This window comes from Tachypleus tridentatus, chromosome 8 (assembly GCF_004210375.1).
Source record: "Tachypleus tridentatus isolate NWPU-2018 chromosome 8, ASM421037v1, whole genome shotgun sequence".
In the NCBI taxonomy this organism is placed as follows: Eukaryota; Metazoa; Arthropoda; class Merostomata; order Xiphosura; family Limulidae; genus Tachypleus; species Tachypleus tridentatus.
Genome location: NC_134832.1, coordinates 56,853,262 through 56,997,440, shown reverse-complemented (window position 1 = coordinate 56,997,440; position 144,179 = coordinate 56,853,262). Strand labels below are relative to the sequence as shown.

The window sequence follows — 144,179 nt, the reverse complement described above, 5'->3', positions numbered from 1 at the left end:
GGTCTTCCCTGTGCCCTGAGTAAATACGTAAATAAAGTATTACTTCTAACGTGTCTGAAATTACTTTTACTATTAAAATACAACGAGCAACATTTAAATATTGTCTATAAATACTTCTAAACAACTATATATTTCTCAACAATAAGTATATGTTATGCGCAGATGATAATTTTAACATCTAAGAACACTTACGGTTAAAGTTTCATCGTCCACGAGAAAATTGAAAACAACATTTAGGGTTAAAGGTTCATCGTCTACGAGAAGACTAAACAACAAAAGGTGTAAGACTGCGATTTTCATTTGAGACACCAATGAGGGTTAGCTCGCCATGGCCACGTGGTTAGAACATCAGCAATCTGATGGTCTGGGGTCCGAATCCCCGTCCCACCAAATATGTTCGCCCTTTCATGGGGACGGTAATATGTGATGAACAATCCCACTAGTCGAGTAAAAGAGTAGCCCAAGAATTGGCAGTGAGTTTGGTTGGATTATAACTGTTATGTTCAAACAACTTCTTCAACTAGTGGAGACTTTGAAGAGCGACTTCACCACTTTTCAAGGTGTTGTTTTGTTTATTTTCTTTTATCAGTGTAGTTATAGCACGGAAAAAGATACTAGGAATATTTGACAACGTCTGATATGTTACATAATTTCTATATCGTTGCACACTTTTACCATTTAAGAAACATCATTGGTCACATTTTATGGTTTCGTGCTATTAAAAAAAACGTTGTTAGATCTGTATGAAAACCACAAGAGAGAAGGAAACAAAACTCTGTTTCTCGGTGTGACAGCAACAAATTTGTGGCCTTACAAGGCTAAAATCAAGGATTCGATTCTCCACAGCAGATAACCCAATGTAACAAGTAAATAGACGACAGCCTGATTTCAGAAGATCTGGTGCCTCCAATGGCTCAGCGGTATGTCTGCGGACATACAACGCTAAAAACCGGGTTTCGATACCCGTGGTGGGCAGAGCACAAATAGCCCATCGAGTAGCTTTGTACTTAATTCATAACAACAACAACAACAGAAGATCTGGAGTTAACGTTCTATCTTAAGACGGCTACTAACCCGTATGTACAAAGTGATTATAGCGAAAGTTCCATATCTGAGGACCACAGGAGCACTCAGTCACGCAGTATTGATTAAATCCGTCTATCAAAAAATACGAATGTATGTTCGTCTTTATCAATGAACATAAATAATTTTTCGCAGGACAATAAGAGATAATAGTCTATATAAGTCCACCAACTTTCACGAAATTACGATTATTTCTGACTAAGTTATAGAGAAAAACAACGACAAAAATCGGTTTCCATGTTAACAGATAGGGATTTTGTATCTCAAAACGGCTGGTATGGGTAGTAACACTTTTATTGATAAGCAGAGAACAACGTTTCGACCTTTCTAGGTCATCTTCTGGTTAATATCCATACCAGCCGTTCTGTGATACATTTTTATTTCAAGTGGATTTCTTGTCATAAAAAGCTAGGGATTTTTTGTTTTTTTTTAGGTTTTCGTGATATTGCTGTGGCCTTTACCCTCCAAAAGGTAATCATTTCTGAGTTGGGTTATAGTTCAAGCGTATACCAACTTTGTCCAAATACGTTAAGGAAGACAAACCTTGCTGACAACACATACGCATAGAGGGAAGAATACGTAACTTTCGTTACGTTCAGAAGTGAAAGTGATCACAATATCTTAGAAAATACTCATTCGTTGAAAACAAAACCCCACCAAAAGCACATTGACATTCATGAGTTTTATCCAGAACACTTTGGATATAATTCAGGTTAATTTAAAGCTGTATTATGTCGTACATGAGTTATGTTTCTGATAAGATACAGGCTATTTTTAGAGCTTTTTTTTTTTTCACTCAAACTTTCATCGCTTTTGTTTATTGGTTTCTTTTTCTTTCAACAACCTGATAAAAACATTTTGCGTGGGAATATAGAGTGTGTATGTGTGTGTGTGTTTTCTTATAGCAAAGCCACATCGGGCTGTCTGTTGAGTCCACCAAGGGATATAGAGACGTTCATAAAAAATCTTTTCAAAGCAGCCTTATTAGAGAACATAGGCTTAGTTATTCATTTAAAATACCTCGTATCACGTCTGAATTTTCCCGAATAATTATTATGATTCTTATTGAGCCTATCTGAAAGTTTTTCTACTAACAACAGGATTTAAAATGTTTAACTTTAGTATAATAACCTTGTACTTATATTATGCATAGGCTTAGAAATTCTGTGACTATTAATTTTAGACCTAACCTCGTAAAGGTCAAGTACATATGACAATTAAGGCGTACAGCCAAGAAAGTAGGCTTAGACGAAGCAAAACTAGTCATGATATATTACATTGTGACACATCGTATTACGTGGTTTATTGTACTTGGATACAAGTAAAAGCAAATTAATAAAACTCATCCACGATTGAACCATTACAAGAAGGAATAAAAATAATGTGTAACTCAACAGCAGTAACTCTGTAACACAGTATAAAACGTGCTATGGTTTAGTGAGATGTGATATCTTCAGCTCAAAAGAAATAAAGTAATATAATTTTTCATTGGCTCCATTGGGTTTCATAACTTTTTCTATTGGACGAAAATTTTTATACAGACATATAATTTTTCTCGAAATCATCACTACTTATAAATGTCAGTTTATATATGTAAATGTATAATAAAAATATGAAACGTGTGTGTGTGTATATATATATATATATATTATTTTTCATATTTATTATTTATTGTTATATATATAGATATTCAACAAAAATAAAGTATTGTTTGTTTGGTTTGGAATTTCGCGCAAAGCTACACGAGGGCTATCTGTGCTAGCCGTCCGTAACTTAGCAGTGTAAGACTAGAGGGAAGGCAGCTAGTTATCACCACTCACCGCCAACTTTTGTGCTACTCTTTTAGCAAAGAATAGCGGGATTGGCCATCACATTATAACGCCCCCACGGCTGAAAGGTCGAGCATGTTTGGTGTTGGCCCGGCATGGTCAGGTTGTTGGGGCGCTCGACTCGTAATCTGAGGGTCACGGGCTTGAATCCCTGTCTCACCAAATAAGCACGCCTTTTTAACCGTGGGGGCGTTATAAATACGGTCAATCTCACTATTCGTTGGTTAAAAAGTAACCCAATAGTTGGCGGTGATGACTAGCTGCCTTCCGTCTAATCTTACACTGCTAACCTAAGGACGGCTAGAGCAGATAGCCCTCGTGTAGCTTTGTGCGAAATCCAAAAACAAACAAACTTATGATTTTACTAGTTTGTATGCCAAAATAGATTTGACATATATTTACTGAGTTGTTAATGATATAATCACGTTGAAATAATAATTTTTAAATTCGAATTCACTCAATATCAATGTCAAAACATACCTATTTTCTGCATATATATAATAGTTATAATAAAAAATATTCAAACAAATATTTGGTATTCCGATAGCAGCTAATTTCTCCACAAGCATGTCTAACGTGTTTCGAAGCTTCCATGAGACTTCATATTTGAAACAAGTTTGTTTGTTTTGAATTTCGCACAAAGCTACTCGAGAGCTATCTGTGCTAGCCGTCCCTAATTTTGCAGTGTAAGACTAGAAGGAAGGCAGCTAGGCATCACCACCCTCCGCCAACTCTTGGGCTACTCTTTTACCAACGAATAGTGGGATTGACCGTCACATTATAACGCCTCCACAGCTGAAAGGGAGAGCATGTTTGACGTGACGGGAATGCGAACCCGTGACCCTCAGATTACGAGTCGCACGCCTTAACACGCTTAGCCATGCCGGGCCAACAAGTAACAAATCCTCACTTGTACAGTTACGCCTACCTTTACACTGATGGTCTCACATCTGCCAATAATCTAAATTTTAATCCAACGCAAATATACCGAAAGTAATTTACAATAGAAGGAAGTAATAATGATTATAGCTTCCAGTGGCACAGCTATATGTCTGCAGGTTTACAACCCTAGTTTTCGATACTCGTGGTGGGTAGAGCAGAAATATTTATTGATACAGCTTTGTGCTTAACTTCAAATAATGATTGTAGTTGTATTCATTTATGGTTCTCGTGGAATACAGACTACAGATAACTATATTCACAGAGAAGAAATTTCAGTTTCTCCAGCCTTGGTTTACCCAATCTAAAAGTTCGGTTCTGTTTATAGATGTACAAGAAATTGTTATTTCTCACTTATTAAGATATTTGACGGTTTGAAACATAATCAGTTCTTTTATAGGTAATGTTGAATTGCAAACAAATGAATTAATAAGTAATCTGGCCCGGCATGGCCAAGCGCGTAAGGCGTGCGACTCGTAATCCGAGGGTCGCGGGTCCGAGCCCGCGTCGCGCTAAACATGCGTGCCCTCCCAGCCGTCGGGCGTATAATGTGACGGTCAATCCCGCTATTCGTTGGTAAAAGAATAGCCCAAGAGTTGGCGGTGGGTGGTGAGGACTAGCTACCTTCCCTCTAGTCTTACACTGCTAAATTAGGGACGGCTAGCACAGATAGCCCTCGAGTAGCTTTGTGCGAAATTCCACAATAAATCATCGACACAAAGATTAGGAAATTCACTCTTTTATAATAAATATATTTTATTGAACAAATAAAATTTTGATTAATGAAATAAATCTGGTATAACAAAGAAACCGCTAATTACTTAAGTTATTTCAAGTGGATTTACAACACTAGAATCCAGGTTTCGATACCAGCGGTGAGCAGTTTTTTTAGGTATTTGTTCAGCATACCGAGACGAAAAGATCAACTTTGGCTAGCTCAACTTGTCTCAGTTCACTCGATTTACTTTTGGACAAATACCTTTGAAAGAAAGGGTTTATTTGTTTCTTTGGAATATCGCGCAAAGCTACACAAGGGCTATCTGCGCTAGCCGTCCCTAATTTAACAGTGTAAGACCAGAGGGTTTGGTTTGTTTAGAATTTCGCGCAAAGCTGCATGAGGGCTATTTGCGCTAGCCGTCTAGAGGGAAGGCAGCTAGTCATCACCACCCACTGACAACTCTTGAGCTACTCTTTTACCAACGAATAGTGGGATTGACCGAACATTATAATACTCTTATGGCTGAAAAATCTAGCATGTTTGATAGGACAGGGATTTGAACCCGCAACCCTCGGATCACGAGAGAAGTGCCTTATTCATGCCATGCCGGGCCAAACCTTTAAAGTACCGCTATGTATGTTAGGAATCGAGAAAAGACGTTCTGTCTAGTAACTAAATTATTTCAATTTGTGATTTCTGGTTTAAGTACATTTGCCGTTAGATTTGTTTCTTACTCCAAATTGCACCAGATCAGACACTGTCTTCGCCTCATTCTCTAAGGTTAAATAAGTTGTTTTCGCTTGAATTTTTAGAAACGTGAAACTTTTATCTTACCGAGTTTGAAGCATACTTGTACAAGTAAAAGAAAGCAAATACTCGCCAGGAGGCGGTTTAAAGAAATAGTTTAAGGAGTGGTTTCTCCAATTTGAAGGAAGAATACAAACACGATAATGTTTCATGCGCTCTTGAAATGATCGTTTTCTTTCTTCCTCGATCGTGGCTTCTTTTTAGTGTTTGTAATAACTGTTGAGCTGGCGTTCGTTAATTCAAGAATCTAACTTTCCATTGGCCACTAAGCAATGTAACTGAAAGTCTGTATCGAAGAGCGATCTTATCCAAGTCATTAGCTGCCGAAAGCAATTTCAAATCTCCAACTACGTCGTAGGTTATTTTCTCTGCCTTTTAAAACTTGGAATGAAAAATACTAATAGTTAAACATTGACTAATAATTCAATTTACATACCCTTCAGTTGTTTTCAGCAAATTTCTCGTATACAAATATTACGGTTGAAATAGATGTAGCAACTCTATTTCAAATACAGCTGGCTGTATTAAACTGTTTACGAACTTTTGTGATTTGGTCTAAGTGGCACATTGAGTTCCAGCATAATGAAATTTCACGATTTTTGCTAAGTTCACGTGAAAATAACGAACAAATTTACGATTACAGCTTTATAAACGTTAACGTATAAACTCTTTAATTTCCCGTTTACATTAAATTATAGGGGTGTATGCAAGAACTGGAACAAAATCGGTGGCCTCAAGTTTCAGAGCAACCTTGGAGAAGCGATTTCTCATTTTTATGCTCAGCTATCTGCGAAGCAATGACTACATTTAAAACAAATTTCATGTAAATATTCTATTTATATACCTATACACACAAGCACATACGTGTACAAGTTCGACGAATGTTCCAAAGAATTATGCTAAACAAGAATACATTTTGTACGAAGTCATTACATACTTTTGATAACATTGTGCTCTTTGACAATGTCACTAATGCTTCAATTTTACAAAGCAGATTAAACTTTTACAGTAAAAATTCCAGTTACGTTGTGTCATGCTTTTATGAATAAATACAGCTACCAAACAAACCATTTTGTTTGTTTCACTTTTAGCTTGTTTTAATTAAATATTAACAGGAAAGTGAAAGACCCTTCTTACATCGAGACAAGTTACTTAATACGAAGCAGAGAAATAATTATTAAACGTCTAGGGAATTTAGAAACGTACGATAACCGCCACGATGAAGTTTTGATGAATAACGTATTTCAAAGTTTAGTAAGTCCATTCATTATGAATAACGTATTTCAAAATTTAGTAAGTCCATTCATTAGTACATGTTGTCTGAGACGCATGGTAAAATCTGACGGTACATAAGAACGTTATAAGATATGCTGATCCATAGCAACACCTTATTTCATTACAACAGTCTGATTTCTACAACATAGGATTTTAAACGCATCTGTCTGGTTTACTCAGATTATTTGATTTTGTTTTTTTAATTTCGCGCAAAGATACCCGCGAGCTATCTGCGCTAGCCGTCCCTACTTTAGTAGTGTAAGATTACAGGAAAGGCAGCTAGTGATCACCACCCACCGCCAATTCTTGTATTACTCTTTTACCAACGTCACATTATAACGGCTGAAAGGGCGAGGATGTTTCGTGCGAGTGGGATTCGAACCCGGGACCCTCGGATTACGAATCGAACGTCTTAGCACGCTTGGCCATGCCGGGCCCGGGTTTATTTAGAATAATTCCGGTTTTTAATTAATGAATGCAATATTACACTGAGAAATAACGTCGATTACTGCTGTAAATATTGCTATATTATTGAATTTACGGAAGAGTTTTTTGGAAGATGGGGTTGGAGGCATATTACATGGTGTGTAGTCAGATTTTTAAACTAAACTTTCAACATGCACAAAGCAGCAAAAATATATACTAGTAAAGACTGAAACAAATTAGTAAGCAGCCGTACCGGTTAGATGAAGTAGTAAGTAGCTGTACTTGTTAGATGAATTAGTAAGTAGCTGTATCGGTTAGATGAAGTAGTAAGTAGTTGTATCAGTTACATGAATTAGTAAGTAGCTGCACCGGTTAGATGAAGTAGTAAGTAGTTGTATCAGTTACATGAATTAGTAAGTAGCTGTACCGGTTACATGAATTAGTAAGTAGCTGTACCGGTTAGATGAAGCAGTAAGTAGTTGTATCAGTTACATGAATTAGTAAGTAGCTGTACCGGTTAGATGAAGCAGTAAGTAGTTGTAGCAGTTACATGAATTAGTAAGTAGCTGTACCGGTTAGATGAAGCAGTAAGTAGTTGTAGCAGTTACATGAATTAGTAAGTAGCTGTACCGGTTAGATGAAGCAGTAAGTAGTTGTATCAGTTACATGAATTAGTAAGTAGCTGCACCGGTTAGATGAAGCAGTAAGTAGTTGTATCAGTTACATGAATTAGTAAGTAGCTGTACCGGTTAGATGAAGCAGTAAGTAGTTGTATCAGTTACATGAATTAGTAAGTAGCTGTACTAGTTAGTTGAATTAGTAAGTAGCTACTTACTAAACTGACTTAAGTATCCCTCAGCGGGACAATGGTAAGTTTAATGACTTACAACGTTGAAAACCGGATTTCGAAACTAAGCGTTGTAAGTTCATAAACTTAACATCGTCCCGCTAAGGGGCAGTTAATAAAGTTTGAAATTTGAATTTGAAATTCGCACAAAGCTACTCGAGGGCTATCTGTGCTAGCCGTCCCTAATTTAGCAGTGTAAGGCTAGAGGGAAGGCAGCTAGTCATCACCACCCACCGCCAACTCTTGTGCTACTCTTTTACCAACGAATAGTGGGATTGACCGTCACTTATAACGCCCCCACGGCTGAAAGGGCGAGCATGTTTGGCGCGATGGGGATGCGAACCTGCGACCCTCAGATTACGAGTCGCACGCCTTAACACGCTTGGCCATGCTGGGCCCCAGTTTATAAAGACTTTTGAAAACATGCAGGTCAAAATGGACAGAGTTTAATAGATCGGCATCTTAACAGACGACGTGAATGCAGACAAAAAAATGTAGTCATTTCTTCAGATATTTTTACAGCTGAGTTGGTGTGAAATAAAAATTCCACGTTAAAACCATGAAAAAAAAAGTGATAGTTTCGATGGGTCATTTAAGCAGAGAAGAAAACAGTTTAAGTATTTAATAAAGAAATACTTTTCAGAGTGCTTAATCTTACTTAAATTCCTTTATCCCTCCTCCAATGTGTGCCAGCTACGAAGTGAGTAAAAATGTAGGCTTAATAGAAGAATTAGTGGTAACAGAGCGTTCAGTGGTCGTTTTACTCACCGATATCTGTGTCCTATATTCATAAAACATCGGTGAATGTTAACGTCTCCAAACAATGACGAACATACCACACCTGATTAAAGCAAAATCCAACTGAACTTTGTTTTCCGCATCGGTATTTTTACGGAAGCATTGAATTCTGATATACGAACATGAAAAACGTCTTTATGTTTTATTAGTTCAAGAAAAGTGTGGCTTTAGATGAATTAATAAGTAGCTGTACCGGTTAAATTAATTAGTAAGTAGCTCTAACAGTTAGATGAATTAGTAAGTATCTTTATTGATTTGATAAATTAGTAAGTAGCTGTACCGGTTACATAAATTAGTAATTAGTTGAACCAGTTATATGAATTAGTAAGTAGCTGTACCGGTTACATTAATTAGTAAGTAGTTGAACCAGTTATATGAATTAGTAAGTAGCTGTACCGGTTACATTAATTAGTAAGTAGTTGAACCAGTTATATGAATTAGTAAGTAGCTGTACCGGTTACATTAATTAGTAAGTAGTTGAACCAGTTATATGAATTAGTAAGTAGCTGTACCGGTTACATTAATTAGTAAGTAGTTGAACCAGTTATATGAATTAGTAAGTAGCTGTACCGGTTACATTAATTAGTAAGTAGTTGAACCAGTTATATGAATTAGTAAGTAGCTGTACCGGTTACATTAATTAGTAAGTAGTTGAACCAGTTATATGAATTAGTAAGTAGCTGTACCGTTACATTAATTAGTAAGTAGTTGAACCAGTTATATGAATTAGTAAGTAGCTGTACCGGTTACATTAATTAGTAAGTAGTTGAACCAGTTATATGAATTAGTAAGTAGCCGTTCCGGTTACATTAATTAGTAAGTAGTTGAACCAGTTATATGAATTAGTAAGTAGCTGTACGGTTACATTAATTAGTAAGTAGTTGAACCAGTTATATGAATTAGTAAGTAGCTGTACCGGTTACATTAATTAGTAAGTAGTTGAACCAGTTATATGAATTAGTAAGTAGCTGTACCGGTTACATTAATTAGTAAGTAGTTGAACCAGTTATATGAATTAGTAAGTAGCTGTACGGTTACATTAATTAGTAAGTAGTTGAACCAGTTATATGAATTAGTAAGTAGCTGTACCGGTTACATTAATTAGTAAGTAGTTGAACCAGTTATATGAATTAGTAAGTAGCTGTACCGGTTACATTAATTAGTAAGTAGTTGAACCAGTTATATGAATTAGTAAGTAGCTGTACCGGTTACATTAATTAGTAAGTAGTTGAACCAGTTATATGAATTAGTAAGTAGCTGTACCGGTTACATTAATTAGTAAGTAGTTGAACCAGTTATATGAATTAGTAAGTAGCTGTACCGGTTACATTAATTAGTAAGTAGTTGAACCAGTTATATGAATTAGTAAGTAGCCGTTCCGGTTACATTAATTAGTAAGTAGTTGAACCAGTTATATGAATTAGTAAGTAGCCGTTCTTTACATTAATTAGTAAGTAGCTGAACCAGTTATATGAATTAGTAAGTAGCTCTAACAGTTAGATTAATTAGTAAGTAGTTGAACCAGTTATATGAATTAGTAAGTAACTGTACCGGTTACATAAATTAGTAAGTAGTTGAACCAGTTATATGAATTAGTAAGTAGCTGTACCGGTTACATTAATTAGTAAGTAGTTGAACCAGTTATATGAATTAGTAAGTAGCTGTACCGGTTACATTAATTAGTAAGTAGTTGAACCAGTTATATGAATTAGTAAGTAGCTGTACCGGTTACATTAATTAGTAAGTAGTTGAACCAGTTATATCAATTAATAAGTAGCCGTTCCGGTTCGATGAACAGAGAGTGGAATCAGAAACGTTGTAAGGATAAGTTAGAACAGTTTGTTTATTTTTATAGCAAAGTCATATTGGGCTACCTGGCGTGTTTAATGCGAGAATCAAACCCCGGATATTAGCGTTGTAAGTCCATAAATTTACTTGCATCATTGATAAATAAAAATGCACAAAAGTGTAAGAAGGTAAATATTTTTTTGGTTCTTAACAAACTTGTGTATACTTTATAAAATCTGAATTTGTTACAATTTCTCTCAATGTTCAGTTGTTTTTTAATTTTGCACAAAGCTACTCGAGGGCTATCTGTTCTAGTCGTCCCTAATTTAGCAGTGTAAGACTAGAGGGAAGGCTGCTAGTCATTACCACCCACCGCCAACTCTTGGGCTACTCTTTTATCAAAGAATAGTGGGATTGACCGTCACATTATAACGCTTCCACGGCTGAAAGGGCGAGCATGTTTGGCGCACACCGGGAATGCGAACCCTCAGATTACGAGTCGCACGCCTTGACACGCTTGGCCATGCCGGGCCCAATTTCTCTTGACGTTCTAGTTTAAATAATTTTATTGTTACGGGACAAGTACTAATCATTTTTCACCTTTGGGTTTTTGTCTGGATTAGAAATTTAAGAATTTACAGTAATCGCTCAGTTAGAAATTAATTCTGTCTCACCAGCGCCGGCACCCCAGTAGCTCAGTGGTATGTCTGCGGACTTATAACGCTAAAAACCGGGTTTCGATACTCGTGTTGGGCATAGCACAGATAACCCATTGTGTAGCTTTGTGCTTAGTTCAAAAACAACAACAACCGACTACATTCAAAATAACCTTTTTTGATAGGTAGTATTTAAATTAATCAACATATAGTTTCAACCTATTTCTCACTTTTCTTCCTTTTGTAAGACATGTTTTTACAAGCATGGTAATCAAAAGTCACAAGTTTTAGTTGGAATGTTTATGTACAAATATACACAGTTATACGTGGCTATTAAGCCTTTTATACCATAAAAAACGTTTCAGTTATTATGCGTCGTCCACCCACTTACGAATATTCTAGTTTGTTTTCTAATAATTTTACTTATACGTAAGTCCAAAGGACCTTCAACACCTTTTCGCATTGTAGTTACATGGATCAAACATTAACATTATGCAACTCAGTAGATTATTACCAATAATTTCACGGTGTAAATAAATATTTTTGTCATATGTGTTTGTTTGTTTAATTTATTTATGTGAACCTCTATAAGGGCTATTTGTTCTAGTCGTCCCCAATTTCACTCTAAACACTTTAAGTAATTCAGTCATCGAGCAGGATTAGACTTTAACTTTTATAAAACACCTGGGGCCCGACAGGGCCAGATGGGTTAAGGCGTGCGACTCGTAATCTGAGGGTCAAGGGTTCGCATCCCCGTTGCTCCAAACATGCTCGCACTTTCAGCCGTGGGGGCGTTATAATGTTACGATCAATCACACTATTCGTTGGTAAAAGAGTAGCCCAAGAGTTGGCGGTAGGTGGTGATGACTAGCTGCCTTCCCTCTAGTCTTACACTGCAAAATTAGGGACGGCTAGCGCAGATAGCCCTCGAGTAGCTTTGCGCGAAATTCAAAAAAAAAAAAAATAAAACACCCGAGATCCTGCAGTGCAAATTGCGTCAAAAGGTTACGAACTATGAACTCCTACAGTCCGGCACACTAATCGTTAGGCTACGCCTGGTCTCATTTTGAAGAGGCTCTAGGGATTGCTGGAACATCTTTGTGGGAATAATTCGTGTTCATAGAGAACATTCACGAAGAAAGACGTAGCCACTGGCAATGGTTGCCTTTCATAGTTTAAACAGTAGCGTCAACATTCTGATCTTCGTGGGTTTGAATAAGAAAACTTTGCGTGACGGTAACAGGTGTGAATTAGATTTTACCGATTGTTTTTCACACCTGAGCTTAGAACTGACAGAAGAAAAATGATCCACCGTGTTAACCCGGTTTGTTGTTTTAATACTGAGTCAATCGAGAGATTTAACACTGTTTACTTACTGTTGAATTCGAACTGAATTCTGATATCTCGAACACCTTCGAATGAATTATAAAATAAGAAAAGAATGAAGCTAAAAATTCAAAAACAAAAATCGTTTTACTGAAAACACGTACTGAATTTCATCGAGTGAGGCGTACGAATTATCTAAAATAAACATCACGTCATTTACTATTTATCTGTGATCTCCAGAATAAAAAAATTAACCACTTTTCCTGAAATGCGATCAGCTGTTTTTTTTTTTTCTTTTATACGTTTGGAAAAACTTTCGTGAAGAGCAGAAAGACTCATGAATGATTCATATAGCGTTGTACTTTTGGACTTTTTTGTTTGAGCGATTTTTTTTCCCTCCCTAATTATCTTTCCTTTTTATTCTGAGGAACCTGAAAATTCCAAGATGTTTTTATTTTCAGGTTTTGTTAGCTACTGACAGTGTTTATTTTCTGGTTTTATTTCAAAGTAAGTATGTGTGTGTGTGTGTTTTCTAACAGCAAAGCCACATCGGGCTATCTGCTGAGTCCACCGAGGGAATCGAACCCCTAATTTTAGCGTTGTAAATCCGTAGACATATCGCTGTACTAGCGGGGGACATTCTTGCTTCTGTGTGGGTGTGGGTGTTTTCATATAGCAAAGCCACCTCGGGCTATCTGCTGAGTTCAGCGAGGGGAATCGAACCCCTAATTTTAGCGTTGTAAATCCGTAGAATTACCGCTGTACTCGCGGGGGGCTTCAAATTAAGTAACACGACGTAATATTTCCCAAATAAATATAATTCCCAAGTACTAAAACAAGAAAAGAATGAAATCTGATTTTTTTTTCTCTCTTACCAATTCGTGAAGAGAACATTCAGTTTCCGATAAATAACACTTCTTACCCTAAAAAAAAAAAAAAAAGTCTAAATTTCTAATTTAGTAACAAATATAGAACGGTAGACATATGACTCCAATACTACACCAAGCTTGTCACTGGATTGTTCTTATTATTATTACACAAGTTGCTATGTTTCATGTTCACTCATTTAGTTGTTGTTTCTAGGTATGATGGATTATTGGATAAAATACATCAATTCATCTCTATTCTTTGCTACAGTACTAAAATACATTTTCAATGTGTGTAACTGTAGAGACCCTCATTCTTTATTCTAGTTCCTGGTAATGTGAAGTTACCATGACAACATACCTTCAAACATTACTTTCTATTTACCTCAATTCAAAGTTTTTAAAGTTTCAAAATTTAGTTCTCGTAACCTGGAGAAACTTCACAGATGTAATTAAACTCGATTTATCAGTATAAAGAAATGGCATTAATTTAAAAACAAAGTAAATTTGACTGCTATTAATAACAATGTACCACATATGAAGCCAAGATAAAGTCTTAGAATCACACTTTAAAATATATCGCATTTCTCATATTTTATTTAGTTCGTAACGGAACATAAATAAACCATCCCTTAAAGACTCACTTCTCTGCAATACTTGAAGAAACAATAACATAAAAAAACAATGCTGAATGATTTATATAGCATCGGGCTTACCTATTTCGACCTGAACAGTTGTTTCAATATGCTGCATAAGCTACGAAATATTTTATAATACAAGACAAGAAACTGTATTATATTAGAACGTTTTTGTATATTTCTCGATGTTGTTTCCCATTCGAGTTTCGCACAGAGATTTCCTCTTTCCTCTGTATATTTTGAGCTTCGTAAACCTTTCCTTGAATTACTAGAAAGTTGACGAATTATTTATTTGATGACTCTCAAGTTAACAGCACGTTATACAAATCATATATTTAATGGGTTAATCTAATATCACTGGTATTCAAACATAGCCATCTCAGATTTGGGAGTTCCGACCACCCAGAGGATGCTTGTTTTTATTGTTGTTGTTTTTGAATTCCGTGCAAAGCTACACGAGGGCTATCTGCGCTAGCCGTCCCTAATTTAGCAGTTTAAGACTAGAGGGAAGTAGTCATCACTATCCACTTGGTAGTGCTCCCTGGCTGAAAGAGAGAGCATGTTAGATGTGATGGGTTTCGAACCCGATACCGTTCGATTGTAAGTCGAGCGCCCTATCCACCAAGCCATACTGTGCCTCCAGACAAAGGAACAAAACCAGTTAGAAGCAAAAACTGCATATTTTAAAGTTACTCTTAGCCGAATAGCGAGATTTGCTGTCAAAGCTGTGTCGTCTAATCAAGTGAAGCATGCTCAAAACAAATCGTAGACCAAAACGTGAACCTTCCGATCAGCAACCATAATTTTGATAAGTAGACCGCACCCAGTTTACAGCAAGTTTCAGGCTGGGCCGAAATTCTACTTGACGATTCCAATCGAGGGCGTCCACAAAAGAGCACCTGCACCTGAATTATCAATTTTGCGTCTCCTGAGTTATAACATTGATACCATTGTCTTCTTGCACTCTCATAGAATTATCAATTTTGCGTCTCCTGAGTTATAACATTGATACCATTGTCTTCTTGCACTCTCATAGTCTCCTAACCCATTCTTCCAATAGAGTGTTGGCTGAACTTCTACAGCGCGAATTCAAAGCAAATATTATCCTTTCAAAAACATCAACCGTAGTGGTTAATGAAAATATAATTCTGAGAAAAAAATCGTTTGTGTGAAGCTCTGTAAAAATATGTCAGGATGGAAATTATTCTATCTGGGTGTATGAATAATACGGAACTTGAGTAACGTAGTTACGAAAATTAGGTTTGAATAGGAATGAAAAGCTATGTAAATATGTGCATGATTGATTTTACATCTGACAGATGTGTAGAAATAGTGGCAAGAAACTGGTAGTTAACCATGTAGAAATAGTAACAAGAAACTGGTAGTTAAACATATAGAAATAGTAACAACAAACTGGTAGTTAAACATGTAGAAATAGTAACAACAAACTGGTAGTTAAACATGCAGAAATAGTAACAAGTAACTGGTAGTTAACCATGTAGAAATAGTGACAAGAAACTGGTAGTTAACCATGTAGAAATGTAACAAGTAACTGGTTATTAACCATGTAGAAATAGTAACAAGTAACTGGTAGTTAAACATGTAGAAATAGTAACATGAAACTGGTAGTTAAACATGAAGAAATAGTAACAAGTAACTGGTAGTTAACCATGTAGAAATAGTGGCAAGAAACTGGTAGTTAAACATGTAGAAATAGTAACAAGTAACTGGTAGTTAAACATGTAGAAATAGTAACAAGTAACTGGTAGTTAACCATGTAGAAATAGTAACAAGTAACTGGTAGTTAACCATGTAGAAATAGTGGCAAGAAACTGGTAGTTAAACATGTAGAAATAGTAACAAGTAACTGGTAGTTAAACATGTAGAAATAGTAACAAGTAACTGGTAGTTAAACATGTAGAAATAGTAACAAGTAACTGGTAGTTAACCATGTAGAAATAGTGGCAAGAAACTGGTAGTTAACCATGTAGAAATAGTAACAAGTAACTGGTAGTTAAACATGTAGAAATAGTAACAAGTAACTGGTAGTTAAACATGTAGAAATAGTGGCAAGAAACTGGTAGTTAACCATGTAGAAATGTAACAAGTAACTGGTAGTTAACCATGTAGAAATGGTAACACGAAACTGGTAGTTAAACATGCAGAAATAGTAACAAGTAACTGGTAGTTAACCATGTAGAAATAGTAACAAGTAACTGGTAGTTAACCATGTAGAAATGGTAACACGAAACTGGTAGTTAAACATGCAGAAATAGTAACAAGTAACTGGTAGTTAACCGTGTAGAAATAGTAACAAGTAACTGGTTATTAACCATGTAGAAATAGTAACAAGTAACTGGTAGTTAAACATGTAGAAATAGTAACAAGTAACTGGTAGTTAAACATGTAGAAATAGTAACAAGTAACTGGTAGTTAAACATGTAGAAATAGTGGCAAGAAACTGGTAGTTAACCATGTAGAAATGTAACAAGTAACTGGTAGTTAACCATGTAGAAATGGTAACACGAAACTGGTAGTTAAACATGCAGAAATAGTAACAAGTAACTGGTAGTTAACCATGTAGAAATAGTAACAAGTAACTGGTAGTTAACCATGTAGAAATGGTAACACGAAACTGGTAGTTAAACATGCAGAAATAGTAACAAGTAACTGGTAGTTAACCATGTAGAAATAGTAACAAGTAACTGGTAGTTAACCATGTAGAAATGGTAACACGAAACTGGTAGTTAAACATGTAGAAATAATGGCAAGAAACTGGTAGTTAAACATGTAGAAATAGTAACAAGTAACTGGTAGTTAAACATGTAGAAATAGTAACAAGAAACTGGTAGTTAACCATGTAGAAATAGTAACAAGTAACTGGTAGTTAAACATGTAGAAATAGTAACAAGTAACTGGTAGTTAAACATGTAGAAATAGTGGCAAGAAACTGGTAGTTAACCATGTAGAAATGTAACAAGTAACTGGTAGTTAACCATGTAGAAATGGTAACACGAAACTGGTGGTTAAACATGCAGAAATAGTAACAAGTAACTGGTAGTTAACCATGTAGAAATAGTAACAAGTAACTGGTAGTTAACCATGTAGAAATGGTAACACGAAACTGGTAGTTAAACATGCAGAAATAGTAACAAGTAACTGGTAGTTAACCATGTAGAAATAGTAACAAGTAACTGGTAGTTAACCATGTAGAAATGGTAACACGAAACTGGTAGTTAAACATGTAGAAATAGTGGCAAGAAACTGGTAGTTAAACATGTAGAAATAGTAACAAGTAACTGGTAGTTAAACATGTAGAAATAGTAACAAGAAACTGGTAGTTAACCATGTAGAAATAGTAACAAGTAACTGGTAGTTAAACATGTAGAAATAGTAACAAGTAACTGGTAGTTAAACATGTAGAAATAGTGGCAAGAAACTGGTAGTTAACCATGTAGAAATGTAACAAGTAACTGGTAGTTAACCATGTAGAAATGGTAACACGAAACTGGTAGTTAAACATGCAGAAATAGTAACAAGTAACTGGTAGTTAACCATGTAGAAATAGTAACAAGTAACTGGTAGTTAACCATGTAGAAATGGTAACAAGTAACTGGTAGTTAACCATGTAGAAATAGTGACAAGAAACTGGTAGTTAACCATGTAGAAATGTAACAAGTAACTGGTTATTAACCATGTAGAAATAGTAACAAGTAACTGGTAGTTAAACATGTAGAAATAGTAACATGAAACTGGTAGTTAAACATGAAGAAATAGTAACAAGTAACTGGTAGTTAACCATGTAGAAATAGTGGCAAGAAACTGGTAGTTAAACATGTAGAAATAGTAACAAGTAACTGGTAGTTAAACATGTAGAAATAGTAACAAGTAACTGGTAGTTAACCATGTAGAAATGGTAACACGAAACTGGTAGTTAAACATGCAGAAATAGTAACAAGTAACTGGTAGTTAACCATGTAGAAATAGTAACAAGTAACTGGTAGTTAACCATGTAGAAATGGTAACACGAAACTGGTAGTTAAACATGCAGAAATAGTAACAAGTAACTGGTAGTTAAACATGTAGAAATAGTAACATGAAACTGGTAGTTAAACATGAAGAAATAGTAACAAGTAACTGGTAGTTAACCATGTAGAAATAGTGGCAAGAAACTGGTAGTTAAACATGTAGAAATAGTAACAAGTAACTGGTAGTTAAACATGTAGAAATAGTAACAAGAAACTGGTAGTTAACCATGTAGAAATAGTAACAAGTAACTGGTAGTTAAACATGTAGAAATAGTAACAAGTAACTGGTAGTTAAACATGTAGAAATAGTGGCAAGAAACTGGTAGTTAACCATGTAGAAATGTAACAAGTAACTGGTAGTTAACCATGTAGAAATGGTAACACGAAACTGGTAGTTAAACATGCAGAAATAGTAACAAGTAACTGGTAGTTAACCATGTAGAAATAGTAACAAGTAACTGGTAGTTAACCATGTAGAAATGGTAACAAGTAACTGGTAGTTAACCATGTAGAAATAGTGACAAGAAACTGGTAGTTAACCATGTAGAAATGTAACAAGTAACTGGTTATTAACCATGTAGAAATAGTAACAAGTAACTGGTAGTTAAACATGTAGAAATAGTAACATGAAACTGGTAGTTAAACATGAAGAAATAGTAACAAGTAACTGGTAGTTAAACATGTAGAAATAGTAACAAGTAACTGGTAGTTAACCATGTAGAAATAGTGGCAAGAAACTGGTAGTTAACCATGTAGAAATAGTAACAAGTAACTGGTAGTTAAACATGTAGAAATAGTAACAAGAAACTGGTAGTTAACCATGTAGAAATGTAACAAGTAACTGGTAGTTAACCATGTAGAAATGGTAACAAGTAACTGGTAGTTAACCATGTAGAAATGGTAACACGAAACTGGTAGTTAAACATGCAGAAATAGTAACAAGTAACTGGTAGTTAACCATGTAGAAATAGTAACAAGTAACTGGTAGTTAACCATGTAGAAATGGTAACACGAAACTGGTAGTTAAACATGCAGAAATAGTAACAAGTAACTGGTAGTTAACCATGTATAAATAGTAACAAGTAACTGGTATTTAAACATGCAGAAATAGTAACAAGTAACTGGTAGTTAAACATGTAGAAATAGTAACAAGTAACTGGTAGTTAAACATGTAGAAATAGTAACAAGAAACTGGTAGTTAAACATGTAGAAATAGTAACAAGTAACTGGTAGTTAAACATGTAGAAATAGTAACAAGTAACTGGTAGTTAAACATGTAGAAATAGCAACAAGTAACTGGTAGTTAAACATGTAGAAATAGCAACAAGTAACTGGTATTTAAACATGCAGAAATAGTAACAAGTAACTGGTAGTTAAACATGTAGAAATAGTAACAAGTAACTGGTAGTTAAACATGCAGAAATAGTAACAAGTAACTGGTTATTAACCATGTAGAAATAGTAACAAGAAACTGGTAGTTAACCATGTAGAAATAGTAACAAGAAACTGGTAGTTAAACATGTAGAAATAGTAACAAGTAACTGGTAGTTAACCATGTAGAAATAGTAACAAGTAACTGGTAGTTAAACATGTAGAAATAGTAACAACAAACTGGTAGTTAACCATGTAGAAATAGTAACAAGTAACTGGTAGTTAAACATGCAGAAATAGTAACAAGTAACTGGTAGTTAAACATGTAGAAATAGTAACAAGTAACTGGTAGTTAAACATGAAGAAATAGTAACAAGTAACTGGAAGTTAAACATGTGAAAGTGGTAACAAGTAACTGGTAGTTAAACATGTGAAAATGGTAACAAGTAACTGGTAGTTAAACATGTAGAAATAGTAACAAGTAACTGGTAGTTAAACATGTGAAAATGGTGGTAAGAAAGTGGTAGTTACACATGTAGAAATGTGAAGGGTGATATAAATGTGAATCGTCGTGTGCTTGCACATCTCGCTCTTTTATTTTCTATTTCTCTTCCTCTGGTTATTTGATTATTTAATCATTATTCATGTGAGATTCAGTCTGATAGATGGTGTATCCCCATCTCAATGTGGTTGCTACTTCCACAGTCATCTTCCAAACTTATGGTTCATCTTTTATCTCACATTATAGCTAGTATCCTGCGGATCTTTTTTTATTAGTGCAGCGTTTTTCAGTTTTTTGGGGGGATAACAAAATATACATATTATGTTGCTTGACTGTTCATTATTAATATTACATATATTAAATTTGTGTATTTTTCAATGTCATCCATTTACACATATCTTCAATAACAATGAGTTGGTACACATCGTAAATCCTTACGTGTGCTAAGTTAGATGTCCGATTCCTGATTATTAGTTCCTATTGATGACGTAATTGGTCTTCAATCTTTAATGTGTGTTACTCTTGATGACGAGATACCAACTTGAAATAAACATGTATCTCAGAACGGCTGGTATGGATGTTAACACTTTTATTGATAAGGATAGAACAACGTCTCGACCTTCCTAGGTGACCCGGCATGACCAGGTGGTGAAGGTACCCGACCCGTAATCCAAATCCCCGTCACATCAAATATGCTCTCCCTTTCAGTCGTGGAGACGTTATAATGTGACAGTCAATCCCACTATTCGTTGGTAAAAGAGTAGCCCAAGAGTTGGCGGTTTGTGGTAATGACTAGCTGCCCTCTCTCTAGTCTTACACTGCTAAATTATGGGCAGCTAGCCCTCGTGTAGCTTTGCGCGAAATTGAAAACAAACCAAACCTCCTAGGTCATCTTCTTCATAGCCTGAAGATGACCTAGGAAGGTCAAAACGTTGTTCTCTCCTAATAAAAGTGTTACCACCCATACATACTGAAAGACGCTTCTAATGTGTGTTATTTTATTATCGAATATCTGGGGCAATTCGTCAACGCTGAAATGTTCAATACACATTACGTTGGTGCTATTTATTCCACTTCCTTCCAAAAACAATACAACTATCTAAGCACCTTTATGTGGGCATTAATTTAAAACAAGTATATCTACTTATTATTGATTGTAGCGCCATCTGTGAGGTTAAACAAAACATATCTAATATGAATTACTAAATCATAAACCATGCGCATAAATTACCAACAGCATCCAAATACAAGTTTGTTTCATTCAAATATCAGTTCTGTTTTCATTAAACTTCTTATAGAACCCTGGAAGAAAGCTATGGCTCCAAGAATTTCAACGAACCATAAATCTTCTTTCCCGCGAATCAAGCACTAAGATTTGTGTTCTGTCCAGTAACCTAATCACCATAATGATGAATCAGAAAGGATCGCAAAGCTTGTAAGTGAGTCTGTTTCAAACTTTCTCGAGGCTAGACCTGAGTTTAACTTTGGATGTTTTGTTTAAGCGCTCCGTGAACTGACTACAAAATTCAAGTTTTATAAAACTTGCCGAAGTGTAAATGGAACTCTGAGAAACCAAACAGCGGAAAATCAGATTTCAAAAGTAACACCAACACTTCAAACTTTCCTAAAATTAACCCCAAGAGAAATCGACGAAATTCTTATGCAAGTCAGAGACGCTTTTCGTTTTATACTCGTGAATTATCATTAATGTTTCGTTTTTCTTTAAATAGCTTAAGGCATCTCAACTTACAGTAGGGTGATCTTTACTAGTTTCTTAACCATCGGTCTGGTGAGGGTTAACTGATATAAGTCAACAGTAGGAAAAGTTTTACATCAATAAGTTTTCCATTGGAAATTTAGTTATATTATTGGACATGAAAATTAATTATTGTATTCAGTCGCTATCTGCTATCCTCTGATAAGAAAGAATAATTGCAAGTCTCTTTTGTTATTTCCTCATGAAGTTTCTTTTCGTACTAATCTCATAGAATAATAATGATAGAAATTACTTAGTCCAACATTCAACTGTTACAGCTTCGAACATTATCATACTTTGAAAACCACCTTTTTAAATTTCGACTTTTGTAAATACAAAATTAAAAAGCGACTAGTTATGAGAAACGAACCTACAAATTATATATTTTTTAAAGAGGAACCAAACGTACTCCAACAAATATAAAAAAATAAACTGTCTTAAAAACAGCTACATCAAATTTCGTCAAATATTCAGTAACGGTGTTTAAAAACAACTTTATCATTTCAGTAAATCTTAGGCCCGGCATGACCAGGTGGGTTAAGGCGTTCGACTCGTAATCTGAGGGTCGCGGATGCGAATCCAACATCGCACCTAACATGTTTGTGCTTTCAGCCGTAGGGGCGTTATGAGTGTCGGTCAATCCCACTATTCGTTGGTAAAATAGTAGCCCAAGTGTTGGCGGTGGATGGTGATGACGAACTGCCTTTCCTCTTGTCTCACACTGCTAAATTAGGGACGGCTAGCGCAGATAGCCCTTCAATAGCTTTATGCAAAACTCAAAACAAACCAAACCAGTAAATCTTAATTATAATATATAATAGGAAATGTACTTCAGTTTCAATAAATCCTAATAGTATTTAAATTTACATGCCTCAATCTTATTAAATATAAAGAACAATACTTCTACGTCTTCTAAAATGGCATCACAGATTCTATACAATGATCTCCAGCAACGTTAATACATTTAACCAATACTTTTTAAAACGTACAATCTGTCCTTCACTTATGTATTTATATCTAAGATACAGAATACAGAAGCTATGTTTTGGTTGAATTTCGCGCAAAGCTACACGAGGGCTATCTGTGTTAACCGTCCCTAATTTAGCAGTGTAAGACTAGAGGGAAGGCAGCTACTCATCACCACCCACCGCCAACTCTTAGGCTACTCTTTTACTAACGAATAGTAGGACTGACCGTCACATTATAACGTCCCTATGGCTGAAAGGGTGAGCATGTTTAGTGTGACGGGGATTCGAAGCCGCGACCCTCGGATTACGAGTCGAGTGCTTTAACCACCTGGCCATGCCAGGCCTTTTTAAAAACGTACAATCTTTCTTTCACTTATGTATGTGAAAAAAATGTAGTAACACTTTATGAAGTGTTTGTGTGTGTTTTTCTTGTAGCAAAGCCACATCGGGCAATCTGCTGAGTCCACCGAAAGGAATCGAACCACTAATTTTTAGCGATGTCATCTGTAGACATATCGCTGTACTTAGCGGGGACATTCTTGCTTCTGTGTGGGTGTGTGTGTTTTTATATAACAAAGCCACATCGGGCTATCTGCTGAGTCCACCGAAGGGAATCGAACCACTAATTTTAGCGATGTAAATCCGTAGACTTACCGTTGTACTAACGGGGGCGATCTATGAACTAAAGTTAGCCATGTGATCATAAAACAAAACTTGATAAAAAGGTTTGTTTTAAATTAAACAAAAAGCAACATGTATCGAAGCCCGGTTTTTAGTGGTAAGAGTCCGAAGACATAGCTCTGTGCTACCGGGTGCCTTAAATAAAGGATTAATGAATATTCATATTTCATAATTTTAAAATATCATTCATATCTAATACATACATATCAGGATTAAAACAATTTTTCTACATCATTATCCGTACTATGTCATACGGGAGTGTATTATTGATTACTGTCTCCATACTGTGAATCCTTTGATTCATGTTTCACAACCCGTTGCCAGGTGAACACGTTTCGAGGAAGAAACAAAGGTGAACATGAATAAACATTTCTTAAAGAAAATAGAATAAATAGAATAATTGGAATAAACATTTCTTAGAGAAAATAGAAAATAGAATAATTAGAATAAACATTTCTAAGAAAAAATAGAATGTATAAAATAATTAGAATAAACATTTCTTAGAGAAAATAGAATAAATAGAATAATTAGAATAAACATTTCTAAGAGAAAATAGAATAAATAGAATAATTAGAATAAACATTTCTTAGAGAAAATAGAATAAATAGAATAATTAGAATAAACATTTCTTAGATAAAATAGAATAAATAGAATAATTGGAATAAACATTTCTAAGAGAAAATAGAATAAATAGAATAAACATTTCTAAGAGAAAATAGAATGTATAAAATAATTAGAATAAACATTTCTAAGAGAAAATAGAATGTATAAAATAATTAGAATAAACATTTCTTAGAGAAAATAGAATAAATAGAATAATTAGAATAAACATTTCTTAGAGAAAATAGAATAAATAGTATAAACATTTCTTAGAGAAAATAGAATAATCAGAATAAACATTTTTAGAGAAAATAGAATAATCAGAATAAACATTTTTAGAGAAAATAGAATAATTAGAATAAACATTTCTTAGAGAGAATAGAATAAATAGAATAATTAGAATAAACATTTCTAAGAGAAAATAAAATAAATAGAATAAACATTTCTAAGAGAAAATAGAATGATTAGAATAAACATTTCTTAGAGAAAATAGAATAATTAGAATAAACATTTCTTAGAGAAAATAGAATAATTAGAATAAACATTTCTTAGAGAAAACTGAATAAATAGAATAATTAGAATAAACATTTCTTAGAGAAAATAGAATAAATAGAATAATTAGAATAAACATTTCTAAGAGAAAATAGAATGTATAGAATAATTAGAATAAACATTTCTTAGAGAAAATAGAATAAATACAATAATTAGAATAAACATTTCTTAGAGAAAATAGAATAAATAGAATAATTAGAATAAACATTTCTTAGAGAAAATAGAATAAACAGAATAATTAGAATAAATATTTCTTAGAGAAAATTAAATAAATAGAATAATTAGAATAAACATTTCTTAGAGAAATTATAATAATTAGAATAAACATTTCTCAGAGCGTCAGACAAGATTTTATTTTCCTCAACGCAGACGATTACCTAAGGATCATGAAGCAACCGGATAACAACCATCACTTTTATGATTATTCAAAGAATTCTTAGTCTGATGTCAGATGAAACGAGGTGGACATCTCAGTCTGTTGTTTAAAACAAAAAGGAAGTGTCATATCTCACTTTTCAATACAATAAGAGTACCCAAAAGTTGGCGGTGGGTGTCGTTCATTAGCTGCCTTCTCTCTAATCTATAAACTCAAATTTTGCGGACAGCCGTTGAAGTTTGTTTAGCGTAGGCGGAATTATTTTTAACCGCATATATACATTTTATTTTCAAATTGCTAAGATAGCTAAAATACAAGAATATATAACATATTTAATGAATATACGCTTGTTCATTCCAAGCTACAACTATTAATCAATAGAGTCCAAGGACATGAATAAATAGTAGGCCGTTGTGGCGCTAATAACGTTTCGTATGTATTCTCATCTTCTTCCTAGGACTTACCTACGTATTTTTTGTTTTTATAAGAAACCTTTCATCCAACCATCTTTAGTAATATTCTGCCCACGACAACTATAATCAGCACCCACACTGAGTTTGCTCATGCTGAAAGTCGTGGGCAGATTATTCAACACTTCAGGAGTTTGTTGGTGTTTTGTTTGTGTTTTCTGTTGTTGTTCGAAATAAGAGTAATCAAAAGAAACACTCCCTGGGAAAATATGAAAGATATTTCCATAGATAATTTTGGTTTAGTTTGATTTGAATTTTGCGCAAAGCCACACAGGGGCTATCTACACTAGTCGTCCCTATGTAAGACAGCTAACCATCACCGACCACCGCCAAATCTTGGGATACTATTTTACAAAAGAATAGTGGGACTGACCGTCACATTATAACGTCTTCACGGTTGAAAGGGAGAGCAGGTTTGGTGAGATGGGAATTCGAACCCGCAACCCTCGGATTTCCATAGACAATAGGTAACAGCTTTTAACAAAGTACATTATTGAGTCACGTTTAATAATGTTAATGCGTGTATTTATTTTAATTATGTTTGGAATCTTCAAACAACAAACAACTTTGTACAATATTCAAACACATGCCGGGACTTCTTGGTTTTAATAGCAACGTCCCTTCCTACTCGGATTAACAACGCTAAAATCAGGGGTTCGATTCCCCTCGGTGGGCTCAGCAGATAGCCTATGTGGCTTTGCTATAAGACAAACACACCCTTCCTACCAGTGGCATGCCTGTGGACTTACAACGCTAGAAACCGGGTTTAGATATCCGTGGTGGCTGGACCACACAGAACCCATTTTATAGCTTTGGGGTAATTACAAACAAACCTAACAATAACATAGTGGTAAAAAGCAAACACAGATTGCCACATCCGCTCGTTTATAACAACTCATTATTGTACATATTGAGAATATTTATGAACACCCGAAAATAAAATTAATAAAGATGAATTAATGCGATCTAATTAATATAAAGTTAAATCATTTGGCTGGCTTTATTATAAAGTCTGTTGTAATCAAAGTATAACTAATTCTTTTATGCGTTCCTTAGGGTTAATATTAACATTGTTAAGTGCAAAATTGAGTATATATCTGAATGCCGACTTATGTTTTATTAAGAACTATTTTTTTATGAGTTGGAAGGATTTTCAAGAAATTGTCTGTTCATAACAAAGGTTTTGCAATAAGAAAGAATGTTTAATTTCATTGTGACACACGAGATGGTTCTAGTAACAACGTTCAGAAATGAAATTTATACTCTATTCATAAAGTTCGCCCATAGACACCGGCGAAGGTATTTCAATCAACTTATTTTGTGATACATAATATATGTAAAAAGTTATTTCTAACTTACAGACAAACTTTAACTACTCGTAGTATAAGGAGAATATGTTACATTGGTATTCAAGTTTTTATCTTCAAAATTAAATTAGCGTATTCCATACGTTATATTGTGATATAGAAGTATTATAATAAACCGTGTGTTTATAGCACCAAATATGTTCGACTACATTAAACAAATTAGAATAAAAAATGTTATATCCATGAGTCACGTTAATTTTACTTAAGGCTTAACAGTAAGACTGGAAATGTTGCAAACGTATATTGCGTTTTATTCCCCTATTACTTGTGGAGTTTAAACATGTCTTGCAAATTTCGTATTTATGTTCGATCTGTAAATATATAAACATATATTACTGCATTCTACGTATTTCATTAGTTATACAGAGCATTGAGTACGTTGTATTAAAATTATTTATAATATATAAATCAGCAAGTCACGCGGCAGCCACAGCCGATGTAAAGTCTCCGAGGAACAGAATGTATCAGAACTACATTTTGATATTGGCACTTGTGTCATGCGATACCATCGAATTTTGATCGTTTTGGGAAAAAGTTCTTAACGACCCTTTCCGACGTAAAATATTCACGCAATGAAGTCTCAAAAACATGTTAAGGTCGGATATTCAGAATTTACAAAATTAGAATATTCCTTTAATTGGTGGAATTTAAAAACAGACGATTGGGGATTAACTGTTTGTTTTTTTAATTTCGCGCAAAGCTACACGAGAGCCACCTACACTATTCGTTCTTTATTATACAGTGCAAGAGTAGAGGGTTTGGTTTGTTTTGATTTTCGCGCAAAGCTACACGAGAGCCATCTACACTATCCGTCCCTTATTTAACAGTGTAAGAGTAGAGGGTTTGGTTTGTTTTGAATTTCGTGCAAAGCTACACGAGAGCCATCTGCGCTATCCGTCCCTAATATAGCAGTGTAAGACTATAGGGAAGGCAGCGAGTCATTTCCACCCACCATCAACTAGTGAGGTACTCTTTTACCAATGAATAGTTGAATTGACAGTGACATTATAACGTCCCTGCGGCTGAAAAGGTGAGCATATTTGATGCGACGTGGATTCAAACCCCATCAGCTCAGTACAGCAGAATCATTCAAAAATATGCCTGTAATAAGTAGATCTCAGTTGCGCTAAGAAAAATGTGGCGTCTTATAACAGATAAAGATCTATTAACACAAATGCCAGTAGTGAAAGGAGAAAATACGTATTATATATATATATATCCGTCTAAAAAGATGTCACAAATCACGTGTACACAGACGGCTACAAAATATCTGTTCAACCTTTGCATACCTGAAACACCTGGAGAATAAAATGGATATTTATGCGAAGACAGGTTGGTCAAAGTGCAGGACCATGAATTTGGGTGCGATCGGATTTTCGAAAGGGACATTTAAGAACCATCGTCGTGATAGATTATGGAAAGCAAGCGAGGAGATGTGGATTGCATTAGACAAGGCAATCTTATCAGGAAGCTTTTATCAATAGAAACTGCGCTGTAGGTCTATTGTCAATATATTCGGTCGTCTGTTAGAATATGGTCGGACGTGGCGACATGGACTGTAGCAACGTGGTAAAATCGTTTTAATGTAAAGTTTCAACTCTCGTATTAGCTTTGGGGGGCCTTATAATTATGACGTGTGTCTTGAATTTTGTAACTGTAAAATACAAACTATTGTAATCAAAATTTATTCATTCTGATTTTCTTATCTTCAAAAACATAATACACGATTTGTATTATTGTCTTCTTTGATAAAAAAAAGAAAAAACGACTCTAAAATACGATTGTACGTAAAAGTTTGCACCAGAAAAACATTTTAATACGTTAACACCAGGACTGTTTTATTATATTCCTGTTTAACTTATACCACGGCCCGGCACGGCCAAGCGTGTTAAGGCGTTCGACTCGTAATCTGAGGGTCGCGGTTTCGCATCCCCTTCGCTCCAAACATGCTCGCCCTTTCAGCCGTGGGGGCATTATAATGTGACGGTCAATCCCACTATTCGTTGGTAAAAGAATAGCCCAAAAGTTGGCGGTGGGTGGTGATTATTAGCTGCCTTCCCTCTAGCCTTACACTGCTAAATTAGGGACAGCTAGCACAGATAGCCCTCGAGAAGCTTTGTGCGAAATTCAAAAACAAACAAACATAAACTTATACAAAGGACAGCTCAGGATTAAGATGGTTTGAGAACTTTCTTGATAAGAAAACTATAGTAGTGGGAATTATTATTCTATAACAAAGAATATTAACAATATATTTATTGTAGTCCATGGTTTTTATGAAGTACACCAAATCCACTGATTCTGACACATCACTAGTCCTTTGGAATATCTTTTAAACACCCCAAGAGTTTCATAATATTCGTCATACGCATAACTACATTGAAAACAGGATAACTTTCATCAAGGATATGTAAGCCTATCGTATTTAGGCTAAGTTTACTTGAGATAAAAGTGGATAATTACCCATATTTCTTCTTTATGAATTTTAGGAATTAATTGTAGATGGATGTTAATGTTTATAAAACCTATGAAACCAGAATACATCAAGTTACATCCACTATGGATTAAATCAAACTCATAAATAGAATAGCATTTTGATTAAACATTTCATTTCACCAGTGTTCGAAGTTACACAAAAGAAGTTCCGTTTTTCTTTTTAAAAAGTTATATTTTGCACACAAAAATTAGACCAACAATATTTCTGAGGTCATGGTTATTGAAAACAAAAATATAATTGTGGTGAACGGGCGAAATATATGTAATAATAAAACTCGCAAAATTAGTTGTTTTTTTTATATAACACCCTTACTTACAACAACATTCCTACTTCACTACACGTCAACAAAATCTACTTGTGAAAAATATTTCGAAACGAAGGCCGAAAAACCAATATGACCACTGGAGACTCACGTAAACGAAAGCGAATAATCTTCTCTCTGACTGGTCAATGATTAGACACAGCCTGGTGCACTAAATCTACCGAATGCATTCTAACAAACGCGTTCGCGTTTCCATCTCTTTCACCCTTGACGCGTAAGTTCGCTAATGGTATCATTTGAAAGAAAGGAAATGGATAGGTAAGCCATTCCACGAACACTTGGTGATAAAGTGTTGTTGTTTTTTTCTGATCATCGAAATAGCCAGTTTAAGTTAAAAGGAGGAGAGGTTATTTCATCAAGACTGTTCTTCCTCAGCTCTGAAAGAACCTGAACATTCTGAGCAGTAAACCTGAACCTCCGAGGCAGAAAATATAATGCAGTAGCTCTGATTTCGTTTCACATCAGTTTGGTTTGTTTTGAAATTCGCGCGGAGGTACTCGAGTGCTATCTGCGCTAGCCGTTCCTAATTTAGCGCCACAATTTTAGAATAGTGGGATTGACCGTCACATTATAACGCCCTCACGACTGAAAGGACGTGTGTATTTGGTGAGACGAGGAATGAATCAAACCCACGACCCTCGGGTTACGAGTCGAGTGCCTTAACCACCTGACCATGCCAATCCCTACATGTTCCTAATTTATCAGTGTAAGACTAAATGGAAGGCAGATAGTCATCACCACCCACCGCCAATTCTTAGTCTACTATTTTACCAACGAATAATGGGATTGACCGTGAAATTATAACGCCCCCACGTCTGAGTGGCGAGCATATTTGGTATGAAGGAGATTCTAACTCTCGACCCTCAGATTACGAGTCGAGCGCCTCAACCACCTGGCCATGTCGGGTCATATGCGTATACATAGATAACAGAACATTCATTATTGAAATATTAGTAACAGTTGTTAGTATTTAAGAAAATACTAGTCCTTAACAGTATCTTATTTCATACTTCTGTTTATGTGAATCGGATGTGTCACGCATTAATATTAAGTTGAAATACTGTCATGGACAAAGAAGCCTGCAACTAAGAGTGTTCGTAGATCACCAAAATTTCGAAGAAACATTATTTCTCATTTGACAAATTCTTCAGCCCTAAAAATTACCAGTTGGAATACAGGAGACCCCATTGGTTTCTTAAGCCTATTTTCTCTAGCTGTTTCTGAGTCTAAAGTTTTGTTGGTTACAGGATTCCAACAAGTAAGCCTGCAACACAAAACTATCAATCAAAAATATGCCATCGATATTCACATAATCACTAATTACAGCTAAGATTCTCGTGTATTCCACATAGAAAATAAATGATTTCACCTACTGCTTTGAACAGTTATCTTTATTAAGTTTTATAGCAAAGAAAAACATGAAACTACTTAATATAATAAAACGGTCGCATCATACCTACAGTGAACGACATAAAACGTGTGGAAATTAATTAAGTCCCAACAAAATAACACAGATGTGCATAATAGGTCAAAAATAGTGGACAAGTTAATGATTTGGTGTGGCCTAATGGCTGGAATGTAAAGTATTTCATTAGAAGATTTAAGGCTTGAGTCGCGATATGTGGCTAAACATGCTCCACCACACTGTGAGGGGAGGTTAAATGTAAATGTCATATTTAGTCCCTGCATCTTCATAATGATAGAAGATGCTACTGACTTTTTTCCCCTTTTTCCAGTAAAGAGTTCCAAACTAAAAATTCATATAATGCTTAGAAAAACGACCACAACAGTTACCTGTCAAATGTGAAAGCCGTTGTTAAATGGGTCATAATTAACTTGTATGAAACTTGATCAAAGCTTCTACGTTTTTCAATATACGAACTTATTTACATATTACGTGATGGAAGCGATTATTTTTTAACGACTAGTTCATGAATATCTATGATTTGAATTTTTAATTCCACCTCCACAAAGCCACCGAAATTTTTATTAATATTAATAATTGTGAGAACCGTAAATTATACCACAGTAAGTTATTAGCATTAAAAATTAGATACCTTTCGCTATGCCTTCTTCGCTGATAAGTCCTAACAATCAGTCCTAACGTATTAAATTAGTTCGAAATCAAGACGGCGCGAAATATTTAGTTTCCAGGCAACCTCATGCCTATGGGCGACCTCTGGAAAAGCGTTACAAAAGAAAATTTTCATTTTTAAAACTGGCTATTCATTTTATTTTTTATTTTTTTATTGCTTTTTCTCTTGTCAGACATTTAATCCTCAGCTATATTTTCTAGTGTTTATCTAACGTTTCTACTCACGTCAAGCTTTGTTATCACTCATGTAAGCTTTTCTTCGTATAAGAAAAATATTTCTTTGTCATTGATGTGCTTCAACCAGGTTTGTTTTGTTTTGAATTTCGCACAAAGCTACACGAGAGCTATCTGCACTAGCCGCCACTAATTTAGCAGACTTACAACTGTGCCAGAGGGGACAAGTCTATGGGCTTACAACCCTAAAAATTAGATTTCAATACCCGCGGTGAATAGAGCACCGATGACCCTTCATGTATCTTTCTGCTTAACACGAAGCAAATAAAGAAAGTTACCGTTATCCATGATTACAACCAAGTTTGTAATATATTTTTGCTGAACAAAAAATGTTAAATCAAATGTTTACCTTTTCATATAAATTTGGAACTAAATCATACAATGGTTGCACTAAACGCTTATGTTAATTTACTGTGCTCTTATTACAGTATGTTTGAAATAAAATTTCAATAATTATTTAGCATTAAATGGTTCATTCATTTTTTCTTAAATCCATTTAACACTAAGTGAAATATACATATATGTATATATGTCCACTTTTCCAATATAAATGATTCATTTTAATTCATAGTTGTTGTTGTTTTGAAGTAAGCACAAAGCTACACAATGGGCTATCTGTGCTCTGCCCACCACGGGTATTGAAACCCGGTTTTTAGCGTTTTAAGTCCGCAGATATACCGCTGAGCCACTGGAGCCCTTTATTTCGAAGTTAAGCACAAAGCTACACAACGGGCTATCTGTGCTCTGCCCACCACGAGTATCGAAACCCGGTTTTTGGCGTTGTAAGTCCGCAGACATACTGCTGAGCCACTGGAGGGCTTAATTCATAGTTATCAGAAAAGTGTCAGGCGGAAGGAAATGTTTTATTTATTGTAAATATGCATTTATTTGTGACGTGTATACAGAATATTGTTTTATATTCCAAAATAAAAATATATCTATGAAATAGATTGGTTTTGCTTCGAATTCCGCGCAAAGCTTCTAGTAAGCTATCTGCGTTAATAGTCTCTAATGTGACATTTTAAGACTATAAAGAAGGCATGCAGCAAAAATCAACACCACCCACCACCGACACTTGGATTACTTCCAAGGAATAGCGGGATTGGCTCTTACATAATAACGTCCCCTCGACCTGAAAGTGCGAGCATATTTGGGGACGGGAATTCAAACTTATATATTTAAAAAACGGCTGGTATGGGTAGAGAAAGCACTAATAGAGAAGCGAACAACGTTTCAACCCTGACGATGACCGAAGAAGGTCGAAACGTTTTTCGCTCCTCTACATAGTGTTTTCTCTATCCATACCAGCCGTTTTATAAATATATAATGTTCTCTGCAAAGCGGATTTTCTCGTCATCACGGGGATTCAAACTCGCAACTCACAGGATTGCTTGTTGAGCAGCCTAACCAACAGTTCATATATGAATGATATACCAGCGATTCTCAATTTATTGTGGTAAACATGTATTTTAAAATTGATTCCCTAAGGCAAATGCTTACGAAACAAAATTACGTTTAACGTACTAACGTGATTTGAATAATCAGTTTTAATTTCTCACCTGCTACTAATTAAGTATGTAAAATTTTCTTAATATTCTTTATACATCATACAACATTTTAATCAGTCTATTTCAGCAACAACAGTCACACTATCGATACTAAACAACACAACAGTTGAATCTGTGTATTTAATTTGTTGATACCAGATCTTGTTACGTTAACTGTGGCAACACGTGGTAATTTATAACTCGATGCTTTGTTTGTTTGTTTGTTTTTGAATTTCGCACAAATCTAAACGAGGACTATCATCGCTAGTAGTCCCTAATTTAGCAGTGTAAGACTAAAGGGAAGGCAGCTAGTCCTCACCACCCACTGCCAACTCTTGGGCTACTCTTTTACCAACGAATAGTGGGGTTGACCATCACATTATAACGCCCTCACGGCTGAAGAGGCGAGCATGTTTGAAGTGACGAGGATTCGAACCCGCGATCCTCATATTAGGAGTCACCTTAACTCACCTGGCCATGCAAGGCCTCGATGATTTGTAAAGAAAATTAAAAAGGCCACACATACGTGACTGGTTTCATTACTTTATCTAAACAGGCCGCTCCAAGCTAGCTGAGGTTATGGGTGTTATTTATGTCGTTAAGATGTGGTAAACATAGGTTCGTTTGTTTCAAGTTAAGTGCAAGGCTACATAATAGGCTATTTGTGATCTGCCCACCACTTTTACAGAGTTTGCTTGTCCCACCAAAATAAAATACAAATATGAAATGTGGCTGCAAATCATCTAGGAATGTGAAAACTGTGAAATGCTCCTTGTAGAGCAAAATTCATAAAAACTGGTGGACCAGAATCCATGCGTCTTATTACAACTCACTACCTTGTCTATAGGAAGAACACGTTTCTTTTACTAAATCTTTCACTGAACTAGTTTTTGTACACATATCATGCAATGGTTGTGGGATATGAACACCCGACTCATGATAATAGGGCCCGGCATGGCCAAGCGTGTTAAGGCGTTCGCCTCGTAATCCGAGGGTCGCGGGTTCGAATCCCGGTCGCACCAAACATGCTCGCTCTTTCAACCGTGGGGGGCGTTATAATGTGACGGTCAATCCCACTATTCGTTGGTAAAAAGAGCAATTTAAGAGTTGGCGGTGTGTGGTGATGACTAGCTGCCTTCCCTCTAGTCTTACACTGCTAAATTAGGGACGGCTAGCGCAGATAGCCCCTGAGTAGCTTTGCGCGAAATTCAAAACAAGCTAGCATGATAATATTTATCGTTGTTGTTTTGGTAACCAAACGTTAGCGCACTTCACACACACAAAAAAAAGAAACTGATAAAATACTGACGAGATCGATACGTTAAGTTCAAACAATGAATCTTTCGTCGTTAAAAAACAAAACAAAAAAACAACAATCTTACGAATAAGTGGTCAGCTCTGTCACGTGACTAAGTCTTCCACGAGCATTGGCATTCGTTGTTTGTTTTTGTTTTCACGCTTTCTTGCTTCTGACAAAACAGTGTTGAAAAAGCCAGAGGGTTGAGAGTTTCCAGCCTGTAGCACAACTGGTGTTAACAGTCTCGTAATGAAAAATTTAGACCGATATATATGGTAAAAAGTTATATTCCAACAGGCTACATCTTTTTCAATGCAATGTATATGCTTCTACTGTATATTGCCCCTACTGGCAATGTCTGTGGACTCGCACCGTTAAAAAACCAGGTTTTGAGAGCACCGAGAGTCCATTGTGCAGCTTTGTGCTTAATTCAAACAAATCAAATATAACGTATGTAGACGTCTTTGTAACAAGTTGTCTGTTCTGCAAAGTTTCATCAAATTGTCTATTACTTCAAGAAAATATTAAGTTCGAATCCTCTGTAACGTTCATGGATTTAAGTGGTTTTTAACGACATTTTCTTAATTTATTCATGGGTCAAATTGCGTTTGGATCTACGAATTTGTTGTTTACATTACCTTTAATAACATATGAGTTTCTATAAAAATATTAAGCAAAAACACAATTAACATTGTTGTTAATACCATACAATACCAGTTGAAATTTCTACGCATTTTACGTGGAAAAACAGTGACTTCCATCAAAACCTCGCAGGTTCGAATCCGCATCACACCAAACATGATCGACCTTTCAGCCGTAAGGGCGTTATAATGTGATGGTCAATCCCACTATTCGTTGGCAAAAGAGTAGCCCAAGAGTTGGCGGTGGGTGGTGATGACCAGCTTACACTCTAATCTTACACTGCTAAATTAGGGACGGCTAGCGTAGATAGCCCTCGTGCTATTTGATAAATATTTTTGGTTAACTAGTTTGTTTGTTTGTTTCTTCTCTTCGAAAACACTACCCGAGGTTTCCATGCGTTAATTTACATTTGTCGTTGTAATTTCTTAAACTGGACACAGTTTCTTTTTTTTGTTTCCTAATCGACGATAGAATATTCTTAAATAAAGTTGTGAGTAGGAATACATAATTATTAACAGAGTATGACTTTTTTTTAATGAATGGTTATTACACTGTTTCGATTCTATGTCGCGTGTGAAAAATTAACCAACGTTTAATATTATTCAATTGTTTGTTTGTTTTGAATTTCGCGAAAAGCTACTCGAGGGCTATCTGCGCTAGCCACCCTAATTTATCAGTGTAAGACTAGAGGGAAGGCAGCTAGTCATCACCACCCACCGCCAACTCTTGGGCTACTCTTTTACCAACGAATAGTGGGATTGACCGTCATATTATAACGCTCCCACAGCTGGGAGAGCGAGCATTTTTGGTGCGACCAGGGATTCGAACCCGCGACAACGGGTTTCGAGTCGAACGCCTTAACAAGCTTGGCCATGACGGGTTTAATATTATTGAAATACCAGATATTATGTGAACCAAAGGAGAGCATTCCAAAAAAAAACTGTTCAAAGTATCATCAAATAGAGACAGTGGAAAAAAGAGAAGATGTTGAAGCTAAAATCTGGCATTCATTAAAACAAACACTACAGTATTGAACCTACGAAGGTTCTTAGCCTGTGCTTAAAGAATTTAACAACATACAGATCTAATGCTTTACAGAGAAACACGACTCTTTAACACGTACATTCGAGGAGTCTCCGAGTGTAAATGTGTCGTGACAAGAAGGTCAAGCAATCTCGTTAGCAGCTACTTTGCTCGACTTTGTCTTTATTAGTATCGGATATTATTTTACACAGAACTATGGGTTGAAGAAGAACAAAAGGCTGAACGTTCTTAAGCGGTACGAGTACACTCAGGCTTATCCAATGTGAAACTTAAAATAAAAATAGCTTATCCTGTGTGAAACTTAAAATAAAAATAGCTTATCCTGTGTGAAACTTAAACGAAAAAAAACAAACTCAATTTATAAGAAAGTTTTCAATTATCTAATTAATCTCATAAATACAGAATACGCCCTCTAGTGGCTCAGTGGTATGTCTGCGTACCTACAACGCTAAAAACCGGGTTTCGATACCCGTGGTGGGCAGAGCACAGATAGCCCATTGTGTATTGCTTAATTCAAAACAAACGAACAAAATCATCAAAACAGTTTGTCGTGATTTTAGTAACTAATTCCTTTGCTCGTAAAACTCGCGCGCAGAAAAGTCGAGCCATTCAGAAATAAATGTATTGTAGAACATAATTGTATCTTTTGATTTGTTGTGATTTTAATACAATACTTTTAAAACTGCGTGAAGAAAATAAAAGTAGGAATCTTTTAATGTAAATAATGTTATATATTTACAGTTTTACAATTCTGCCTGTAACTGAAGCCCTCGTGTTTACAATCCTGCCTAGAACTCAAGACGTCATTTACTTTTCATAATATTGAGTGACATAATAGTGTATTTTATAAAAATAATTTTTGTAGCAAGTTAAAAGGCGTCTTCTTCAAATGTTTGTTTCTTTGTTTTGAACTTTGCGCAAAGATACTCGAGGGCTATCTGTGCTAGCCGTCCCTAATTTAGCAGTGTAAGACTAGAGGGAAGGCAGCTAGTCATCATCACCCACCGCCAACTCAAAGGCTACTCTTTTATCAACGAATAGTGGGATTGAGTGTCACTTTATAACGCCCTCACGGCTGAAAGGGCGAGCATGTTTGGTGCGACCAGGATTCGAATCCTACACCCTCAAATTACGAGTTGAACGCCTTAACACGCTTGGCCATGCCGAGACCCTTCTTGAAATGATAATAAGATTGAAACAATCAACAGATTCCGCGAATTCAACATCCTGTTTGCTAATCCTTCTTGCAAACAGTAAACTAACTTTTAGAGATAGACCAGATAATTCACAGCAACGTAAACGATAGTACTTAGTTCTTATTCAGACTCAAACTACCTGAGTAGATCACACGTAAAACCAGATAGAAATAAAGAATTACTATCGAGTTCCCTGTTTCGTCTTTCACCAACATGCTTAACCTGTTGACTGCCAAGTATTTCAGCTGCTACAATACAACTCTAGTGTTTCTTCATTTTGTAACTTTTTTCGTGACGCCATTTTGGATCGAAAGTGAAACAACTTGTAAGTAGGTCAAATGCATGTATGGTACTGACATCTAGCGTTGAAGTTAGGTATTATTGAGAACGAATTAACTCGTCCGTGGCACTATGTTACCGACGGCTTGGACGAGTTATCTCGTCTACGGCACTAAACAGGTTAAATTATTGGGGCCCGGCATGGCCAAGCGTGTTAAGGCGTTCTACTCGTAATCCGAGGGTCGCGTGTTCAAATCCCGGTCGCACCATACGTGCTCGCCCTCCCATTCGTGGGGGCGTTATAAATTGACAGTTAATCCCACTATCCGTTGGTAAAAGAGTAGCCCAAGAGATGGCGGTGGGTGGTGATGACTAGCTGCCTTCCCTCTAGTCTTACACTGCTAAATTAGGGACGGATAGCGCAGATAGCCCTCGAGTAGCTTTGCGCGAAATAAAAAAACAACAAAAAACCCTTTTATTGAACGTAAAATAATTTTACAGGTTCATTTTCTTTATTTCTACATTTTCTAAATAAAAGAACAACAATATGACAAAATGAATTATTTTTATTATTCTGGACACAAACGAGGTGTTTCAATCAGTCCTTAAATAAGTTGTGTGTTTCTAAATCTTTATCCTACCGATAAAGAATTGCTCCGCCAGCGTATATGTGATAATTTTGTTCTTTTAATATTTCCATGTCACATCCGGTAAACTCAGACTACGTAACAATACGTGAACGAGAGAGTAGCTAGAAAGATAAACGACGTTGATTTCTGTTTTCTTTCTGGAGTGATTAACAGTTTTCGAACATAACAAAATCCAATTATCATATATTAAAATGCACACATAAGAAATGTGAACGTTAATTTAAACAACCGAACTGAAAGCAAAGAGCGATGCAAACATAGGATTCACGAGTAAACTTAAAGAACGGTGAAAATAAAAAAAAATGTGTCATGGTGAGAAAAGTAGTGCAGACACGCAGCGTAGAGATACGTCGTCCATCAGGTTTCTTCTCCGTTCTAAAGACTCCCACGTAGAATTAATTTAAAGTTAAAATTAAACTTCCAGAAGCAAAAGCTGCTGTTGCGCTCAACCCTGGACATTATTCATTGTCTGCAACTAATTATTGGAAGGTATTTGCTCTTAATGAAATAAAAATACATGACTGGGATCAATTGTTAAAGACAACCCATTCTGAGGAATAAGAAAACCGTCCCTCTAAGAATCAATATAATTGTTTCATTTGAAAACTTTCAGTTATGTAATAAATGACGTACAGTGTAATGCACAGAGGACCTTACGTCTTGGTGTTTTATAATTTAGAGAGAAGTTCTGTTTTTTCACGAGAGCTATCTGTGCTAGCCGCCCCTAATTTAGCAGTGTAAGATTAGAAGAAAGGCAGCTAGTAATCACCGCCCACCGACAACTCTTGGACTACTCTCTTACCAACGAATAGTGGCATCGATCATAACATTACAACTACCCCATGGCTGAAAAGACGAGCATGTTTGGTGTGACAATAATCCAAACCGCGTTCCTCGGATTACGAGTCGAGCACCTTAACCACCTGGCCATGCCAGGGGCCTAACCATTTAGAAATGGCAGAATCGCATAAGCAAGAAATATTCTGCGTTTGTTAAGAAACTATTTTATGGCTGAGGGTATTAAAACCCTTCGATCAAGTAAATCACGGGCTAATCTTTCTAACGCTCGTACGGTTTATCCCTTACACAGAGAACCTATATTAATATAGAAGTTGAAGGGTTCCACCTGTTCTTTTAATTTTCCCAACAACAAAGGGATAAGATATAAATAAATCTACTGAATCGATTACAGTAAGATTACAGTCTGGTAAACGCCAACTATCCAACAATATATGTTATGAGCGACGTATAATTTAAATAAATCTATAAGTCTATATTGTAAACAGAGGAATTCTCTGAATAGTTATAGACAAAACGTGTCACAGTTGTGAGTGGCGTTCCCGTGCACCCTAGGAATGCTTTGTTTACGTATATATATAATGCTTACCAGACTATGTTAGACACATGTGCTTAGAAAAAACATTTTTTTCTGATAGTTAGGTTCCTAACATGTCCTTGTAGGGCTGACTTTGGACTTCTTACTACTCAGAGCTTTCGAACAACGTTTCCACCTTCCTAGAACATCTCCAAACTAGCAGCTTGTGTGAAACATATCTCTTAAACCTTTCTGTAGAGTAGTTAACAACATAATAATTTATAACAGTTTACAGTTACAATAGTAAAAGAGAAAATTAATATAGTCGAAAAAAAAGCTTTAATATTTAACTTGTTTTAGTCATGTTTTAACACTTAGATCTAAGGTTTCTTTATTTTAACGAGAATTTCCTCTGGTGATCCTAGATTCTTCAGGAATTTTATTTGGAGTATCGTTCGAGATTCTATAGAAAACAAAACATAATATAGTTTTACATAGAGCTAAGCATGGCCAGGTAGTTGGGACGCTCAACTAGTAACATCAAAGTCGCGGGTTCGAATCTCCGTTACACCAACCATGCTCTCCCTTTCAACCGTGGGAGCGTTATAATCCACAATACTAAAAGAGTAGCCCAAGAGTTGGCGGTGGGTGAGGATGGCTAACTGTCTTCTTTCTTGTCTTACACTGCTAAATTAAGGACGGTTTTGCGCAAAATACAATTTTTCTCATGATTATTTCATATTCCAGTTGAAACTAAACCAAAAATAACATAGTGTCTAAAAAATAAGAACTGGATACCCATAATTATTTTCCATATGTTTTTACCGGCACATTGTATTTAACGTTATGTGCCGAAAATAAAAATCTATGATATGTGAGTTGGCAATGTCACAATATCATACTCCCAGTATATCTATAGATCACATAAATTAGTAATATGATGAAGGAAACGCGCATTATGTTAATTATTTTGCATTTATTATGTTAACTACATTATATTTATTTTACTACTACGTTATTAAAATATAAACACACAAGATGTTTAATTATATTGTGTTAATTGTACAATACTTAACATAATTACCTATTTTTATATATATATTTAACAAATTACTGGGCCCGGCATGGCCAAGCGTGTTAAGGCGTGCGACTCGTAATCTGAGGGTCGCGGGTTCGCATCCCGGTTGCGCCAAACATGCTCGCCCTTTCAGCCGTGGGGGCGTTATAATGTGAGGTCAGTTCCACTATTCGTTGGTAAAAGAGTAGCCCAAGAGTTGGCGGTGGGTGGTGATGACTAGCTGCCTTCCCTCTAGCCTTACACTGCTAAATTAGGGACGGCTAGCACAGATAGCTCTCGAGTAGCTTTGTGCGAAATTCCAAAACAAACAAATAAACAATAAATTACTGATTGTATAAGCATCGTAAAATTAACACAGTTATTACTAAGTTATTAAACACATACGTATGTAGATAATGGATAATCATATTATATTAGTTGTACGAGTAAGTTAGTAAGTTTATATATATATACAATGTTGACAACTATATTATTAATTCATTAAACGTACATACAAAGTGGAGAAAATTTTACATTAAGAACAATTCAACTGACTCCTAAATGAAATCACAGTTTCTGAATTAGCTTCAAAGAAATCTTTGAAAACAAAGCATTCTTTCAAATGCTGTGTGACTATTCTAACCACTTTGTGTACGTGCAGGGTATAAAGTATTATCGTATTTATACAATATAAATCAGTAAATATTTAGTGATGACGAGAAAACCCACTTGTAGAGAAAAATATATATGTAAAAACGGCTGGTTTGGGTAGAGAAAATTTTTATTTAGAGGAGCGAACAACGTTTCGACCTTCTTCGGTCATGGTCAAGTTCACAAAGAAAGAAAGAGGTAACTGACCGATAGCTGACCACATGTTTGAAAGGGGTTGTGTAACTGAGTGTAGGAATGTAGCGGACGTACTTCGATGCTTGACTATATTTATTAATATAGGCATAAACGTGTTCCTGTGTACTGGTTTATTTTGGGTAGTAAACATAAAAACAATTTAATACAATGATTGCTTTTGTAAAAAACGGACCGTACTCTGCGTTAATTACACGTAATTTGTTTAAATAGAGTTAAGTGTAACAATCCAAATTAATTGTTGGTTAATAGTTTGAATTGGCCTACATGTGTGGTATTTTGTTTTCGTTATCACCTTTCTGGTTCCAGAGTACAGAAGTGTTTTTTTTCTCAATCATTTTTATTGCTAATTCTTACTACTTTGTTTTTCACTGTGAGCAAAGTTGTGACTTTGTTTTGAAATAATTGGCATTAGCTTGAAAGTTGAAATTTCGCTTCTTGGCATCCAAACAATAATGTCTATCAATGCCAAAAGTCCATTAAATGTAAAGTGGAATACAGAAATTGTACTTCGAAATCGGGTTTCTCTTATCAGGCCGCGCAAAACAACTGATGGAAGACCAGCTGTGTGCTTGTACATGGAACCACACACGCAAACAACAGTCGCTGAAAGCACTTAAAGTCTTGCCTTTTGTAACAATCTTTCTTAAACCTCTCTACAATTAGTTTATAATCTTGAGCGAGATACTAAGGCATCACCTCTAATTTCCTTACAGCTGCTAGTTTCAATTGTTTTCGAAGAGCTCTGCCCTGTTTCCTTTTACGCGGCTATGAAGCATTCTTTGTTAATATCTGGCTTGTAATCTATTTAGCTCTGCACAACGACCTACTAAGTCGTACTGGGATAATGAAAGAAAAATCTAAACCAAATTACAGCAGTCGTGGATGTCATTCAAATATTATGAGTTCTGCTTAGCTCCTTTCCCAAATGTACAACAGAAACGACATGACACACGTTTCGGTTCTAATAGTTGCATTGGGTGCTCATTTCGTTGTGAACGGTTTTTCCTTCTTTCGTTTCGGCATGTTTATAGAAGTAGTAAATAACATTATAAGGTTTTAGTTTCTTTAATTATTATTACGTAATTTTGCCGGGAATATGACCTTTTATTTTGCCTACAAAAACATATTATTATGAGATAATGCGAAATTCAATACTTAAACTAAACTTGTGTGTACTTTGCACATAACGAATTTCAAATCGCGTAAACACAAAAGAGGCCCCGGCATGACCAGGTGGTTAAGGCGTTCGACTCGTAACGTGAGAGTCGCGAGTTCGAATCCCGGTCGCACCTAACATGTTTGCCCTTTCAGCTGTGGGGGCGTTATAATGTGACGAACAATCCCGCTATTGGTTGATAGAAGAGTAGCGCAATAGTTGGCGGTGGGTGGTGATGACTAGCTGCCTCCCCTCTTGTCTTACACTGCTAAATTATGGATGGCTAGCGCAGATAGCCCTCGTGTATCTCTGCGCAAAATTCAAAAACAAAACAAACTAAATAAACTTTCTTTAAATTAACCAGTTGGGCTCGGCATGGCCAGATGGGTTAAGGCGTTCGACTCGTAATCTGAGGGTCGAGGGTTTGAATCCCCGTTACACAAAACATGTTCGCTCTTTCAGCCTTGGGGGCGTTATAATATTACAGTCAATCTCACTATTCGTTGGTAAAAGAGTAGCCCATGAGTTGGCGGTGGGTGGTGATGACTAGCTCTGCCTTCCTTCTAGTCTTGCACTACAAAATTAGGGACGGCGAGCGTAGATAGCTCTCGTGCAGTTTTGCGAGAAATTCAAAAACAAACCCAAAAGAAATAAACTTTTCTTTAAATCAACCAGTTGTAATATCAACAAATGTAACTTTTCAAACCGTACACTTAAAAACCTTTAAATTCCCTAATATTTTAACCAAATTTATAAATCTCACGGACTAATAAATAGTAATTATTAAAATATGTATATATCCATATAAACAGTTATAAACCTATTTATAACAAGAATTAAAATAACGTGTTTTGTTGCGATATTAGAATCGTTGCACACTTTTCAAAAGTTATATTTACGTGAAATTAAAAATAATGAAGATCTTACGATTGATTTTTGGTTATCTTTACAATAGTGTAATTACGATAATCAAAAACACTCTTCAAAAACGTGAAAGTAATTGGTACAAGCGATCAATTTCATAGTAATTTGAAGCTACACCAATATCACACATAACATCTGTTTATGAGGCTTGAGATAATTTATCAAAATTCACGAGAAAGACTATTATGAAAAGACAACAATCATATCTCACGAGGTCATTAATGTCCAAAATTATCATAAACATATTTGTTAATACTTTTGTTTTACACTTCCAGAAAGAAAAAAGTGGTCTTTCTTTTTAGCATTACATCTGTAATTCGTAGTTATTTTAAAGTATACCGAACGAAATTTTCGATTTACAAAATGTGTAGTCACAAGAGCTGTAACAAATAAAAATTAAAATAATTAACAGTCTTGTACACGAGACGTTTGTAAACTCGGTGCTTTTAGACGAAACTCACAAATATTAGAAATTTGTTCAGTGATCCACTTTCAGTTAAGCTCTGTAAGTCATTGAATGTTTTATTGTTGTCTCCAAACCAATCTTTGCAATCATTCAAACCATCGTCAGAGGGGGTTTAAAACACTAAACAAATAAATCTCTGTGGCAGCAAGGTGTGTAGGGAAAACAAAATAAGAAGTTACCTTGGACTGATGAATGAATGCACGAGTTTGTGTAAGTTTGAGGTGAGCCATATTCGTGAAGTCGCAGTGACATGAGTCATTGTTCTTCAACTTGTTGTAATGCGTAACCAGACCACTTCAGCGAATTGAAAAGCCATCACACAACAATATTGACTGTTTCCTTGACTTCTTCTGACAGCTGATCAGTCATTATTTTTCTTGATGTTACAGAAAGTAGTGAGAATTGTTCTTGTTGTTGTTTTGTGCCTGCTGACTGGACTATCTGAAAATTATTCGTTTCACTGCTTTTTATCTCTTGGGTGAAAGATAAATCGAAGTCTAATCATATCAACAGATTATTGGTTTATTTTCTGTAGTGGAAATGTATTTCTTTACGACACTCTTTGGTCACTCATCACACACATTACAGTCAGTATAAATATGTACTATGTTAGTCAACATGACAATTAAACAAGTCATCTCACACATTACAGTAAGTATAAATGTGTAACATGTTAGTCAACATGACAATTAAACAAGTCATCTCACACATTACAGTCAGTATAAATGTGTAACATGTTAGTCACCATGACAAGTTAAACAAATCATCACACACATTACAGTCAGTATAAATGTGTAACATGTTAGTCACCATGACAAGTTAAACAACTCATCACACACATTACAGTCAGTATAAATATGTAACATGTTAGTCACCATGACAAGTTAAACAAGTCATCTCACACATTACAGTCAGTATAAATGTTATACTGTACCATCATATGTACCATGACAAGTTAAACAACTCATCTCACACATTACAGTCAGTATAAATGTGTAACATGTTAGTCAACATGACAAGTTAAACAACTCATCACACACATTACAGTCAGTATAAATATGTAACATGTTAATAACCATGACAAGTTAAACAAATTCATCACATACATTACAGTCAGTATAAATATGTAACATGTTAATCATCATGACAAGTTAAACAAGTCATCTCACACATTACAGTCAGTATAAATGTGTAACATGTTAGTCAACATGACAAGTTAAACAAGTCATCTCACACATTACAGTCAGTATAAATGTGTAACATGTTAATCATCATGACAAGTTAAACAAGTCATCTCACATATTACAGTCAGTATAAATATGTAACATGTTAATCATCATGACAAGTTAAACAACTCATCACACACATTACAGTCAGTATAAATATGTAACATGTTAGTCACCATGACAAGTTAAACAAGTCATCTCACACATTACAGTCAGTATAAATGTTATACTGTACCATCATATGTACCATGACAAGTTAAACAACTCATCTCACACATTACAGTCAGTATAAATGTGTAACATGTTAATCATCATGACAAGTTAAACAAGTCATCTCACATATTACAGTCAGTATAAATATGTAACATGTTAATCATCATGACAAGTTAAACAACTCATCACACACATTACAGTCAGTATAAATATGTAACATGTTAATCATCATGACAAGTTAAACAAGTCATCTCACATATTACAGTCAGTATAAATATGTAACATGTTAATAACCATGACAAGTTAAACAACTCATCACACACATTACAGTCAGTATAAATATGTAACATGTTAATCATCATGACAAGTTAAACAAGTCATCTCACATATTACAGTCAGTATAAATATGTAACATGTTAATAACCATGACAAGTTAAACAAATTCATCTCACACATTACAGTCAGTATAAATGTTATACTGTACCATCATATGTACCATGACAAGTTAAACAACTCATCTCACACATTACAGTCAGTATAAATGTGTAACATGTTAATCATCATGACAAGTTAAACAAGTCATCTCACATATTACAGTCAGTATAAATATGTAACATGTTAATCATCATGACAAGTTAAACAACTCATCACACACATTACAGTCAGTATAAATATGTAACATGTTAATCATCATGACAAGTTAAACAAGTCATCTCACATATTACAGTCAGTATAAATATGTAACATGTTAATAACCATGACAAGTTAAACAACTCATCACACACATTACAGTCAGTATAAATATGTAACATGTTAATCATCATGACAAGTTAAACAAGTCATCTCACATATTACAGTCAGTATAAATATGTAACATGTTAATAACCATGACAAGTTAAACAAATTCATCACACACATTACAGTCAGTATAAATATGTAACATGTTAATCATCATGACAAGTTAAACAACTCAGTCAAAAGCGACTTTCACATTATTATTCATTGTAACAAGTTAAACAGTTTGCCATATACATAATTATAACATATATATATTTACATGTATATACGATTAAAATCAACACACGAAATAAAGTTTCAAAATATTAAAGTATTGAATACAGAAAATTAACCTCAAACCAAAGAATAAAACCTAGAAGTGCTAAGAGCTAATGATAATCTAATTTTAATAAAACATAATAAGCGCTATTGTATGTGTTTTACGTTAATTTTATTTAAAGCCAGAGGGAACTACTATCGCAAACCTAGTTTATTTTATTGGTTGTATTTGAAACTTGAATGCAGTTATACCATTAGTGTTGTATGTCATCACGTGTCACTGTTAGAGAAAAATATCATACAAGAATATCTGTAATAAATTACGAAGCTACTAAAATCAGTGTATTTATATCAGTTAGATGGTGTTGTTACATAGTAATGATATACAAAATGCGACAGGGGATTAATAAATATTGCAGATTTCAAATGCTGAGATCATATGTACTAAAGATTGAAGTATAATTTTAATATTTTAGTACAAGTTATAACTTTTGTTCATTCATCACGTAAGGTCATTAGAAAATGTATTATTTCGGTTATATTTTAACGTCGTGGATGGTAAATATTGTAGACATGACATTTGAAGCCATCAAATTATGGTTTGTTTGTTTTGTTTTTCGAATTTCGCGCAAAGCTACTCGAGGGGTATCTGCGCTAGCCGTCCCTAATTTAGCAGTGTAAGACTAGAGGGAAGGCAGCTAGTCATCACCGCCAACTCTTGAGCTACTCTTCTACCAACGAATACTGGGATTGACCGTCACATTATAACGCCCCCACGGCTGAAAGTGCGAGCATGTTTGGTGCAACGGGGATTCGAACCCTCGACCCTCAGATTACGAGTCGAACGCCTCAACCTACCTGGCCATGCCGGGCTACTCAAACTATGGAGACAGTAAACTTTGAAAAAAAAAAAGGAAAGCGATCTCTAGTGTCTGAATAATAATTAAATATTTTTTTATTTAGTTAATGTTTCCTCATTGCGGTTTCATGGAGATTGGTGTTACATGAACTGCTTTAATAATGTAATCGTACAAAATCTGCACATAAAAATCTGTTTTATGAAAGTTACATATTTAAAATAACAAAGCAAAGTAACAACTAAAATAACAGCAAGTATTATAAATATTACCGAAACAAAAAATTAGAATTAATCCAAATCTGCCGAACGAAGTAAGGTCAAGCTGAGTATAAATATCGGGATGTAGACATTTTCACACGTGTTAAATATATTAATCCATACCACTGTGGTAACAATCCAATATCAAGGTAGACTTTCTGTCTTTCTGTCTTCTAAACGAGGTGACCGATCCAGCCCACCCTTGGCATATACTATAAACCAAATTCACATTAAGCTTTCTAATATTTATAAAAATAAAATATTTTATAGAATTTTCTCTGTATCATTAACACAAAATAAAAAAAATACTATTTTCAGTATTTTGTCTTGTTTTCCGTATTAAACAAAATATACAGTAATAAGCTATTCATATACAATGCGGATAATAAAGGTGTTGCTACTGTTTAAAAGTTTATCTCTTGTTGTTTTTTTGTAAATTGATTACATTTAACTTCCAGTAGCCTGAATTAGAGAATTATTTAATAATTCAAATATTTTAGAAAGTTTCTTACTTCTTCATGTAAATTGTAGTTTTTCGCAAAAGCAAAATGCAAGATCAGTATTAGATTCACATAGTATAAACATTAACCACGTCTCTACTGTAAAATGCGCTGCTTTTAACAAGAAGTGACGGAACTGTTTTACCATTTCTGCCACGTTTTTCGATTCAACTTTTACACCTCCTCATTTTCAATTCAATTTTCTGTCTAACAACAATTTTATTTGAGAATAAACGCTACTGAAAATACTATCAGAGATTTGCTCGTTTTTAGCATATATTTCCTTTTTTTCTCTGCTTTCAAGATGAAGAAGTGCAGTTCTCTTAAAACAACCTATAAAATGTTAAAGATAAGACATGTATTTTGCATTAAAAGAGCTTCTAAAAGAAATCCCATTATGAATTGAGTTCACGTTTACTTTGATCTGATCTGCCGAGCTTTCAACAAGTTTTGACTCTCAAAAAAAATTAATCATATTGACAATTTTGTACTCAGTTTTGTATGACCTTTTAGAGAATTTACGATGACCATTCAATTTGTTCATTTGGCCACACAGAAAGATTTAAGATAACAAGGGTAACCTTGTAAATAATTTCACCATCATATATTTGATTTTGTACCTTATTGAGAAGAAATGGGTGTTAATTGTTTTCGCTTTCTTTCTTCCTTTGCCCAATTACGCCTCTGTCACTGCAACTAGCTCGAAACTACGTTCCAATCGGAAGAAACCTTTACCTGCGTTTTGTAACTAATCAAACAGTAATGGAGTTCCTTAGGAGCAAGTCCGATAACAATTTGAATTACACTCTGAAATTAGGTTAAATGTCCAATCTTTCGTTTAGATAATAACACAGTTTTCTTTTTTGTACACAATTTAAGAACTCAGAATTGAAGTGAAGTGCATATGTAGGTCAGGATCCCTTTCTGGCCATCCTAAATAAAAAATAAAATTCACAAAAAGACGTAATGTGGTGGAGAACTTCGAGTGAAATTGAAGATTGTGCGATATGCTGAAAGATCAATTTCTCTTCCAATGTTTTTTTTTACAATCACGAGACATATCGTGTCGAAAGATCTCTTTATAAGTTAAGAGTGTGTGTGTGTTTTTTTTCTTATAGCAAAGCCACGTCGAGCTATCTGCTGAGTCCACCAAGGGGAATCAAACCCCTGATTTTAGGATTGTAAATTCGTAGACTTATCGCTTTACTAGCGGGGAACTGTAAGTGAAGAGACGTGTACCATCTAAATTTCTCTTATAACTGAATGGTCGTAACGTTGTAAAAATTATATAACGTAAATAATGCACGAGCGATTTCGACTTGAATAATTTATGCCTTTATGTGTATAATAATGCTGAATTGAAATAAAATATATTCATATATTATAGTGCATATTGATTTAATAGGTTTTGCTTCTGAATTATTATTCTTTCAAAGTCATCTGTTGGGCTTAGCAGATAGTTTTGTAATAAGTAAACACACGTCGTCTGTTTTAAGAAAACTCTTCAACACTATTATTGTTTAACTGTAGTCAGTTTACTAAAATCAATGGTGTAACACTGCTCCATACTTTTTAACAGCTACTCGAGGGCTATCTGCGCTAGCCGTCCCTAATTTAGTAGTGTAAGACTAGAGGGAAGGCAGCTAGTCATCACCACCCACCGCCAACTCTTGGGCTACTCTTTTATCAACGAATAGTTGGATTGACCGTCACATTATAACGCCCCTACGGCTGAAAGGACGAGCATGTTTGGCGCGACGGGGATGCAAACCCGCGACCCTCAGATTACGAATCGCACGCCTTAACCCACCTGACCATCCGGATCTAACTCTTAAAGTATTTTACAAACACTTTTACTGTCTTGATAAACGAGAAATTTGTTTCAGATATTTCTTATTCTCCAGGCAGAAAGTTTGACAATTACAGATGTTTCGTAAATTTAAACTAGTTCTCTTTATTCGATCAGAACAGAATACGGTTCGATAAATATCAGACTACTACTTATCGATATCACTAAACGAAAAAAACAACAACATATTTCGTCAGCGTATTTTACATTTCAATTATTCAGTCGCAAAAGCTACATGCAAGTAATATTACCTTTTGAACTGCTCATAATATCTGCCAGACATAGAGACAAATCCATTAACGACAACCAATACCTATAATACGAATTATTACCCTGTTATATGTGGTACTTAAATTGCATGTCTTTATAAGAAACTTTATAATATTCACGTGGTCAGTGCAGAATCTTCCATATTGTTGAAATGAACTCTAACACAAAATAATATATATAAATGTAGTAAAGATATAGGAGACACCTGTACTACTTTCTATTGTATTGAACATGTGATATATAGGTTAACACACATTTCTTATATTTTTGCCTACCTATGATACAAAAAACACCAGAACTTTTGCTCGTTCAACCTGATACGTTAAAGTAGTTTATCTTAACACTCTGTGGTGTTTTATCTTGTGTCTCTTTTCTGCCTATCATCGTGAAATAAAATATAATTATATAAGCGTACCTTTGGAATAATATATGAATTTCAATGTCTGTGAAATAGGACATAATAGGTTATCCAATTTCTCGTATACAAATAATTAGAGAACTAATAACTGACGTCACGTAATACAGTGACGAAACATTTGAAAGACAGCGGCGTGGTTTGTTTCGCTCAAAGCTACACGAGAACTATCTGCACTAGCAATCCCTAATTTAGCAGTACAAGCCTAGAGGGAAGGCAGCTAATCATCACCACCCACTCTTTTACCAACGAATAGTGGGATTGACCGTCACATTAGAACGCCCCCACGGCTGAAAGAGGCGAGCATGTTTGATGTGACGGGGATTCGAACCCGCGACCCTCAGATTCCAAGTCGAGTGCGTTAACCACCTGGTCATGCCGGGCTGAAAGATAGCGTTAATTTGAACTAAAGCATATTGGATGCCCTTGTTGAAAGCGATATACTTACATTTTATTTACGTCTGAAAACATAAGTTTGCTTAAGACAGTTGTTACCTGAGTTGGTAAGTTCAAAATCACGTGAACTTTTAAGTCAGTTACAAGAAGAACTAGAAACAGCCTTAAATCAAAATAACACAACACTTAGTAAAAGGGATAAAAGTGCTTTTGGAAACTGATCATTAAATAGTTGAAACTTTTTGTGCTCAACAACAAAAGTTGAAGCTTGGAGAACAATATCGTGTTGTGTAATGATTATTCGAACGAAAACGCACGAGAAGAGATCTTGTTCTGAGAATATAGGCGTTCATTCCTATCTGCACATCTAACAATAATTATTACGTAACTAAAATAGTCGTAAACAATTCAGGCAAGACTGAGAAAACTTTGCCAGGTAAATTTCCCCAACAGCAATTAGTTCTCTGAATGCGTAATACACATGTAAATAGGTAAGTTTAGGAACAGAAATTCTCACGAGAGTTTTGTGAGTTAGAATAAATAGACTGCTTGTTAAAAACGAATTCTGATGCATAACAGCCGCTAAAATTATATAGAAACATTTGTTACAATTCACTTAGCAACTGAAAACTGAGACGTTTCTACCTTTCTCATAATGGAAAGTATTATGTCTGAAATTTAAACTGGCCATAATAATGTGACGTTTGTGGGTGCTGTGTAGAACTGTCGGTGTGGTTGTCTTGTAGTAGAAAACCGTATCGTAAAACGATGCACACCAAGCCTTGTTCTCTTAGCCTATCTTAAACAAAGGCGCAGAGTCACGCAACCAACATTGATTTTCCAATTTCTTCCTCATGACGGTGTGATCCACGTAGCAAGTTCTGAGCTGCTTGTGTTTCTTTTTTGATCAGTGGAGATTTCTCTCCAAACTAGGACTTGCATTGGAGCTGTCTTCTTTGGAAAACAACAACATCAACATCTTCTACTTGAAGACTAATCAAGTTTATCTCATTATGGACTTCTCTCAAAATTTTAAAGATGGCTCTCATTTTATTGACAGCTAGGGTCTAAAAGTACAAAGTGTCAGATAGCATCAATAAATCGAGTTTCTCACTCTAAAACATTGTTTTAATTTCACATTATATACATATAAGGTTTTTAATTTAAATCTGAAATTAGCCCCTCTGTTCTACAATATTTGTTTGTTTCTTTTCCAAATCATTATTTGTCAATCTTTATAAGTAATAATAACATACTATCGTTTATTTTATTATTTTTGTTTCTATTTGGCTGCAAAATAAAACACACAGAGAGGTTAAAGTAACCTCCCAATAAAGATAGTATGTGTGTTTGTTTTTTTAGAATTTCGCACAAAGCTACCCGAGGACTATCTGCGCTAGCCGTTTCTTATTTAGCAGTTTAAGACTGCAGGGAAGGCAGCTAGTCATCACCACCCACCGCCAACAATTGGGCTATTCTTTTACCAACGAATAGTGGGATTAACCGACACATTATAACGCCCTCACGGCTGAAAGGTCGAGCATGTTTGGTGTGACAGAGATTCGAAGCCGTGACCCTCGGATTACGAGTCAGGTGCCTTAACAACCTGGCCATGCCGGGCCGTAATTATAGTAAATAATAAGCAGTGAATTTTAAGACTTACAAAAACCGATGCCTGAGGTTCGATTTCCGACAGTATAAAGAGCATAGGTAGGCAAACAGAATAAACTGCTCCGTTTCACAGACGATTTTCACGTGGTGATATTCACGTGACAAAGTGTACAGACGTAAAGAAAGACTTGCTATATTTATATATTCGTCTCTTCCGTCATCGCTATAGCCTATCCTATATTCACGTACGTGTGAGTCACGTGCTACAGTGTTCTCTACAAATTCTGTTTCTGAACTATACGTATTGATCTCCAACTGAGGAATGTTTGATAACGTCAAAACTATTTCTATATTTTATTAAATGTTTTTGTACAATACGCTCGTTAAAAAATATGATTTCGAAAAAAATGTGATACATTACAATTATTTTAGCTTTTAAAACCCTTCACTTTTGTTTATATTTCGCTTACAAGTTAGTAATTTCCTTTTCTTTGCTTATTTCTGAATTTCGCACAAAGCTACACGAGGGCCATCTGCGCTAGTCGTCCCTAATTTAGCAGGGAAGGCAGCTAGTCATCATCACCCACCGCCAACTCTTGGGCTACTCTTTTACCAACGAATAGCAGGATTGACCACACATTATAACGCCCCAACGGCTGAAAAGACGAGCGTTTCTGCTGTGACAGGGACTCGAACCCGCAGTTCTCAGATTACGAGTCGATCGCCCTAACCAGCTGGCCATGTCGGGCCAAATTTTGTTTTATCGTGATTTTAATAATTAATTACTAGCGAAGCCTATAACATTTTCAATATAAGAATGTTAACACATCATGATTTTTTAGGCTTAAAATTGGGGAACTTGGAATGGCTGAAAGTAACACATTTCAATTTTAATTAAATCAGTTAAAACGCTAATCAAAATTAAACTACAATAAATTAATATTTTTACACTAAGAAGTAGGTAAACCTTACAAATTACGAAGCTGGTAGCACCCCAGTGGCACAGCGTTATGTCGACGGACTCACACCGCTAGAAACCGGGTTTGATACCCGTGATCGATAGAGCACAGATTGCCTATTGTGTATCTTTATGCTTAATTTTAAAAGGAACAACAACAAAAAATGAGGATGGTATTATTAAAATAAGGCAAAACTTAAACAAAGAAATAATAATACGCTGCTGTTGATTAATCATAAGTTACTCTATATCTACAGCCTTATATAGTTAAGCCTTAACACGCTTGGCCATGCCGGGCCTAGAATCTTTGGTGTGACAGGGATTTGAATCAGCGACCTTCATATTACTAGTCAAGCGCCTTAACCACCTAGCCATACCGGATCGATTTGATACATAAGTTAACTCTTTAACAGTTTCTATTGTTTATCAAGACATTGATTAACCTAAAATCTATAAGAACGTAAATCAAAATTTTATCTATATAGTATAGATAATGATATATTTTAACTACGGTACGAATTTTCTGTGTACTGAAGAATACTGGGTGACCCTAACGTAAGATACGCCTACTTCAAACCTTGTTACAAGGGGGTCTGAATTTCCAGCCGTGTATCTTACAAAAGTTTGACTTAACTCGGTAAACTCGTATTATTTAAATGGTTTTGATCGAAAATATATAAAATTCGTCTTCATCCACCTAGATTATTTACAACATAAATAACACATCGTAATATCTTTATTAGCCTTAATTAAGCCTTCTGGACAGTGAATATAGTTTTTGAAGGCCGTATTGAGGTAGGTTTTGTTTTTCTTTTTGTCATATTTAAGAAATATATAAACGCTACGCGAAATAACAACTGTTATAGATATTCACCGTTACAAATGTCCTTTCGATTATCTGTGTTATGGTGTGGGAGACGATTGGTACTCTGCTCAGTTATTGTTGTTCTTGGCGGCCACTGATTTGCAGTAAAGTCTGCTTCGTTTTCTCAGCGAGAATGAATATATTAGATCGTTTCAAAATCAGAGAGCAAAAGTGTTAACTAAGTGTAAAAAAGGCACATGAAAAGAACGCTGACACAAAATGGTTTTGAAGTGTCCTCAACTCAGTAAACGAACAACTGTCATACCTGATAAACGTGAATGGTGAATAAGTACAAAAGTTTAAATGCATTATATTAAAACGATTTTGAAGATGCAATTCAGTAGTCACGTGACAATCAAATCCAATATGATGTGACGATGTGACGTCATACATTTTGAACTTCTTTAGTGATACGTAGATAATGCGATACCACTAAAGACTGATGGATTTTTGGGCTTGCAATGCAACAACCCTTTCAGACGTGAAATATTTCCCTACATGTGTTTTTAGTTCAGGGATTTAAAGTGGCATTATACGACAAAGATATATAGATCAGTATGGGGTACCAAGACTATCCAGAAACAAACTTGCAACAAATATTACGCCAGCTATGGTTAAGATATTTTGGTATATCAGCTCAACTGTCCATACCACAAACAACTTTATAAAAAACGATATCCATCTAGTCCATAGGAAGATGTGCTAATCATGTCGCTGAAACTAACGATTGGACTGTTGAAACTTTATACTAAATGGATGATGGGAAGTCAGTGGTGAGATTGATCTCTGAAACTAAGCACAAAGCTACATAAAGGACTACCTGTGCTCTGCCCACTACGGATATCGACACCCAGTTTCTGGCGTTCTAAGTTCGCAGACATTCCGCTGGGCAACGGTAGGGTTCTGCAGAAAGAACTGATGAGGGTTAATTTAGACACGATAGCATTAGAACCTACACAACAGAGCTATTGTAAAGATGCAAAGTCGTTATACATTGAATGAATGGGCGTGGAGACACGAGCTGTAACGACGTATTGGCGCTCCAAAAACATTTGATTCGGCGTGACTCGTAATCTTTCAGCCATGGGGGCGTTATAATTTAACGATCAATCCCATTATTCGTTATTAAAATAGTAACCCAACTACTAGTGGGATTGACCGTAACTTTATAACGCCCCCACGGCTGAAAGAGAGAGCATAAACATGCGAGGGGGATTCAAACCCTCGGCCCTTGGATTACTAACCGATCGCCTTAACCGCCTGGCCATGCTGAGTCTCGTTATTTTGTGTATCTGTACATGTGTAAGTCAAAGGCATAACATTAAAATATCAGATGTGGTTCTTTCAATCATTTTAAGCAAGTACCGCAAGGTCTCTTCGACTTCAATCCTTTTGAAGGCTTATTTTGGTTCTAATAGTAACGGAGTTTGTCTATTGGCCAGCATAGGATTGACGTGTATCCTTCTTCAACAAGGGGTATAACCAATCGAATAACCTCACTGAGTTCCTTACAGTCAAAAATGAATAGGGCTGCTTAAAAATGATTAATAACTTCTGGGGAGCTACATTGGTAGACAAAATTTGTTTCCGTCAGAAAACTGACTTCTTGTATTCTGACCTTCATAATTTTCTGAAGACTTTGAAAATGGGAAGAAATATGTTGGCTAAGTCATTAACTGCCACAGTCTTCCATCGCAAAAAAAAAAAAAAAGTAAAATCACTATGAATCTTCCAGAGCGCCATCTACCCACCAGTGGCTCAGCGGTATGTCTGCGGACTTACAACGCTAAAATCCGGATTTCGATACCCGTGGTGGGCAGAGCACAGATAGCCCATTGTGTAACTTTGTGCTTAATTCAAAACAACAACAACAATAATTTGCCCCCCAGTGGCTCAGCGGTATGTCTGCGGACTTACAACGCTAAAATCCGGGTTTCGATATCCGTGGTGGGCAGAGCACAGATAGCCCATTGTGTAGCGTTGTGCTTAACACTTCTACGAAAAGTGGGGCCTAATAGGCCCCAGAGCAACTTGAAAGGTTATTAATATTAGGCTAATAATTTTGTAGTTAAATGAAATTACCATTTCATTTAATGAATTGCAACTTGAAAGGTTATTAATATTAGGCTAATAATTTTGTATTTAAATGAAATTGCCATTTCATTTAATGAATTGAAATCAAATGAAATGGAAATTTTATTTAAATACAAATTTATTAGTCTAATATTAATAACCTTTCAAGTTGCTCTGGGGCCTATTAGGCCCCACTTTTCGTAGGAGTGTTAATTCAAAACAATATCTTCACACTCCATAACATTATAATATACAAGACTAAACTATTGAATGTTTCTTTTTTTATTAAATAAAAGTGTACAATATTTAAGATTCGCTATTATTCGTCATTTCAAGTGTTAAATCAAACAGAATATTACGTAAACTTACATTCTGGGAAAAATGTTCTTGCTGTCTTTCGAATATTCGCACAAATTTCCGTCGGGACTAACTGCGCCGACTGTCCTTAATTTTAAACTGATAGAGATATAAAGAAGGCAGGTGATCAACATCGCCCACCGCCAACTCGAACTATTCTAATCGAATAATGGGTTTGACTGTTACAAATGTTGTTTCGCATCGACGATCCCAAAGTGTGGTCATAGTTTTGAGAGAAAGGGCATGCTAATTACGGATTCTCGAATCCACTGTCTGACTTGCTTGACGGATTCTCGGATCCACTGTCTGACTTGCTTGACCGATAAGCCACGTCGGGCTGTATTTGAGAAATACATGAAATATTAAATTAAAAATTTAGATTTTATATAATTTCATTTTGATGATCACTCAATCGAATGTGTTCGAAAGTCATGAAATATTAACACATTCGCTATTGAATCGTACATGTTGAGAAGTTTACTGCTGAGTTAGCCCTTTCTTGTAGCTTACCCACCCCCCAGTGGTACAGCAGTACGTCTATGGACTTACAACACTAAAATCCGGGTTTCGATACCGTGGTGGTAAGAGAACGGATGGACTATTGTGTTGCTTTATACTTGACTTCTAGCAAACAAACAAACAAACTTGCTGCTTTACAGAAATTTATTTTTACGACGTGTACATCGAAAAGGAAAAAAAAAAAACTTACGAAAGAAAATTTCAATATATAAAACCATTGATGTTTTTGTTGGTAATTAAGGTGCACACTTGTAAATGTTTTAATGAACGTTGTTCTACAAAACGTAAGAAGTAACATTTTTTGATAAAGACAACAGAGAATGAATTGACGCAACAAAATGTATTTTTTTTTCTAGTTTATTTACTGCGACGTTTCGAGCAGAAGTCCTTTGCCAGGCTGTAAAGAATGTGTTACAATTGGATTAGGTTCATAAATAGTCGTTAGAAGGTAAAATGATACAAAGGTTCCAACTACATACATTTAACGTGGAGCACGGTGACTAAAATACGCTCCACACACTTAAAATACTTAAGGATATTTTCGCGAGAGACGATCAAAGGAACTCAAAATCATGGGAAAAAATATGAAATGTCTCAATTGATTTTGTTGTAATTTCACAGAGTAAACGTTGCTGTTAAGAACTACTTGGAACTTCGCGCGTATAATGGTAATTTGTTCATATTTTGATATTGTTATTTAGATGTATATATCGCATTAATAACAACTTATTCTTTCAAAGTTATATAAGTATGTTTGTTTGTTTTCTAAATTTTGCGCCAAGCTACACGAGGACTATCTGCGCTAGCCTTCCCTAATTTAGTAGTGTAAGACTAAAAGGAAGGCAGCTAGTCGTCACCACCCACCGCCAACTTTTGGACTACTCTTTTCCCAATGAATAGTGGGATTGACCGTCACATTATAACGCCCTCACGCCTGAAAGGGCAAGCATGCTTGGTGCGACGGGGATTCGAACCCGCGACCCTCAGATTACGAGTCGAACGCTTAACCCACCTGACCATGCCGGGCCGAATAATTTCAACATGATAGGTACTGCGAAACAATGGATAAGCGGCCTGATAAGTGACCACTGTGGTTCAAATATATTAGTTCTTAATTTTGAGGTATTAACCGTCGTATGGGCTTCGTCCAAGTCTTTTAACAAATTAAAAGAGTAATAAAAGCGGAAACTGGAAGGTGTTTTTCAGCAACATTACCTCTCGAACCTTGACCCTTCGCTCTGGATACCAGCACGTTAATCATTAGACGACGTCGGCCTTCAAAGCCATCAGACATGAAACTTTTCTCTCCATAATCACTTTTGAGACATTATCAGGTATGGGAAATAAAAACATCTTTGAAATGCCGGTGTATAATAACTGAATCGTATGTCGGAACATTTTATTTTTCCAAAAACTGAAAAAAAAGAGTACAATTAAATTACCTTTTACTTTTTACTATTAAAGAAAAAAGTATACAGTAGGCTACATTTGCTGTGCCTACCGCAGGTATCAAACTCCGAATTTTAGCTTTGTAAGCTGCAAAACTTTCTCCTGAGTCACCAGTAGAGGCTTTTAACGTAAAGACGCGATTCTGTATAAATATGCAAAATTATAAAACAGATATCTTATATCTAACTTTACATTTATATTTACAAATGTATTTATCTTGTTTCGTTGGAAACTAAGAGGTTGTTATTCTTTGAACTCCTTAAACAAACTACATGAACTTTATTACACTTGTCGATACAATCTGCTATTACATAAAGTAGCAGGTATCTTATTTTAAGTTTGTTTGTTTTTGAATTTCGCGCAAAGCTACACGAGGGCTATCTGCGCTAGCCATCCCTAATTTAGTAGTGTAAGACTAGAGGGAAGGTAGCTAGTCATCACCACCCACCGCCAACAATTGGGCTACTCTTTTACCAAGAAATAGTGGGATTGATAGTAACTTGTAACGCCCCCATGGCTGAAAGGGCGAGCATGTTTGGTGTGACGGGGATTCGAATCTTTGACCTCTGATTACGAGTCGAGCGCCCTAACCACCTGGCCATGACAGGCCAAAGATTTAAGATGCATTATGGGAATAACTATCCAGTCAACCTTTTAAACTTGTTACACACGAGTTGTTTGCTTCTGAGATGATTTTATATACATAGAAGTAATAGGTTGACACTATTTACTTGTTAGCGACCAAAGATGGCGGCTTAAAATGTAAAATGGTTTCATTTTTAGCCAGCTTAAGTTCAATGGAAATATGCTTCTGTGATCTCTTTATAAACAAAGTAGAAGTAAATTTGAAATAAATAAGGGCATATTTTTATTTTATTTGTAGTTAAACACAAAGCTACATAATGGGCTATCAGTGATCTGCCCACAACGGGTATCGAAGTATGATTTCTAGTCCGCAGAATTCTGCTGTGTCACTGGGGGCTAAATAAAGGTAAAAAGTTTCACTTAGAAACGTAAAACGCTTTCTTTTTCCTTGGCGTGAGAGTTAGCCATTAAGGTATTTGACTTTCAATCTGAGAGTTGCGCGATCGAAACCATTTGCCGAACATGCTCGCACTTTCAGCAGTGGAGGAGTTATAATGTGACGGTCAGATTCATTATTATTCACTACGAAAGAGTTGCCCAGTTTAGGATCCGTTAGCACGCGCAGCCTTCGAGCACCTTTGCAACAACAAAAACAGCAACTGACGTTGAAAATGTTATAATGTATTTTGTTTGCGTTACTGACTTAACTTGGGTTCTAGACTCTTCTGATTCCCACCAGTGGCTCAGCGGTATGTCTGCGGACTTACAACGGCTAAAACCGGGTTTCGATACCCGTGGTGGGCAGAGCACAACATTGTGTAACTTTGTGCTTAATTAAAAAACAATATCAACTGCGTATGTTTTAAAGACCCCAATGACACAGTTGTATGTCTGCGGACTTACACCCTAAAAACCGGGTTTCGATACCCGTGGTGGGCAGAGCACAGATAGCCCATTCTGTAGCTTTGTGCTTAATTCTGAACGAACAAATCTTCTGATTCAGTCATTACGGAACAGTTTGAGTCATTTTTGTACAGTAACTGTCATAAATGATCGGTGTACATGCAGAGAGAGAGAGACAGCAATACGAACGGAACAATGTTAAATTATTTTGACAGATAAATCAGACAAACAATGCCACGTTGTTTTGGTAGGCAGATCAAACTAACAGTAGTACATTGTTTGGATAGGTAAATTAAACAATACTGAATAAGTGTATTTGTTTAGAGTACGTTATTGTTACGTGATGTTTTAAGAATACGCATCTTTTTTTTGGCCCAGCATGGCCAGGTGGGTTAAGGCGTTCGACTCGTAATATGAGGGTCGCGGGTTCGGACCCCGGTCGTACCAAACATGCTCGCCCTCTCAGCCGTGGGGGCGTTATAATGTGACTGTCAATCCCACTATTCGTTGGTAAAAGAGTAGCCCAAGAGTTGGCGGTGGGTGGTGATGACAAGCTGCCTTTCCTCTAGTCTTACACTACTAAAATAGGGACGGTTAGCGCAGATAGCCCTCGAGTAGCTTTGCGCGAAATTCAAAAACAAAACAAACAAACTCTTTTTATTTCTGGTGTCTCAAACTTCACAAAATGTCCTCTGTTTGCTAGTTGCCAAGATATAAGAGAGGCTTAGACCTATTGCACGATTAACAAGATATATATATAAAAAAAAACTTTTAAAATAACTGTTTGAAAGAACTTTTAAGTTCGCGGGTTCACGATCCACAGAAGTAAAGCAGCTTAAGGATATCTGACAAGAGTGAAGCGAATGCAAAATGAAGACCAGGTAACACTAATTAGATTAGCCAAATACGAAGTTTATTTCAGTTACTGTAGATGATAAAACATTGAGCATTGAAATACTTCGTAGAATATCACAAAATAAGACAAATAAATTAAATATTTTCACAAATCTCCGATATTTGTATGCACAAGGTTTTATTTGCGCTTAGGAACAAATGAAACGTGTTAATTCGAATAAAATCATTACGCGTTACACAAGTACCCAATCTTATTACGTATGTGCTTATCAAATAACCAGTAACGCTTCAAACGTCTGACATGGTTGCGTACAGCTGTTGACAAATTAAATCAAAGAAGAACGTCCATTCAAAATCCTCGGTTATTACGACACATACTATACCACTAAATTAAGCTCACGAACCTTGAAACAGTGTGAAACGTGTGCAACTGTTAAAACAAAATATGAATAACCATGTTGCAGTCTATTAGACATGTGGTTATTTCCGATGTATGTGAAACTTCTGTTCCAATCGATGACAGCCATACATATCTAAACCGTGATAATATACCCTCTGACGTGAGGACTCCACGTGATAAAAATCCAAAACAAATGCCACGTAGTCGAATTTTGAGCACTTTTCTATCTGTCTGTACTCATGTTTTTCATTTGAAATTAATTATGGTTTAAACTGTCTCGGCTTCTTTCATGAAACAACAAGTAAGATTCAATGACAAAAATGTCATCGATTCCATGACGTTAAAAAATCGAATTATCGGTACTGTTTTGTCCCCTACTTTCTTTTACAAGTTACTGACTAGAACATCGATTTTTATCATTTTCTGTACCTTCATAGTGTCCTATAATAGCAGAGCAACCTTATATGTTTTATCTATATATTCTGTGTCTTTAAATCATCGGTTATCAATAATGACTTTGCTATAAGCTCTTTATCTGTACTGCAAAATGCTCATTAAAAAGAAAAATAATTAATTTTCAAACTCCTAGTAACTTTCATAGTTTCGTACATATATTCATTCCCCCCACCATCACTACCACCGATGAGACAGCGGTACTTCTACGGATTTTCAACCTTAAACTTAGGGGTTAGATTTCCCTCGGTGGACATAATAGATAGTGTGACGTAACTTTGCTATAAGAGCAAACACAAAGAAACGTAATGTTCTTAACTGATCGGATTTATATAAAGCCGAAGGGCTAATAATGGCATATACAATGATCATTCCTGCAAACAGCCACAAACATTATGGATATAACACAGGATGTTCGAAAAGTCACTGTGCAGTTTTGTAATCATATGTCTTTTCAGTCTATTTCAAGCCAGCAACTGATAGCGGTGTTTAGAAACAAAATAAGAAGAATCCAGGCCTGTATTGATGCCAACAGGGGTCGCTTTGAAGCATTGTTTATAATTGTCATTCATATTTACCTCCTGTATTCTATATTGAAACATGTCTGTTAATAAATATATAATTGCACAGTGACTTTCCCAACACCCTGTATAACGTGAACATTCGATTTAACTTTGTTTACTTTTTGTTATTTCACATTCAACTGTCATAGAAACTGATAACTCTGTTCCAGAAGGTAATATTTCCATGTAACTTGAAAGACATGAGATAAAATTTAATTTGTTAGTGTTAAGTCGCATACGGCTTGAGGACCATACTAGATTCGAAACTATTATATTCACAGATCTCCTTGTCTTTAATGTAAAACCATGTATTTACTATAATCAAAGTATGTGACACTCAATTGCTTAAATAAGATTTGGAGACGGCTTGGATAGGTAATAAAAGAAACGTTAATGCATATGTACAACGTTTCACCGTCGTTATCATGACATCTTATCGCAACGTTGTACATTTGTTTCCACTAACTATTCAAGTCCTCCCCAAACTTTAGTTTCTAAAGGTGAGTGCCTCGTCATCAAATTTGAATTGCATAATACCTCCAGTTTCTGTGAGGAATTATATTTATAGTATTAATGATCATTTGAATAGGTCCGTTTACAGAGTTTGTTACCTATGTTGTTTTTTTTTTAATATGCTCATGTATACGTATTTACTTGAAAAACACTATGGCTTTTGTACTTATTTTACTGTTAGCTAAAATCCTGTTAAAAATTTCAACGGCTCGTGCAGCCATAGAAAACACTGAAACTGTTCACTGATAAGGCTTCTTTCTGCTATCAATAACTTCTGACCAAATGTAAACTAATTTCGTACACCAGGAATAGAAAAAAAGAAACGATTCATAGATTTGAAAAAGGTAATAAAATTGTGTAAGAACTCAATGCTAAAGAAAACTAATTAAAATGCATTGAATATTGCTTGCTATTCTAGTGATACTAACATTCATGTTCTTCCGACATATAATATAGTCCATCATACTACAGTCACTAATAATATAAAAACATTCTTAAATGGTGGGGGAATGGTGTAACAGTTTAACAGCTATTCAGCTCAACTATGTCCACGTGAGAATTTCTCTAATTTTATTCGCATTTAGTGAGACGTACACAGATGGAACTTACACATTCTTTCATTCAGTTAGCCATCACTTTAGTAACAAAATCTCCTAACCTAATGCATATCCAACGGTTTACATTAAAACTTGTTTATTAATTGAAAATGAAATCGATTTCTTGGCTGACAATGCATATCTTCTCAATATTATGTGTAATTCTGAATCTAATTCCAAAACCTAAAATTTCTACGCAGATACTTCCATTCGTCAATTCGATAAACAAAATTAAAAGTGAAATTTTTCTACAATTTTCATTATACAATAATCAAATTGTTTGCGTTGTACAACAATGAACAAGAAACCTTCTTCGAAACTGTCATTTTTATCCCATCTACCCTTCAGATACGTAATTAAACGTTCCGTCTACAGACCAATGATGTCAAGAGTACCATTTCTGTTCGATTTTGTAATTAAAACATAAATGTATCGCAAAAATTTTTTTCTCTCTTCTCATTTCATTTATTTCGGAGGGGAGGATTTTTAAAATGCAAAAAGCAAAATTTTTAGTAACTTGAAATATCTATAAACATGTTTGCCATCACACAGACATTATAACAATAATAATGAACTCGTGTTTGTCTAAACTATGTACAGTTAGACAAGTATGTTCATTACGTATATTTGATAGACAAAGAAGCAGCTTCCAAAGCTTCGAGTTTGAATTACAATAAAAGTAGTACATTGGCACGTTAGGAGGCTGCGAAGTAGTCAGGAAACTGTAGGATATTTTGTTTTTGTCTCCACGGACACTTTCTGAAGAAAAATATGATCGGGTCACCTTTCGAATCGAATGCTGTTTAGAGTAACAGTCCATCACATTATGGTCTAAAATAAGGTAGCCACTGGTTTAGCATCGTGACCCGTGGTGAGGAATTGACGTAAATGTTTTTTCTCAGCAGTAAAGGTATGTCAGGACTGTACTCATAAGAAAACTCAACCAGCACACAGTGGTGTAGGGTAGATAGAATTTCGTAGCACCTAAAAGTAAAAACATACTGAATTAGTGTAATAGTTAGATCTTGCAGCGTAAACTTCCAAATATGTTTTAAAATAAAAGCAACGAAAAAAACCTACGAACCAGCAGCCCGCGATGTCGTACATAAGGTAATATAACTACATCCAAAGTATACAAAGTAACACTAGAACAATTTCGTTAATATATCTATTTCTGAATAAAAATCAAACGTGGATAACTACAGTCAGATAATCTAAGCTGATATTATGTAATCAAATTTTAAGTGCAGTTAAAAAACTAAAAAAAAATCGATTTCTGAAGACTTTATAGTGATATATAATTTAGAACTTTCTAGATTTTTCTATTTAATGAAGTAACAATACAATCGCAATGCTGAATCATTTCTACAGGGCTTTGATATGTTATATTTATTGTGATAAAGTATTTGATAAACAGATCATCTCTGTCGTTTCATATTCACTTGACCCCACTGGCACAGCACCATTTCAATACCAGCGGTGGGCATTGTGTAACTTTGTGCTTAACTATAAACAAAACATTTATTTTCATTACCTAACTGAAACTAAGAGAAGTAAAAGATATAAAGGCCCCGGCATGGCCAGGTGGTTATGGCACTCGATTCGTAATCTTAGGGTCGCGGGTTCGAATCCCCGTCACACCAAACATGCTCGCCCCTTTAACCGTGGGGTGTTATAATGTGACAATCAATCCCACTATTCGTTGTTAAAGAGTAGCCCAATAGTTAACGGTGGGTGGTGATGACTAGCTGCCTTCCTTCTAGTCTTACACTGATAAATTTGGGGCGGCTAACGCAGATCGCCCTCGTGTAGCTTTGCGCGAAATTAAAAAAAAACAAAAAGTAGAAGATATAAAATAGTCTGATTTCATTTGAAAAATTACACTATGTAACAAATTTTTTACTTTTTCTTGTTTCTGGGCAGAAAGTGTTATTTCCCGATTGCTTATGCCTAAATTTAATTGAAAATATATATTTTTCTCTTGAAACTTTTCTTTTGTGACCTGGGAGCGTATAACGAAAACACTATGGGAGACTATATTTGTGGACCGATACGTGAAAGTGATTTACATTACTGTCGCAAATCTCGAAAAACTACTCACTTCTAAACATTTTCGTATAACTTTAGTATAAATACATGTAAATCTTGATTCATATGTTGTTTTATTCAGACCTTATGTAAATGAAAATGTGCAAATTTGCCCGTTTTTACATAGAAAATAGGTTAATTTCTAAATTTCATTATCCAGGTCACAAAAGCAAAGTTTCAAGGGAATAATGGCCATTTTCTGTACTTTTACAACATAAACAATTACGAAATAACACATATTCTCTAGAAACAAATTTATGTTATCACAGAATAAGTTGAAAACTCAGAGTAATTGTGTAAATATAATTAAAATACTGTATTGATCGGCGTTTGTAGTGAACAGTTAACATTTTGAACAGTTATAGAATAAATTTTAATTGCCTACTAAAAACGTGATTGCTTAAGTCTTTCAATAACCACAGAAATCGTGTAACATTTATTATAGTAAATCATAGCGTTAAACTCTTGTATGTTTTATATGACATCTCATCTAATAGAGCTGACTTGATTCGTCAATAATTTAGAACTTGTTAAGCGACAGCAATCATCACTGATTAGTTCTGTTCTGGCCCGGTAGGGCCAGGTGGGTTAAGGCGTTCGACTTGTCGCGAGTTCGAATCCCGGTCGCACCAAACATGCTCGCCCTTTCACCCGTGGGGGCGTTATAATGTGACTGTCAATCCCACTATTCGTTGATAAAAGTGTAGCCCAAGAGTTGGCGGTTGGTGGTGATGACTAGCTGCCTTTCCTCTAGTCTTACACTGCTAAATTAGAGACGGCTAGCGCAGATAGCCCTCGAGTAGCTTTGCGGGAAATTCAAAAAACAAACAAACAGTTCTGTGCGTTATTTTTCCCAGACTTATCAAAACGAGGACCTATCCACCTTTGTTTTAAAAACAAAACATATGATGTTTGTAACGAATCTAAATTACCTTGATTCTCGATAATGTAGTTTTATATTGTGACTTTCTTATTTGTTGAGAGATGGTCCAATGACAACGTACACATGCCATTCACATATAATAATTTCAAGAATTCGGAACATGAATGTCTACCAAGAAACATGCTAGTGTGCAATGTTAATTTGATAAAACCAACTTTAAGCTTTTCAGAAACATTTGTTAACTGATTTAGAGGCTCTAACTGCCAACGAAACGTTACGTTTCGTATTTTGTGATGCTGTTAAACTCTTTACATGAAATTCACCAACCATTTTATGGTAAAAACAACTCCAAAACGCTAACTTATTTGCTGCTCTATCTAATAAATCAACTACTTGAGCTATTATGCCTTATCATATGAATAGTTCTATTCCTATCAATGGATGTTTATATCAACAACTAATATTTCCCCGAATATGCCATCTTTTGTATAATCACTACTTTAAAGGCATAGTCAAAAATATTCGTTTAGAATATTACGTTAGAAATTGTACAGTCACAAAACCATATTTATTTACAATAATACCGTAAATGCCACACATAACCAACCACACATAACAAAACAGGATTAATGACCCATTACCATTATTCAAAAGGTGTACTGATATTTTTGTTAAACTTTGGTTTGTTTTGTGAAAGACTCAAAATCATTTTATTTACATACAAGAAGTATTATTTGAGTTAGATCTGTGAAGAAGCATTTCCTCGGTTCGACCATCTTGACCCTTCTGAGATCCTTTAGCTTCAAGCTGGGTATGTTCTATATAGATTATAAAAAAATGGTTTCAGTATAAACTATATTAGAACACGAAAATTGTTTCAGTTTCAGTGTAAACTAAATTAGAACACGAAACTTGTTTCAGTTTCAGTACAAACTAAACTATAGTACAAACTATATTAGAACACGAAAATTGTTTCAGTTTCAGTAGTAAAAACTAAATTAGAACACGAAAATTGTCTCAGTTTCAGTACAAACTAAATTAGAACACGAAAATTGTTTCAGTTTCAGTATAAACTATATTAGAACGTAAAAATTGTTTCAGTTTCAGTATAAACTATATTAGAACACGAAAATTGTTTCAGTTTCAGTATAAACTAAATTAGAACACGAAAATTGTTTCAGTTTCAGTATAAACTAAATTAGAACACGAAAATTGTTTCAGTTTCAGTATAAACTATATTAGAACACGAAAATTGTTTCAGTTTCAGTATAAACTATATTAGAACACGAAAATTGTTTCAGTTTCAGTACAAACTAAATTAGAACACGAAAATTGTTTCAGTTTCAGTATAAACTAAATTAGAACGTAAAAATTGTTTCAGTTTCAGTATAAACTATATTAGAACATGAAAATTGTTTCAGTTTCAGTACAAACTAAATTAGAACACGAAAATTGTTTCAGTTTCAGTATAAACTATATTAGAACATGAAAATTGTTTCAGTTTCAGTACAAACTAAATTAGAACACGAAAATTGTTTCAGTTTCAGTATAAACTAAATTAGAACACGAAAATTGTTTCAGTTTCAGTATAAACTAAATTAGAACACGAAAATTGTTTCAGTTTCAGTATAAACTATATTAGAACACGAAAATTGTTTCAGTTTCAGTATAAACTAAATTAGAACACGAAAATTGTTTCAGTTTCAGTACAAACTAAATTAGAACACGAAAATTGTTTCAGTTTTAGTACAAACTAAATTAGAACACGAAAATTGTTTCAGTTTCAGTATAAACTATACTAGAACACGAAAATTGTTTCAGTTTCAGTATAAACTAAATTAGAACGTAAAAATTGTTTCAGTTTCAGTATAAACTAAATTAGAACACGAAAATTGTTTCAATTTCAGTATAAACTAAATTAAAACACGAAAATTGTTTCAGTTTCAGTATAAACTAAATTAGAACACGAAAATTGTTTCAGTTTCAGTATAAACTATATTAGAACGTAAAAATTGTTTCAGTTTCAGTACAAACTAAATTAGAACACGAAAATTGTTTCAGTTTCAGTATAAACTATATTAAAACATTGAAATTGTTTCAGTATAAACTAAATTAGAACATAAAAATTGTTTCATCATAAGCTCAGTTAGGTCGTAACACTGTTTTCAATAGCTAATGTAAAAAGCTTAGTTTCTGTCTTTCTTTAGTGAGCTTTCAGCCATCTGTTTCTAAGACGTTTCCACATTTCTTAACCAATCACTACCGAAATTGACACAGTGATACAGGATGACAAGAGGGAGATGGACCTTAATCTAATTTCGTAAGGATTGGATTTATTAAAACCAGTATGTCTTTATTTTCAGTATGGTACGCTTATTTATTTTTATTTAACTTTTAAAGGTTATTATGTTAAGGGAGAAATCGAACCACAACTTCTTATCCTTTGTTACAAACGGGTTTAAATTTCACCAGTCCAACAATACACTATATTAAATTATAAAAATGACTTCGACATACGCTGTGTTTGCCATAAAAATGGATTCAAGATACACTATACAAGATCGTAACAGTCGTTTCAATATATAATATATTAGACTGTAAAAGTTACTGCAACATACACTATCACTACGTTTTCCTTTAGCACTCACATTAGGTCATAAAAAAATATTTCAGTATATATACATTATATTGACGAGTAACATATATTTCGTTGGTATCAAGTAATGTTTATCCACAATATTACAACAAAAGCCCGTACGTTTGCGGTAAGATAAATTAATAAATTTCTTACCACGAATACTGGCTGTAACTCAAATACAAATTATTACACTTCTTAACACAATACCTTTTTCCTTGTTTATCTACTTAATCAACAACACTATAAACAGCAAGTTAAGCTATTGATTATCTATATTTATCTATTTTGTCAACAACCATATTAGCGTTGTTAGAGCTAATAGTTACTCGGTAAAAATTTGTCCTTGTAACATATAACTAAGGTAATGCCATAGGCAAATCCTGTTAAGTTCTATCTCGAATGGAATATGGAAATAGGAAAGACGTGGAATCGTTTAGGATATGTTAAAATTAAGTTGAATAGACAGTAGCTGTCCGTTGTAGAAATTGTAGAAACACAAGTACAGAGGAAAACGTTTCGAAAGCCTTCCGCCTTTCGTCTTCACGTCCTTACAACATGTTCCCCGCTAGTACAACTCTTAAATCTACGGATTTACAACGCTAAAATCAAGGATTCGATTCTCTTCGTTGGACTCAGTTTATAGTCCGATGTGGCTTTGCTGTAAGAAAACACACACACACGATGCACTTACAAGATGCATTGCAGTCGCCCCACAGTGGCTCAGCGGTATGTCTGCGGACTTCCAACGCTAAAAGCCCGGTTTCGATATCCGTGGTGGGCAGTGCATTGTGTAGCTTTGTGCTTAGTTCAAAACAACACTGCAGTCCGTTCAACTAAATTTTGTCATGAATTCTTACTCTACTTAAACGATTCATCAAATAAAATTAGCACAAATAATTAATCTGAAAAAATATATTTCAAAGGTTTAAATGAAATAGTTGCGTCAGATATATCGTAAAATTAAAAAATATGTGGAACTCATTAGAGTTTGTTCATAGACGTAACGTTTCTGAAATTTCTGGAATACAACTAAATATAATTAATTAATTTTATTATAGGATCTGTGAGAAACAAATTGTCAACATCTGATTGTAGCTTATAGGAAGTACCCTTATAAATATTCTAAGTTGTTATGGTAAAATCGAAAAGTTTGGTTATGAAAGCAAACTGCCAAGATAACATACGTAGACAAGTTTTTATTATAAGTGAATGAAATGACAAAGTTTAGTTTCTTACTGGGGACACTGTCAAAAGGCCTTTTGTAAAAGCGAAATTTATAAAACAGTATATTATTATAATAAAAAAATTTAACGAGCTGAAATTTCCTCACAAAGGCTGTTCCCTCGGTGGACTCAGGAGATAGCCTAATGTGGGTTTGCTATAAGAAAAACGTACACATATACAAGGTCTGATACAATATATATATATATATAAATAATTTAGTTCTTACATGAAGGGGTTTAGTTCTGTATTGTGAAGAATGAATACTGGAACACATAGTTAAGGGAACATATAATCTTAGCCAGCTTGATATAGACTTTTTATGGAGACACATTTTTATATTACTTATTTGCAAACGTTTATTTGTTGTTACTCGCAAAACTATGGCCCGGCATGGCCAAGCGTGTTAAGGCGTGCGACTCGTAATCTGAGGGTCGCGGGTTCGCATCCCCGTCGCGCCAAACATGCTCGCCCTTTCAGCCGTGGGGGCGTTATAATGTGGCGGTCAATCCCAACGTATAAGAGTAGCCCAAGAATTGGCGGTGGGTGGTGATGACTAGGTGCCTTCCCTCTAGTATTACACTGCTAAATTAGGGACGGCTAGCGCAGATATCCCTCGAAACTTTGTGCGAAATTCAAAAACAAACAAATACAAAACTATACAATGGGTTATCTGTGCTTTGGCCAGTGCGGGTATCGAAACCTGGTTTCTAGTGTTAAAACCCTCGGATTTACCATTAAGTTCATTGCGAAAGAGGCTTTACAGTATAACAAGATGGTCACAATGTGAAGAAATTTGCTTCGTATTTCAATAAATTGTAATAAATTATGAATGAAAGCAAACAATGCAATAATTTGTCTAACACACCGTGTCTGTCGTGTCAAGTGCTAACCAGGCCTTTCGCCCAGTACCACGAGCATTAACCGCGCGGTGAATCTCAAGTGCTGATGTAAAATTAGTGGCTCAGTGATATGTATTAACGCTAAAAATCGGGTTTCAATACCAGCAGTGGGAAGATCGCAGATATCATAATGTGTAGCTTCGTGTTTAACAATAAACGAACGTTTCTTTGCAATGAAACAGTATAAATATTTATGTGTCTAGTTAATATCTACATCACTGTATAAAGCTTCCTTAAAGCTGACACTTCGTTCTAAATTATTATATGACTGTATTCATTTACTGTCTTTGCTGAAGTCTCAGATCTGCAAAGCCCAAGGTTCGATTCCCCCAGTAGACTGAGTGTACATAGCTTAAAAACCTAAACCACTCACCTTCTCTCTATATGTTTACCAGTCAATCAGTTTAATGAAAACAAGCTTTGCCTCACATTTCTGTTGACAGCCGGAAGCCAATCGAACAATTGCATGATCACAGACAGCTAGGTATCGATAAACAATGTTTGTCTTCGTAAACACTTGTTATTACCAATGCAAGACCTATAAATGTAATACAAGAAATGTAGTTACCTGCTCGGGAATCTTTATAATCGTCCATTAGGGAGCCTGTAGTTGGAGGTCCATGATGGACTCTAGAACTGAGGGTGCTACTGTTTTCAACGTGGTGGAGCTCTATTCTCGCGTAAATAAATAAATATAGATGTACATATGATAACACACCATCACCTATTTATATATTAGTGCTATACGGTTTCCAACTGAGCAAAACGATGCATTAATTATCACAGAAAAGTTTCTGATACAAAAATGTATGTAATATATGATAATAGAAAAAAAAATATATTAAATTACATTATAACATTATAATTTCACTGTTCTTTGTATTAGTAGCTGGTAAGCCTATTCAATTTATAGAACGTTTATGAAACTGACATTTTATGTGTTAAATTAAAGCCGATGTGTGAAAGTAATGAATTTTCAAACAGGAATCAAATTCGAATATTTACATAATACACACGACTTATTTATAGCTTTTCAACTTTTGATTCATAGAGAGAATAGTCTTACGAAACAAAATATTATTTAGATATTCATAAGTACGTAACGTATTTCATTAATAAAAATATTATTATAAACTCTGATGCAAAAATTAAGTTTTAAGTTATTAGAGCTGAATGTGTGTGTGTTTTTGTCTGGCATCACTAACATATCGAGACTTTCTTTTACGATAAAACACTTATTATATGAAGTTCTAGTCTGCAAAGTTTAAGAAACAGTTCTGATAGAGGGTTAAAAAAATATAAATTAATTTAGAAATATAATGCTGTTTCTCAAGAAACCAGCAGCATAGGAACGTGTTTCAAAAATGTTAAATTTTAGATGAAAAACTACAATGGTAGATCTTTAACGGAAGAAAGTGAGCTGCAAACTGACGTAACAGTTTGATACTTGTTTTACGAAATTCACTAAAATCACCAATTAATTAAAAGCATGGTTATAAAAATGAACCTTGTCGCCTCTATCGAGTAAACCTTCCATTTGGATAGACAGTCTCCGGCCCCGCATGGCCAGGTGTTTAAGATACTCGACTCTTAATCTGAGGGCCGCGGGTTCGAATCCTCCTCGCACCAAACATGCTCGCCCTTTCAGCCGTGGGTGCGTTATAATGTTACGGTCAATCCCACTATTCGTTGGTAAAAGATTAGCTCAAGTGTTGGCGATGGGTGATGATGACTAGCAACCTTCCCTCCAGTCTTACTCTGCTAAATTAGGGACGGCTAGCGCAGATGGCCCTCGTGCGGCTTTGCGCGAAATCCAAAAACAAACAATAAGTTATTATTTAGATATTTTATCTTAACAAAATCTCTAATAACCGTAGGATATTTAAAATGCAGTCAAACGATTTTAACGATTAATAGCTTTCAGAACAACTTTATTATATTTCACTTCAACACTTATTTTTATAACAAAAGCTTTCTTTTTTCTTACCTTTGGGTACTAGGATGGGGGAAAGGAATGTTGAACTGGATACAAAAGGTTTGGTGGTCGATGGTATTTCCTCTAGATACAGATAGCAGAGAATACTTAATTATCACAAGTTGTATCTTCACGTGGCAGATGTATTTTGGTCAACGACTGTATTATTTCATATAAATGTAAAAATGTTACTCATTGGTTAATCTACAGGGTGTTCGGAAAGTCATGAGCAGTTTTGGAATCATATGTCTATTCAGTCTATTTTAAACCAGCAACTGATAGCGGTGTTTAGAAACAAAATAAGAAGGATCCAGGCCTGTATTGATGCCAACGGCGATCACTTTCAGCATTGTTTATAATTGTCATTCATATTTACCTCCTGTATTCTATATTGAAACATGTCTGTTAATAAATATAAAAGTGCACAGTGACTTTCCGAACACCCTGTAGTTAAAGAGAATAGACAACTTCTAACTTAATATATTTTCTGTGACAGCTATAATAAACTTCTTTAAGCCTTCATAGTCTGCAATAATGAAGAGTAAAAGTCGTAACCCAAAAAAAATCCATTCTACTTCAGGTGGAAACAAATCACCATATATTTGTATAAATCACAACTTCTATTTTATTTCCCAATGTTTCTGATTTTCGTGACCTTTTAAATGTGAGAGAATTAATTAATATTAATATTGATTAATTAATAAAGTTTTCGTGTTATATTTAAGTTTCAAATAAAACACTTTATTACTATTACTTTAGCCACAATTCACTTTTAATTTTTAAAGTGCAGGTTAATCAGCTATGTGAACATCAATATAATGATTTAGTAGTTACCTGAATTTTAACGATTATTTCATTTACTTTTGATAATAGTTTTCATCCCAAAAGTAATGACAGCACTTCAAAGTCACGATAATCTATGGTGTTGAATCGGCATTAACTTTCACTGTAATCTGAGGCAGCATAATACACAGAAAATACTATCTCTTATCTAATTTGTTAGGCCTGATATGGCTAGGTGGTTAAGGCGTTCGACTTATAGTCGCAGGTTCGAATCCCCGTCACGCCAAACATGCTCGCTCTTTCAGCCGTGTGTGTGTGTTGAGGTTATAATGTATGGTCAATCCCACTATTCGTTGGTAAAAGAGTAGCTCAAAGAATTGGCGGTAGGTGGTGATGACTACTTGCTTTCCTTCTAGTCATGCACTGCTAAATTAGGGACGGATAGCGCAAATAGCCCTCCTATAGCTTTGTGCGAAATTCAAAAACCAACTTTTCTCTAGTATTATACCGTAAATTATGGACAGCTAGCGCAGGTAGCCCTTGTGTAGCTTTGCGCGAAATTCGAAAACAAATAACCAAACACTCTTTGAATGCAAAAGATCTCTAAAAACACGTTCTCGTTTGAAGTGAAATCACAGCTGAAGTGCAAAAATAAATATACGAGCGTGACAATTTTTTATTAGAATTCTTTGTTTGTTTGTTTTTGAATTTTGCGCAAAGCTACACAAAGGCTATCTACGCTAGCCGTCCGTAATTCAGCAGTGCAAGACTAGAAGGAAGGCATCTAGCCATCACCACCCACCGTCAACTCTTGAGCTACTCCCTTACCAACGAATAGTGGGATTGACCGTCACATTATAACGCCCTCAGGGCTGAAAAGGCGAGCATGTTTGGTGCAAGGAGATTTCGACCCCGCGACCCTCATGTTACGAGTCCAGCGCCCTAATCTCTTGGTCATGTTTTCTTGTAAAATCTTGAAGAAAAATCTAGTGGTACTTAGTACCCTATATCAGGGCTCTTGACTTTAAAAAAAATGAAGTTTTTATTTCAAATGTAAACATAATCTAGAATTGTCTTCATACTCCGTGCCTCTTAAGTGTTACTTATAACAAATTCTATATAAAATAAACAAATACTGGGTGTGAGAGTAAACGAACCGTAGATCCTGATAAAGCCTTCTTTTTCTCCAAAACTGTTTCTGGCAACACATTTGTAAGAGCCAAAGTCATCTTTAGTCACGTGCTTTATTTCTAAACTCATGTACGTATTGTAAGAATCATTTTCCTCACTCAGAAAGTGCACGTTGTTACTGATCATGATCACCCCCTTATGTCTGACCCACGACGTAAGCGGGCGGGGCCAAGCTTCCACGTTACACTCCAGAAGAACCTGGCTGCCAAGAGTTGCTCCAATTAGCTGCTTTGGAACCCGTATTTTCGGACGAACTTTCGTGAATAGACAGAAAAAAGAAAGTTAATAAAAAACTGGATACATGTAGATAGTACACTACTATAACTGCTTTAAGACATTGGTGGTTAAGGATTTTAAAACGATTAATTTTGGCAGATGATGAAAAGGCATCGAGTAAGATAAAAGAAATGGACTGCAGTAGATTCTTACCTTACCAGAGTTTCTCAATAAAATTACCAGATATTAATCCCCCGCTAGTACAGCGGTAAGTCTACGTATTTACAATGCAATGATGAGGGGTTCGATTCCCCTCCGTGGGCTCAGCAGATAGCCCGATGTGTCTTCGCTATAAGAAAGACACACACACGCCAGATATTAAAAAATACAAGAGAATTCTCAAAATCAGTTTCTGGCTTTATTATGATCTGTTTCTCTTTGTTGGTTACTTATTATTCTTGTTATTACAACTTGTTAATATTTATTGTCGCAACTTATTTCTACATCGTTCCTAAAAAAATACAATTTAAATATTTTTCTGTTTAAGTTACAAAAGTATGTTGCTTAAGAGATTCGCTCGGTTACTGACAAACGAGTTTCACACTTATCACGTAAGAATAACAGTAATCAAACGAATTCATTTAAAAATGGTTGCGGTATAGGCCTTACTAATCACCATATGTTCTACTCCTTTCGGAAGAAAAAGGAAGCCAAAGCAACTAATAAATTAATTCTACATTGCAATAACACTAAAAACTGGAAAACGCTTAGCAATTCCTTGATAAAAGACGAATATATATATATATATACATTAGTTTTTTATAACTTAAAAAACAAGCCGAAACAAAAAAACACTGCATTAATTGAAAATATTCAAGGGTACAAACTATAATGTGGAATTATAAGATGTATCCTAGGTTTTAGAGGTGACTGAGAAAGTAGGACCCACATTGCGGTGGGGATACACCATCTCTCAGTCTTAACCTCTATTCGCCAGTCTCACATGAGAAATAAAAGAGTAGCAGTAGATATTGAAATAGAAATCAGGAGAGTGAGATGTGGGTGCTCAAACCCACAATCTCCCACATCTATATCACTCTTTACTACCTGCAGACAGTTGTGGGAAGGTGAGTGCTACTCTTTTATTTCTTATGTAAGACTGGAGAATGAAGGTTAAGACTGATAGACGGTGTATCCACACCGCAATGTGGGTCATACGTCTACAGTCACCTCCTAAACCTAGGATACAACTTATAATCCCACATTATAGCTTATAACAAAATAAGTTAAGCTATAACGCTCTCTAAGCTGTAGTTTAAAAAAAATTTAAATTTAATATTCAAACATTGATTAAATGGTTCTCCAAGTTTAATCAAAGTAATTAAACGAAAGTTCCTTACAGTTCACCTCTAGCATAATCCTTTTGCTCACAGAAGGAGGAATACCATTTGAAGCTATACATAAGTACGCACCCATTTCTTCTCTGGTAACCTGGCTGATGTTCAGGTATTCGCCCTCTACCCGGGAGACTTCAAAATAAAAAAAATATTTTTAAATGAATTGAAAATATTTCCATTTTTTTATATTTATTTAACTGAGTTCTAACATCTTGTGAATGGTTTAGTGGACTGATTTCTGTTACTAATACTTTCGTTATGCTTAAGTACTTGAAACGAAAGACACCTGTGAAGTGTCCTTCTCCTTTGTTTGTTTGTTTGTTTTGAATTTCTCACAAAGCTACTCGAGGGCTATCTGCGCTAGCCGTCCCTAATTTAGCAGTGTAAGACTAGAGGGAAGGCGGCTAGTCATCACCACCTACCGCCAACTCTTGGGCTACTCTTTTACCAACGAATAATGGGATTGACCGTCACATTATAACGCCCCCACGGCTGAAAGGGCGAGCATGTTTGATGTGACGGGGATTCGAACTCGCGACCCTCAGATTACGAGTCGAGTGTCTTAACCACCTCGCCATGCCAGCTAGTCACCACCAACCACCGCCAACTCTTGGGCTACTCTTTTACCAATGAATAGTGGGATTGACCGTCACATTATAACGTCCCAACGGCTGAAAGGGCGAGCATGTTTAGAGTGACCGGTCCTTCTCGTAAAACCGTGAATCAAACTGTAAATACTCAGCAAATCATCCGTTACTTTTTTCGTAGAACTGAACGCTGACTTAAAGAAATATATTGTAACATAAAGTTCAGCACGAAGCACTTAAAGAAAATTCCTTCAGTTCTGAGCACTTAGTTTTTATGATTTCATAGTGAAATCATATACTTAAACCCAAGAAAATTCATTCAGTTCTGAGCACTTAGTTTTTATGATTTCATAGTGAAATCATATACTTAAACCCAAGAAAATTCATTCAGTTCTGAGCACTTAGTTTTTATGATTTCATAGTGAAATCATATACTTAAACCCAAGAAAATTCATTCAGTTCTGAGCACTTAGTTTTTATGATTTCATAGTGAAATCATATACTTAAACAAGAAAATTCATTCAGTTCTGAGCACTTAGTTTTATGATTTCATAGTGAAATCATATACTTAAACAAGAAAATTCCTTCAGTTCTGAGCACTTAGTTTTTATGATTTCATAGTGAAATCATATACTTAAACCTAAGAAAATTCATTCAGTTCTGAGCACTTAGTTTTTATGATTTCACAGTGAAATCATATACTTAAACCTAAGAAAATTCATTCAGTTCTGAGCACTTAGTTTTTATGATTTCACAGTGAAATCATATACTTAAACCTAAGAAAATTCATTCAGTTCTGAGCACTTAGTTTTGATTTCACAGTGAAATCATATACTTAAACCTAAGAAAATTCCTTCAGTTCTGAACACTTAGTTTTTATGATTTCATAGTGAAATCATATACTTAAACCTAAGAAAATTCCTTCAGTTCTGAGCACTTAGTTTTTATGATTTCATAGTGAAATCACACAACAATCTCCACACAGGACGCAATCAAATATTTGAACATGAGCAAATTGCTCTTTCCAGAAGTCATTTCTGTCGAGTTCCTAGGCATCATACAATCTGATTCAAACTCTTAAATATCTTCTAGTTTTGTTCCAAAATATTTCAACGGATTTCATATAGTGACGCGTTTTACTGTTATGCTTATAACTTAATATCAACTTTCGTTACACAGTACATTAAAATTGCATAGTTTAGTAGCTTATTCAACTTAAATCATTGCTATAAACACCATTTTTTATTATATACGAGACATACATTCGATAATAAAAGTGTTTCACGATATATAACTTTCACGTGTTATGCTATTGTTGCTTTAGTTTCATGAACAATGAAATTGCTTATGATAAATATTCAAACTCAATAGGAGATAAGATTTATGCAGTTTTACACGCATTTTGAATGCATCACGTAATAGTAACCTAAGTTAACGTATACGTGTGAATAATATTATGACATTATGGTATTATACGTATGTTACATATAGAATCAATAAAAAAATAATTATGGCGCTGCTTGTTGTGTTTGCATTCGAAAGATTTGTTTTGAATTTCGCGCAAAGCTACTCGAGGGCTATCTGCGCTAGCCGTCCCTAATTTAGCAGTGTAAGACTAGAGGGAAGGCAGCTAGTCATCACCACCCATCACCAACTCTTGGACTACTCTTTTACCAACGAATAGTGGGATTGACCGTCACACTATAACGCCCCCATGGCTGAAAGGGCGAGCATATTTGGTGCGACCGGGATTCGAACCCGCGACCCTCGGATTACCAGTCGAACGCCTTAACACACTTGGCCATGCCGGGCCAAACCGACACTGAATGCTCAATAAAGATCGTACAGAAAATAGTTCCAAACATTGACTCGTACCTGAGAACCTGCGACCTGTGTACGACACTGCACTGATGTCTTTGTAGTCTTCCCTCCTCCAGAATATTTTAGGTGTTGGGTAGCCAGTTGCTTGGCAACGAAGACTTACTCGAGACATCTCGTCCGCAATAGTATCTGAGCTCGTGCCGTCTTCGATAATAGCGGGAGGAACTACAAATTAAAAAGTAGTGATTTTTTATTTTAGAAATTTCAGAGAAATAAAGTTCAAATCTTATTGGATTAATTTTCTTTTATTTATAAATCATCTTTTTTAAATGACACAACCATTTCTAACATTAAATGCACTTTTAACAATGAAATAGGATCAGAAGACTCTCTGGCGATTGTATTTGTTATATAGATGGATATAAACTTATGTACAAAAACTATAATAAAGTTTAAATGTACCTTTAACTGTTTTATCGTAATTCTGATGAACAGTTGCAGACTGAGAGTTTCTTTTCGCGACGTAACTTGTTTATCAAACCTCTTTTTTTTGTTTCGAATTTCGCGTAAAGCTACACGATGGCTATCTGCGCTAGCCGTCCGTAGTTTGGCATGTAATTAAAGGGAAGCCAGCTAGTCTTCACTCTCATATAGTGAGTCAAACGCTTGACCACCAGCCCAACCCGTTCTTTGAACAACTGACGTAATCAAACTGAACGGGATATTTGCATATATTTTTTTATATAAAACTTAATATCTTACGTTTTAAACATCTGCGTATTTTAGTAATAAATACGGTTTTTTAATATTGTATTGTTGATTTTATAACAAAGACATATCGGGCTATCTGCTAAGTCTACCGAGGGGAATCGAACCTCTGACTTTAGCATTGTAAATCCGAAGACTTACTGCTATCCCAGTGGAGGACATCTAATAATACGATCAAATCTTATTCCAAAAAGTATTTAGTAGCATTTATCAAGATGGTTTATTTTAATTGTTAAATCACTGATTTTCTTAATTTGATTCTAGAATTAATTGTCTGTTTAGTCGAAAGCTAAACCTATTCTAATTATCAGCGTTTCGTGTTGCGGATAGGAAGTCCCATAATTTGTGATCTCAATACGCTGCTAAGCATGCTCTATACTTTCAGCGTTATAAAAATGACAGACAATCCCACTATTTGTTTAAGAATAACAGCGTAGGTGATTAGTTTTCAACCTCTAATCAACAGTTAGCCAACATTTCTATATTAGAGAAGGCTATGGTTGAGTCTTATGGTATCTGACTCGGTCATTAAGCCCGAGTGACGCATAAGACGTAGTTTAGGTTGAAAGTATTAAATAGTGTTTAATTGTTATGTAAGAATAAGCTGAATATAATAGTTAATTCAAAATAAATCTTAAAATTGTGTTGTTAAATGTGTTGTATGTTCACTTTTCTTAACTGTTGTTTCCTGATTTGGAATGTAAATAGAAAAAGAAAACTTGTAAGTTCAATTATTTTATGAGATTCCTGAATTAATACTTAAAATAAACATAAATCTAAAGATTGTCGATTATATATGAGAACTCACACTTAAAGCATGCATTAGCAACAACATATCTATGAAACGTTTTAAACACAGACAATTGCATGGCCAACAGCATTTCCATAATTTTTTATGAAATATGAAATAAAAAGACTTTTTTTAAAAATTGCAGCAAATCACAGCTATGCGATTAACCTTTGACCTTTCTGAATGCAACACAGAATACAGCCAAATCATAAGAAAGTTAATCCTGGTAACACGTGTAAGAATCTTTAATAAATTACATAAATAGACAGAATTTGGATTGTAACAAACTTACTCATAATGTCCAGGTAGCCAGTAATACTGACCATAGGTTCGGTGTTAATTTGACACATGTAATAACCTTTGTCCTCTTCCTCTACTTTCTTGATGTGTAAAAACCACTGGCGAAAGTTATTGTTGCTGACTTTTATTCTGGTGTCCCGAGTAATCACATTCATGTCTATGGACAGTAGGGTTTGCGTGTCCATTTTTATCCAGGCCACCTACACAAGTTGTAACATAAGCGTCTTTCACTATGGTGTTCTTTCAATTAGATTCTACTAATAGTGCATTCAAATACCTTATTAAGATGAAAGTCATTAAACTCGCTCAATTGGATAATCGAATCTTATTGAATTGTGATTATTAAAAGCGAACCAAATAGCTGCTGTTGTTTCTTTTTCTAGATTCTTCTCTCTTCGTTTGGTTTCGTTTGTATTTCGCGCAAAGCATCACGAGGACTATCTGAACTCGCTCTCCCTAATTTCACAGTCAAAAGACTAGAGAGAAGGCAGCTAGTCATCATCACACACCGCCAACGACTGGGCTACTCTTAAACCAACGAATAGTGGGATTACGAGTCGAACGTCTTAACCCACCTGGCCATGCCGGGCCTAGGGTGGTGATGACTAGTCTTACACTGCTAAATTAGGGACGGCTAGCGCAGATAGCCCTCGAGTAGCTTTGCGCGAAATTCAAAAACAAACAAACATCACCACCAATCGTCAACTCTTGGATTAACCACAACATTATAATGCCCTCACGGTTAAAAGGGTCAGCATGTTTGGTGGGACAGGGATTCGAACCCGCTACCCTTTGTATAATGACTCTTTAACGTTACGACTATAATAAATAAATCTGAAATCCATAACATAAATAAAACACTATTTGGAGAAGGTCTAACTGATACAGCAACGTTTTCTATTTCTATTAATATCGTATTATTTAAATTGTGTTTGTTTATTTACTATAAATTTGGCACTTTAAGATTTTCTTCCAATTGTGATTTTCTTTGCAAACTCCAAAATTTCAGAACCATGCATTTGTTACGTTCTACCATCACCCTAATTCCTAAGAAAGAAAATTGGATAAAATTGCGGGTCAAATAATTTAACCGTAGTTTGGTTGAGAGATTACGAGTTATTTTTTTAGTGAGTTTCCTTCAATCAACTGTTAATGTGTGGTTTAATATATTGCTTTGGAAATTATTTTCTAGAAAAACAAATCTCCAAAGATATGAAAACTGACCTGAGTATTTGGTTATTTTTAGTTAAAAGTATGTGTTCGATTTTATGTAGAAAATTTTTGCAGTGTATGGCAAGAGGGAGAAAACCTTCTCTGATTGTTTATTTTTTTGTTTTGAATTTCGCGTAAAAGCCACTCGAGGGCTATCTGCGCTAGCCGTCCCTAATTTAGCAATGCAAGACTAGAAGGAAGGCAGCTAGTCATCACCACCCATCTCCAACTCTTGGGCTACTCTTTTACCAACGAATTGTGGGATTGACCGTCACATTATAACGCCCCCAGGGCTGATTAGGGCGATCATGTTTGGTGGAAGGGGGTTTGAACCCGCGACCCTCGGATTACGAGTCGAACGTCCCAACCCACCTGGCCATGCCAGGCCACCTTCTCTGGTCTTATTTCTTTTACTACGCATTGTTATTTCATCTTTTCATTTAATTTTTTTCAGGTTAATTCACTAATATAACAATTTTAAAACTTTTTCAACTACTAAAGAATAAATTCAAAACTCTCGGTACGAACTTTTATACTGTTCAGTGTTCTTACATATATCCAATGGGATCATCCATGGACTTGATCGGCACTGGAACTTCATCGAATAAACAAACAATAAAACTTGCGTCATTAGCAAAACAAAGAAATTTATAAAACGATAATTTGAATTTTTATGATGTATTGCAAAGGACTGGCAAGGATCTAATAATAGTTACAGTATTAGAAAGTTTATAATGCGTTTTCTAAATAAATTGTTACTGTAACGTGAAGAATAAGACAATATTATTTCTCTGACGTTCAGGTTATTTCTTCTCTTCCAGGAACGACAACCATGTACCTTTCATTTATTAAGTTTTTTTGTGTTTTTTTGCTTATAGTTGTTATTTTTTAATTCGAAATTACTTTCGAACAGACTATTATATGTTCTATTTAATTATTGAAAACTAAGGTTTTGAAATGCGTTCATTTCTTCTTAGCCCTACCTGTATGAGCTGTATTATGGATTGCCTGTCATCCATTTAGATTAGTTTTATGTCGATCTTAAGAGATGTATTTCATAAACGTGGTATACAATAAAAATCATAGTTCATAAGCTGGTTCGTGGCATCAATTCATCAATACCCGGAAAAGTGACATGAATGTAGAGAACTTTGGAAATAGAAGTTTAAAAATGAGAAAAGAATGGATAGTCCTAATGTTAATAAGCGATGCCTCTAAACACAGTTCAAAATTTAATCAGTTAGTACAATATCACATAGTGTTTCTCATTGTGCAACACATCCACTGGTATAGGTTTTAGTACTCTATCTATTGTGTAGTTGTTGTAAACATCAAAGTAAAGGAGTTACAGTGGGTTAAATAAAAAGTGTTAAAACAAGTGTCATAGCCACTATATGTTAAAGCATCCACAAGGAATGGCATAGTTAATTTGAGGTTAACGGTTAGCACCTGACTTGTTTGCGTTGACGACAACGTAATAAGTTTATTTAAATAAATGAAATAGCTTTAAAGTTGTATACCAAAGCTGGATATAATAACTGTGAAAAAAAAATCGAACCTACGGAGTTTTAAAGAACATATCACTATTCTGTCTCAAGTGCCTCTCATTGGAAACGTTCACCCTTGTGTTCCATACTTTTGTTCTCCCTAATACTAATAATACCCTGAAATGTTTGTTCTCCTATCAGTTTACCAATAAATTAACAACACAGGCCGATTAATATGGGTGCATTCAGACTTTGTCTTTCTTACAACTATTTGATGAAAGGATTTTTAAGATACAAATAAGGCAAATATGTCTCACTAGAATACTCCTGCATTACATTAGATGTCATAAAGAGATAAATAACCTTGAAAATTTGTGTGTATTTTTTGTAATATTTGGAAACATGATGTGATGAATAGATGTCAAAAGTTTTTAAATATTCCTTATTTGTTAATGGAATAATTTTTGTGAGATTTCGTTTGAATATTTTAAATTTTAACGATTACAAAGGCAAACAAAAGATCGTTTTTAAGCTAAACCATAAGATGCGATGTTTTCAATATTAACGTTCCATCAAAGACGAGTAATTGAAACAGATAAACTAAAGTAACAAATAAAGTGTACTTTGAAAAACTCAGGGGCTTTTCTTTTATATCTGTTCAGTATAGGTCCGGCATGGCCAAGCGTGTTAAGGCGTGCGACTCGTAATCTGAGGGTCGCGAGTTCGCATCCCGGTCGCACCAAACATGCTCGCCCTTTCAGCCCTGAGGGCGTTATAATGTGACGGTCAATCCTACTATTCGTTGGTAAAAGAGTATCCCAAGTATTGGCGGTGGGTGGTGATGACTAATTGCCTTCCTACTAGTTTTATCATGCTAAATTAGGGACGGCTAGCACAGATAGCCCTCGAATAGCTTTCTGCGAAATTCAAAAACCAAACAAACAAACTGTTCAGTATAACTAAATTTCGACTGACCAATAATCATGTTAATAAATCAATATCTTTCTGTTGCTAGTATCTATCGTGTTTGTATTATAGGTGTATAAGAAAAATAGCAGGAACAACAGTAAGACTGTCTTTACTTTAATGAACAATAGTAAGAGTTCCATTATTTGGGGGAACAATAGAAGAGTGTTATTATTTTGGGGAACAATAGTAAGAGTATCGTTAATTTGGGAAACAATAATAAGAGTGCCATTATTTGGGGGAACAATAGTAAGAGTTCCATTATTTTGGGGAACAATAGTAAGAGTGTCATTATTTTGGGAAACAATAGTAGGAGTGTTATTATTTTGGAGAACAATAGTAAGAGTATCGTTTTTTGGAGAACAATAATAGGAGTGTTATTATTTTGGGGAACAATAATAGGAGTGTTATTATTTTTGGGAACAATAATAGGAGTATTATTATTTTCGGCAAGAATAGTAAGAGTGTCATTATTTTGGGGAACAATAGTAAGAGTATCATTTCTTTGGAGAACAATAATAAGAGTTCCATTATTTTGGGGAACAACAATAAGAGTATCATTAGTTTGGAGAACAATAGTAAGAGTTCCATTATTTTGGGGAACAATAGCAAGAGTGTTATTATTTTTAAACAATGTTACTTCTATATATTTTGGTCACTTTTAAATCACTCACCATGAGTGACATTTCCAGAGAGAAATATTATTAAAGCAGTTCAGTAAAATTCTGATATAATGAATCTCATATTAACAACGGCGGATATACGTCATTTTTAATGAAGGTCGTTTTTCCAACTGATATTTTGAAATTAGAGACGCTCAATCGACCGCAGAAAATGATGAGGTAAAAACATTTAATGATGGTATATTACTACATGTTGTAGACACGGATAAGTAAATCAGACAGTCTCACATACTGTTACATCAAGAAAAATATGTATAGCTGGAACGTTCCATTTCGCCAACAAGGATATCAAAATATAAACACAAAAGAGAGTTTGTTTGTTTTTCAATTACGAGCAAAATTAACGAGAGCTATCTGCGCTAGCCGTCCCTAATTTAGCAGTGTAAGACTAGAATCAAAGCAGCTAGTCATCACCACTTCCCGCCAACAACGGCTAGTAAAGAGGTCTCGAGACACAACGTATATGATTATGCCCAAATATAAGTTTAATAGACACCTCTTAAAAAATAATACGATGGTTTCATAAAGCAGCATTTTACAAATATAAAGAAATAAGATTAAGATATATTAACTTACTTATCCTGTAGCACCGGGTTTTTAGTGCTCCAATCCATTCCAATTTAATTTCAAACATTCTTCATTACTCTGCAAATCAAACTTGCTTCTTTCAAAGGATCTTTCCTTTATTAAACGTTGCAGACGTTCGTTTAAGATCCAATTCTTTCATCCTTCCTGAAGCTACGAACTCAACAACATAATGAATTCGTTCGAAACTGGAGTTTAAGTGTAGAGCCTGGTCGTATACGTATAATAGTATAGTTGTTTAGTGTTTTTGTTTTACTTTTTCCTTTGCGAGAAAGGTTAGTGTTTTCAATTCACTGTGTGACAAGAAAAATTTACTATTCTTTTCAATGTATCTAAGTGCTACCCTGTAGGATAAACATTATCCTGTCCCTTTTTGTTTTATTTCTTTATCCTGAGTTCTAGTTTCAAGCATACAAAATGGTTATATGAAAATAACATTATAATAAAATCTAAATTTTTTTAAAATAAACCAGTTAGATTATTGTACTGGAAAATATGTTTAGTTAATCAGAGTTATTGTAGAAAATTAAATAGAATATTTCTTTGTTTTCTATTGGACTACGGCCATCCACAATAATATATACAAGTGTAGACCACTGGTTGGATTGTAAATATAATAACAGGGTATTTTGCTACGAATGACGAGCATTTGTGGTGACGGGAGTCGAGCCCAAAACCTACAGATGGCAAGTCGAGCGTCTATTCCAGGTCTAGTTAATAAAAAGGAAAATTAGTTCTCATCGGTTATTTAACTCTAATCCTGCCAGCCCAGCATGGTCAGGTGGTTAAGGAACTCGACCTGATTGTTGATAGACTGAATTGATTTATGTTATTTTTGTGGACCCACTTTAAAAAAAAAATGCTTTTCTTCACAATAGATAGTTTTACTACACCTGTTCTTTTCTTCCCTATATAGTAAAACCAGCGGCACAGCGGTATATCTGCGGACTTACAACGCTAGAAACCGGGTTTCAATACCTGTCATGGGCAGAACACAGACAGCAAGTTGTGCAGCTTTGTTCTTAACTACATACAAACAAGCAAACAGTAAACCCATATAAAGATAAAATTCTAAAAAAAGAACTACTTTACCTCACAAAACACATTTCGAAATTGGTGAAGTTATATGTCCACTGAAATACACTTAGAAACACATTCAGTCTAATGTGTTTCAAATACGTAGAGTAATATTTAATACATATGAATTATTACAGTTTTATTAATTATTTTGCAAGTAATATATTTTGTTGCTGTTTAAGAGTGTGGGTTACAGATTTATATCTTTGTCTTATTTAATCGTAAGTTATATTTTAGCTAAATAAGCACCTCAGTCACTTTTTTTATTTCTTAATTACAGTGGGGCGTACGTTACATATTTGTGGAGACACTTTTCCTTCGAGCTGTCCACTTCTGAGTATATTAAATACGAAATCGTTTGACATTAATTACACTAATAAGATGCTTACATGTCATGAAACAGAATAAGATGTCATCATTAGTAGAGACTTTCTACTGACGTTAGCAGCAATTTTTAAAAACAACGTTCCGGGTTCCACGAAAGTATCACATATTTTACCGACCATCCAGCTCGTTCTGATGACCAAGATTACGCACTATTGGCCGGCACTGCAATTTTAGTTGTAACAAGCTCATTTGAAGGACGGGAAAATCAATTTCAGAGCTTGACAAACTTTTTTCCAGATTCTCCAGAGTCGTCTTCCAAGGCACATTAAGCAAGTCAATGGTCTAAGCTACCGTCAGAGTTATACAGAAGGATGTGTCAGATGTGTGTGTAGTCAAGATGCATTGCTGTGATCCAACGTTCTTGTACCATCTCAAGAAAACAACGGTATAGCTTAAAGCTTGCGATATTTCAACAAATATTTGTTCGTTGTTTTTTTTAACGACATCAGGATCGTGGTCAGATGCATTGCAATTTATTTCCGGTTCTTGAAATGGGTCTTCGGATTTACAACGCTAAAATCACGGGTTAGATTCCCCCTCGGTGGACACAGCAGAGAGTCTCACGTGGCTTTGAAAAAGGAAAAACACAGACACACTCTTGAAATGGATAAATTATTCTCGTTTACAATCACAACCTTCATGTATGGATGAGAGGATTACTCCTAGACGGTTTGGTTGTTTGCTCCAAAGACTGTTGTTGTCATAAGACATAAGGTCTTCGCTGTGAAGAGCATTGAATATTCCATTCCTCGAAATGTTATGTCTTTGCTCGTATATCATTTAAAAGTCTCGCTCTATTAATGTTGTTTTTGAAAGTGATTTTTTTTTAATAGTCTAACCATAAATTCATCTGTAGTAGAACTGAATTATCGAACGTTTGGTATTTCAGAAGAAACAACCGCTTTATCTTTGCCTAAGCATATCGTTCAAATAAGTTCCAATTTGCCAATCATTTCAACTGGACATCTGATGTCATCTTTCTTTCTAGACTCATTGTTTGGGTTACATCTTCCTCATTACCTCTTTCTCTTTGATTTGTTTGAGTTGTGATGAATAAACTAGAAGGTTTATTCATAGGAAGGGCAGGGTTACTCTGGTGACGTTCGTCCTTATTTAGAAACAAATTAAGTAATATTTATATTCGAAATAAAATATGTTTATTTCATCATCACAGTACAGCTAAGTCACTAATGAAGTTCGTTTAGTAACCTTGTCTCAGCTTATCTGGTGCTTTCAATTCTTTAAGGTACGAATCGCGTTATATTGAAGTAAGGTATTTGCTGCCATCTTACCTTATAGATTCCCAGGTTTTCCACGTGACATTCTAAAACTGCATCTCGTCCGATGGCAATACTAATGTTAGGTACAGGTCCGGCGAAGTCGGGAGATAGAATCAGTCCTGTTAAAACAGTTATCAACTCATCAGTTATTTTTATTTATTATATTAGTGGATAGTAAAAGTACAGTCAAACCACATGTGGTTTTTGAGTGTGTTTTTTATTATAGTTTCCTTCATAAACTACAGTGGGGGTTGAGAAAATTTCTTAAAAACTTATAATTTATATAGTTTTTATTTTATTTCGAGTAAAGCCACACGAGGGCTCTCTGCGCTAACGGTCCCTAATTTAGCATGGTAAGACTAGTGGGAAGGCAACTAGTCATCACCAATCATCGCCAACTCTTGGGCTACTCTTTCACCAACGAATAGTGGGATTGACCGTCACATTATGACGCCCCCACGGCTGAAAGGGCGAGCATGTTTGGTGTGACGAGGATTCGAACCCGCGACCCTCGGATTACGAGTCGAGTACCTTACCCACCTGGCCATGCCGAGGCCTGTGTATATAATATATGCTATTTTCAAGACTTGATAAACGCTTACCATAAACGATATCTCAGCGACAGGGTATAGATTTTAAAAATAAGTCTGATACAACAATTCGAAATGTATTAGAGTTTCTCAAAGACGTAACAAATATCATAATACGAAGGAGGTGAGACAAACAAACAATTCCGTAAGCTGATAACCACTCAGAATAATTATTTTTTCTTTGTTAAATTTCGAGCAAAGTTATTCAAGAGCCATCTGCCGTTCCTAATTTTGAAATAATAAACTAAATGAAAAACAGAACCTACCACCACCATTTACCGCCAAATTTTGAACTATTTTAATCGAATATTGAGGCTGATCGCCACATTATAACGCTCCCAAGGCTTAACTACTACGCCATGTTAGGCAGAGAAAAATTATAAGGACAAAAAAAATATATTTCCGCGGTAAAAATCTGAGTTCGAAGCCTACGATGAGTACAGTGCAGTTAGCCCATTATTTAGATTTGCAGTTGTACAAAAAATTTATTTATAAAATCCACGAATTATTTATAAATAGAAGGATGAAATTGTGTATAAGAAGTATTCTATGTGGCTTGGAAGGGAACTATTTACAGCGGACGGATACCAGTTGAAAACTTCTACTCGCTATGTGTAGACTACTGTAGGTTAGTAGATGCTGCTAATGAAAGTAAAAACTGATAACAAAAGGCTTCTGATAATGTTTAGAGAGTGAATTTATTCTTTTACTTCCAATAAACTATGTGGAAGACAAGTATTTGTTATCCTAAAGAAAAAAAAGAATAATTGCTTTGAATCATTAATACTTCAGGACTCATGTTAAATTTCTCACAAAATGTATGAATACCACTGAACTAACTTCGTTTCATATTTTGTTCACGCGATGGCAGTCATCTGGAAAATAGTTTTGTTTTGTTTCTATAATTTCACCAATTTAAAAAAGTAATAAGTTGTTTACGTGAAATTTCTCACAAGGTGTCTGAACATTGTTTAACCAATCTCAGTTCATGTCTAGAAAGGAAATCACGGTTATTTGAAAAAGTCCCTTAAATTTTCAACCACTTAAAAAAGTAATAAATCGTTTAGAAATAATTGGTAATACAGTAAAAAAAATTCTTGTTTATTAGAAAGTGTATTAGTAACTATCTATCTCATACGTATATAGTTTTTGTTTTTGGTTTTTCCTTACAATAAATGCTTCTTGGTGACTCACCGGTAAGGTTGGAGACTTATAATGTTAATAGCCAGATTTCAATCCCTGCTGTGAGGATAGATTTGCGTTTAAACAAAAACAGGGTTTTAATAATCTTTAGGTTTGATGTTTTGATTCAGAAATGTATGTAGATTGTAGGTTACTTTAGCTGTATTTGCTGTTAACAACATGTTACAAAATGGGGCTCAGCCATACAAATGTTGTATTTAAAGTATCTAAAAGTGCTGCACATTTTAGTTTTATTTCACACATGCGATAAAATTCAATAGTAACATTTATGCATAGAACATGGAAACTATATAATTGTTAAATGATGTGAGGTAAAACATATGAAGGACGTTATATTCAATATCCAGTAAACCAGTTTAACGGCAATTTTAACATATTTACACATTAATCAAAATATGTATTTGTAGGTAAAATACCACGTGGACTTTCATAAGTTCGATTTATTCTGTAGAGGAAATACTTTGATTTTTAAATATATACATACCTTGAAATTGATTTTATGACTCAGAACGTTTTTATTTATTTTAACGAATTTTATTAATTATTTCACAGTAACGTATATTACAGGGTGTCATTACAATCACCTGACAATAATTAACATACCATAGAACTAAAGGACAGTACCGTTGTTGTACCACCTGACAATAATTCACGTACTGTAGAACTCGAGGACAGTACCGCTGTTGTATCACATGACAATAATTCACGTACCATAGAACTCAAGGACAAGAGCGCTGTTGTAACACTTAATATATCTCCTGAAACTCACAGCAAAATTACACATAACTTCAACTTACTGTTGTTGCTGGTTTTGTGTTGTAGCAACTACTAAATTAAACATATCAAGAGGTTGTCGCAAGGAGTCTGGGGGGATATGTCATTGTTTGCCTTGTAAATTCACTTGTGTAAAAAGCATTATATCTCATAACTTAAACATATAGCTCTTTTATAAACATGCTGCGTGCACAGTAAACCATATTATTTCTCTCTTTCTTTCTTCTCACATCTAATCTACTGGTAACATATTATACGTCACAGTATTTGTAATTCATTTTCGTCAGCTACTCCATATTTAATACGATACCGAATCCCATGGCTATAGTTAAAAAGCAAAAGTTATGTGCGATAGTCCATCCTCAAGGGAAAAACGATATATTGTCATCCTTTCACAGACACCTAGCTAAATAGACACTTCTTGCAATACTGCAGAAAATGTATCCCGCCAGAAACACCTGGAAAACCACAGATGTGCAGTTAGTTCAAGGTTTACCTGTTGGACGTGATTTGATATGGATCCGTCAACCAAGAACTTTAAGACAAACATTTTTATTATCAGTTATTGAGGGGCTCTCGAGAAACAGAGAAGGAAATGTTTTAGATTTGACGTGAAAAGAATTTTATTGAAAACAAGTTGGTCTCTATAGACGTCATTTTAATATTTTTACTGTTAATGTTAATTGTAATTAGGTCTTGTATTATGAATGTGGTAAAAATGTAAGGATAGATAAATCTATCAAGGGAATTCATATATATGTATATAAAATAAGAACTTTCTTCGTTCTAGTCCACTTTATGTTACAAACAACCGTTATCGGAGCAGGACATTTCTCCATAAAGATATGTTTAGTTAATTATTTGTAAGCTTCGTTTCGTATAACCAGATGCACCAGCGATTAGGAGCCTTTACCACGGTTACAAACGTTTCTCTGTAGAAATCTGTTTAGTCAGTTCTTTGTAAGCGAGGCCCGGCATGGCCAAGCGTGTTAAGGCGTGGGACTCGTAATTTGAGGGTCGCTGGTTCGCATCCCCGTCGCGCCAAACATGCTCGCCCTTTCAGCCGTGGGGGGGTTATAATGTGACGGTCAATCCCACTATTCGTTGGTAAAAAAGTACCCCAAGAGTTGGTGGTGGGTGGTGATGAGTAGCTGCCTTCCCTCTAGTCTTACACTGCTAAATTAGGGACGGCTAACACAGATAGCTCTCGAGTAGCTTTGTGCGAAATTCCAAAAACAAACAAACAAACAATCTTTATAAGCGACAAGGAGGATTGGGAGTCATTAGCGTGGTAATATAAGGTTGGACATCATTAGCGTCGTAATATAAGGTTGGACATCATTAGCATGGTAATACAAAGTTGGACATCATTAGCGTGGTAATATAAGGTTGGACAAATATATTCTGAGAGCAAGATCACACACACATAAGGTGCAATGAATTCCAAGAAAAAAAGACCCCAAAACTCGAGCGCTTTGACTAATTGTTTATTTTTCGTTAGGAGAATAAACGGTGAGGATTAGTGAGTGTATTTGATATATAGGTGCAGATGTGATTAATGAATGCAGTGAAATATATAGGTACAGATGTAATTAGTGAGTGTAATTTGATATATAGGTGTAGATGTGATTAATGAGTGCAGTGTAATATATAGGTACCGATGTAATTAGTGAGTGTAATTTGATATATAGGTGTAGATGTGATTAATGAATGCAGTGAAATATATAGGTACAGATGTAATTAGTGAGTGTAATTTGATATATAGGTGTAGATGTGATTAATGAGTGCAGTGTAATATATAGGTACCGATGTAATTAGTGAGTGTAATTTGATATATAGGTGTAGATGTGATTAATGAGTGCAGTGTAATATATAGGTACCGATGTAATTAGTGAGTGTAATTTGATATATAGGTGTAGATGTGATTAATGAGTGCAGTGTAATATATAGGTACCGATGTAATTAGTGAGTGTAATTTAATATGTAGGTGTAATTGATGAGTGCAATGTAATTTGATATATGGGTGTAAATGTGTAACCAGGGAACAAAGGTCGTAATACACAAGGGGCGATCTGTGCTTTGCCCACCACTAGCGATATATGTTCGCAGACATACCGTGGTGCCATTTGAGGAATGGAGATGAATAAGAAATAAGTTTACGGATTTTTAACGCGAAAATTCGGGGTTCGACTCCCGGAAATTAAAAAATAGGTCAGACAGCATATTGTGTAGTTTGAGCTTGCGATGTAAAACTCAATAATTATTCAAAAGTTTATTTTCAACTTCCTGTAAAAGTACAATATCTTGTATTACATAAACTGTAAGGAAGAAAAAATATGAAAATGAAATGGTCGACAGATCACAACAATAAATCTTATGTGGAAAAACATTGAAACCCCATAATACGTTTCAGAGTATGAGGAATTATTTACAGTTATCAAATAATAATCCATAACGCATAATTGATCTTATTTATTATGAACATAAAGAACCCCTTATTATTTATTACATCAACGTTTTCTACATGTATTGGCTCAAGGGCGTTTACTTATGGCTTAAGTATATAATCTGTAAGTTTTTAGCGTGTAAAAAACAACATGATTTAAGAAAATATTTCTTTAACATATCATTTTTGTAAGAATCTTTTAACAAACATAAATTAACAACAAAATGCCGTGTTTACATTTTGTGAAGTAATTCCTCTAGGCTTAGCTTCGCCACTCAATTTACTTTAAATAGTAGAGATTCCAGTCCAGATTATGGTAGATATGAAAAGTGAGCATGGTGGAACTGAGAAACAAAGAAAAACTTTAATTTTTGAATGCATAATTGGATCATTAACATATCAAATATGTATCATAATGAGATTAAATATCAGGTACACAGAAGTTGGTTATTTGCTGTTAGCCGACGACAGGGACCAGCATGGCGTAGTATGTTAAATCGTTCGACTAGTAATTCGAGGGTCACGGGTTCGAATCCCAGTTGCACCAAACATGCTCGCCCTTTCAGACGTGGTGGCGTTATAATGTGACGGTCAATCACACTATTCGTTGATAAAAGAGTAGCTCAAGAGTTGGCGGTGGGTGGGGATAACTAGCAGCCTTCCCTCTAGTCTTACACTGCTAAATTAGGGACGACTAGAACAGATAGCCCTCGAGTAGCTTTGCGCGAAATTCAAAACAAATCTTTCGAATGCAAACACAACAAGCAGTGCCATAATTATTTTTTTATTTATTCTATATGTAACATACGTATAATACCATAATGTCATGATATTATTCACACGTATGCGTTAACTTAGGTTACTATTACGTGATGCATTCAAAATGCGTGTAAAACTGCATAAATCTTATCTCCTATTGTGTTTGAATATTTATCATAAGCAATTTCATTGTTCATGAAACTAAAGCAACAATAGCATAACACGTGCAAGTTATATATCGTAACCCAATGGTCGCGAGTTTGAATCCTCATCACACCAAACATACTCACCTTTTCAGCCGTGAGGGCGTTATAATATGACAGTATTTTTCTGTATATTTTTAGATATTACAAAGCTTGCTCTGCATAGCCAAGTGATTAAGAGACTCGACCCGTAATCCGAAGGTCAAGGGTTTTAATTGCTGTCACACCAAGCATGCTCGCCCTTTCAGCCATGAGGGCGTAATAAAGTTACGATAAATCCCAGTATTCGTTGGTAAAAAAGTAGCTCAAGAGTTGGCGGTGGGTGGTGATGACTAGTTGCTTTCCCTCTAGTCTTACGCTGCTAAATTATGGACAGCTAGCACAGATAGCCCTGGTGTAGCTTTAGGCGAAATTGAAAAAAACAACAAGTTTACGACAACTTTGCATTTGACTACCTGCGAGTGTTTCTCGTGTCTAGTTTATTATAGTTATCAATTTAATTAATGCTTTCCAAAACTATGGAAAGACATAGCAACAGAAAAAACTAACATGCATTATGATAAGGAGCAGCTTTAACAAGTCTGTAATACACAACACTACAGATGGTCTGTCATGAGATAAATGTTTCTCAAAATCCATTAACGTTTCATTTTTTAAAGGAAGTTCACGGTAACAATACTGCATTACAGCACAGCATGCTAGAAAATTATGAACTCTTAACCTGTTCAGTGCCGTAAACGAGATAACTCGTCCAAGCCGATTGCTAACACAGTGCCATGGACGAGTTAATTCGTTCTCAACAATACCTAACTTCAACGCTAGATGTCAGCACCATACATGCATTTGACCTACTTACAAATTGTTTCACTTTCGATCCAAAATGGCGTCACGAAAAAAGTTACAAAATGAAGAAGCATTAGAGTTGTATTGTAGCAGCTGAAACACTTAGCAGTCAACATGTTAATAATATTATAATACCTCATAGCAGTATGTCAATATTCGTATTATATTGAGTATAAATCATTAAATCACATGAGAATTTACTTTTAACAATAAAAAAATTTACTATGTTCTCGTTTGTGGGAGAAAAAAAGAAACATTTCCTTCCAAGACAACTGATGTAGCTCCTTTAGTCCAAGTTAACCAATGCAGTCCATTATTTTTTAAACGTCAACAAAGTTAAATTATTCGAAACCAGCCCAGCCATATCACGTGTTTCAGGGAAAATTTGTTTGTTCCAAAACTTCTGCTCAAAACTACACAAAGATTTATCTTTAAAAATCCGTTCTGATGTTTGATTACAGGCTATGTCGAAATAATTTAAATTAAAATACTCGCCGCCAACCCTTTTGTTACTTCTGTCTGACCGTAATAGTGGGATTTGGTCATAAGTCTGTTAAGATGCCCAAGGTCCTTAGTGCAAAGTGCGTTTTTAGGGCTACGAACTGCGTACCACAAATCCTCCAACACAACACTAACATCCCTCTAGACTAAACATATGAGGTGAAGTTTTAAATAATTATCGATCTTATGAAATAAAAAAAAAAACGTGCTTCGTTTAATTGTCTTGATAAATGTGAAAAATAAATGAATGTGTATTTTGTCCACAAGTTACAAAGACCACTGACATTTGAGGTAAGTTTGTTTATTTTTTTTTAATTTCGCACAAAGCTGCTCGAGGACTCTCTGCTTTAGCCTTTCCTAATTTAGCAGTGTAAGTTTTTGTTTGTTTGTTTTGCAATTTTGCAAAAAGCTACTCGAGGGCTATCTTTGCTAGCCGTCCCTAATTTAGCAGTGTAAGACTAGAGGGAAGGCAGCTAGTCATCACCACCCACCGCCAACTCTTGGGCTACTCTTTTACCAACAAATAGTGGGATTGACCGTCACATTATACGCCCCCACGGCTGGGAGGGCGAGCATGTTTAGCGCGACGCGGGCACGAACCCGTGACCCTTGGATTACGAGTCGCACGCCTTACGCGCTTAACCATGCCAGACCTAGCAGTGTAAGACTAGAGAGGTTGATTGAATTTGAAAGTCGCGAAAAAACTACACGAGGGCTATCTGTGCTAGCCGTACCTAATTTAGCAGTGTAAGACTAGAGGGAAGGCGGCTAGTCATCACCACCCACCGCCAACTATTGGGCTATTCTTTTACCAACGAATAGCGGGATTGAGTGTTACATTATAACGCCCCCACGGCTGAAAGGGCGAGCATGTTTGGTGCGATCGGGATTCGAACCCGCAACCCTCGAATTACGAGTCGGGGGCCTTAACCACCTGGCCATGCCGAGGCCTTTGAGATATGTAATAAGGCGTTATCTATCATAAACTGTCATTATGTGTTTTTCAAAGAAAAAAGCAGAAGTGAAGTGATAGTTTTTCAAGTAAGTGAACTTATATTATTCTTAACGACTTTAATTATATTGTGATTGAGAAATTACATATTTTATAAGCTTTCACTGCATATCTAACGTACTAGACACGTGGTCTTTTGGGACATGTTTTAGAATATTCTGAACCATTATTTCTTATGAAAAATGTACCACAAACACCAGTTTCTGGGTTGGTGAGATAAGACACTTTTTCCCGACTATAAACTGTGGAAAACCGAGATAAAACACAACGTTTAACGTGTCTACAATGTCACAACAAAAATATTGAATTTCTTGGTGAAATACAATTATTTTTTTGCGTTTCCAAAAACGTGGATATAAAAGATATTGATAAATAGTGAATCAAAGTTTTTAGCTTTTACAGTTCGAGTTTAATTTTATCTTTAGAAATATTTTATTTTGAAGGATAATTTCAGATTGTATTTTATATTGAAACAAGTTTTAAACGCTACTCAAAATTATCACATTGTATGCCTTTAACGGCCTCTTTCTTCATTAACCGTAAGTTTCGTAATTATTTTTATTCGTGTGAACACAACCACATCCTGAAAGGTGCTTTTCACAATAATTTGGGTAATTGTTTATAAGAAGAGTTCCAATGTTGCATTATTTTTTTTTTACATCGCTTATTACGTTTATCCTTCGAAGTGAGGACGGCAGTTCACACGTGCCCGAATTATTCTGCGGTAGAATATGTCAGATGTGCGAAAGTCGATTTTAAGAAATTCTTGGGGAAGTTAAAAGTTGGGATTGTACTTGCAGTTAACGATTATTAGCGGGTGTTTCATCCGTTTCTTTCTTTGTAGTTAGCACAAAGCTTCACAATGGGCTATCTGTGCTCTGCGTACCTCAGGTATCGAAACCCGGTTTTTAGCGTTGTACGTCAACAGAAATACAGCTGTGCTACTAGAGAGCGAAAGTTTTTTTTTCAAAATTGACGAATATAAAAAAATGTTAAACTTTCCTTCCTGTTTAAGGTTTTGTTTCCTTTTTTCGAGCTGGGCGTAATCTTATGGTTAGCATTGTGGATTTATTACTCGTAATCTTATGGTTAGCATTGTGGATTTATTACTCGCGTCCTATTTGTTTGTTTTTAAATTTCGCGCAAAGCTACACGAGGGCTATCTGCGCTAACCGTCCCTAATTTAGCAGTGTAAGACTAGAGGGAAGGCAGCCAGTCATCACCACCAACCGCCAACTCTTGGGCTACACTTTTACCAACGAATAGTGAGATTGATCGTCACATTATAACGCCCTAACGGCTGAAAGGGCAAACATGTTTGGTGCGACATGGATTCAAACCCGCGACCCTCAGATTAGGAGTCGAACGCCTTTAACCCACTTGGCCATGCTGGGCCGACCCGCGTTCTTTTTCTGTAAAAGTAAATATTAAATCCAACTATTCGATTAAAATACTTCAACGTTTGGCGGCAGATGACGTTGAGTAACTTCCTTCACTTTTGCTCAAATATTTGACACAAACCTAATTTTTTCTTTTTTGAAATCTTTCTGTTTGTAGTTTTTTTTTGTGAAGATTATATGCGATGTTATTTGCACTAAGAGTTAGGTTCAGTACTATCCAGATGTTTTTCTAGTTCTTAACTTAATTAACCATAAATGTTTAATGACTTAAAATAAACTATTTCGTTAAAAAAATAAAAAAAAACATGATAATGAACTGTTTTTGATAAATTAGTTTCAATACGGCACATTTAACTCTCTTTCTTAGTTTGTTACATGTTCAACTTTTCTCTTATATCTTAGTTTCTTAACAGTAGGCGCAGTAGGTTTAGCAGACGAAAAAATGTTTTACGCATAGCCCATAGTATTACACCCAACCAACAACACTTTAAGCACGTTGGTGTTTAGCGCCATCTATTGTAAAGTAAATATAATTTCAGGAAAATAACTGGTTATACAGGTGGAACCGAGTTTTAAAAAACAGAATCTTTAGCTGCCAACACTATTTTACGTGCAAAACATAATGAAATTCTTAATAGTTTATTACGTGGTTTTGCATTTTTCAAGGAATGAAATTAATTATGAAAAGCGTAACGTTGAGATACAGTTTAAAGCGTATTCCATTGTTCAATGGTATTCATATATATATGGAAAATAGCATAGATCCTTTTTATCGTATACTATGCTTGCGTTTCTTTGGAGACTAATTAGAGTAAATGGAACATTTCCATGTCTCAACCGAATGATTCACTTGACAAGCTTGAAATCACAAGTTTGTTTTACTTGTTTATAAATTAATAAGAGCAAATTCAATGTTTTCATTTCTCAACCGCTTGTTTCACTTCATACTCTGAAAATGTCAAACTAGTTTAGTTTCTTCGGAAACTAATAATAGCAAACGCAACGTTTCCACTTCTCAACAGCCTATTTTACTTTATAAGCTGAAAATGTCAAACAAGTTTTGTTTCGGGCAAAGCTGAACTGAAACAAACATTAAGCACAAACTCTGAATTACTAATGCAAATATATTCACTGTAGTGACAAAAACGGTAAGTCTCTTAAATTGGTACAACCATGATACTAAGCATATACAAGTTACCTTAAATTAAACATTTTTTTTTAAATTAATGTTTTTCTTTGGTGCTCAAATCTGTTTAATTCAAAGAAGTGTTTGATATTACAGACAGCAAGCTACACTGCCACGTGTGTGTGTTTACAACATTGGATCAATCATTAAAAAACAAAACACTTGAATTGTTTAATAGAAGGGTCTTATTTTCAAAATAATCACTGCTATTCTATACATTCTTTCTGTAGCCCTACGATAAGGGACTTTTATTTTTTTATGAAGATGGGTAGCATTTCGAAAACTAACAATAGGATTGTAAATAATGCAAAACCAGAATCATTCCAACAACGAACCGTTTATGTGTTGTTCGTGATTAAATTTAAAGATGATATGAATATTTTATAAGTAAAACAGCTATAACAGTCGTTGCAGTGTATTGAAACCAACCACTTAGAAATACGAGCTAGATAACACAGACTTTGACATTCTCTGCCCCTGGTGTGCCAAGTGATTGCTACATCTGCACGCGCAGTTAAAACATAGATTTCGAATCACTTTTTTTCTGAGAATAAAACAGGTTTAGGCGTGTGCATTGATTCCGTAGAGAAATGGTATGAGTTATGTACACGTAAAGTAACAGGGGTACTAAGAAATAAACCCAGTGTGTGGAAAGGCGTGATATTGTACTTGGCGTTGCGAACTTTGTGTGGTCTAAAGTTTGAGTTCGCTATATGCCACTAGACATTTTACTCTTTTAGGTGTACTCACGTTATAAAACTGGCAATCAATGCTGCTATACAGATTAATTCAGCTGCCATTTAGACAGCAAGTGCTGCTTCACAAGATGTATATTTCTTTTTATCAACAGTCCCCACTTAAACTACCGAACAGGAAGTTTAGCTCGGGTGACGTGTAAAGTACCGTTAGGACTAAATATACCGTAATATACCAAACCTAAAGTGTTCTGATTGTAACTTAAATCCATGTGAGTTTTCTTTAAGTTACTACGCAACTACTATCACAGCTACCATCATTTTCCAAATTGCACTAATTATTGAGTTTTCAACTTGATTCGTTTTTATGTTGACATAGTTGTTCATAAGATAGTTATATACGTAACTTATGCATTTCTACGCCAGGTTAATGGATAACAAGTGAATTATTTCGTACAAAATCGTCAATACCGAAAACAAATCAAAAGAGTTTTAGTATATGTACCATTTCACTTGTTTTTCGTGACCAACATATAAGGCATTATTCTTCGACATCAGTAACTAATACTGAACATTGAGGGCTTCTGTGCATGAATATTGTATACTGTTTGTTTGTTTTGGAGTTTCGCGCAGAGCTACACGAGGGCTATCTGCGCTAGCCGTCCCTAATTTAGCTGTGTAAGACTAGAGGGAAGGCAGCTAGTCATCACCACCCACCACCAACGCTTGGGCTAATCTTTTACCTACGAATAATGGGATTGACCGTAACATATAACGCCCCCACGGCTGAAAGGGCGAGCATGTTTGGTGCGACGGATATTCGAACCCACGGCCCTCGGATCACGAGTCGAACACCTTAACCCAATTGGCCATACATGACCCGAATATAGTTTATAATTTTACTACCATACACTGATAATTAGTCATTATAATCACGGATTTTGTTCACGTGCGTGGCATATGGCATTACCACTTTTCGTCAATAACTTCTTTTTAGTTACTCGCAAAGCTACACAACAGACTATTTGCCCACCACGAGCATCGAAACCCGATTTATAGCGTTGTAACTCTGCAGACATGCCGCTGTACTACTGAAGGTCTCATCAATAATTAGAAATTATCTTCTTTTGTCTTAACATTACGGATGTTATTAGTTTTTTTCATTAATTAATAATTAATTTTAAAAAATAATTAATTAATTTTCCATCAACTTTTTGTGTGTGTTTGTGTGTACACTGGAACGTTGCATTAGGGTCCTTCCTTTTTTTGGTCGAAAGCTAATCGTTACATAGAAGCGCGTTATTATAGAATATGATTCTATATAACATTACATGACCAATACTAGCGATAATACGTAATCAGTGCATAATCGATTGATGAACAAAAATGAATAAACTTGAAATAGTGATAATATAAGGAAATTGGACAGGAAAACTTCAAGTCAATTATAATTTATAATTAAGGGCGCTCAAACTTTGTCCTATAAAAAGTGCTTTGGTTTATATAATTATTTGCCATATATTTCAGTCTGTTTTCTTTTTGCTATTACGTGTTTTATCCCAATGAAACATTGTGAAATGTCTGGTGTTTGCAGAAAAATCTCACTTGGTTTAAGTTCATCCATGTTCATAGAAATATATTCTGTAATAAAATATATTAAATTGTCATAATAATTTGCTGAACTCACAGTGTTCTTTTCTCCTTGTACGTCGGAAGTATTTTTCAAACAGATGCAATGACCATTGGGCCCGGCATAGCCAAGAGTAGCCCAAGAATTGGCGGTGAGTGGTGATGACTAGCTTGCCTTCCCTGTAGTCTTACACTGCTAAATTAGGGACGGCTAGCACAGATAGCCCTCGAGTAGCTTTGTGCGAAATTCAAAAACAAACAAGCAATGAATATCAGTCAAATACATTTAAAATGTGGTTGTCAAAGTATTGTCTAGACAAACGTACTGGGCCCGGCATGGCCAGATGGTTAAGGCTCTCGACTCGTTATCTGAGGATCGCGAGTTCGAATTCCCGTCCCACCAAACTTGGTCGCCCTTTCAGCTGTGGGGGCATTATAATGTAACGGTCAATCTCATTATTCTTTGGTAAAAGAGTAGCCCAAGAGTTGCAGTGGGGGCGTTATAATATTACGGTCAATCCCACTATTCGTTGGTAAAAAGAGTAGCCCAAGAGTTAACGGTGGGTGGTGAGGACTAGCTGCCTTCCCTCTAGTCTTACACTGCTAAATTAGGGACGGCTAGCGCAGATAGCCCTCGTGTGGCTTTGCGCGACATTAAAAAGTCATTTCTTTTTATAACTTTTCACTTTTGTTTCTTACGTGAGGCAAGGAGGCTCGGCATGGCCCGGTGGGTTAAGGCGTTCGACTTCTTAGCCCTCGTGTAGCTTTATATGAAATTCCGAAAAAAAACCAAACCAAACAAATGTACTAAAATATCCGAATACGTGTTGCTTTAATTAAATGTTATGGTATGTTTTGGTTTTTTCAGGTCACATATTTATTCGAAAATTAAATTCGATTTTTTTTGAGACACTAAATGAATGTACCATATTTGAAATTCATGACATCTTGAAAAAAAGGATAATAATATCTGTTATTTTGTTTTCAAAATAAACGGAAGCCAAAAAAATGATTCTGACAATTCAGTCACAAAAAAATAACATATTGTTAGTATGCATTACTGAGCTTACTAAACATCCAAACTGGATAAACAGACATTAAGTTTCTATATTCATTCCTATCCTTTGTTATATAAAACCTGAAATTGGAAGTAGCAGTTTTATATAGAATAGAGTAAATTTCCATAACATTAACTGGTTTACTAATGAACCATTTTCCGTGATCCGCAAAAATCAGTGTTATTTTTTCCCAGATATTTTCTCCTTTAAATATTAAAATTTTGATTACGTACGAAAACACGAAGCAAATTCTGATAAAGTTCCGGATACCAGTTTCACAGCTTCTGGTCTGCACTTTAGCTTTAATAAAAATCACACTGAAACGTCTGTTAAACAGTTTTAGCAGGGAAACGTATACGGTACCAGTTTATTATATAAATAGATCGCTATAAACTTAAAAGGAATACTGAATAATAAATGGTAAAGAAACATAATTTTTCTAAATAGACTTTACTGAAGAAGACTCATGTAATATCCATGTGTTTTCACACTTAATAAAGGGTAAATAAACTTTTATTTTTCTAAATAGACTTATGTCATATTATATGTGTTTCCAATAAGACAGCTTCAAGGTAACTCAAGGATAAACGTGAAGCCTCAGAAGTCCATTATTGAGGACTCGATTCTTGCGACGAACATAGTGCAATAGCTCATTGAGCGAGAAGCTTTAAGCTAAATAAAAGACAAAGAAACTAAGTAATTTATTTAACAATTAAAGAAAATAGAGAACATATTCGTTTGGTTTAATTTAATCTGCATTTTCATTTTGTATTTATGGTAAAATTTCGAAGGCTATTGGCTACCGTCACTAATTCTACGACCTATCATTCAACCATGCTAAGTGATTGACTGTCATTCTTATTACATTCCCGTAGCTCAATACGTGAGAAGTATTTTGTTACATCTTATGAGCTTGAATCGTCAGCTCCAAAATTTCGAGATCTACCATAGGATCAACCTGCACCTAATCTAATCTACAGGTAAATAACGTTCACCATTCAAATATGATTTGTTTACAAAATATTTATGTACTGACTTGTTAGAGTAAATTACACTTTTTCACTGTTTCTACTCAGTTGTGTGCATGTAAGTAATTTCAAATAGTGCAAGCCAAGACTCTTTTGTTCTTATAAATGATAATTTCGTAACCCTAAAACACAGAATCTTTCTACAATGTTGGACTGTTAGGACAGAAGATTTAGTTTCACATCATTCACAGAAAGTCAGAATATCAATACAGCTTTCCTTGCTTCGAAGTTTCCTTCAATAATCATCCGAGTATAACCGTCCATATTTTGGACTGATAGAATGGAAGGACGGCAACTGGTTATCAACACGCACCGCCAATTCTTGGACTACATTTTTATACTCAAGTAGTGGGATTTACCCATCTTGTAAACCAATCACTGCCTCAGTGGGCGGAGCACGAATTTGTAGTAGCGAGTCGCGAACCAGGAATCCTCGGTTTCCAATCTGATAACGTTAACCATTTGGTCAAATTCAGCTATATTACTATTAGCAGTGTTACGCGTTGATGAGTTCGGTTCGATTATAATTCAATCTCGTGCTAAAATGTTCATTAATAAATATACAAATAATATTATTAACAATGTAAACCCTTACATATATCATTTTCTTAAGACTCAAAGTCATAAATAAATAATAGGTGATTGAATGGTTTTAATAATAGTAAAATCCCAGAGATACTTCAGTTCTTTTATGACTCAACATCACACTTAAATAATATATAGTTGTGCAGTTCTAATGATAATACAATCTCTTAGATTTTGTTTAATTCATTTACGACTCAGATCATATGTAATAATGTATGACTGAACAGTTTTAATCACAGAAGAATCTCTTAGATACTTCAGTTCCTTTATAACTCAAAGCTATACCTAAACCTTTGAATAATAATAATACTGAGTTATATACCTTTTACCTGTTTCGTTAGGTATCATAACCAAAGACTCAAGTCTACAAATAGTATGGCCAGGTGGTTAAGGCACTCGTCTCGTAATTTGAGGGTCGAGAATTCGAATCCTTGTCCAATCAAACATGCTCGCCCTTTCAGCCGTGGAGGCGTTATAATGCTACGATCAATCCCACTATTCGTTGGTAAAAGAGTAGCCCAAGAGTTGGCGGTGGATGGTGATGACTAGCTGCCTTCTTTCTAGTCTTACACTGCTAAATTAGGGACGGTTAGCGTGTAGCTTTGCGCGAAATTCAAAACAAACTGAATTATAACGCCACATTATAACGCCCTCACGGCTGAAATGGTGAGCATGTTTGGAGCAATGGGGATTCAAACCGCGAATCTTAGATTACGAGTCGAGCGCCCTAACTATCTAGGCATACCAGAAGACTGAGAAATAATCAGGCTTACTCTTTTCACCCCTTTAAACATTTGTTTTTATTGTACAAGGGAGGAAAAGAAAAAGAACCCATAGTTTCTTCTCACTGTGAAAGTAATAAATGAACTGGAAAAAACAAAGTTAATTGATCCTCAACGATAACAAGCATAGAATTAATCAATACGATTTGTTTTGTTATTTCTTCAACGTGTAACGATGATTGGACGAAAGCAGGAGTCCTATTAATCAATAGAGCCAAGCATCAGAAAACACATATGTTTGTTATAGAATCCAAAGAGACTCCCATAAACACGTGAGAAAAGACTCATTACATCTTTCAGACCCTACTCCTTTGAAAAAATCATATTTACAGAGTCATATTTGGAAGTACAGATTACCAATAAGATCTATCGATAAAGAAAACGGACCAAATAATAAGAAAATGATATGAAAATGTTGCTTTCATTTGCTTATGTACGTTTGAGACACTTCAAAATTAATATTTTATAATTTTTATAAGTACTTATCACCAATATGAGTTACTTTTCTAGTGATACTGTGTAATGTTATAATTCTGAATTCGCTTGTTTGAAGCTAAGCACAAAGCTGCGCAATGGGCTAACTGTATTTTGCCCACCACGAGTATCAAAACCCGGTTTCTAGCGTTTTAAGTCAGCAGACACTGGCCATGCCGGGTGGGGTGGGGATACACTTCTGATATTATTAGGCCAGGCATGGCCAGATGGGTTAAGGCATTCGACTCGTAATCTGAGGGTCGCGGATTCGAATCCCGGTCGCACCAAACATGCTCGCCCTTTCAGGTTTAACGCCTTTGGGGCGTTATAATGTGGCGGTCAATCCCACTATTCGTTGGTAAAAGAGTAGCCCAAGAGTTGGCAATGGGTGGTGATGACTAGCTGCCTTCCCTCTAGTCTTACACTGCTAAATTATGGACGACTAGTGCAGATAGACCACGAGTAGCTTTGCGCGAAATTAAAAAAAAAACAAACAACTTTAATACTTGTGATAAATGTGTAATACAGCATCAAACGTGTAGATTGTTCCCATTAAACTTTTTTCAAAGTTGTGATTTCTGGAAGCAACGAATATAAAATTAATTCTAACCATAAACTGAATAATGCGTTAACCCAACACACGAAACGCTAAATCTAAAAGAAACGTTAATCCTAAAAATAATTACGGTCAAGTGGGGTGCCTTGCTGTATACATTTCAGCCACTTTAAACTGTATTTTAGGGACGTTCTTGTATCACTGTACTTATCGAATTCAGCGACAATTAACAACTTTGTGGTGATAACTTATTGTCCCCACGATTCACAAGACATTAAAGACTTAAAATTGATTTTAGTTATCTATGTTTCCCTTTCAGGTGATTCGTAGGAATTCTTTGTTGTTTTATAGTAAATGTAGATGGCCCGGCATGGCCTAGCGCGTTAAGGCGTAATCTGAGGGTCGCGGGTTCGCGCCCGAGTCGCGCCAAACATGCTCGCCCTCCCAGCCGTAGGGGCGTTATAATGTGACGGTCAATCCCACTTTTCGTTGGTACAAGAGTGGCCCAAAAGTTGGCGGTGGGTAGTGATGACTAGCTGCCTTCCTTCTAGTCTTACACTACTGAATTAGGAACGGCTCGGTGCAGTGAGTTAACAACCTACTCACTTAGATACCTGTTCATGAAACCGCAAGAGACTGCGGCCCTATGTTCCTTGACGGAATCGAATGGTAGATGAATGAATGAATGATGAATGGTAAATGCAGAATTAAAAATTTAATAAGAAACTTTAAAGAAATCCTTAACAACAGAAGTTATTTTTATATTGTATTATCTTTAGGGAAGCCTGTTTTCTCATCTCACCGTTTGGCAGTTAGAAATTAGGACAAAGATAATGAATCTTTACAGGACCAACTTTCACCAACCATGTAGACTGACGGTATATTTTTCCTCATTTAGAAGACAGAGCAATTTATCTGTGTTACATAAAATACATGTTCCCCAAAAACGCAGAATATATCATTTAACAAAATGTCCTTTGTAATTAAGGGTACCCAATTTAAACAATTATTGGACAGAACTTTGCGTGTTATTTTATAACCTGAGTGGCCCCCAGTGAATTAGCGGTGTGTCTGCGAACTTCCAACGCTACAAACCAGGTTTTGATACCCCTGATGGGCAGAGCACAGATATCCCATTGCGTAGCTTTGTGCTTAATTCAAAACAAGAACAACAACATTATAACCAAGGAATCACTGGACCAATTTTCTTCAAACCGCACACGTCCCCTCGATACCTCCGAAGACCCTAAAAATCGTCCCTCAGAAATTCCTATATCGTCATCGTGACTTGTGCTTCCTCTAACTAGCGAACAGCCGAACCGATTATTACAAAACGTGGCATGTGCTTTATGTTACTCAGAAAACAGCATAGGCATCATCATTCCGATATGACCCACGAAAAACTCAACATTTGTCTATCCATGCTTTTAACAAGTACGTCAGCTAGTACGATAGTGATTGAACCAATTAAATCCATTTCTACGTACTACGTCACACGTGTTACGCAGCAAATAGCGTCCTTTATTTCACAAGTGGTCATATTAGTTTAGTGACATAAAACCAAATATAATTTCGTTATCTTCCTTGCTAGTTCTTTCATCTGTATTAACAACTGTCAAGATTCGAGTTACATCTGACCTTCTTGGATGAGAGGAGATATTAACTTTTTTTGTTCCAATGATCGACAGCTTGCTTAGAACATTTTTACATTCGCAGATAACTACATGAATGTGAAACTAAATTCGTATAATTGCTAAAATTGTTATGTTTTTCATTCAGTAACTTCCAATCCTTATCCGTATTTATTTTTCCAACCCTCGGAATGGTCACTCATTTTATTCTTCAATAAATAATTTAAAAGAAAAGCATCACTTTCCAGTTTCTCTCGCCCTTCAGCAACTTTTGTACGTACCAATTGCAAAGAAATAGAGAAAATAAATCCATGAAGAGGTCGTGACAGTTGCGGCATTGGTAATGGTTTGGTTTGTGGTGAATTTCGTGCAAAGCTACACGAGGCTATCTGCGCTAGCCGTCTCAGATTTAGCAGTGTAAGACAAGAGGAAAGGCAGCTAGTCATCATCACCCACCGCCAGCTCTTTGGCTACTCTTTTACCAACGAATAGTGGGATTGATCATCACATTATAATGCCTCCACGACTGAAAGAGGGAGCAGTTTTGGTTGGAGCGAGAGCAAGACTTGAAACAAATAAATTGCGAATCGAGCACTCTAACGATTTAACAAAGCAGCACACATCCTTGAGACTAGTTTTGTTTTAAAGTACAAATAGCAACATTATGCCTGGCATGGCCAGGTGGGTTAAAGCGTTCGACTCGTAATCTGAGGACCGCGGGTTCGAATCCCCGACGCACCAAACATGCTCGCTCTTTTGGCCGTAGGGGCGTTATAATGTGACGATCAATCCCACTATTCGTTGGCAAAGAATAGCCCAAGAGTTGGCGGTGGGTGGTGATGACTAGCTGCCTTCCCTCTAGTTTTACACTGCTAAATTAGGGACGGCTAGCGCAGATAGCCCTTATGTAGCTTCGCGCGAAATTAAAACAACAAACGAAAAAAAAGCAACATCATATTAAGCTTCGAATAAAATGTTCGTTGTCGCTAGAGGTCGTGATAATATCTGTTCCCGGCAGAGGCTACGCGAATTTATTTAAGAGCCTTTCGACTCTATAAAACTTGGTGTGTATTAAAAACCCTTTTCTTTAAGCCTACTTGTTTTTAGCGATCGCATCAGAAGATAGAATAACGTTAAACAGACTTGGTATTCTACAGTAGAGAAACACAATCTGGTCTCTCTACTTTCTGTTGATATAGTTTAACTCTTCGGGTGAGGAAAATATATTTACCTCTACACTAATAGAAGACCATAAACTAGCTCTGAAGAGAAAACGTGATACAATTTACCAAGCATTGCCTGTAATTGTCGGAAGCTTCTAATCAAACTTAACTCGTTACATAAATAAGAATTAAAAAAATAGTAAGTAATGTAGATAATTTAATTTAGTGATTTTACTTGTAGGAAACAGAACATAAAAAGAGTTTAGTTATTAGAATACAGTTATTCACTAATTGTATACCGTTCCTGTTATTGATAGTTTCGACCGTAATCCTAACAGTATATCACAAACTTTTCCTCATTTATTTGAGTAAAGCTTCGAAAGATGAAAATAAGAAAAGGAAAAAAAAAACTTTTTTAGTATTTAATAGAAAAAAATGTGAACATTATGAAATTAGCCAAAAACTAGCTGGTCAAAAGTTTAAGACCATACCAAAAAGAAGTCCTAAACAGGGTAGGATATGCCCAACAAGAGGTCTCAGTAGTGAGTTGCACGGCCGTCATTGCAAATAACTGCAAACATTCGCTTTGGCATGGTCGATATAAGTGTTTGCAGAAGGCTGGCTGGAATGTTATTCGGAGTGGTGAAGATGGCTTCACGAAGATCATGCACTGTTTGGAATTGACGTCCATTTCTATAGACTTCCCTTGCCATCCACACCCAAACATTTTCAGTGGGGTTTAGTTCGGGCGAACACACTGGATGGTCCAAAAGAATCACGTTATTTGCCATGAGAAAGTCCTTTGTCCTGCGGACATTGTGGACTGCATCGTTGTCCTGCTGAAAGATCCAGTCATTTCCACACAAGCAAGGGCCTTCAGTCAATATGGATGCTCTCTCCAACATGCCAGTGTAACCAGCTGCTGTTTGACGCCCCTGTATAACCTAAAGCTCCATTGTTCCATGGAAGGAGAAAGCACCCCAGATCATGATGGAACCTCCTCCAATGTGTCATGTAGAAAATGTCTCCGGTGGGATATCCTTATCGTGCCAGTAACGTTGGAAGCCACCTGGACCATCCAGATTAAAGTTTTTCTCATCAGAGAACAAAGACCTTCTTCCAAGTTTCTACGTCCCATGTTTGTTGCTTCTCAGGAAAGTTTAACCGAGTTATTTCCAATTGCTTAGCGTTAAGTTTGAGGTCTCAAGATATTGAAAAACGGGTTTCGATGCTCATTGTGTAGTTTTGAGCTTAACAGCATACAAACTGTTTACTAAAACCACTTTACAAAGATAACGGGTTCGATCAGAAAAAACAGCTATTTGGGTAAGTGCATCATTAGTAACATACCTTTAAGTGTATTAATGAGAATAATTTGAGCAATTGACTTTATCTTCTTATAACTATTGGTTCTTGCTAATGGTTATTTCTTGTATTACAATTAATAAACGTATTTTTGACAAATAAATACGAATTGTGTATTGTTTTATTTACGACGTACAGTACGAACTTAGATTTGATACCATATATCTGATTTTTAAGCTACATGGATAGTATTGCATTTGAAAAATATTTTCTAAAAACGTAAGACAGCGTAAAATTGAACATTTCCAAATTTATTGGATCAAACATGTTTTAGTTTTCAGTACAGTATACAATAAGTTATACAATATCGTTCTTACTAAGTCTAAACTTTGATAAAAGGTTTTTATTTTCAGTTCCAAAACACCTAGAATATCCGGTCACAATTTCATCCTGTGACAGTGTGTGTTTGTGTGTTTTCTTATTGCAAAGCCACATCTGGCTATCTGCTGAGCACACCGAAGGGAATCGAACCCCTAATTTAGCGTTGTAAATTTGTAGACATACCGCTGTACTAGCGGGGGGGGCATCCTGTACCAGAACTCTGTTTTTTTGTAACTGTCAACCCGAGGTTTAAATCCGTGCAATACCACAAAATATTCCCCGCGCTTTCTGTTGTGCATGTGTTATATAAGAATGACAGTCAGTCCCTTGTCGTGAATGGCGGATATTAGGGGTCCTCTGACTTCTTGTCTTCGATCAGAAGCTCAGAATTGGGAACGGCAGAAAACCTCTTAATGGCATTGCCGTAAAATACAGAATATTTAGAAACGCCTAAATCATCCAATCAAAAGGATAATATAATAACATATAAGAAAGCAAAAAACGGTATGCTGTAAGAAACTAATAACAGATGAATTCAACCATCGCAATAGTGCTTACGACACTAACAACTATAAATACTTTAACAAAGATTAAAAAACAGTTATTTAAAGTTAGAAAAGGCTTAATAGTAGAATATTTATTGTTCGAGGCACAATAGTTTTATTAAAATTAAAACTTTATAAGCCTTGTGTTTTTTATTACTGTATTTTTGTGTATGTTTCTTTATTCTTCATGATACGTTACTTTCATCTGACTTACATATCTGTGTTTAAATAATATTCATTAATACTTCCAAAATTGGTTAATCTAAACAGATATGCTTTTAGTGTTAGATACCGAGTGTAACTTAATGATCTGTAACAAGAAACATTGAAATCACGAGAGAAAATTGACTACTACTCAAAAATGAGGTAAATGAATGTTTGATAAAAAAAACCTACAATCCAAACATTGGATAGGATGCAAAATTTTTATCATTAGATGTAAAACACAAAATGGCGTATAGTGTCGATTAACTTTTCACCTAAAAAAACACGTCCGCTTCTGGTAGGTTAATAAGATAAAAATGCAGTGACTGATTCATTTTGTTAGATTTTCCAGTTCAGTCGAATCAGAAAAGAATAAAACTGAACGTTAAAGAGACTTATAATAAAAAGTTATTGCATCTGTAACTTTAAAAAGGCCCGGCATGGCCAAGCGTGTTAAGGTGTTCGATTCGTAATCCGAAGGTGGCGGGTTCGAATCCCAGTCGCACCAAACATGCTCGTCCTTTCAGCCGTGGGGGCGTTATAATGTAACGGTCAATCCCACTATTCGTTGGTAAAAGAGTAGCCCAAGAGTTGGCGGTGGGTGGTGATGACTAGCTTCCTTCCATCTAGTCTTACACTGCTAAATTAGGGACGGCTGGCGCAGACAGCCCTCAAGTAGTTTTGCGCGAAATTCAAAACAAACAAACTTGAAAAAATAACCGATGTAACTTTCTATGGTTAATTACGTGTTAAAAAAATAATAAATTTTTTTGAAGAAAATATCTTAACCCTTAAGGGAGAGGGTCATTTTTTAAACTTTTTTGACAGTTGAATAAAATAAACTAATTATACGACTACTACAACACTCATTGTATGATTGGAAAAAACAAATTAAAATACGAATATGTAATTTAACTTCAGCCCTCCCAGAAAGTCTAAAGGCGTGTAATACTAAAAATCTAATTTCGATACTCGAGGTGGGCAGAGCACAAATAGCCAATTGTGTAGCTTCATCCTTAATGACAAACACGCAAGGTATTCAGATCCAGCCCAGCAAAGGGAAAGTTTGTTGTCATAGTTTTAGCTCACTCGATAGATACCATATACCAATACAAATATAGTGGTAAATGTATAACTAAATCGATATATACTTTCTAATAAGAAAAATGTAGAATTATTTATTAAATTTCGTGTTTCATCTATAGAATAAAACTTCAAAAATATCCAAACTCATAACAAATTGTCAATATTTTGGTTTAGCTTAGAATTTTCCCAATAAACTTTGTCCTTTTTTTCTACTAGGTAATACTGTAATTTTTATATGTTGTACCTCTATTGTAGAAATCCAGAAAAGCACTCTGTAGTTTTGAAACGTTTGTTATTAAACACAAACTTCTGTGTTATGTGCCCACCACACGTATCGAAACCAAGTGTTAATAAGTTGTTAGTGTTAAAGGCTTTCAGACTTTCCACTTAGCAACTCTTGGATCCGAGTCTGTTGCAAATGTGCTATTATTTTCTTCAATTTACAATTACATTTCAGTTTCACATCGCAACATGCTTTGTTAACTAGAGTTTTGTTTAGTTCGTTTCAGCAGAATAAAAGTAAAATTAAAAGAAAAGCCTGGCTGTGACTTACGTGTACGTTTCTTTAAACAGTTATTTTTAGATTCAATGTTTTTACTTGTCGTTTACTTTTAATGCTACCTTCCAGGTTTCGATCCCCGTGGTGATCATAACACAGATAGTGCTTAATAAGATACAAAGAAGCACTACATATTTATTTATAATAACTATTCGATCTTAGTGTCTTCTGTCAGATATGGGCCCGACATGGCCAAGCGTGTTAAGGCGTTCGACTCGTAATCTGAGGGTCGCGGGTTCGCATCCCCGTCGCGCCAAACATGCTCGCCCTTTCAGCCGTGGGGGCTTTATAATGTGACGGTCAATTCCACTATTCGTTGGCAAAAGAATAGCCCAAGAGTTGGCGGTGGGTGGTGATGACTGGCTGCCTTCCCTCTAGTCTTACACTGCTAAATTAGGAACGGCTAGCACAGATAGCCCTCAAGTAGCTCTGTGCGAAATTCCAAAACAAAACAAAGCTTTATAATTATTATTAAAATAATATATTAATGGACTTTTATGAAAAAGAAAACTCGATACAGCTGACCAATATATAACAAACAATATTATAATCTTATTTTAACATGTTATAATTATTCTACACTAACTTTGAAGCTCATGATTTTCTAGGTAGCATTATGCGACCTTGAAGAACAGAAACGAATTGTTATTGTAATATAATCAGTACCTTTTAAACCGTAATGTTACGAATACTATATGATATCCAACAATTTTCACTTCTTCGGTTTTACACACAAACACAATATTCTAATTTTTTTTAATTCACAACATGTATTTTGTACTAATTCAGACCTTATTAACACTACTGTCCTTATTAACACTACTGTTAACACACATATATATTTTTTCCCGAGAGGCTTTATTTGTTTTTAATTTCGCGAAAAGCTACACGAGGGCTATCTGCGCTAGCCGTCCCTAATTTAGCAGTGTAAGACTAGAGTGAAGACAGCTAGTGATCACCACCCACCGTTAACTCTTGGACTACTCTTTTACCAACGAATAGTGGGATTGACAGTCACATTATAACGCCTCCACGGCTGAAAGGGTGAGCATGTTTGGAGCTCCCTTACCACTTCGCCATGAAGAGCAGCCTTTATAATACGTAATAGTATACAGAAAAATATGATTTAAAAATAGTGTGAAAATATTGTTTGTTATTAGCATAGTAGTGCTGTTTGATTAAAAAAATGCTTACTTTTGTCCAAATTTGTATACGATCCTTCTTGTACAAAATAATCGATATTATTATGTCATTATAACCAGTGAGAATAATTAAATAAAACAATTTATTTTAAATGTAATAAAAATATATTAAGTTTCCTGGTGGATTAACGGTAGGTTTACGAGCTTACAAAGCTAAACCTCGGGGCTTAAGTCCCCGCGGTGAACAGAGTACAGATAGCCTGTCGTGTAACTTAGCACTAAGAATACAACAAGAACAGCAGCTGTAAAAAATATTACAATGTCTGTTTCTTCTATAATAGTCACAAATTGCAAGTGAGAGCGTATGGAAGGTTGTTCTGACGTTTGACTGGCAAAAACTGAACATGATTTACCAACCGATAAACAGAAAAAATGGTTGCTTCACCAACCGATAAGCGGACAGCAAGATTGTTTTACCAATCCACAACCAGGCAGCAAGGTTGTTTTATCGAATCACAACCAGACAACAAGGTTGTTTTACCGACCCACAACCAGACAGCAAGGTTGTTTTTCCGACCCACAACCAGACATCAAGGTTGTTTTACCGACCCAAAACCAGACAGCAAGGTTGTTTTACCGACCCACAACCAGATAGCAAGTTTGTTTTACCGATCCACAACCAGATAGCGAGGTTGTTTCACCGACCCACAACCAGATAGCGTGGTTGTTTTACCGACCCAAAACCAGACAGCAAGGTTGTTTTACCGACCCATAACCAGACAGCAAGGTTGTTTTATCAACCCACAACCAGACAGCAAGGTTGTTTTACCGACCCACAACCAGATAGCAAGTTTGTTTTACCAAACCACAACCAGACAGCAAGGTTGTTTTACCGACCCAAAACCAGACAGCAAGGTTGTTTTACCGACCCACAACCAGGCAGCAAGGTTGTTTTACCGAATCACAACCAGACAACAAGGTTGTTTTTCCGACCCACAACCAGACATCAAGGTTGTTTTACCGACCCAAAACCAGACAGCAAGGTTGTTTTACCGACCCACAACCAGATAGCAAGTTTGTTTTACCAAACCACAACCAGACATCAAGGTTGTTTTACCGACCCAAAACCAGACAGCAAGGTTGTTTTACCGACCCATAACCAGACAGCAAGGTTGTTTTACCAAACCACAACCAGACAGCAAGGTTGTTTTACCGACCCATAACCAGACAGCAAGGTTGTTTTATCAACCCATAACCAGACAGCAAGGTTGTTTTATCAACCCACAACCAGACAGCAAGGTTGTTTTACCGACCCACAAACAGACAGCAAGGTTGTTTTACCAAACCACAACCAGACAGCAAGGTTGTTTTACCGACCCAAAACCAGACAGCAAGGTTGTTTTACCAACCCATAACCAGACAGCAAGGTTGTTTTATCAACCCACAACCAGACAGCAAGGTTGTTTTACCGACCCATAACCAGACAGCAAGGTTGTTTTACCGACCCACAAACAGACAGCAAGGTTGTTTTACCGAACCACAACCAGACAATAAGATTGTTTTCATAGCCTCACCGTCATCTCTCACAACAATAATGCCCATCAAGTCTGTGTTAGGTGTGTTTTATTGTCATTTCTCTTGAAAGGTGATATTCATACTTGCACAAGAGTATAATATAATGAAGAGACTATTGATTGTACGTCTTCCATAAGAAACCCGTAGTATAGGGACATTAAACAAAAACATTACGATCGGTCTTAATGTGACGCAAGTCATAGAAACTACCTATCACGTTTCTCCAGCATAAGTCCGTATACCCTATGAGAGGAAATAAAGTTTGTGAGCAGGTCATGTTTTAAAACGTAATATTTGCGAAAACACTCTATCTGTGTGCAGGTGTTAGTTTTCTGTATTATAGGATGAAACATAATCAACATTTGATGTTCTGTTCAACGATCACTCCACAATATCTTTAATACATGTAGAAACTTGCAAAGAGTTTCATGCCTGCAATTACATTAACCTGCAGGTATCATGACTGTAATAGTATTAACCTGCAATGGCAATCATGAATGTAAAGACATTAACCTCTATTTCAGTCATTACTGTAATGACATTATCTTGCAAGGACAATCATTGATATAATGACATTAATCTGTAATATAAAACGACAGACAAAAGAAAAGAGTTTCTTCATACATCATGGCCACCTTCTAATATAATCGAAAATGGTATGTTGGAGAGAATATTCCATAAAAAAAATTCTTTTCTCTGGGATAATGAAATTGTGTCGATTTAAAGAGTCCAGTCACAAATCAAAACTTCCACAGCCTGAAGCCTACTTATATGTCTTAAGTTTAGGACTATTTATTTAGGTCTCGAGATACATACATCAACTTATTGTTGCACTTTTTGACCTTATCAATCAGATTTATAAATACAGGTCAATCTTCTTGAAGCTCTCAGAATGAGTTAGGTAGCCGCCTGGTGTACAAATCCGAAAACATTCTTGTTTCACAAGTCACTAAACTACCAGTACACTTCCTGTAATCTTTTCTTTCTATTGCTAAAACTGATTACTTATATCTTTAAGAAAGGCCCAGCGAAATGCACAGCCTGACATGATAGTCATTCGTTTTAATATATTTTACAAATAATGTATTTCCAGCTGTTTTATCCTTCTTCAATAAGAAAACTATCAAAGTTATAGGTTTAATAAAGTTTATAATGCTATATATGTTATTGTTACAGATGTCTAGATTTTCAGGTTTAAAAAAATACCCAAATCAAAACCTTTGGAACTCGATATTTGTCTAAGGAACAATTTGAAATTTTCGAAACAAGCATCTGATTTGGAAGACTAAATGCCTTAAAGGAACAAACGTTTGATTCGAGAGTAGTAAGGGTTCTGAGAAATGAAAATATAGTTGAAAGTTAGCAAAGAGATAAATGATCCATTTCTGTTGGAACGTACTAGGATGCAAAAAAGCTCTCAATTCGTTGGAAGGTAATAAGAGCTCTTTGAATTGAAAACTTACTTCAACGTTAGCAAAAAACACTTAAAAGGAGCTTTTTTATTAGAAAGTAGTGGAAGTGCCGAAAGCGCCGTCTATTGGTTGTAATATTATAAGGTTTTAAAAGGTTTAATAAAATATTTATTAGAAATCAGCGGAGACCTAAAGGGAACTATTTGTTTACTTTAAAAATACTAAAAATTCGTAAAATAAGTGAAATGATTCTAACAAAGGTTCTAAGAGGTTGAAATATAATTGAAAGTTAGGAAAAAGTTCAATACAATTACGTTGAGATTGAAAGAATCTATACACAGGTAAAAGAAACATTTTGATTCTCTAAATTTCCGAAAAGAACCATCTGTTGATTAGAAAGTTATGAATAAATAAATATAACTGGAAGGAAGTAGGGATCTAAAATGAAATAATGAAACATTAGGTGCACTGAAAGCTCTTATTACAAAAATATTGTAAAATTCCAATACTGGATCAAGGGCAAATAATAAAACTAAAGTATTCAGCTTCACTCCATTACAGCAGAGTCATGCAAAGAAAACAGTTTTAAAGGGGACTCCTGTATAAGACGCTGAAAAAATGTATTAAAGAGACCTAACAACTTAAAAAGTTTCCAAAACTACACATATAACTATATATAACACATATATAGTTTATAACTACAGAGATTTGAATTTAACATATAATATTATTTAATTTTGTAATTTAATTCTATGAAACAATTACAAAAATAAACATAACTAAATGTTGAAACAATTATATATAATAACATTTGTAAACTAAACAATGGTATGTACAATATTGCGCTTGATCGATACATATTATTTAGTGTTTATAATAGAAAACAGATGTAGTAATCTTTACAAAATTGCAGATGAGTTTCTTTTTGTGATAATTACGCATTCTGCAAATGTAATTTTTGTGTTTATAATTAACACCAAATAATGTTGAGTAAAAAGTGAACCAATTCATGCGCTCTAACGTTAACACAAGAAAACAGACTCCTAACGATTACTCGATATACAGAAACGGTTAACTCTGTGATATTAACACCGAATTGTTGTGATTTAACAACAATTGAGATATACACTTTCTAAGTATATTTAACTTCATTAACTTGCATTGGTTTTATTCAATGCATTTCTCTCAAACAACTAGAGATCAGAGATAACCAAGCACTGAAACTACTATCCCAGTAAGTATTGGTTTAAAATGGTATAATCGTATATTTTGTTCGATTTACTACATGCTGTGTTATAATATTATACCTACTAATTTTTTTTGTTTTGAGTTGTGGTCCGTTCAATCCTACGTTAAAATATGGGTATTATTTTTGAAAGGAAATTAAAATTTAAGCTGAATTAGCGATTCTTACAAAAGTCATACGAATATCTAAATATTTCTTGTAACTATTAGTGGATTTTAGTTTCTCTGTGTGGGATATCAAGAGCGTTTTTTCTTCGAGTGTTAACAGAAATTTGTTGTGAAAAAAGCAAAAAACATTGGCGCGATTTACAGTCTTACATAACTATCCTATGTAAGACATTGAACGATTTTGTATGATAGCGAAAACCAAAATAACTCCAAAATAGAAATTCGTAGGACAATACAGAGGATCAGGATCATTTCACTCGACAAATGTGATCTAGCAAGAGAACTAACAAACAGTTCACATATGGACACAGCGAAAAAATGAAAACACGCCACTTTAGTGTTAACGTAAAAATGTCGAATACAAAAAAAAAACAAGCAAGCCTATTATAACCACTGGAGAATTGGGAATAAAAACGTTAAGTAGCTTCAACGACAACTGCTGCTATCGGTAATACGTTGAAAAACTAGTAATTTCGTAAGCCCATGAGGAATCCCTGTCGGTCGAGTGGCCAAGGACGTTATTTGTCATCAAGGTTGCTATAAGAGACGTATCGTAACACCGTAACTATAACGTACATTTATTAAAAATAATTATTACATAAATCCAGTCACATGTAAACTGTAGATTTTGTCTAAAACAAAACATTTACTTTATCATTCATTCTCACACAAAATATTTACTACTCTTTTAAAGAGGTTTTATCTGCCTCAGATGAAAGAGTGGACAATGCTTCGACCTTTATGTTGAGAGCATTAACACCCAGCTACTCTAATGTTATTGGCTCGCCATGCCCAGGCGGTTAGAGCACTCGACTCGTTCTCCGAGGGCCGCGGGTTCGAATCCCCGCCACACCAAACACGCTCACCCTTTCAGCCGTAGGGGTTTTATAAGATTACGATCAATCCCAATATTTGTTGGTAAAAGAGTAGCCCAAGAGTTGCCGAAGAGTAGTCATGACTAACTGCCTTCCCTCTAGCATCATACAGCTAAATTAGAGACAGCTAGTGCAGATAGCCCTCGTGTAGCTTTGCGCGAAATTAAACACAAACAATAAAACTGTTATATTGTTTGTACATTCGACTGAAACTCCTTAGCGTACTTAACACGCATTGCTGAAACACGTGTAAATTCGCCATGACAGTTTGATTACACGAGGTAATATCTTTATGTAATATAACCTGTTAATGAAATCACTAGGCTGGTATTTCTTTAACACTTCTTAAAATTTACCACCAACTCAATCTCTAAGTCTTCTATCTGTGATCTTTCTATTAAAGCGTTTGTCTATCTTTCGGCTTTTTTTTTTTTCAGTGTTTGTATACCAGTTTCCGTACAATTATATCAAGGTTCGCTAAACACGCAGATTGAAGGACTACACGCTAACATGCAACACGACGTGAATTCTGATTTTATCCACTACTAAACAAAGGGGAGAAAAACAAAAGATAGAATTGAACTATCGTATTAAACACTTGTATTGTTTCACAGCATTTTTCAAACTGTGTTAAAACTTGTATTGTTTCACAGCATTTTCAAACTGTGTTAAAACTTGCATTGTTTTACATCATTCTTCAAACTGTGTTAAAAACTTGCATTGTTTCACAGCATTCTTCAAACTGTGTTAAACACTTGCATTGTTTTACATCATTCTTCAAACTGTGTTAAAAACTTGTATTGTTTCACAGCATTCTTCAAACTGTGTTAAACACTTGCATTGTTTCACAGCATTTTTCAAACTGTGTTAAAAACTTGTATTGTTTCACAGCATTCTTCAAACTGTGTTAAAAACTTGTATTGTTTCACAGCATTCTTCAAACTGTGTTAAAAACTGGCATTGTTTTACAGCATTCTTCAAACTGTGTTAAAAACTTGTATTGTTTCACAGCATTCTTCAAACTGTGTTAAAAACTTGTATTGTTTCACAGCATTCTTCAAACTGTGTTAAAAACTTGTATTGTTTCACAGCATTCTTCAAACTGTGTTAAAAACTTGCATTGTTTTACAGCATTCTTCAAACTGTGTTAAAAACTTGTATTGTTTCACAGCATTCTTCAAACTGTGTTAAAAACTTGTATTGTTTCACAGCATTCTTCAAACTGTGTTAAAAACTTGCATTGTTTCACAGCATTCTTCAAACTGTGTTAAACACTTGCATTGTTTCACAGCATTCTTCAAACTGTGTTAAAAACTTGCATTGTTTTACAGCATTTTTCAAACTGTGTTAAAAACTTCCACTGTTTTACAGCAATCTTCAAACTGTGTTAAAAACGTGCATTATTTTTACAGCATTCTTTAAACTGTGTTAAAAACTTACATTGTTTTACGGCAATCTTGAAATTGATGCTAACCAAAAGACCCTGTGTTCAAAGAAAGTATTTTAGTAATGTTGATACATATGCATATATACGATAGATACATAGGGATAATAACCTTAGTTATTCTAGAGGTGGGAAAGAATTATCTATTTAAGACTTTGATAAAGGAAGTAAAACATCAAAATGTAATTATAGAGTATGAATAGTAGAGTGCAGCTATCGATTCAATACATTTATTACCACACAATGTTCCTTGGTGAAGTGAAATGTAACGAAGTGTGACAGTAATCTTTATCTGCCCTCCACTGGAATAGGCCCGGCATGGCCAGGTGGGTTAAGGCGTTCGACTCGTAATCTGAGGATCGTGGGTTCGAATCCCGGTCGCACCAAACATGCTCAACCTTTCAGCCGTGGGGGCGCTATAATTTGACGGTCAATCCCACTATTCGTTGTTAAAAGAATAGCCTAAGAGATGGCAGTAGGTGGTGATGACTAGCTGCCTTCCCTCTAGTCTTACACTGCTAAATTAGGGATAGCTAGCACAGATAGCCCTCGAGTATTTTTGTGCGAAATTCAAAAAACAAAAAAAATTATTACAAGTATTTCAATTGTAATTTAATTTACAGCCTATTACGCAGATGGCGTTTTTTCACACGTTCTCCAAATAATAAAACTGTGATAATAATAATTTCATATCTACTTGTACTTAACAAGTTCATCAAACACTTTACTTTTGTGGAATTATTCCTGCAACTGAAGAATATTTATGTAAGTAAATCTCGGGGTAGCTTATAAGATAATTCTATATTATGTGAACACCAAATAATTTTGTTCTTTTCAACACTTTATCAAATTTTTAAATACCCGAAACAAAATTGGAAACTTATTATTTCAGAATCCTTATGCATGTGTATCGTTCTAACTGAAGCCTATAATTACACTCACACATATATATATATTAATAAACGCTTGTTAAATGGGCGGACATGACCATTTTAGGAAAAGGTTTAGTGCTCCTAGAACGAGCGAAATTAGTGTTTAGTAATGCGTGTTTAATGAAAGTTGAGTGTTATTTGAAGAATGAGTGGTTGGTTACATATATAAGGGTGTTCACATACGAGTACCTTTTCACATGAGTTAGTCGGATTATTGCTTTTAATGAATTCAGTTTAAACCGTTAACGATGATTATTAATATTCATGAAGAATTTAAAAAGTGATTCAACAACAATGAGAATGTTCATCTTTATTTTACCGCTGTGATGAAACGCATGTTCATTGTATATGAACACTTTAAATTGTATGGAAATACAACAGCAGAAACAAACGTATTTCTAGTTGTTTTGGGTTCATAAACGAAAACTTAAGTTTTATTTATTACAGGTTAATAGAAAACTGTAGAAAATATGAAGTCAAATAAACGTAAGCATTGCTTGTTAACCGAAACGAATATGTGAAATGAGAATTATTCGTAGCTTTTTGTTTTGGTTCCTAAATGTTCAGGCCCCAGCATGGCCAGGTGGTTAAGGCACTCGACTCGTAATCTGAGGGTCGTGGGTTCGAATCCCCGTCTCACTAAACATGCTCGCCCTTTCAGCCATAGGGGCGTTATAATCTTACGGTTAATCCCAATATTTGTTGGTAAAAGAATAGCCCAAGAGTTGGCGGTGGGTGGTGATGACTAACTGCCTTCCCTCTAGTCTTACACTGCTAAGTTAGGGACGACTAGCGCAAATAGCCCTCGTGTAGCTTTGCTCGAAATTCAAAACAAACCAAGCCTAAATGTTCACATATAAGATTTAAAACCTAACGAAATGTTCACACCTTTCTACACTTTTAGCATAATAAGAATATATGATTTGTTATTATTGATAAAATAAATATTTAACGTCATAGTTTTTGATAAGTTGTGGAGCAGGTGAATTTTATTTTTCGACTCTTTCTGAATTTCGCGCAAAACTACACGAGAGTTATTCGCGTTAGCCGTCCCTAAGCTAGCAGTGTAAGACTAGAGTGAAGGCAGCTAGTGATCACCACCCACCGCCAACTCTTGGGCTACTCTTTTACCAACGAATAGTGGGATTCACCGTCACATTATAACGCCCCCACGGCTGAAAGAACGAGCATGTTTAGTGCAAGCGGGATTCGAACCCGCGACCCTCGCATTACGAGTCGAACGCCTTAACACGCTTGGGGATGGTGGGTCCAACATAACTAATATAATAAAATAAATCTGTAGCAATATTTCTTCAAGACGAGGTGAAAAATAAATTATCACTACCAATGTCATTATTTATCCAGGCTAAAAAATTTCAGTTTCGATAATAAATGCACCTACACTATATAAACTTTAAATACCGCATGACAAAAACTCTGTTATTGGCTGATCTTGAAACTTTGTTAAATTTATTCTGTGATATTGCGCCACACATTTGCAAGAATATGAACAAACAAATATGAATTGTGAAGTTATTACGTCGTACCAAAATCTTATCAGACAAAAATAAAAGTGTGTGATGTTAAATACAGATATGAGTACAAGTTAGACCCAGCATGGCCAGGTGGATTAAGGCATTAGACTCGTACTCTGAGGGTCGCGGGTTCGAATCCTGATGGCACCAAATATGCTCGCCCTTTCAGCTATGGGGGCGTTATAATGTATCAGTCAATCCCACTATTCGTTGGTAAAAGAATAGCCCAAGAGTTGGCGGTGGATGGTGATGACTAGCTGCCTTCCCTTTAGTATTACACTGCTAAATTAGGGACTACTAGCCATGATAGTCATCGTGGAGCTTTGCGCGAAATTGAAAACAAACAATGAATACAAGTTAGATGGTATATTTTCATTCGTCATAATTGTGTCATAATTTTCACGATTGTACGCTAATCACATGACATGTAATATTATCATAGAATAAATTTCTCATTGTAAATAAATGCAACCTAAACGTGTTGTTTATCCAATTTTTTTAGTTTATTATTTAACTAATTATTTTGCCAGTTAACCTAATTAAAACTGCAAATTAAAGTAAGTTTATCGGCTATAATAACCTATTACTTCTATACAAGAGTTATTTTCAAGTGGTTAAATAGTCATTTCAAAGATTCTTTAGGATCACACATCTTTGAGTTAGAAGTGCTAACCTTATGGAGAACGCTCATTCAACACCACTTATAACCGAATAACGGAACTGACTGTCACAGTTATAATGCTCCCATAACGGAAAGTGACCCGTGTGTTTAGTGGCATATTTTGGCTCAAATCTTGGACCTTCCGTTCTCTACTTCAATAATACGCACTTTTTTTTAGAGATTTTTAGACAAAATAGGTATTATGTAGCTTTGAAAACACTTTTCGTGAATATATTTTGCACCGCTCTCTGTGTGTTTATATTAAAAGGGTTTCTTTCTTTCAGACATTAAAAATATTCCAGTGATTTATTTTGAATTTTGCGCAAAGCTACACGAGAGCTTTCTGCGCTAGTCGTCCCTAATTTAGCAGTGTAAGACTAGAGGGAAAGCAGCTAGTCATCACCACCCACCGCCAACTCTGGGGCTTCCAACGAATAGTGGGATTGACCGTCACATTATAACGCCTCCACGGCTGAAAGGGCGAGAATGTTTGGTGCGACCGGGATTCGAACCCGCGACCCTCATATTACGAGTCGAACGCCTTAACCCACCTCGTCATGTCGGGCTGCATCTCGTTTAGAATAAAACCGTGTTTAATAATAAACTTAAAATGATATTCTATATTAGTTTTACAATTGTTGGTTGAACTGTACCATTATTCATAACACTGTGATTTTATTCCACAATAATCTTTAAGTTAGACCGTAAACTGGGATTGTAGTTGTACAAATGATTTTATAAACAACTATTTTAATCTTTCCTGAAAAGTTGTTTTGATAATAAAAACTAATTGTGCGTGAGTACTGCAGAAAGTGCTCTTTCGTATTTAGATTTCATATCAATGTAACCAATGTGTATCCAGTTATATTCGTACTTTAAACCATTCAAGATAGCGGTGATATTCACGCAATCCTAACGATTGTTGATTAAATAATGTTTACGTAATCACACGAAATGTTGAAAAACGGTTATATGAGACGTGAATATCCTTGGGAAATACAAAATGTTCATTGGAAACACAGTAAAAGTAAATCTGGATGGGTTTATTTTTTTGAAAGAATCGCACTCTATTCTTTACATTAATGAAGGTGCAACATGAACATATATATTTATATACGCAGACACACACACGTTATACAAAATCCAGAGATAAAGTGTTAGTTAACGTAAAAAGAACTAATCTTATCGTGAGTGGATTGTAATAATTGTTTGTTTTTGAATTTCACGCAAAGCTACTCGAGGGCTATCTGCGATAGCCGTCCCTAATGTAAGACTAGAGGGAAAGCAACTAGTCATCACCATCCACCGCCAACTCTTGGGCTACTCTTTTACCAACGAATAGTGGCATTAATCGTCACATTGTAACGCCCCCTCAGCTGAAAGGGCAAGCATGTTTGGTGCTACCGGGATTCAAACCCGTGAACCTCGGATTACGAGTCGAACGCCTTAACACACTTGCCCATGGTGGGCCTATTGTAATAGTTAAAACATTACTTATCAATATACCATTCAAGGAAGAAAATACTGACAGTCAGTAACTTTCGTTAGATATTCATAAATACATTAATAATGTTCAGAGTTATGATGAGGCACTTATTACTTTAATCAATGGAAATATTCCTTATTTTAGGTTTTTGATTACTTGGGCAACATTGGTTATCAATGTATCATTCAAGGAAGCAAATTCGATCACTAACTTTCGTTAGGTTTCATAAAGAACGTTGTTCATGCTCAGAATTATGACAAAGCATTTATAACTTTAGCCAATGGAAATATTTCGGTGTTTAGGGTTTTGATTACTTAGAACCACGAAGAATGTTAAACTGTGGTTTGAGTGTTTACATGAGGGAATTTATATTTGAAAGCCTTACTAAAAACCTTTAAAAGAATAAAATAAAAGTCTTAAAGTTCAGGCATAGATGTCATAAATATTGGCATAGCCGAGGCGATCTTTTTATGGAATTGAAGAGAAGAAAATCGTAAAATGGGATGACTTTATTTGAACTCACTTGTGGATTCTTCAGCCCGTCGTGCGCAAGTAGGCTTTCACATATGCTGTGTTTTTAACTCACAAATGTATTAGTGTAAGAAGAAAAATGGTTTTATTCCCTAGTGGTTTTTTTTCTTATTATTATTACGCTCAGCGTTACACACTGAGCTATCAGCGTTTTGCTCGTCTTGGATTTAAACCCAATTTTTAGTGTCGTACTTATTGTTAAAACTCGAGTGTGGTAAATGTACTTTTAAATAACATAAGATGACCCTCAAAAGAGCTAATTTTGATAGAAGTGTTTATTAATTTATTAACATTGTAAAAGTAATTTTTTTTGTTAAGAAAGCAAGTCATACCAGGTCACATCGATTGAAATCACAATGCTACGTCACTGTTCTATAAGAATATGATATTTTTAATAGAGATCAAACACATTTTAATGCAATATTTTTTAAGTTGGTTTGTATTTATTTTAGTTACACGTGTAATTTCCAAAACTACAACACTGACAATTCATTAAAGGGTTGGGCGTGAACCAGTATCGACATACCCTTTGTGGATTGAAAGGTTTGAGGTTCGATGCTATAAAAGTTTCACAATCCCATTATTCGGTGCAAAGCTGGCCCAAATCTTTATAATGACGAGTTTTCCGGATTGGCTATTTCATCTTCGGACAATGGTACATAATTAGAGTTGACTATGCCATAACACTAAAGGTCTCTGAGGGTGCATTTCTCTCACGCGTCACAAGGTAATGTACACATTGGAAATACTCCATATTGTTTCACTTGTAACATATGTCAATTTCAGTAACTTGTAGTTAGAGGAAACGAAACAGTAGACAAAATTATGCACTTACCACTGATGTCGTCAAAGCTCTTCTATTACTAACACGTTCCAGTTTCCTTCTTGTTTCTTTTTTTTACAGTAGTCTATACCCCAGTGAAGCAGCAATAAGTCTGAAAGCTTATAACGCTAAAAGACAGTTTCAATACCGTGATGGCCAGAGTATAGATAGCCCATTGTGTAGCTTTGTGCTTAAGTACAAACAACACATTACAGTATTTGATTTCATGTTCCTATTAACAAGCCTGCTCTCAAGTAGCGCAGTAGTATGTTTGCGGACTCACACTGATAAAAACCGGATTTCGATACCTGTGAAGGGCTGAGCACAGATAGCCCATTGTTTAGCTATGTACTCAATTCTGAACAAAAACTTAACAAGGGTATTAGTATGCAAAAGTGTTATATGCAAAATGTGTTATAATGTACTTTCACAATAAAGTTAATATGTCAGTTTTTACGTTGCGTTAGTGTAACTAACTTTAAAACTGGCGATGGACCTCATCAGCATGGTTGTTCAGAGGATCTCATCAGCATGGTTGTTCAGAGGACCTCATCAGCATGGTTGTTCAGAGAATCTCATCAGCATGGTTGTTCAGAGAATCTCATCAGCATGGTTGTTCAGAGAATCTCATCAGCATGGTTGTTTAGATGACCTCATCAGCACAGTTGTTCAGAGGACCTTATCAGCATGGTTGTTCAGAGGACCTCATCAGCATGGTTGTTCAGAGGATCTTATCAACATGACTGACTAAAGGAAGTTTGTCGTTCACCATTTATGTTTTTTTAACATTTATGATTGACATTTATTTTTCTTTTGTGTACAGTTAATGAGAGAAGACGTTCGTGGGTGATGCCATATAATGGTTATAATCCCATTAAATTAATTAAAATAGATATACAAAATGTGGTTCTACAGATCCATTATTTTTAACACATTGGAGGGAACAGTCCAAGTAAGGTATTCAAAATAATTAAAAACCTTAATTTCAAAAGTCATTTTTCATCGAATAGCGCTTGTTGGAAGACGACATCCAATTTAAATTCTTAAAGTACTTATATTAGTGGACGACAAACACCTGATTTTTTTTTCAGATCACGAGGATTCGAACCCGCGGCCCTCAGCTTAGGAGTCCAGTGCCCCTGGCAGACAATATGAACTCAGTGGTTTCTACATATGAGAAAGAAGTAACTACAAGCCTTCGAGTTTGTTGAACTTCGCGCAAACCTACTCGAGAACTACCTCTTTTAACCGTTCTCTAACTTAGACTACAGGGAAGGCAGATAGTCCACACTTCTCACTATCAGTTCTTAAGCCACGCTTTTACCAACCATAAATTGAATTGATATCCACGTGTGCATCCATGTCACACACTTGACTACTTGCGTCACGACTATACACATCAGTATTTGTTTGCTTGTTTTTGAATTTCGCTCAAAGCTACTCGAGAGCTATCTGCGCTAGCCGTCCCTAATTTAGCAGTGTAAGACTAGAGGGAAGGCAGCTAGTCATCACCACCCACCGTCAACTATTGGGCTACTCTTTTACAAACGAATAGTGGGATTGTCCGTCACATGATAACGCCCCCACGTCTTGGAGGGCGAGCATGTTTGGTGCGACCGGGATTCGAACCTGCGACCCTCGGATTACGAGTCGAACGCCTTAACACGCTTGGCCATGCCGGGCCCCCACATCAGTGTTGCTTGGCGTTTACTGTTGTGTCGCAAGTAGATAGCACGTGCGTAATACCTTTATTTTCTGAAACAACACCCAAGTATTTTGATAATTAAAGGTTATAATGATGAAATTATACAATACCAACAACATTATTTGACAATATAAACAACACGGGTGGCATGAGACGTGGATAATATTTAGTAACTAGAATTGAACGGTTAATTACTGAAGTCACCCTTTATAATACCTTTGCCCCTGTGCTAGAGCTCTGAGAGAACCCAATTCTACTCCATGATACACCATAAAATATCCCCCGGACTTTAAGCTGTGGGTGAATTATAAGAGTGACAATCAATCGATTAGTGTAACTCGACGGTGTTTAGAGTGCTGCTAACAGACTGCTTTCCCTTAAAAGTTTTATCACAAATACAATTAACGTTCAATAACCTCCAAAATGTTAAACATATTAAAAACTAACCACTTATATAAGTCCGTGCTTTGATATCTAATGTTTTTGGTATAACATTTGTTGTTTCCATAATACTTTTATCGTGTTTCAATAAGACTTTCTCATTTTCTGTCAGCAATAATAATATAAAACATACCAATCAGTGCGACTTGGCATGGCCTGATGGTTTAAGAGCCAAACTCGTAATATGCGGATCGCGAGATTGAAATCTGTGCAGACAGTGTTCACCATGAGAGCGTTATAATGTGTCAACCAATCCCACTAATCCTTAGTAAAGAGAAACTCTAGAGTTAATGTCGAGTGGTATTGACTAGCTACTACTCATCACTTCAAGATTATGGACAAATAGCGCAAATAGCCCTCGAACAGATTTGTGCAAAATCTACTAAAACAGGAGATCTAAAACAACATGTTTTAAGGCCATCTAGAAGCATACGTCACAACTGTTGCTGCTAGTTTCTATTTGTCAACACCCTTATTTGCATAATACGAACTGATTAAAAGTGTGAAACTATTTCAATTTCAGACTATGTTATAGTTTCTCTAGTTACAATCGACAGTAATTAATACTGTCTTAATCTTTATGAGAACTTGCTAACATCAAGAATATTTCGTCTTTGAGTAACTCAAAGACGATAAAGGCTCGAATCAAAACAAGATGGTTCTCTGTTATTCATAGGGAAATGTGTGCTGAAAAACTTTAATCACCAAAAACGAAATAATGCAATTTATCATTATAACTATAATAAGTCATATCATCCATAAAAATACAGTTAACATCTTCACGTTTGTGATATAACAATGATTGCAAACTGCTACAACATTAAAAAAGAAAAAAATCAGATTATCTCACTAAGACTATCCCATTCATTTCTTTAAATTTTAGTGATTATCGTATTAAGAGTCTGTTCAATAAGGCCTCACATAAGCCTAAAATAAATTAATAAAAAAACACGACAGGTCAACTAATTACTTGACAAAGGAAATGTAAAAGTGTACTTGCCTATTGGTGTTGCACAATAAAATACCCTAATTCATAAAATTAAATACGAAAAGTGTACTTGCCTATTGGTGTTGCACAATAAAATACCCTAATTCATAAAATCAAACACGAATTTTTGTTTATTATTTTCTCAAATATAAGTTACAACTTCCTTAACCCTCTCAGGCATAGATTGAATAAGGCGCTCGAGAGACGAGTTAACCCTTATATTCCTCCCTGCTACTTATAGATGTATCATCTGTGTTACGTATTTAAAAAAATATTAAGTTCGATTATTTTCATAAAATTGCACGTTTCTAATTTTCAATAATATAAAACTTAGTGTGTTGTTTATTCTACAAACATTTCTTTAAATATGTTATTTCTCCTTATTAAGATAAAACAGTGGTAAAATGAAGGTGTTTGTGACAAGTTTTATATCAAAGCTTTGGTTAAAATATTTTCAAAATTTATCCATCTAGAACATTTTTCAAATTCTAAACTTTTCCGTCAAAGAAGTCGTTGTCAGACACTACCTAAAGCTGGAGCCACTACCTAAAGCTGGAGACACTACTTAAAGCTGGAGCCAAAGGTTTTACACCATCTAAAACTTTATTAATGAGGCATTATTAATAATATTATACAGAGTGTTCGGAAAGTCACTGTGCACTTGTATATTTATTAACAGACATGTTTAAATACAGAATACAGGAGGTAAATATGAATGACAATTATAAACAATGTTGAAAGTGACCCCCGTTGGCATCAATACAGGCCTGGATCCTTATTATTTTGTTTTTAAACACCGCTATCAGTTGCTGGCTTGAAATAGACTGAATGAATGCTGTTATACAAAACTGCACAGTGACTTTCCGAACACCCTGTAAGAGCATATTTTAAATCGTTTATTTAACATAACAAATAAAAAACATCGCAAAAGTCTAACGGAAACTATAATGGTATTACTTAGTATTGTAGTGCACTCCCTCATATTTAAAAACTGTTTTTAATAGTTTCATACATGAATTCAATGAGACACGAAAGGATTAAGTTATTATTTATATGTCTTCATACAGTCTTTAAACATAAAATAATTCCGGAGGTTTTATTAGACTTAATGAAATAGCTTTACATGGTATTTAAAATATAGTAGGAACAACCGAAACATATTTTCAACATCCAAATATTAAATTGTACGTGCACTGCTGTACAATTAATCTATAAATATTTCTCATATTCTTAACCTAATTATATTATATTATATTATTATATTAATTAAATCAGAAGGAATTCGTCTACGTTATTTGTTGAGCTGTATTCTATCCACCAGGGGGAACTGAATCCGGAACTTAGGGTACTATCTAAGTCATATTCAATGATGTATCAAGATTGTTTAACGCTGTCACAGTGAAGCGTACGAATTAGTAATAGCAAAATAAGAGAGTGATATGTAAATAATATTCAAATTTCAATTACCATCCTCTCAATAGTACCTCTCTAGGCTTGTGATACTATAAATCGGTCTTTGATACTCCTAGTGCGCACAGCACAAATAGCTCATTATGTGTTTGTTTGTTTTTTGTTTTTTTAATTTTGCACAAAGCTACTCGAGGGCTATCTGTGCTAGCTGTCCCTAATTTAGCAGTGTAAGACTAGAGGGAAGGCAGCTAGTCATCATCACCAACCGCCAACTCTTGGGCTACTCTTATTACCAACGAATAGTGGGATTGACCATAACATTATAACGCCCTCACGGCTGAAAGGGCGAGCATGTTTGGTGCGACCGGTATTCGAACCCGCGACCATCAGATTACGAGTCGAACGCCTTAACCCACCTGGCCATGCCGGGCCATCTCATTATGTGGCTTTGCACTTCCTTTTTTTGCTATCCGAGCCTCGAAATGCTAAGCTTTGTCATAGCATTAAAGTATGAATTCACTTAGCTCCTGACATATCATTATTGATTTCTAAATTAACACATAACACATTCTAAATCCCATCGCACCAGACATGCTCTCTCTTTTAGCCGTGAGGGCATTATAATGTTACCGTCAATCCCACCATTCGTTGGTAAAATAGTAGTAGCCCAAGAATTGACAAGCTGCCTTCCCTGCTAAATTAGGGACGGCTAACACAGATAACCCTCACGTATCTTTGTGCGAAATACAAATCAAACCAAAACACATTCTAAAACGGCCGGGTTTCTCATTTATATTCAGAGAAAAGTCTTACCTGAACTATTTAATATGCTTTTTGCCAAGGTCAACATGAATAACGTAAGCAAAATTTGATTCATTGTTCTATAGTGAGAGTAAACAACTTGTTAGTTCTTCACGCTTTATATCCTCGCAAAATCAAAGTCCACCAGTTAGCGTGGTCATTACTACCTAGCTTTGAAATCTAGCGGGTTGCTATCTGCTACCGAACGGTTCGTATATACTGGAAGAATATGATTCTACGACTCTTTTCACGCAGAGCAACGTGATAATCCAATCGCTTCTGCGCATGTTCAGTTTTCGACTGTCAGGCTACCGTGATTGGTGTGGGTTGATCCCATTACATTGTCCAAAAAGTAGTATGGTCCGCTAGTAATTCCTTTCCCGACAACAATAACAAAAACTTCTAATCGCCATAGAAATAGGAAAGAAAAGCTCCAATCTCTTGATAAGATTTTCCTCTCAGTAAAACTTTGGGGAACATCCTTCCATTCCAAAGACTCCTGAAGTTAGTCTGTGTGCTTTGCGTCTAAATAAATTATCTTTCGCTGTATGGTCATTCAGACCATGTAAGATAACATTTCAACGTTTTCTCATTCCTTCTTTTAAATTAGCAGGGTATGCGACACTCAAAATAAGCCAGTGTTTTAAACTAGTAGTGTAAGCGACGCTTAAAATAAATCAGTATTTTAAATTAGTAGTGTATGTGACACTTAAAATAAATCAGTATTTTAAACTAGTAGCGTATGTGACACTTAAAATAAATCAGTATTTAAATTAGTAGCGTATGTGACACTTAAAATAAATCAGTATTTAAATTAGTAGTGCATGTGACACTTAAAATAAATCAGTATTTAAATTAGTAGTGCATGTGACACTTAAAATAAATCAGTCTTTTAAATTAGTAGTGCATGTGACACTGAAAATAAATCAGTATTTTAAATTAGTAGCGTATGTGACACTTAAAATAAATCAGTATTTAAATTAGTAGTGCATGTGACACTTAAAATAAATCAGTATTTTAAATTAGTAGTGCATGTGACACTTAAAATAAATCAGTATTTAAATTAGTAGCGTATGTGACACTGAAAATAAATCAGTATTTAAATTAGTAGCGTATGTGACACTTAAAATAAATCAGTATTTAAATTAGTAGCGTATGTGACACTTAAAATAAATCAGTATTTAAATTAGTAGTGCATGTGACACTTAAAATAAATAAGTATTTAAATTAGTAGTGCATGTGACACTTAAAATAAATCAGTATTTTAAATTAGTAGTGCATGTGACACTGAAAATAAATCAGTATTTTAAATTAGTAGCGTATGTGACACTTAAAATAAATCAGTATTTAAATTAGTAGTGCATGTGACACTGAAAATAAATCAGTATTTTAAATTAGTAGCGTATGTGACACTTAAAATAAATCAGTATTTAAATTAGTAGTGCATGTGACACTTAAAATAAATCAGTATTTTAAATTAGTAGTGCATGTGACACTTAAAATAAATCAGTATTTTAAACTAGTAGCGTATGTGACACTTAAAATAAATCAGTATTTTAAATTAATAATCTTTCGGCCAGGCATGGCTAAGTGGCTAGGACGCTCGACTCATAATTTGAAAGTCGCGTGTTCGAGTCCCCGTTACACCAAACATGTTCGGCCTTTCAGCCTTGAGGGCATTATATGTTACGGTCAATCCTATTATTCGTTGGTAAAAGAATAGTCCAAGAGTTGGCGGTAGGTAGCGATAACTAGCTGCCTTCCATCTAGTCTTACACTGCTATGATAGGAACACCAGTGCAGATAACCCTCGTGTAGCTTTGCGCGAAATTAAAAAAACAAACGATCAAACAAATACACTGCTAGGTTAGGGACGGTTAGTGCAGATAGTCCTAGTGTAGCTTTGCGCGAAATTCAGAAGCAAACAAAAGTAATATTTCATAATACGCAACCAAAATAACGAATTATGTTATAATCTAACAAATCACTTATTATATATTACAATGCTTATTTATCAAAACGAGTTATATATGATTGATATTCTATTTCATAGGAAAGAGCTTCTGATTTTTGAACATTTATAAGAGCTCTCTTTAAAGAACTATTTTCTTCGAGAGCATCGTAAATTATGCATGAATATTTATTTACAGTTTTCGTAACACCTTCATGCATTATGCGAGCTATAGCTCTCGCATTATGTAGTTCAATAGGTTCCTTCAGCGTTTAAAGTGAAAACGGTAATGCTATCTGAACAGAATTGATCCACTACTTTGAAATCACCACTTTAAAGCAATTTACAAACCACTAACAACACGCTAGATTTAGTACTTTTCTGCCTACGCACGTGTCAAGAATTTGACGTGTAACTGTAGCTCGGAGGTAACATTCCATTTATAATTTAGACCAATCGAGCATTTACAAGTTATGAAGAAACTTTATACATTCTTATCTAAATTTGAACTCCAAGCCATCTCGATAATGCGAAAATTCAAAATAGGAAGTTAGTAGCTTAGTAGCCGTCGTAAACTTTTCTAGATTATTTGTATGCAATAAAAACTAGATATACAAGAGCATTGAATACAGTAAGGTGATAAAAACGTTTCGGAATTCAATACATTTTAAACTTTAGAACTGGGTTCCTAGCAGAGCATGTTGTCAAACGGTGGCGCAGGAGTGAACTGAAATTTTGAGTATGAGCCACACGGGGAAGCTTTACGCTTAACAGAAAACAATAAAATACAACATATATACCTTCAAATTGATGGAACGAACACCGGAGTTTTTACCATTGACAAAATGGTTACTATCGACTATAAAATGATTGTAATATTAAACTTTATGTTAATAATAATTTCCCTCCTATTGTTAATATTGTGTACAATAGAAGCAAAGGTAAAGTTATTCAGTGATGTCGAGAAAAAACCATGTTGAACACGAAATACAAAGAACTACATGACTTACATAAACAAAAAATGAACCATCAACTGGCATGCTGCATCAAACCAGGGATTTACGGACTTATACAACGAAACATAAACCAAATCAATACCAAGAACGACAGAGACAAAAAGATCTGCCACAACAAAAAACTTGAAAAACTAAGATGCAAACAACAGAAAAGACACCAACACGACAAACCATTGACTAACCTCATAATTAACAGATCCGACCGACAGTTAAACACAGACGAGATACTTTGCAATAGCACCTAGGTACATTACAACTTTATAAATCAAAACATGTTTAGAAGATCTAGCCAGGAGACTTGTGATACTTTCCACAGAAAACAAAAACAAAAAAACAACCGAAAACAACCAACAGAAAGAAGACAACTTAGACAATTTTATTGACATCCAACAGCCAAACTTCCCAGGTAAAATAAAAAATTTATATTTCCCAGAAACACCTAAAACCAACATCTTAAACGATTTTTTTCAAGAATTTTCTCACAAAACCATCAACATAATGTCACAAAACAGACAGTTAAAAAATAATCTTACAAAAAGAGACATTAATTCCAGTAAAAACCTAAAACAAGACAAAAACATTAAAATTCTAAAAGCAGACAAAGGAAACGCTATAGTCATAATGAACACGAATGAATACATCCAAAAAATGAAGAACATCCTATCAGACACGAACAAATTTAAACCAATACACACAAATCCAACAAAGACACACGAAACGCAACTAAACAAAATACTACTAAAAATGAAAAAAGCCAACACAATTTCACAAACACTTTATTCCTACCTACGTAAAACCGACTCACGCACACCGCAAATATACGGCATCCCCAAACCTCATAAACCAGATTGTCCATTACGATCAATAATGTCCACATATGAATCGTTTAATTACAACCTTGGTAAATACATAGCATGGGCATTCTCCAAATATGTAACATCAGCCAGCTCATTTATCACAGACTCTTTTAATTTCAAGTCTAATCTAAATCAACTTAATCATAAAGCCTTAATGGCCAGTTTCGATGTTATATCCCTCTTTACAGAAGTTCCAACCACTGAAGCCTGCAAGATAGCCTTAGAACTCTATATCCGAGACCCTAACCCATCAGCAGACATTCCCAGCAACCAATTAGCAACCCTCATAAAATTCACCACGATGAAGACAAACTTCATGTTCAACAACCACAACTATATACAAACAAATGGCCAAAGCATGGGCAACCCAGAATCACCAGTTCTAGCCAATATTTTTATGACACAAGTTGAAACACAAGCAATTAACACAGCATTACATCCACCACTATACTGGTACAGATATGTGGATGACACGATTGCAGGATTCACATATACAGAACACACACTTAATTTTTTCAATCACATTAACGCTATACATCCCAACATCAACTTCACATGTGAACAAGAAGAAAGCAGTCAAATATCATTTCTTAACCTCAAAATTACAAGAACCGACACACAATTCAAAACATAAATCCACCGAAAAATCACCCATACTGAACTATACATTCCTTGGGACTCAGCACATGAAACAAAACAAAAACTCAACATACTAAGAAACCAAATAAACACAGCTATAAAACTATGCTCACCAGATAAAATTAACGATGATTTAGACAAAATAAAACAATACTTCATCAACATCAATAAGTTTCCTCCACAAACCGTAGAAAACATTATACACACACACCTAGACAGAAAGCAAAATCAACCAACAAAAGTAAATATATCTCACGAATCAAAAAATCACGAAACCATATACTGCTGTATACCATATATTCCTGACATCAGCAGAAAAATAACCAACATTTGGCAAAAACTAGTAACAAAATATGACATTCCAGTTAATACCAAATTTATTCAAAAACCAGGCACAAAACTGAGGTCTATACTATGTAAAAACTACACTGAAAAACACCACACCAAGATTATTCATAAAATGCAATGTGTTAACTGCCACGACACTCAAAATAAGCCAGTATTTTAAACTAGTAGTGTAAGCGACACTCAAAATAAGCCAGTATTTTAAACTAGTAGTGTAAGCGACACTCAAAATAAGCCACTATTTTAAACTAGTAGTGTAAGCGACTCTCAAAATAAGTCAGTATTTTAAACTAGTAGTGTAAGCGACACTCAAAATAAGCCAGTATTTTAAACTAGTAGTGTAAGCGACACTTAAAATAAATCAGTATTTTAAATTAGTACCGTATGTGACACTTAAAATAAATCAGTATTTTAAATTAGTAGTGCATGTGACACTTAAAATAAATCAGTATTTTAAATTAGTAGTGCATGTGACACTGAAAATAAATCAGTATTTTAAACTAGTGGTGCATGTGACACTTAAAATAAATCAGTATTTTAAATTAGTAGTGCATGTGACACTTAAAATAAATCAGCATTAATCAACTTAATCAAAACAGCCATTAATTGTTATGATTAACAAAATGAGTTAATCTCTATGACTTAATCTCTATCAGTTAATGACTATCTGCCTTCCCTCTAGTCTTACACTGCTAAATTAGGGACGGCTGGTACAGATAGCCCTCGTGTAGCTTTGCGCGAAATTCGAAAACAATGTACAATATACATGTATTGAGTGTACATATACATTGGCATATGTCCAATTTGACATATTGGAGAAACAAGTAGAAAAATGGAAACCAGATTTAAAGAACATAAAAAGTCACCTTCACACGTTTTCAAACACTGTAAGTCAAATAAACATAACATAACCATAGAAAACACTCAAATACTAGATAAAGAAACAAACATAAACAAACGCAAAATTAAAGAAGCCTTACTTATACAACAACTTAAGCTCAAAATAAACCAATACAAAGGAACACCTTTATATCTATATTAAAATATAATATAATAAATAATAAAAAAAATAAATAATATAAAATTGTTAATTCTACATCTAAGCCCGCCCTCTACATTCCGACACTCATTACACAACCCCTTTCAAACATGTGGTCAGCTTCCGGTCAGTTACCTCTCTCTTTCTTTGTGAACCTGACGATAACCGAAGAAGGTCGAAACGTTGTTCACTCCTCTACGTAAAAAATTTTCTCAACCCAAACGAGCCGTTTTTACATATATAGTGTAACGTTATTGTAATATGTATATAACATTACTTTATTATTTCACTCCTATAGTTAATATATATGATAGAATAATATGGCATACCACTGAGTGTACAAAAAAAAAGTTTGTTTGTGTATTATTTATTGAAAGTATTATTCTAATCTTTCAAGGATTTAAAACCTCGGTCTAACTTTCATTAACCAACACAAAGATAAAGACAATTAAAATGTTTCTCATCAGTTTTTAAAGTTCGCTTTATTTAATCGCGAAGAAAACAAATAAGGAAATAATCCAGAGCCATCTATAGCAAAAGAAGGCATTTTAACCTTGACAGTCGAGGAACCTCGCATGTGCTGACTCATGAAGTATAGAATTTAGATATTTGATTTGAGAGTGTAGTTTTTAACAACGATCTTTCCGATAAGACAACAACTATAATCCTCAAATGGCAAACAAACTAATAACTAAACTCATAAGTTAATCCTGGGAAACTCTTTTGTTGTATTTCTAGTTCAAGACACTACAAAGTGTCCCGGATTATCAGCAGTAATTGTGCATTTTAACGATGGTTTATTTAACACGATAAACGCAAAGTCTGCGCTTATTTAAAGTAAAATAGATAAAACTGTGCCTGAAATTAGGTGATATTTGATGAGAACGAATTAAATGTCGCCGTTGACGTCATGACCATCCATCGTCTTTAATGACAAGGTCAGTGTCTGTAAGAGTGTTGCTATAATTGTCCAATTAACATCCTCCTCTTTGTGCTGAAGTAGACTACGTTTTATCCAAGTAAAATAAGGGAGCTTGAAAATGACGCAACATGGAGTTTTGATAAGGACATTAGTAATATCTTCACTGTTTCCAATGGCAACATCGAGATCTGTAGTGACGTCATTGATAGCACAGACACATCTCGTATCTAAGTCCTTCAGAAGAGTTTGCTTCCCCGATGAATCAGTGTTACGTCTTCGGACTCGTAACGCTAAAATCTGGAGCTCGATTTCCGCGATGGGCAAAACGCAGCTGTGTAGCTCCATGCTAAAAAAATAGTCACATAAACCATCAAGAAATGTTACGCATTCTTCGAATTTTCCAGTAGCTTAGTATGTGTGTCAATCTTTTCATGAACATATTTGCGTTACATACATTTAGGGCCTGATGACTAAAGTGTTTATATAATTTTGACGAGTTCTTCAAATTCTTCAAGATTTCAATGTCTAATATAGGTATTTCAATACCTATATTAAAAATAATAAAATAAATAATATAAAATTATATATTCAAACATCTAACACCGCCCTCTACATTCCGACACTCAGTTACACAACCCCTTTTAAACATGTGATCAGCTTCCGGTCAGTTACCTCTTTCTTTCTTTGTGAACCTGACGATGACCGAAGAAGGTCGCTCCTCATCGTAAAATATTTTCTCAACCCAAACGAGCCGTTTTTACATATACATTTCAAACTTGGTTCATTGTTGTCATCACAGAATGTGAAGTCCTTGAAACATTTCAAACTTGGTTCATTGTTGTCATCGTAGACTGTGAGGTCCTTTAGACGTTTCAAAATTGATTCATTGTTGTTATCACAGACTGTGAAGTGGAAGCGATGTTCATGTTATGTTTGGTGTTGTTTTGACCTGTTGAACTTTATTTAAGCCACATGAGTAATTTAAGTTTTTTTTTAAACAGTCACGTTTTTGGTCTTTAGCTGACATAAACAAAAACTGTGAAGCAATTTTCAACAGTTAAAGGCTGAGCACGTTCAACTGGTCACCTTGCTGGGTTCTACATCAGTAGATCCATAACTCGATTCCCCCGTAATATATAAATCAACATGCTCACCACTTTCATCTGTGGGAGTGCCATATAAACGTACCTCTCAATTCCTCCCTGTTTAGTAAAGGCCATTCATTTCAGGTATTGTTAAAGAGTGGAGGTCATTGTGGTCTACAGTTCCAAAGTTGAGCCTAATATTGTGCGGTCTCTGACCTGTACGTTTTACCGAATCTGTGCATAAGACATCATTCAAATGAACAATCTAACATTACTTCTGAGTATCCTTGGTTTTATTACATGTTTACAGCAACAAAATATTGATCATGTTTAAAGGGATATTTGAAAAAAAATCATGTTACGAGAGCTTTCAGTATCAGTACAAAAATAACTTGACTTTTGTCTCAATGAAAACTACCTAAAAGTCTATTTGCGAGGAACTACACAATTTTATCTAGGCCCGGCATGGCCAGGTGGGTTAAGGCGTTCGACTCGTAATCTGAGGGTCGTGAGTTTCAATCCCGGTCGCACCAAACATGCTCGCCCTTTCAGCCGTGGAGGCGTTATAATGTGACGGCCAATCCCACTATTCGTTGGTAATAAGAGTAGCCCAAGAGTTGGCGGTGGGTGATGATGACTAGCTGCCTTCCCTCTAGTCTTACACTGCTAAATTAGGGACGGCTGGTGCAGATAGCCCTCGTGTAGCTTTGCGCGAAATTCGAAAACAAAATTCAATTCTATCTGCGATGAACTACACAATGGTTTATCTGCGATGAACTATATAATGGTCTATCTGCGATTACTTACACAATTGTATTTGCGATGAACTACACAATTCCATCTACCATGAGCTATACAATAGTATACCTGCGATGAACTACACAATTCTATCTGCGACGCATTCCCGGCGCGTATCAAACTCTGAATTCCAGAATTACAAAATCCTCATCCTTGCCACCGAGCCACCAAAGGGCAAAATAATTTCTGTACACTGATGCACCCATAAAGTATAACGTGATCATTCACATTTTATATTGCCAATTTTAGAAATCCTTTTACTCAATTTCATACTAATATAGCTTCATGAAAAGTTCACAAATGGGGGGGTTAACTGAATACCATCTCTAGACTTGTAAATCTGCGTTTTCACACACAGGTATATAGAGATAAACCATCGACTGCCACAATAGCTGAAACGTCATCAGACATTTCTTTCACGTCCGCGCTATTTCAGCCATCCTCGTGTCAAAATTCCATGAAAGATACATGACAAGAGTCTTTTCAGCGTAGAATAAAGAAAATGCAGTTTTAATATCCTGGGTAAGAGACCGACAGCAGCTTCGGTAATGATTTCTTACTTGTTTTGTGCCAAGTCCTTCAATATTACTTTGGTAGTGTCACCAATGATAAACAAGTGAATGGAACCAGTACGTGCTTTAAAGAATAGATGAGGTTTCAAAGTGAAACGTGAATGTCGGTTGGATAATTTTTGTACTTTTGCGTTACGATCTCGCTTCCGTTAAAATTTAAATAACATTATTTTTTGTACGTTAATCTTCACAAAATATTTTCCAATTCTAGTCGTAGGCTTTTTTTCAAAACATGTCATTAGCAACATCTTTATCTAAACTAACACATTCGAGCTCCAGTGAACTCAGAGCTATTGAAACTTAATAAAGGAATATATATTATAGAAAGTAAATTTATATGTATTATATCACAGTGTAGTCCGCAAGCATCATAACGTTGTGGGATTTAATTAAGTATAGTAAAAATGAAATTCATTATACTTACGTATATAGCCATAACAAAAAGTAAATACATTAAACTGAGGTGGAAAATGTTAGCCCCCAGCATGGCCAGATTGTTAGGGTGCTTAACTTATAATCTGACTGTTTGCTGGTTCGAATCCCAGTCACACCAAACATGTTCGTCTTTTCAGTCGTGGGGGCGATATAACGTGAAGGTCAATCCCACTATTCATTGGTAAAAGAGCAGCCCAACAGTTGACGACTGGCTGTCTTCCCTTTAGTATTACACTACTAAATTAGGGACGGCGAGCGCAGATAGCCTTAGTGTAGTTTTGCACGAAAATTCAAAACGAAGAAAGCAAAATAATATGAAAACATATCAATAAGTCAAACCATTGATGCAAATAACTTCTAGCATTGTTGTTTGTTTGTGCTTGTTTTATCGCAAAGATAAACAACAGGCTATTCATGCTCTACGGCAAATCGAGCCCTAAATTGTAACGTTTTAAGTCCGTAGGCTTATAACAGACTCTCGATTCATAAGAACAAAATGTCATTAATTCTACATCGCTTGAGACAAACAGAAAATCCTCACTCGTTATTTTTACCCATGTAACTTACAAACAATACAATGTTTTGCAACAGTCACTCCTCAAATAATACATTTATATTTGTACCATGTGTCGTCTCAAACCTGGGCCCGGCATGGCCAAGCGTGTTAAGGCGTGCGACTCGTAATCTGAGGGTCGCGGGTTCGCATCCCCTTCGCGCCAAACATGCTCGGCCTTTTAACCGTGTGGGCGTTGTAATGTGACGGTCAATCCCACTATTCGTTGGTAAAAGAGTAGCCCGAGAGTTGGCGGTGGGTGGTGATGACTAGCTGCCTTCCCTCTAGTCTTACACTGCTAAATTAGGGACGGCTAGCACAGATAGCCCTCCAGTAGCTTTGTGCGAAATTCAAAACAAACAAATCGTCTCAAACCCAAAATAAAGACCGTTTGAACAGGAATAACTCGTAACTCTTTTTGTCTTTGTTTTTCCTCGATTTAAATTTCATAACATTTATTTTTCTTAATATTCACGTATACATATATATGCGAGTGTGGGTATATAATCTGTTTCAAAAGCTCAGTTTAGAAATGTTAAACATATGTTATTCAGTTCTAGGCTACTGTTCTTGTATAACTTGAAACCTTAAATGACTAAAGAGTTCATGTTTTGAAATAAAAGTAGGTTTCAATAAGTACATTTACGTACTATGTTACATACAGGGATTCTTCATTGTAATGGATTTCCTGACTGGATTTATTAACACCGTCATGTAATAACCACTGGAAAAGAATGTTTTAGGCTTCTTTAAATCTTTATTTGGAAGTTTATTAGCAAAGTAAACTAAGTAACTTGAAACTTCACACAGGCATAACCTTGGTTATTAATAAATCAATGTTGCCACTTTGCTCGGTATAAAACCTGCCTTTTTGTCTTAAAAGAACACGTATCTTTGTGATCACGTTGTAGTAAATTTGCTATTTTATGCTGTAATGGAACACGAATTTCGAGTTTATTAG

General features: G+C 35.3%; 1 protein-coding gene across 1 annotated transcript; it reads right to left on the bottom strand.

Moving 5' to 3' along the window:
• Nucleotides 1–61,547: 61,547 nt before the first annotated feature.
• On the bottom strand, nt 61,548–133,216 carry LOC143222438 (lachesin-like). The gene is made up of 10 exons (XM_076448963.1): nt 133,019–133,216; nt 89,247–89,353; nt 81,550–81,757; nt 79,754–79,924; nt 77,295–77,423; nt 75,645–75,932; nt 73,717–73,788; nt 72,298–72,399; nt 67,691–67,786; nt 61,548–64,981 (listed from the first exon to the last, which is right to left on the bottom strand). Exons 1-10 carry the CDS (start codon nt 133,080–133,082, stop codon nt 64,896–64,898), a joined length of 1,323 nt encoding a protein of 440 aa, XP_076305078.1. The 5' UTR covers nt 133,083–133,216; the 3' UTR covers nt 61,548–64,895.
• Between the last annotated feature and the right edge of the window lie 10,963 nt (nt 133,217–144,179).

Bases quoted from the DNA above. Each gene is read 5' to 3' on its own strand.
- LOC143222438 (XM_076448963.1), bottom strand. From the start codon at position 133,082: ATGAATCAAATTTTGCTTACGTTATTCATGTTGACCTTGGCAAAAAGC. The intron at 75,933-77,294 runs GTAAGGAACTTT...TATTCACGAAAG, and splicing joins GATTATGCTAGAGGTGAACT to TTCGTCCGAAAATACGGGTT. The intron at 72,400-73,716 runs GTAAGAAAAAAG...ACGCGAGAATAG, and splicing joins CCCCATCCTAGTACCCAAAG to AGCTCCACCACGTTGAAAAC.